This window comes from Echiichthys vipera, assembly GCF_963691815.1.
Source record: "Echiichthys vipera genome assembly, chromosome: 23".
NCBI classification, from domain to species: Eukaryota; Metazoa; Chordata; class Actinopteri; order Perciformes; family Trachinidae; genus Echiichthys; species Echiichthys vipera.
The window spans coordinates 11,811,256-11,936,193 of record NC_139848.1 but is presented as its reverse complement, the minus strand read 5'-3'; the positions used below and the strand labels follow the sequence as shown (position 1 = coordinate 11,936,193).

At 43.5% G+C, this 124,938-nt stretch overlaps 1 protein-coding gene across 2 annotated transcripts; it reads left to right on the top strand.

Moving 5' to 3' along the window:
* The first annotated feature begins 4,683 nt into the window (after positions 1-4,683).
* xirp2a (xin actin binding repeat containing 2a) lies at positions 4,684-63,779 on the top strand. 2 transcript variants are annotated; one of them, XM_083937891.1, is made up of 10 exons: positions 4,684-5,070; positions 27,353-27,464; positions 41,572-41,729; positions 50,651-50,788; positions 51,883-51,969; positions 52,156-52,225; positions 52,586-52,689; positions 53,241-62,421; positions 63,412-63,545; positions 63,640-63,779. In XM_083937891.1, exons 1-9 carry the CDS (start codon positions 4,858-4,860, stop codon positions 63,504-63,506), a joined length of 10,158 nt encoding a protein of 3,385 aa, XP_083794017.1. In that variant the 5' UTR covers positions 4,684-4,857; the 3' UTR covers positions 63,507-63,545; positions 63,640-63,779. The 2 variants fall into 2 exon arrangements, with proteins under 2 accessions (XP_083794017.1, XP_083794018.1); XM_083937892.1 differs by lacking the exons at positions 4,684-5,070; positions 27,353-27,464 and adding an exon at positions 36,192-36,387.
* Positions 63,780-124,938: the final 61,159 nt, after the last annotated feature.

The following is a 124,938-nucleotide window of genomic DNA, read 5'->3' as shown; positions in this document are numbered from 1 at the left end:
TTTTTTTTCTCAAAATTGACCCTTTTTTTGTCGCTGAGATGAAACATCGGAAAGAAGTTTGTTGAAATTCAAAATGTAACAGGGTTGCGGGAAGGTTGCGTTTGTATTTCTTTCTTTATTTCTTCATCTTTCTTTGTTGTATTTCTTTATATGGGAGCCACTGCTGTAAACTGAGTGGGCTCGATGGACACTGGATCCTGCTGAAAGTGACACACATACCTCTGGTCCTCTCTGAATAATTCATCTGCCACTGGTATAATTGGAGTGATGCCGTGTCCTCCAAAGTACTATCAGATGCATATATCATGACCATTCATTCATTAAGATTGGATTATCCGGATTGCCTCTCAACTCCTTTCTCCCTCCCTCTGTATTGATGTTTCTATTGCGCTTCTGAGCGACTGTTTCAGGCCTGTAACTCTGCTGTCTTTGTTTCTACCCGAGCCTGTAACGAAGCTGTCAATCTCTTTTGACTCCCTCTTGTCAGCCCCTCTTACTTTCCTCTCCATCATTTGACCCCTGCTTCTCGGTCTCAGCTCGTGTGAATATAACATGCGGAGGGATTTAGACTCCAGCTTAAAAAAAGCCCAACTTCCTCCATTATAGTGCGAATCACACTTTAAACACGGCAGGATGAGAAGAGCTGAAATGTGAGACACAGAGGAAGCCGAGTTAATGTGTTAATTTCCCTTTTCTTGCCAGGACACAGTGCAGGAAAACACTCCCTAGCGTTGGTGAAAATGAACAATGCATCCATCATCATGGATGCAGAGCAGGCCGGTGGGGTTAGTTGTTCTACGCCTTCCTTGATTTGTTGAGGAATAATGAGCTTTCATACCCACCCCAGACCTGGTGTTAACGGGAGGATGGGTGAGGCAAAAAGCTGTTAATCTGTTTCCTGAAATCCCGCAGATGTTCACTTAGGACTGATTGTATTGCCAGCGTTCAACCCTTGTGTTTTGCTGATGCTGGCTTTGCTTATGCATTTTTAGGACTCCACAGCCCTTAATCCCTAATGTGTGAAAATAAAAATTGCCCAAAAATCAACAATTTATTTTCCTGCGGATGTTTTTTTTAATGTTTTAATCTGGCCTTATTAAAACCAAATATGTATTAAAGACTTGAAGTGGTAATCCTACCCTTTGCTACAAACGAGCCTCACACAGAAATTACCATAAAGCACTGTTATTACACAAAATAAGAAAATATATATTTCTATATGCAGTTTTGGCCAATACTTTTATCACTGTTATCTTTGACTCATTGGATAACATATTATTATATCTGTTCCTAGACTATATACATGGATGAGGCATCTCCACTTCCTCCCATTGTACCAAGGGAAGCCAAAATATCCTGGATACAGGCTTTACCCTTCTGCGTAGTTGTGATGGGGTAGTGGAGCCACGGCATCGAAGTTCTGCCCAAACACCCACCTGACCTACCGACAGTCGATTATAGCTGTCAATCGTGATGTTTTACCCTGTATTTATAGCGTCAAATAACTAATTAGAACCAAATTCATCAGAACACTTGATATGTCAGAGTGAATTAGAACTACCTAAAATGACAGGAACCATCTTTGGGAAAAGTTTCTTTTTTAGTTTGGCCCATGTCCCAGCCTCTAACATAGAGGGAGCGTGATTTAGGACCTATACTGCAACCAGCCACAAGGGGGAGATTCAGTTATTTTGGCTTAGTTTGTCGAACCTTTTAACAAAAGTAATGGAAAAGTAATAGAACTATACACTGTTACGACCAACCAAGACCTAGTATTCTAGTGCTGCGCTGATGCTGGTGCTGGTTCACCATTGGTTCAACTTTGGTTCAACTTGGGAATCCTCTTAGAACCTGTTAGAGAGCCCCCAGAGAGACACATCATTAATGGACTTGTACTTATAAAGCGCCTTTCTAGTCTCCTGACTACTCAAGGCGCTTTCACAGTTTTTGTCACATTCACCCGTTCACACAGACATTCACACTGATGGCAGTGGACATCTACAGACCATCTGATCTAACCATTCACACCACATTTACACACCCATGTGCAGCATGAGGAGCGGAGAGAATTCGAGGTTCCGTGTCTTGCCCAAGGACACTTTGACATTTGGACCGGGGGGGGTGGGGATTGAACCACTGATCTCTTGAATGGAGGACAACCCATTTACACTGAGTCGCCCCACCGCCTGTATCAGTCTGAGATTTCCCCAGAAATGCTAACGCCCACTTCATGCAGAACAATGGTGGGCTACAACACACTTGTACTGCTCGTCTTGAATACAATGGATGATTTCCTTTGAGAAGAAGGGTAATTAACAGGTTTTGATTCACACTAACACTAAATGTAAGATGTTAATATTAGCCTTTCTTGGAAGCTAACTGAGCTAACTAGCTAGAACAGACTACAGTTAAAATGAATGATCCACCAATCTATGTCTTTACAGGCAACGTCAGAATCAAATGACTGCAGCTGCAGCTGTGTTCAGGGAAAACTGCCGTTACACCACAGCAAAGAATCGGTGACACTGTGGAACCAATTCTCCTGGCTGAGAGCCGGTTCTTTGGCTGTTGAAACAGGAAGAACTGGTTCAAGATTAAGCCCTGGCCCTAAACCGGACCTCAAAACGTCTTGGTCAAAAAGGGGTATGTATGATACTTAGCTTTGTTTACAATGCCAAACCACTTCAAACCCTCAATACCCACAAGTCACATATTCTCTATGTAACACATGTAAACAAGACATTACGGTTTAACAAGCATGTGTGTGTGTGTGTCCGTGTGTGTGTCTGTGTCTGTCTGTGTGTGTGTGTGTGTGTGTGTGTGTGTGTGTGTGTGTGTGTGTGTGTGTGTGTGTGTGTGTGTGTGTGTGTGTGTGTGTGTGTGTGTGTGTGTCCGTGTGTGTGTGTGTGCAGCAGTACTAGATGTCAAATCCTCACACAACCTACAACTCAAGTGATGCGCTAACGTTAGCGAGCCAGCTAGGAGTGTTACATTTTGACTTGGTGGCATACTGTAGTGACTACTCCGGGGCTAGGGTGAATTGCCAGCTGGTGAGCTAACTGTTAGCTCCGTCACAACAGCTCCCAGTTATTCTCTCTGTTTTTTTCTCTGCTGGTTTACTTTCCTCTGGCTTTTTGATCACAGCCAGAGCTGCACTTGAGTCCAATCTCAAGACTCAAGTCTGGGCTTGTGACTGCTTTTTCAAAGTCTTAAAACTTGTCGTTGGACTCGGCGAGTGAGAACTGGTCAAGTTGCTCCTGGCTGCTGATTCTTGATCAGTTGTACAAAACGTTCCCTTAATTATATGCATTGATTAGTTTGAATTGAGATGATATATATGAGGAGCTCTTTTCCAGATCGCTATAAATCCATTTATATAGTTTTCAGGAAAATTACATTTTTTACCCAGACCCACACATTTGGTTAATATTCAGTTTATCTTGTCAAAATGGTTTTTATGGCTCAGTCTGAACATGTTGAACGGACGGACAAAACAAAAAACTCTCCCGCTTCAGAGCGCCGCCATGTTGGATCGCATAGAACGCTCACTGAATTCTGATTGGTCGAGAGGACGTATCGCATTTAGGCTAAAAATAGGTTTGGCGCTGGTCGCGGTTTGGAAAGGAACTGCATCTTGAGACCATTTTAAACAAGGAAATATAGCGATTTGGCATGAAACATTGATGAAGCAGTGAAAAGGTTCTGTATACAGCAAAGTGGCTCAAACTCATGTTTTTTTATTTGGCTTTTATCTCGTTTTGGAAAAGAGCTCTTCATATTAAAGTTGTTTATAAATCCATCGTAAGTCGTGAATCACAGTATTAGCATCGGAAAGACACTATTGCCTATAATGGTCTTGAACAGGGCTCTAATTGAGTTGGTCTTGACATGATCTCAACTGCCTTTAGACCTGGTCTTGACTCAGACTTGACTGGACCTGGTCTTGACATGATCTCAACTGCCTTTAGACTTGGTCTTGACTCGGACTTGACTGGACCTGGTCTTGACATGATCTCAACTGCCTTTAGACTTGGTCTTGACTCGGACTTGACTGGACGTGGTCTTGACATGATCTCAACTGCCTTTAGACTTGGTCTTAACTCGGACTTGACTGGACCTGGTCTTGACATGATCTCAACTGCCTTTAGACTTGGTCTTGACTCGGACTTGACTGGACGTGGTCTTGACATGATCTCAACTGCCTTTAGACTTGGTCTTGACTCGGACTTGACTGGACGTGGTCTTGACATGATCTCAACTGCCTTTAGACTTGGTCTTGACTGGGACTTGACTGGACGTGGTCTTGGACATGGGTGGTTTCATTTTCTATGTACAATCCGAATTGATGGTCAGGTAAATACAGTCTGTTTTGAGGAAACAAACCTTCCAGAGTCAGTAAGACTTCTCCCTCTTCATCCCTCATTTGTTCTCTGGCAGCCACTCTCTCTATCTCCATTCCTTTGTCTGCACGCCTTTAGCCTTCTCCTACAACTCATATCTCAATTTGCTTTTCTGAGCCCACATGTGAGTTTACATAGGCTTCCGTGTATGCGCGAGTAATTACAGGGCAGGGGAGAAAGGAAAAAACTTCCCTTGTGAACTTTTTCTTTTCTCCTCCTCTTTTCCTCCAGCCACTCGCTGTTCCTGCACAACCCAGAGAGCCTCCCAGACGGAGAGAGAGGAACCCCGGCAACTCCTGCATCTCCATCTCTATCCCTCGCCCTCTCTTTAACTTCGTCTTTCTCTCCCTCACTTCCTCACCCCTCCTCTTTCACCTCAACACAATAGACTTCCTTTCCAAGCACCAGCCTGAAGGAAAAAAAAAAAGAGGGGGTGAGATAGGGTTTCTCGACAACAATGGAAATTCAATCAGGAAATGGAGAGGAGGTGGCGAGCGCAGTGGCGGCGACCTCGGGCTTCGTTTCCCGCAGTCCCTCCGGGCCGCAGGTGGAGACATCAGACGATCCGGTGCTCAGAGAGGACCTGCAGGCTGCAAAGAGGATTGAGAGGTTTGACATCCCACTTGATAACCTGAAGAGGATGTTTGAGAAGCCTGCTGTGGAAAATAAAGTAAGTTACCACCACCGTACACTTTTCATTTTCTTTTTCTTTTGGTGCGAACTTTAGAGTTGTGTGCAATGAAACTCCACTTTTCTCCAAGTAAATCGATAAGTTACTGCCATGACTTCTCCTATTGTGCCGAATGTAAGGAATAGAAAAGCTTTCGCAACCTTTCTAAAAACCTGAAAGTGTAAAAAGTCAGCAGTGGTGACATGACTGCGAGGTCATGCCTCTGGCTAAACAGATTTGTTTTCACAGTGGTTAGTTTTACAGTGTAAGCTGTAGTTTTCCTCTTTATGTGAAGACTCTGTTGAAGAATATCTCGGTTGACCCTACTGTTGACTTATTTTTGGATATAGTTAGAAAGACAAAACAGGATGTTGCTAATCTCTCCATTTGCTTGGGCATGATTCATTCGCTGGTTATTTGGGTTTTTCCGTCATTACATGGACTCTGGTGAAAAATGCTTACAGTACACGTCTCTTTGCCAGAGAGAAGGGTGGCCTTCTCTCTCCAGCTTAGTTTTTCCATCTCAGCTGGCTTCCCTGAGAGGAAAATCCAAGTCTGTTGGAAGTGAAAAAAGGCCCAAATGACCTACTTTTTGCTCCTGATGTGGTTGCGACATCAAATCCAAGGCCTCAACATGTGTCCAATGACAATGAGCTCAATGAGGGCCCGTGGAAAGCCTCTCTTCATAATATCCAAACTCTAAAAACAAAATCCAAAAGAGAAAATGCATTACGGGGAATGTGGTGCTCAGTGTGGGCTGGTGCCGACTCATGGCACATATACACGCCGGCTGCATCCGTGCAGTGCCACTGGGTTGCTGATATTCGACACCCTGTTATTTGAGACCTATTTTGCGGAGCTTTATGGTTAAGCAGGATTTTTAAAAATAACCCCGTAATTGGTATGTCGGCTGCTGCTGGAAGCAGCGCAAAGCTTCTCCTTCGGGCCAGAGAGAGAGAGCAAAGAGAAACACGGATCTATTAGAATCCAATCACATCTGGCTCCTGACAAACATTTTACAGATTACTGTGGTTAATGATCCACATCACTGAAGCACAAGAGTCAAAGATAGCTTCTTTTGTGGCTCCCTTTTGCTTTTCAGTCAGTTCAGCTGTGAAGGCTAATGCGTCCTTATTTTTGTCATCCTCACATGTGTGTGTTTGGGCTGCTGCGGTATGAGCCATAACAGTCTCAAGAGATAGGAGCCACATTCTAGCTTTTATTATGGCTATTATGTCCATTAGGTATGTGTCAAAATACCTCCAGGTCACTGAGCCATGTGTGGGCATCAGTGTTATTGCGAGTGTGTCTGTTCTTTGATGAATATTTTGCTAGTCCTTTTTCAGATCACCCTGCACTTTGGCGGGATGTTCAGTGTGACAGCAACAGACCTGTAAAATAGTGAACAAGCCAAGTTAGCCCACAAAGCTAACGTGTGCTAGCTACACTAATGCAGGATCGGAAATGTGTCTGTTTTATCTTCCTTTCCCTTTTGCCAGCATGTCAGCATGGCACTTTCAGACACTCTGTTGGCTACTTTGCAGAGGTGCATTAAGAAAAAGGGACAATGACCATAGGGACTTGACTAGTAGCTCAGCTTTAACTGTGCGCCTGACGTAGCGTTACAATGGGGCGGACAATTCTCGGTAAATTTCCAGAACCTTTCCATGGGAAGTTAAGCTGCGGAATGGACTACATGTTAACACGGACCTCCTGGTAACAAACTCTGTGTTCGCTAACTTCGTTGTTGGTGCTTTGTTTTATGTGTAGGGACTCTTCTCATGCTACTGCGGAGTATTAGTGCTACTTTGAGCAGCGTTAGTGGTTAATAAATGCCATTTTGGATGTGTTCACCTCACCGCCCCGAGCTACTCAGTGTTAGCCCTTTGGATCCGTCAGTGTCTCTCTGTGATTTCTCCATACATGGTTGATCAATGAAAAAATCTCTCCCCATGGCTTATTTGATGTATTTTTATGCCGAAAGAGACCATGGTGTCCCTTTTTGCCAGAATTACACTTTAATGTGTAAGCGTAGTTGTAGTGGCAAACATAGACATCATTTTCCACTGACTCTGCTACAGTGTTTTAGCATCTTTCAGCTCTTTTTTTGGTCGTGACGCTGTTTCTGTGAAATCTCTTTGTTTTAAAGCTCTTATTAAGCGTGTAATTACAGTATGAGAACAAATTCTGTTCATATCCTCCCTTTGTGAAACTGAAACTTTGTGGAATAATTCACTTTGACATTTTCCTTTTGTTGACATCAGCTTTCACGTCTTGCATTCGTTTTCTTCCACTTCCGACTTGACTCCTCTTCTTTCATAACAAGTCTGTACGGCTGGTCAGAACGTCTGCGTGTCACATGCTGGCGCTGGAACACAGGCAGCATTTTGGCGTTGTATCATGAGCGCTTATAGTCTGTTCCTATCTTTTTCTTCAAAACAAAAAGCCTGTGGTCAGTGTTAATGGAGCATATGGGCAGTGTTCCCAGAACCCCAGATAGAAAGAAGAGAGCTACTGCAGCCGGCTGGTTATAAAACATGACCTTGTCTCCAACTCATCTGTAAGGCTGAGCTTAATATTTGATGATGCACTGTATTTTTCTTTCTGTGCCCCATTTCATTTATTTAAACGGCGCGGTGTCATTGGACAGCCGGCCATAACAATGACTGATGGATTCCCAGGTGGTCACTCAGCTGTGGCCAAAATCTACAGCAGTGGAGAGGGAGAGGGAGAGGGAGAGGGAGAGGTAGAGGGAGAGGGAGAGAGAGAGAGAGAGGGAGAGAGGGAGAGGGAGAGAGAGAGGGAGAGAGAGAGGGAGAGAGAGAGAGAGGGAGAGATAGAGGGAGAGAGAGGGAGAGAGAGAGAGAGAGAGGGAGAGAGGGAGAGAGAGAGGGAGAGAGGGAGAGATAGAGGGAGAGAGAGGGAGAGAGAGAGGGAGAGAGAGAGGGAGAGAGAGGGAGAGAGAGAGGGAGAGAGAGAGAGAGAGGGAGAGAGAGAGGGAGAGAGAGGGAGAGAGAGAGAGAGGGAGAGAGAGAGAGAGAGAGAGAGAGAGAGAGAGTCCACGTTTCCTACAGCCGCAGATGTGTAGTGATGCAACGGTTTATCTTGAGTGCAAAGAGCGTGTTTTTTTTCCGCTCGCGTAGCGGGCCGAATCCTGGAGGGACACTGGCTTGTGTTTACAACATCTGTCTGACCTTATGGTCATGACTGTGCACAGAGCCAAGAATACACACATACGGATGCACACGGCACAGATGAGGCGTCACTGTGCTACAATGTCATATCCAATCATGCAGGGGGCTAGAATTCTCAGAAGCACACATGCACACTCGGTTCAGTCACTTTGACCTGCCTGCAAATATGCACAAAAATAGGCCGCAAATCAATGAATTCTGCACTAGCTCATTAAAATGTGCAGGCCTAAATGATTAGTTACGTAACTTAAATGTTTCTAATGCTCCTGACCTGAGTTGGCATTCATCCACGTTGCGATGACCGCCGTCGGTCAGTGTGTGGCAGTGTAGCATCTGCTGGGCCGTGAGAGTAAACAGCCACTGTAAACCACAGTCTTTCACAAGGAGAGATCAATGCTGTGCTCTAAATCAGAAGTTCACGACAGGGAGAGATGTACTAAACACCTGCTTTTAATTTGGAGTTTATTTTTAATACCCGAAGGTGTGTTCAAATGTCTTTTCCCTTGTGTCAGAGGCTGTCAGATTATCAGGATTTGCATAATATCTATTTCCAATGTGTTTGGTTACATTCACACAGCATAAAAGAATCTAAAAGGATTTCATACTGTGGGATAAATCTAGTCACACGTGGCTAGGATGACATGGTTTAGTAGGGAGAGGGGTACTTTTTATTTTAGGTGGAGCGCTCTGACTAAATGAGGTGTCTACATAAATTCAGACAGTGGCACCAGAGGTCAGGAATGTTGCCTTGGTTTATTTTCATAACTTGCATCATCCCTGTCAGTAACTCACTCTTTTAATTTCTATTATATGTCTGGCTCAATGAACCAAAGAGGCACTTGTCACTTTCTTCCTGTATATTTTCTCTACAGAGCTTTTATACTATGTTCTCAACAAATGGCTGTATTCCATTTAAAAGACACCAAATGGAGCAGTGCATTAGTGCTTTTCATGCAGTTTTATTTCTATAGCTGGGCTTTTAAGCAGCGCGTTTGAATTTTGTCACTCTGCCACGCTGGAAAAAAACGCACTTTGGTCAAATGACAAATTATCAACCATTTACCCCCCTCCCCCCTCCAAAAGAAATATCAATCAATATGCACCACCGCTCCTAAATGCACTTCATTAAATGTTAAATAAACTAAAAGCCACAATGTGCCTGCGAGAAATTGATCCAGACTTGATGAGGACACCGGCGTCCTCGTCAAGACTATTGAGCTCGTAAAAATTCCATTAACTTTTTTACCAGGCATCTCTTTGGTCTCACTTTCACAGATTCAAATCTTTTAATGGAGCTGGCAGTGGAGCCGCGAGGGGTGACGCATTGCTAGTCTGTTGTGTGATGATGACTTGTTGCTCGCCTGCCTTGGCTCTGAGAATAGCTGCTCTTGATAAGTGATCTGGCAAACAAGGCTCTGTGCTTCATTTGACTACCTGGCTTAGACAAATTAAAACATCCACCAAAATGTGCTCTGTAATGCTGACAATACTTCTTAATACCTGCCTTTTTCTTACCCCGAAAGGTATTGCGGTAGCATGCGCGCATTCACCGACAACGTGCGATAATCGGTTGTCGACAATAGGTGGGTAATGAATTCATATCTGCAGGCTTTTTTCCATACTGATTGTTTTATGTCTCAGAAACCCAGTTTGACGCTCCCACAGCACCCACAAGAGCATATGCGTTCGACAATTAGCCAAAGGAGCTCAAGGCTTGCTTTTTCAATCATTTATTACGCCACTATTTCAATGCGAGGGCAGCACCGCGCCATCTCCGCCATTCATCAAAACTAAACTAAAAAAGGAAGCACTCTTCAGAAAAAGCTTTCCAATGCAAATCTTTTTGGCTGTGTGTCATGAACCGAGCTCAATGAGCGAGCCTACATCACCGCCGCGGAGAAAAACAGCAATCGAGAGACAAAGACCAATGAAGTTCCAGTTTAACAGAGTCCGCAAATTATGTAAGCACTTACTTTTAAGGTTTCACAGTTTATCCGGCCCCTTTACTCTTAGGCAGATATTTTAGCAAGCGCTTCACGGAGAAGCTGAACCTTCTTTTTGACCTTCATCTAATAATTTAGCACATTAAATCGTAACATTCTGTCGGTTTCTCTACATTGTTGGTAGAAATTGGTCCCAGCTGACTCATTAGCTGCTACAGGTGCTGGAAATACTAACTAATGTTAGCGTTAAGAGATGGAAGCAGCAAAGGGTTTTATTCATCAGGCAAGAAGAAAATCATTAGAATTTTTAAGTCGTTTTTACAGGGTTATATTGTGTCTTAATATGGCACTTTAAGGAGACCTGTCAAAGGTTTTATGTTCTCAGTAATGCCTTTTTCCTCACCGTCAAACATTCAATGTATGTTTCCCTGGGGGCAGTTATGTTGAAATCACACGCCTACGGCTTGTGACTTTGAAACCTACACGGTCACGTTTATGTGCAGACACTTTTCTTGACTGAAGACACATCTACCCAGTGGCTGCACATTCAAATTGCATTTGAAACCTCTCATCTTCCTTCATTCTTTCCATTTTCATGTGAAATGCAAAGATCTTTCACAGTGAAGACCCTGGGAACACAGGGATGTTCCCTTTTTAATAGGTTTAATGAAATAAAGGCCATGCAGCGGGCTACACATTGTGCTTAGGCACAGCAGTTTCTTGAATGCTAATGTCAGCTTGCTAACATGCTCATAATGACAATGCTAACGCTAATGTTTAGTAGTCATCATGCTTACCATCTTATTTTAGTGTTAGGGCTAATAAGTACTAGTACAGATGAGGCTGACTGGATGATGATGTTGCTGGTTTAGCAGATATTTGATCATTAACCAAAATATTTTACACATTTTTTTTTAAATGATGTTACTGTCTATCAACACCTATGTTGGTGATAGACAGGCCAAATCAACCAATCAGATCAAGGCAGCGTATGACGTACTAACAGAGCATCGAGGCAAAGTAAACAACATGTCGTAAAGGATATTTTCCGTTTGTCTAACATGAATTTACAGATAAAAGCCACATTTTCAATTGCCCGGTCCATATTCCAAGAGAAAAAAAACGTTAGCGAGCAGCTTGCTCGATAGCTGCGCTCATCTCATCCGCCAAAGCCGCCATGTTGTTTACACTGAACAGTCGCTTCTCGTTGCGTCGCACTTTGAGCCGCCTCAAAACCGCGCTGATCGGTTTGTTCGCTTGGGCAACCTTCTCCAAATTCTCTCCGCCGCAAGTTCCCAGACTGATCTGCGAGTAAAATACAATGGAGTTCGCAAGATAAGGATGGTCTCGCGGTGCTAGGATTCATCCCCCTGGAACCTGAAAGTGCAACATTTGGAGGCCATCCATCCAATAGCTGTTGAAACATTTCCGTCTGGTACAAAGTCGTACCAGTAGAATCGGTATGCTCAGGTGACGTGAAGTGCATGAGCTCCTATTACGCATTTGCACAATTATAGACTTAAATCCCCAGAATATCAACCAGGCATGCAGTATGTCAGCCGATGTCAGTTCCACGGTTCAGTGTATATTTGGAGAGGCTGAAAACAGAGCCGGATCCCGAGCCACTTTAGAGTCGTCATGTATTAATAGTAGTGACTGGTGTTGTTGGCGTCGCTCGCTGCACATTAAGAGAGCGCAGAGTCTGACGAAAGACATTGAAATATGATTTACATTCAGTGAGCATAGGGTCATATTGTGAAAGAGAATACGGGGAGAGTGGAATGGGAGACGAAAAGGCAGAGAGCAAGGGAGATGAAGATGGATAGGGAGCGATGGAGAGTTTCAGAGTGAATCTGCCGGGGCGTTAAAGAGAGAGAATCAAAATGAAATGTGAGTTCATATTTTAGCAGGTAAAGCAGGTCAGAGTCTGATTAACAAATGATATTCATGTTTCAGTAATGATAGGCTTCATCAGGCCCCACTTCAAGGCTGTGCAATCTTTAACACTGACAGTTTTTTACCATTTTCTCACTTTGCTCTTTCCCCACAACTTTCTTCTCCCTGGAGAGGAGCACATGTCGGTCAGGTTTCAGCCCCAGTTAAGATCACTGATAGTCAGGGGAGAAAGGCCCAGAATACAGAATGAGTAGCTCTGCCGCAGAGACTAAATATATGACTATACTTTATCTTTATACACAACCTAAGCGGGGTCATATTTTAAGTGGCCATGTGTTATTTTTATTTATTTCATCATGAAAAGTATATTTTCATGAATTAACATATTTAGTGACCGCCGTTAATGTTACTATAAATGTTCTTATACAAGTTAAGTGTCAGTTATTCTACAACATGTTAATGTATATAACCCTCTGCATCAGTAACTATACATGATATAACATTCATATACCTCTGATGTATGTGAAAGCACAAAATGTTTGATACATGAATCTGTGTAAGGGCAGAGCACACCTCCAGTCTGCATTAATGGCCTGCTAATGTCCCTGTTAATTTTCAGCAGTCAATACACACGGGGACTCTCAGGCTTTGACACTCAAAATCATTGGACGTCTGTCAAGCTTTAATTTATCTGCTGCTCGCTAGATCTGGGTCAAATTTGCCATTTGCACATGGGCCCAGCTGGGGAGGCTAAATTATTCTCCTCTCCCTAAAACAGCTTCCACCCCAGAGTGTCACTGAGCGAGACACTGTAGAAAAGTGTGAATGTCAGACCCTGGTTTAAACTGTTGGGAGTTTGGGACTAAATGAATGTTACAGAAAATACTATGCCTTGATGATAGTTTTTTTTTCCTGGTAAAGGGGGAAATCTGTGTTTTTCAACCTGGACCCTATTTTCCAATGCTTTTGTGTCTAAGTGACTAAGGGCGTACTCACACTGTCCTTCCGCACCGCCACCCGGGCTTTAGGGTACTTGTCCCCCCTCCCTCTCCCCCGCGCCCCAGCCCCGTTTGTACTCACACTGCCTGGGCCTCGGCCAATGCTTCTTGCTGTCCATACGCCATCACGCCGTAACACGCATTGATCGTGTGTGTGTGGCTTTGTTTACAAATCTTTCCACAGACCTCAGAGTTTTTGTGCGTCTAGTCGACTGTTTTTGAATCTTTTCATCGACCAAATCTGCAGTAAACACTCCACCTCCGCATCACACCAACGTGAACCTTTCACCGCCATTGTTGTTGTTGTTAAATGTCCGGCATTGTCCGTCCTTCTATTTACTATGTCCGAACAGGCGCACATAACGCTACTGCCATAGGGCTCGTGCTCGTGCGCACGCTCGTGCTCGTACATGTGCAAACGGCTCCGCTAAAGCCCACCTCTTTCAAGCAGCCCGTGGGCGGCCCGCTGTCGGCTGTTATGCGCGGAGCGGATGCACTCACACTGCTTAAAGGTACTAGGCTTTAGCTGAAAAACCGGTTTTGTCTCGGTACAGAACGACAGTGTGAGTGCACCCTAAGTGACCACTTGTGTAAATCGGCTATCATACACCGTCAATGAACATCTTCTAAAAGTGATTTTTGCCACTGACTGTCTGACAACATTATGGAGGTATGGTACAGTTACTGTGATCCTGCCATGCTTTCATGTGTACTGATGCCAGGTCAACACAGAAACTCTAGCGAATAATATTCCACTCTGTCTACAGTTCTGCACTCTTGGAATATCATTTTATTTTAGGAAAATGTGCTTTTGTATAGGAATTTTTCTCTTTGGCTGGCAATCATCACAGCTAAAATGGTAACTTAAGACCCAATGGTATATCATTTGTGGACTGGAGTGCCAGCATTCATCTGTAGCAGTAGCTCAACTTGCCACAGCTTCAGCCAAAAACAAGCACAGTTGTGGTCACCTAGGGTTAGTGATGGTGACCTGTTGGTTGGTTGGTTGATTCATTGTTGGTTGGTTGGTTGGTTAGACAGTGGGTTGACATACATTAACCGTGCACAATTGCCTTGTCCCAGCAATATTAATTGTAAATAAGCAAAATGTTTGATTCTCAAGGTTTGGGCATGTAGTGACTACCTGCAGGACTACCCAAACCACATTACATGCTATATTTTTGGTATAATTGTACTTCGAGTATTTCTGAATGAAATTGGAAATAAATATCCATGTTGCCACTATGCTGGACTACCCTCTGGCTTTCCTGTAGCAAAGCGGCCCCATGGGGAGTGCTAGTAATGTTAAAAATAGCAGCAGGTCAAGTCACAACTGCTCCTGTGAAGCTGCTCAGAGGCCAGCAGTACAAACCAATGAGTATGGATGGTGAGGACTGTCAATCTTCTGTAAGTAGGCCTACAGGCCTGGTCACACTAGCAAAATTCAAATTGAAATCCATTCCAATGGAATCACAGTCGTCGAAATAAATTTCCCTGGAATGTTTCACATCAAGTTTAACTTTTGGTGCAATTTGAGTTTATGGAGGTCTTAAACATTGTAGTATTCTCTTGTCCAATCCACTTTTAATTAAGTCGTTATTTTGTCTTTTAATCTGTGTAAAAACGTATTGTCCCATCAGCAACTGAGCTAAGCTTACAAGCTAACAGATTTAGTTAGTTAACCCAGAGAGTACATAACAGTAGAAAGGACATGGAGAGAATCTCCGGGAGCTGTTTTGTGACTGACTAGCACTAGCTCAGATGTCTATGAGTTAGCGGCTAGTGCGCTAACAACCCCTGGCAAGCTTACAAGCTTACAAATGTAGCTAGTTAGCCCAGGGAGTAAACAACAGTAGAGAGAATATAGAGAGAATCTCCAGGAGCTGTTTTGTGACTGACTAGTAGGCTACTAGTACAGCTATGAGTTAGCCGCTTGCTCACCGACTAGCCTTTATGCATGCTTACAGTAGCAAGCTAACAAATTTAACCCAGGGAGTAAACCACAGTGAAGAGAAGAAAGAATAGAATCTCCGGCAGCTGTTTTATGAATGACTAGCATTAGCATAGACATCTATGACTTAGCAGCTAGCCCGCCAACTACGCAACCTAGTCACCAGAATAAAATGTTGGCATTGTATGCTTGCAAAACCAATATGTTGTATATCTAAGTTTTGTGAACCACTGCAACCCTTTCTTATTCCATACTTGTTTCATACCGACGCTTTGTCAGGAGGCACAGGGCAGTGACACTCCATGGTTGTAGTTTTAAACACGTGGTTTGCAGAAATGTACAATGCTAAATTTTAACATTCTGGTGACAGATCTGCCCTGCAAGTAAAGTTGCAACTTGACCAAGATTTTGCTGTACTATCACACTGGTATGACCAGGCCTAAACACAGTACTTGTCCCAATATAAACAGTCAAAATATTCATAAAAAAATCTATTTCACCCGCGTTTTACCTTGCAGAATGAAAACTAAAGACAAGAAACCCCTCTTCTCTGTCAAGTAGACACAGGGGGAAGGGGTTTTAAAAGGACAGAATCACAAATACAGCTGCGGGAAAAGTCAGTAAATGAGACTAAGGGCGCACTCACACTGTCCTTCCGCACCGCGACCCGGGCTTTAGGGTACTTGCCCCCCCTCCCTCTCCCCCCACGCCCCTGCCCCGTTTGTACTCACACTGCCAGGGCCGGCCAATGCTTCTTGCTGTCCATACGCCATCACGCGGTAACACGTCACACGCATTGATCGCGTGTGTGTGGCTTTGTTTACAAATCTTTCCATAGACCTCAGAGTTTCTGTGCGTCTTGTCGACTGTTTTGGAATATTTTCATCTGACCAAATCTGCAGTAAACACTCCACCTCCGCACCACACCAACGTGAACCTTTCACCACCATTGTTGTTGTTGTTAAATGTCCGCGCATGGTCCGCCACTACTGCCGTAGGGCTCGTGCTCGTGCTCGTGCTCGTGCTCGTACACGTGCGCACGCTCGTGCTCGTACATGTGCAAACGGCTCTGCTAAAGCCCACCTCTTTCAAGCGGGCCGTGGACGGTCCGCTGTCGGCTGTTATGCGCGGAACGGGTGCACTCACACTGCTTAAAGGTACTAGGCTTTAGCTGAAAAACCGGTTTTGTCCCGGGACAGAAAGACAGTGTGACTGCGCCCTAAATGTTGCAGCATGTACGCGAAGAAACCCCAAACAGCCCTTTTCACTAATACGGCATAACTTGGAAACACAAGCAACCCAAGTTTTTAAGTTTCAAAAGACTACCAGAGAGGAAAATGCAGGACAAGCTGTGACCAGCAATATATGAGCCCTTTGCTCATCAAGGCAGTGTTTCGCACTGGAGAGCTTCAGTATGAAAATATCCCATCTGTTGCAGCACTGTTTGTCTGTAGCCATAAATGTAAATCAGATATCCCTGTGGGCCTTATCCTGGCTCCCTATATGACTGACTGTCCTTTCCTTTTTGTTTCCTCCGCCTGTCTCCCTTCTGTGTTGCTACTGTCCGCCTCCTAGCTTTCCACTGCAACTCTGCCTGGTTGTTGGCCTTTTCCATTGTGTCCCAGTTGGCCTAAGCAGACAATCTCAAATCACTATTACAAACCAGACTCTCCCTCCCGCAGTCACCTTCTCTGCCTCTCTCTGGATCTTTTTCTCGTTCATCAGGTTTGTATTGCCTGTCCGTCTTTCCATGTCCTTTAAAACCATTCTTGCTTCTTTGTTTGATTTCTTTAAATCTCTTTCTCTTCTCCGTCTGTTTCTGGACTGTCTCTTTTGTGCCCATTTTATCGTGAGTGCTTGAAATATTGATGTGCCTCTGTTTGGTCATAATGAGGACGGTCGATGGAGGATTGAAAAACAAAAAAAGAAAATGTTTTTCTACTAAAACCTGATTGCAAAAGGGAACGCTTATGTGAACAAAACTACAGGCAAAAAGAAAGGAGCTGCCATAGAGTTGACAGAGAGAGATGGAGGGAGAGGAAGGGAGGATGGCATGAAAGCCAAGACGACCTTCAAATGAACAATGCACACAGTTGCATAACATCAATAAGGAGGAGGTGAAAGAAGAATGCAAGTGATTAGCCTTGACACCCAAACTGAGGCATTAAGATTGGTCTATAATAGATTTGGTGTTTTTCCTTTTTCTATGGTTTTACCTCAGATAAAAAATATGCCATTGCAATTAGTGACTCTTTTTTTTACTGTCTCAATAGTTCAGGCTGCTTATCCTTCTACACATATTGATAAAAAGGGGTCCTTCACACATCTTACAGCAAGGTGCTTAAGATTATGGACAGCAGACTTCACAGGAAAAGAAAGGACCTGAGCACACTGACTGATTTATATCCCTTAATAGAAGCAACAGCCTAATGTTTCCAGGCTATAGCGTCTTCAGTCAAAATAGACAAGTACAACCTAGAAGTCAATTTCTTTCCCAGTGGACAAAAAACCCACTAACACCCACTGACAAGTGGCTTTTGTTTATACTGGGAAAGGTTATAATCGGCATTCATTCCTGGGACAAATGACTCTGCAGTAGTCAGTCTGCAGTAGTATTCATCAGCTTCAGCTCCAATCGGGAGTGGTGGAGACATGACACCTAACATAACATGCACATTTGTGCTCCTTTTCCAGCACCATGATATGAGGCGTGTCAGCTCTGTTGGTAACTTTTGTCATCTCAGCCACGAATTCCATCCGTCTCCACCCAAGCAGCGCTTCAACATCGGCCCAAATTAGTCAGCACTGAGTTTAAGGGACTGAAAAGGTAACAGATATAAAAAAGAGGTAACCACTGTAACATTGTCACTGGCCTCCGCGCTCCTTGTTTGTGATGGTGAACGTGACACACCAGAAAAAAAAACTATAGAAAGGCTTACTTGTCTACTGTCAGTGGGAATGAGTCTATCACCTATTTTAGTGGGTGTTGCTGCATAAAAAAACCTATTTATACATGTTCATTGTGAGGGGGTAAAAGATCATTGATGATCAGAATGATCAGATAGTTTTAGCCATGCTAGCAGCGTGGCTTTATGGATGGTGATCTGTTGGTTGGTTGGTTGGTTGGTCGGTCTGTCTGTTATTTGGGCTGTTGGGTTGGTCTTTTGGTTGATTGGTTGGTCTGTCGGTTGGTCGATCGGTCTGTTCGTTGGTCGGTTGGTCTGTTCGTTGGTCGGTCGGTCTGTTGGTTGATCGATTGGTCTGTTGGTTAATCGGTTGGTCTGTCGGTCAGTTGGTTGATTGGTCTGTGGGTTGGTCGGTTGGTCGGTCGGTCTGTTAGTTGGTTGGGCTGTTGGTTGGTTAGTTGGCTTTATCCCAACAGTTGCTTTCCGGTGAGTCAAACTAGTTTTGAGTGAAATATATCTTTTGAATGGTTTGCGGTGAAAGGTGCTACACAGATTCACGTTCCCTCAGGATGAATGCTAATAAATTTGGTGATACTCTGGCTTTTAGCACATTGAGCGCCATCATCAGGACTAAATTTGAATTTGTCCACATTTTGTTTTAAACGACATTCCCATCAGCCTTTGTTGTGCTTTTATTGATAATTAGCACGTTAGCAACATCTAACACACTAAACTAAGACGTCTAACATACCTGCTAAGCATCAGCATTGTCATCGTGAACATGTAAACATTAGCATTTAGCCTGTTTCCACTGGAAATCCCATCGGTGCTCCAGTCCCCTTTCCCCCTCTGAGCTTTACGTCATTCCTGGTTTGTCTGCACACTACTGTTGGATGTATAAAGCTTTGGTTCCATTTGCTGCCACTCACTCCTGTACACATAAAACTATTTCCATTTCCCAATTTTAGGTAATCCATCATAATACACATGGAGCTTAAATAGAGGCTTTTAAATTAAATTATTATTTCATTATGCTCAATCTGAATGTCCCACTATCAATCACCTGACATTCGGTAAAAGAAATGAAGGAAATAATACCTGCTGTCTTACAGAATTTGTTTTCAAATCCATTTTTTGTGGTGGGATATACGGTAACAGCTCATTTTATCCTTGGCTTCGCTGCAGTTTTTAAATAAAAACGATGGGAGTAAATGTTTAGAAACTAATTACATTTGCAAACATATCAAAACGATGTGGGTGAATAGGAACTGCATTTAACTGAAAGTAAATGGGCTGTACTGTATGTGAACGCTATTAGATCTTTTTGTGCATATCAATCTCTTTTCTCATAATGGCTGTCTCTTTCAAGGTGGCAATTACCTCCCATAATTAACAAGGCCTCTCACTCTGGCACTCAGTCATTCACTCACTCACTCACTCATCTCTTTATTCAGACAGCCTACATGATTTAGCCCTAGAGATTGAGGCCTTGCGGTGTCTACAGCCAGCTGCAATCACAAAAGCTGAGTGGTGAAGCCAAAGCAGAGGTACCTCAGGGTGCATTTCCTTTAAAAGCTGCGAAAAAAAAACCCTCAGTGTATTGAATCGATGCAGGCTATGATTCATTTTCAGTGAACTTTATTGAAACGGGTATTGCAAGAACAACCAGCAATACTACAATTTGTTCATATAATTAAGCCACAGGGAGGCATGATAAAAGAAATATATTAAGTCCTTTTACTTAAACAGTTTAACGGGGTTTTTTTGCTCGTACATTCAGCTATATATGAACTTTTTTGGCTTCTTGCTTGCAGATTTTGATTTCTGAATAATACATTTAAAAAAAAAAGATTACGAATTGATTAAATAAAATAGACAGCAAGAATTCATTGTCTGTCGTTTTCATTAAATCTAAATTGTAAATTTTGTTCTGAATTAGTTGTCTCCAAGCCAAACCCTGATTACATCATCAGGTTTGTTTATTTCATACACAGTACATTATACAACTGTTTTAATGTGAATAGGAAAAGGCATGACTAGTAAAGTAGCCTGTATGTTTGAAATCAGTGGATTGCCCCTGTAATTGCGTTTAGTTTCTATGTTTCTAGGATTCCTCCCTGTGTGCATACAATATATAGGCCGCTTTTACTCTTGTTCTGTTACAGATCAGTACATCCAAAATGTTCCACTTTGTAGAACTCAAAACAAGGCAGAACCTAGAACCTGCACCTTATGAGTTCAGTTTATGGGAAGCTCTATGTTATATTCCCATTGTCCTGTCGATTTTGTTTTGGTTACCAAGATTGACTTCTTCTAAGACAGCTCACTGCTTTGTAAAACTTTAAAACTAGAAGCTAAAACAGACCGTCCTCATTGTAAAAACCACCATAGAGGTTGTGCAAGCAGCGTATTAGGACCTATATTCACGTTTATTGGTAGGTGGCGGCCTCTAGTGGGCATAGTAATTATGAAACCAAAAGTCAATGTTGACTTTAATGAAGTTAGCCAACGTTGTTATGCACACAAGTCAACTTACTCACTCTAACCGTGCATTAACACCAAAAGCGATGGAGGCGATGAAAGCGTCAAGCAGCCATTCAAAATCAATGTAAATGACGCAATGAGCAAGCCGCCTCAGCTGCTACCTGTGATAGACGTGATGAAGCAATGATGTGACAAATGTGAGAAAGCGACGCGATACTCACTTTTGGTGTGAATGCACAGTGAGACAAATCAATCCTGAACGTAACCAAGTACTTCCGATTCACCACGTCTTTAAAACTGTGACCATTTCACAAAATGAAAGTGTAATTCCGGTGTATTTGCATTCAATGGTCTTTTTCGACATGAATATACATCAAAGATAGTTTTTCCGTTGATTACCTATTAAAAGAGAAATCCCTGACAAACTCGGTAATCGACTTGTATGGACAACCTCTCGATGCCTCTCAGCCGACTGCTAAAGCTTGTAGCATTGTAAAACAGTCTTTTTTAATAAACTAACTATGTTTTTGGTGCTTCGTTTCATTTCTAGGCACCGTTATCATGCTACTGCAAAGGTTTGGTGTTATTTTGAGCAGTATTAATAGTTAAAAAAAGCCGTTTTAGATGGTTTAGCACTCCGCCCTGAGCTACTCAGTGTTAGCCATGCCTTGCTGCTAGTGGCTGGCCGTGATTTCTCTGTTAATAGGTGATCGATGACTTATTTGATGACTTATTTGATGTATATTCATGCCGAAAAAGACCACCGAAAGACAGCCAGAATTACACTTTAAATAGGTTCAAGGTAAAAGGATAACATGTAACAGTCACATGCTTTAAACTGCCAATGTTTTAGGAGTCATTGGCTAATATCCTTGTTTATCATTCCGGTATGAGGACGTGTTGGTCGAGACCTATGGCTGACTGCTCCGGATTATTGGAGAAGGTCAGACATGTTTAGAGAAATAAGTCCAAAGCAACTGGTTGCCTCGGTCAGCCCAGTAATTTGTTTACTGTTGTCGAGTCTCATGAGTCATGTTTGACAGCAGCCACTTGTATGTTATGCCAGCAAACCCATAAGGCAGCTTTCACAGCCAGAAGCACTCAGTCCAAGAGCCGACAGAGGGAGTGTGCATGTGGCTGGACTGTAAATGTAAATACGGTGTCTGTATCCACATGCTCGGATTCCCTCGTTTATGCATCATTTGCCAACGAGGGATCCTTTGATTTGAAATGAAGTACAAACATTGATGGAGTTTTTTATCTTGGCAGGCCCCTTCAGTCACTCTCAATACACCGACGAGAGCTAAAGTGCTACTCCAGAGGAACTGACATGGACATTAAATGAACTGATGGCACGGGGTGCGCTAATCAGTGGAGCCTCCGAACTGAGTTGCAAGGAATTTAGTGTGAGGGGGTTCAAAAGCAGAAGAGCAAAGAAGCCCAGCATAAGACAATCGGGATAAGAAGCATGCTGAAGATGCACTGAGGCAGACCATGGAGCTGTCTCGCCACAAAAAAAAGAAAGAAAGAGAAGAAGATAGAAAGACAGAGCCAGAGAAAGATAGGGGGAACAGGGTAGGGAAATCAAATAAAAAAGGAGATAGAGGGGGGAAGGAAGAAAAAGCATCCAAAAATAAGATCTTGAAAGTGTTTATGAAATACATCCTGTTGAGGTGGGCGCCCTCTCTCCTCGAAAATGTCACGGCTGATATCGAACCGGCGGACTTTATTGATTTGAAGTGCTGCTGTAGCTTCACCAACTCCGGCAAAAGCACTCGGAGCCATTTCAAAGCTGTTGGAGTCCAAAGCAGTCAGGTACAGGGGAAACGGAGAGTATAGCTCCGTCTTGGCAAAGTAGGAACTTGTGTATTCGAGGTTACGAGGTTCATTTATTTGTCTTTTTACAACACCGGGGTCGCACAATATGAGATGTAACTTCACTGTGTAACTTTCAAACTCAAAACTCGAATTTTTGACTCAAGGAGCGATGCGACAAGCACTCTGTTTGAAACATACTGAGGTCTTTAGTTGAATCCGTGGTTAGTTAACTGAAAAATTGTATTCAGGAGTCAGGATTTTTTTTTTTACTCCCCTCTTTGTGAAGACGTCTGCGATGGACTGACTTTAACAAACAGTGAGAAACCGTTACATCCTCTGAGCTGAGGCTTGGGTTGCGAGAAAATCCAACCTTTTGACTCAGTTCCTGACTAATTGACTTATTAAGACGGACATTTTTTAAACAGAGGGATGACACGGGAGGGGAAGAGGGGGAGGACAGATAGAGAACATGTGAGTAGAACGAGGCGGACCAGTCTCCTGAGAGACCCTCCATGCGCCACGGCATGTCATTAAAGTCCTACTGGAAGGAGCACCACTTGTTAGAGGGCGAAAATGTCAACAGCTGACATAAGACAATCAGCGTAAAATTGTGCATGTGCGATGGCGAGCTTAGAGTTTTCTGGATCAGGCTCTGCTCTGCTCTCTCCCTAATAACCCATGTGAAGGTGGACAGTTCACAGTGTCACCTCCCTAGGCTAGTTTTGTACTATTTCTTGTTACCATGGTTTCACCATGACAGGTCCCGTTGGCTTCTTTGTAGGCGTCTGTCACACATGAAATGGTCCCAGATGGCCAACACTGATTTCATCAGCCGAGCTTCGTTTTAAGAGGATCCAGTGATTTCTTTTTTTTTATATTTTTGCTTTATTCACAGGGATTATCTCTGGCGACAGGCCGGCAACATTTAGACAGATTTCACCGAGCACTGTCCCTTATTAACTCTGTCAGTCTGTAGATACGCAGACACCCCCCCCTCCCTCCCCCCCAAAACCCACCACTAATACCCCCTCCCTCTTCCTCCTTCCTGGCAGACTGTGCCAAAGAGAACATATGGCAGGGAGTCAAAGCTAGATAGCACTTGGCGACGCTTGCACGACACATTGGGCTGTGACACTGCTGCTGTTCATTTGGTTATTGTATTTCATAAAACAGATATACACACGTTAAACTTAAAATTATGTATTTTTAGAGACATTACCAATCAGCAGCGTGATACTGATCATGGATTAAGTCCTATTCTTACATTTGTTTTCCTATTCTTAATTTGGTAAACGCCAATTATTTTCCTCTTGTCTGAGAGGGTCCTTGTCAAAGCCTAGATCTAAACCCCATGAAGAATCTCTGGAAAATCCATGGCAACAAAGTAATGTCTAAGAAACCCACTACAGTTACTGAACTGTGGAAGAGATTGAGTCAGAATGGATGCAGATCAAACCAGAGCAGTGTGAGAAACTAGTGATGTCCTGTAGGCGCAGATGTGCTGAAGTCATTGAAAGCTGTGGCCTCTACACTTCCTGTTCATTTTTGAATCCTAGAGAAGAAAACACTGTTAAAATCTTCTCCTCTTGTTGAAGTGTTTTGGTTATTTAAGAAAAACATGCTAGTACAGCAGTGGTATAGCCACAGCTGATATTCTGATGCAACAATAAAAAATAACAATATTTCAGAATAAATCAAGTATTGATAATGTGTTTTCTATTTTTGACCCCCAGTGTAAGAGCTGTTTTCTCTGAAGCTCTCTCTGTGTCCTTCACAGGCATTAACAATCCTTCCTGGCAGACGGGCTGTTTTTCTTTGGCTTTGCCTTTGTATGGTCTTTTATGAAAAAAATATATTCTTTATGCCATTATCATGAATAGCTTCAGAACAAAGTCCAATTGAATTGGTTTTTCTAAAAGATTGTTGACTTGAATTTTCTTGGCTTAAGCTCAACTTTTAGTCCATCTTCAGCGCAAAGTTCAGCACTGAGATGGTAGATGAATACTAGAAAATGTTATATTGTTGTTTTTTTTCAGCTAAATACTGAATTTAATACAGTCAATACAGGTCGGGCCATAGAGCACACTTTTTGACATGCAGAATGGTTTGAGACTACTTTGGGAGTTCTGGTCAAAGGGGTGAATATTTTTGTAGTGTTCCCCAGGGTTCCGTCCTGGGTCCTGTACTTTTTTTTAAATATATATATATATATAAAATTAGAACTTGTCGTCCAACCCCGTCTGGTGACAAAGGTGTGTATACAAGCTTTGAACGGCTACACCTTATAGGGTGCAACAAAAGCATGCTTCCCTGAAAAAGGTTGAGGCTTGATGAATTGTACAATTTTCAGAAAAAAACATTGGCATTGTACGTTTCTGTAGGCCAGATGAGTTGACTCTCAACGTTTCTGAACCGCTGCAACGCCTTCTCATAACATACATACACTTTTTGAGGCTTGAGGTTACGGTTTCAAACACGTGGTTAACAATGTGAAGTCAAACAAAAACTATGAACGTTAACTTGACTTTGGTTTAGGCATCAAAACTATATGCCTAGGTTCTTCAAAACTACTTGGTTAAATTTAGGAAAAGATCGTGGTTTGGGTTAAAATATGTACGTGCTTTACATCCAAATTGAACATGTGGAAAGTCCGGTATGAAGTCTGGTTGGCGGCTCCAATTTTAGAAAGGGATTTAGATTTTGGGAGTTCTGGTCAAAGGGGTAAATATTTTTGTAGTGTACCCCAGGGTTCCGTCCTGGGTCCTGTACTTTTTTTTCTTCTAAATGCTGCCTTGAAAGACTGAGGGATGCTTGAAAGATTATAACTTGTCGTCCAACCCCGTCCGGTGACAAAAGTGTGTATACCAGCTTTGAACGGCTACACCTTATAGGGTGCAACAAAAGCCTGCTACCCTGAAAAAGGTTGAGGCGTGACGAATTGTACAAATGGAGAAAATGGTGCACGTTTTCGGAAAAAAAAAACATTGGCATTGTACGATTCTGTAGGCCAGATGAGTTGACTCTCAGTGTTTCTGAACCGCTACAACCCCTTCTCATAACATACATACACTTTTTGAGGCTTGAGGTTGCGGTTTCAAACACGTGGTTAACAATGTGAAGTCAAACAAAGACTATTAACGTTAACTTGACTTTGATTTAGGCATCAAAACTATATGCCTAGGTTCATCAAAACTTCTTGGTTAAATTTAGGAAAAGATCGTGGTTTGGGTTAAAATATGTACAGTACGTGCTTTACATCCAAATGGAACACCAACCATGTGGAAAGTCCGGTATGAAGTCTTGTTGGCTGTCAATGCTCCAATTTGAGAAAGGGATTTAGAGGCGTGTGCTCGGATACTGATTCTCCCTTTATCTTGCCTGGTTATGATATACTTTACTTACCGTAGTGTATGTGCACTCTGCCAATTCTTAAGTGAGATTCAATGTCCCTCCATCTGCTGTGATGCCAGTGAAAAATGTCTATTAACGTAAAGAGGAAATCCAAAATGTGTTGCCACCCACTCGCCACATGTACTAGATGCATAATTTACTCCCGACACTGGCTTTAAGCGAAGTGTAAACAAGCCCATCAGACAACTAAAGAGATAAATGTTTCAATCCCTTTAATGGTTTTCATTCTGTGACATTCACTTCTGTAACCAGCCGTAATGAACTCAAGCCACCACAAACTCACGCACACACGCTCACATTTTTCACACACCAACCTGGAAAACATCCCCAACCACTTGTGCACTCAATCATCCCCTGAGCAAAGCAACACACTTTGTAAACAAAATAGTCTGTTAAATATCAGCAGTCACACGCAGAGCACCGGGGAACTGTGGTAAGCAGCCGGTTTGGACCACGTGCTTTTCCTCCTCACAGCTCGCTGGTTTGAGCCTCATTCAATGTGAGTGTTCCTTCAGCAAGAGAGAGAATGACAGTGACAGAAAGGGAGAGATTATGCTTACATCCCTGTCTTGCCATAGTGTGTGTGTGTGTGTGTGTGTGTGTGTGTGTGTGTGTGTGTGTGTGTGTGTGTGTGTGTGTGTGTGTGTGTGTGTGTGTGTGCGTGTGCGTGTGGTACTGTAGGAAAGTATTCGAACGACTGTGTCTTTTGGGGATTTGCTAAATGGGATTTTTAAGGACAATGTTTTGTCCTTTGGTGCTTTTCTGAAATTGTGCTCGACACCTCACTGAGAGAGAAGGAGACCAAACTAGACAGATACAGGTGTGTGTGTGTGTGTGTGTGTGTGTGTGTGTGTGTGTGTGTGTGTGTGTGTGTGTGTGTGTGTGTGTGTGTGTGTGTGTGTGTCACCTAGGTATGCTGTGTGTGGAGTTGCTGCGTGTTTGTTGTCACTCTGCTTTGACGCCTGGCAAGACGCTGTCGTAAAAATGCTACTGGGAATACATTTGATTTGCAAATGAAAAACACACCTGCACATTTGCAAACACACACACACACACACACACACAAACACACACACACACACACACATATAGACACAGGTGTGTTTGTTCCCTGTGGGGATGATTTGCAACTGAATAGGCGTGTTGCACTGACTGACAAAATGTTTCCTGGGGAACAACAAGCCTGTATGCACCAAGGACATACCGTTTACCAGTGTACTACCTTTTATCAGTAGATGCCTGTGAAAACACCTTTAGTTGCTGCTGGAGTGGCTCTATTAAAATTCAACCAAGTGCTGTTTGCACTAACTTTCCAGTCAATGCTTACTGTTCACATTGTGCTCAAGGTCGTCTCTCTTTACACTCGCAGATATGTGTGTGGGCATGTGTGTGCAGCTCAGCCGACAGTAACAAAGTTTCACTGGAATCCAGCCTTTAAATGTCAACAGACGCTTGACTGTATCAGTTTTCATACTTAAGGTATGTGCCGTAGCATATGTATCCGTTTTTCTGTGTCTGAGAGGGTGTGTGTGTGTATGGGTGTGCGGATCCTAATGGGTATGCGGATGATTTGGGCACAGCCAGCTGGTTTTGATGACCCGTAGCTTCACCTGCCCATCTCCCTGTTGAGAAAGCACAGGTGTTTTTCTCTGATAGCTCTCTCTCTCTTTCTCTCAACCAGGAAGCGACCGCCGTCCGCACTTCCTCGTCCAAAAGAGTGATGTCCGTTAGTCTAACAAAGGCCGACTCATCGACAGATCAGACCATGGCCTCACCTAAGGACACCACTTTTTGTAAGTACTTTCTTCCATTTTTATTTGGGTATTGTATTCTTTTTTTAAAAAACAGAGTTAAAAAGTTTCAGATGGCTCTGATGCAACATAAGATATGTTATATGACAGGAAGCCCAGCTCTCTGATTGCATCATGGTTACACTAGTCTGTCAAACAAACAACAGAAGCTGCCGCACAGTTAATGCAATGCGGTGTCCCATTTGTTCTATGAGATAAACATTTGGCAGAAAGCTGCTTTTGAAAACTAGATTGTTCATGGCCAGATAAGGCTGCCTCCGTGGCAGGTTTTTAATGGGAAGCTGGGGGCTTGCTAGATACTGTGCTTCTATAACTATGATAGCGGCGCTGTGGTGGCTACCTCCAGTTTTTTTTCCACTGATGCTGATAGCGGTGTACACACAGATGGAGCTGACAGTGCAAGGTACAGCCTTTAAAAAAACAAAACTCTATGAGAACTACAAGCAAAGTAAAGGGAGCAAGTTCTAACATAATGGCCTCTCAGGTATCACAGTTAGTGTTACGTTTGTTGAATTAACAGTGAAAAATTGTGTTAAACCCAAGTCCCCACCACAGTGACTTCCTGGTTGATCCAATAAGGAAGTGCCAAAAACGGCAGTTCTCAGAGTGTCCAATAGGAGCAGTTTGCACAATAGAGCAGTTTCTCATTGACCCCCATGTTAAACAGGCTGTTTTTCACAGCATAATTAAACCTGTCATTAAGGACTTGTTTACAAAAAAACATTCAGTCTGTATGTTTAGGTCGTATCTCCATGACAACACTTAGGAGGGTGAATATTTTTGTAACAGGCTAGTTTTTATTTTATTGGAGGTTTATGAGTAACTAGGGGTGTGGCCTCTTGAGTGACAGTTAGCCTCTGGCCCTCACTTCTCCTCTGAGGCTCGTTGTTAGGATTAGCATCATTAGCATGCTAACTCCGACATCTCGACCTGGACTGCGGTCATTCGTGTGGAAGTGTTTCCATAAGTGACAAGATGGTTTTCGCTTCGATAAACTGATCCAACAGATGGTTTAGGAACACACCATGTTAACGTTAGCTTTGTTATGCTAACTAAATAGCTGCACTTGCACCACGTCTTGCAATACAGCCTATTATCTATGATACATAAACTAGATGCTAATCTGGAGCAGCGAGAGGATTCGGGCCGTGAGGGTCGGTGTTTTACAGTCTATGAGCATGTTTCTGTGTTTAATTTCAGTTTAAATCATAGATCATAAATGCTTCCTACTTCACTCCAAGAGCCGGTGTAATCTCCGCTAGAGTCACGGGACTCCCACTCCGTTTATCTAGTAACGTGTTCTGTAATCCTAGCTCCCGGGCGGTGGAGCTAATGTGAGCTAATGTGGCTAATTCTGTAAACGTCACCCAGACGGACATATCTCCCTCCCCCCAACGTCACATCAATGTCCTTTTTTGGTAAAAGGAAATGAGGCGGAGTCAAAGTCTGACAAGATGGCGGTTCCCAGAGGCAAAAATGATTGGATCAAGTTGAGAGAGCGGGCCCCGGCGGAGACGCTACGTCCATTTTTCATAAGTCTTTGGTTAAAACACCTTCAGAAAAACTTCTGTAAAACTATTAACAGTTTGTCAATAGTCTAAATAGTGCTTGTAGAGCAAAATTTCACCTACATCTTAAATAGCTACATGCTAGTAACAGTGGTGCTAAATGTTAGCTTTGACATTCTAAAGCCCGATTCAAACTGAATTAGTTTTACGTTGGGACGTGGGTTAAAGAAATTTTTCCCAGAGGTTTTAGTCCAGTGCTACATGTCAGTAATTATTCCAGAGAATGCCAGTAAAAGTTAAAGTAACCTTCTGTAAAATGCCCCAGGTAATGCTAATCCTGTCCAAATACGACCCTCTTTAACAATGTATGTAGATAATACGTCATATCCTGTTAATACGTAGTTTCCACATTCTTTTGAGCATGGAAGCACTTGAAGAGCCCCTCTTAATACTTGTTTTATCGAATCAGCCCTTTAGTTAGTTGTGTTTAGTTAGTTTTGTCTTATGAGCAACGTAGCACACACATGGCGACAAAGAAGTGACGGTAGTGCGTTAATCTAGTAACTCCATGCGATCTGGCCATTTATATTACAGACGTCCTGAGGTAAAATTATTTTACCCCACGTCACAACAATTATTTTACCCCACGACATAATGTTTATCGTGTTTTCCATTTTAGTTTAGCTTTTTAGCATGCTGACATATGCTAATTAGTAATAAATACGAAGTACAGGTGAGGTTGATGGGAACTTCAGTAACTGAACTGAAACTACTGTAGTTTTTTAGGTATTTGGTCATAAACCAAAACCTAAAGGAAGAGTGTTAACGTGGGAGACATTATTCGGAAAAAAAATATAGAATCTGTGTAAAAGAAACAGCTTAGCTCAATACTGATTAATCTACCTTGTAGTTTAAATTAAAATAGGTCTCTCTCAGGCTGGATTTATCTTTAAACCTGCATTTACTGATATTTTTGTGCACTTGGGGGCAACGGAAACAAGTTGCTAACACAACATTGTTAGCATTTTTTTACGCAACCAGAAGATTCGGGGCCACCCAGCATTTATTTGGAGTCATGTTTCTGATAAATTGTAGTCTGATATTTACTCAGTTCTATTTTCGGTCTCCGCCAACTCCTAAGAAAAATATAGCGCTTTAGCTGCTTAGCTGAGAGCCATGGGACTGAATCCAAACATTAAAGCTGCAGACGTGAAAAAAAGCTCCGTAAAGCTGAGGGGAAATGGAACTGGGTGACAAATATGGGTGGGTTTGTTACTACGAGTAACACTTTTCACACAGAAGAAGTCATATAATCCATTGTTATGATAAAAAAAATATTGAGTATAGACACTTTAATCTCAACTATTGAATGCTATTTTCCTACATAACCCATTGTTTTAATTTTCTGTGACCTCCATTGTCTTTTCTATGCTTTTGCAACACAAATGTAAACAAGTAGAAGAGAGGTGGTGATTTTACATAGTGAGAATCTAAGTGATGGGAGTGTTGACAGGCCTCAAAGTAATATTGAGGTGTTAAACACACACACACACACACACACACACACACACACACACACACACACACACACTCACTCACTCATAAATCCATCCACACATGCTACACTCAGTATATTCTCACACACAGACTGAGAGCCTCTCCATCTCTACCTGAGATCAGTCAGGCTTTTGTGCAGCCTCTAAATCACTGTGCCACGTCTAAAATCGGAGCTTCTTGACATTTCTGTTGTCCTGACTGAGTGACGCCATTTGTCTTTGCTGACAAATGACAACGGCACATACTCTTCTAGGTCAAATGACAGAGGGGGGAGCAACAAGAGCTGTTCCCCGCAAAGCCCCAACATTTAAATAACTGCGCTTTAAACAGATGCAAAGCTCACCTCTAAATCTCCATGCTGCTACTCTTTCTAAAGAGGCCCCTTGTTTACTTGTTTCCTCTCTTATTACACCAGAATCACCAGCGTGAAGCTGTGTCTGGCTTTGTGGCACACACAGCCGCATGAGTTAAATAGGATTTATAATATTCTATGTATTAGTCTGTGGCTGATTAAACTTGCCAGACACACTTGGCCCAAGATAATGTATCAAAGTGTGCAAATGCTGCCAGTCGGAGCCGGACTTGCCAAAATACTTTTTTTTTTTTTTAATTAATCTCCTCCCAGATTTGCCTGCCAAATTATGATGTCTTTATAATATTATACTAAAAAAAATACACATTTACTTCCTGTCAATTTCAGATTTAGTGGCTATTATGAGACACAAATTAGCCCTTAAAATATGATTGATGTTTGGAGATTGAAAATTGAGGTTTGGCTACGTCTGGTACATGGTTTCTCAGGTTGAACCAATACATTATCTATCCACTTTAGCACAATCAGGGGATTTGCTGCTCCAGCCTTATGCCGCGTTCAGACTGGAAGCGATAGACGCGATAGGAGCAGCGCGATTACATACAATGCCACTCTACAAGATGGGGGGCACTTTCCTCGCAACACGATAGACGCAACAGCTCCAACGTGTGAGCCGAAAATCTTGAACTTTTCAAACGAATCGCGTGATGCTGTGGAGCATCAGCCAATCAGAAGGGAGGAGGGAGTGCGAGTGTTGTGATTCCCCCATCGGCAGAAGCACTACTTGTCAACATTGGAGGAAAAGATAATAGTAGCGGTATGCAGGCACCCTGAGCTGTACGACCAACAACAGGTACAATGCAGCAACGGTGGTTATCTAAGCCATGGTTGATGAGAGAAAGGAAAACAGCAGGTAAACGTTTGTATAGGCGATTTTGCATCATCGCGTGAATGACGCAATTGCCGCAGTTGGTGTGATGGTCCAAAAATGGGTGAAAGTTGGCTTGTTTGGTCACTAGATGAGATGAGACTAAGATGAGAAAAGTTCTGTATAAATGCAGTCCATTTACCATTATGCTAAACTGGGCGATATGAAAAAAAAAATCAAATACCACAATATTTTGACCAAATTCCTTGATAGACTTTTGGTGCGGTGTCACGGTGTTCTGGAGGTTAGCACTGTCACCTCAGAGGGTTCCTGGTTTGAATCCTGGCTGGGGCCCTTCTGTGTGGAAAGTGCCTGTTGTCTCCGTGTCTGCGTGGGTTTTCTCCGGGTTCTCCGGTTTCCTCCCACAGTCCAAAAACATGCACATGTTAGGTTCATTGATGACCCTAAATTGCCTGTAGGTGTGAATGGTTGTCTGTCTCTGTTTGTCTCTGTGTCCTGCGATAGACTGGCGTCCTGTCCAGGGTGTACCCAGCCTCACGCCCAATGTCAGCTGGGATCGGCTCCAGCCCCCCCGCGATGCTGATGGGGACAAGTGGTTGACGATGAATGAATGGCTGGACTTTTGGTGCTTTTACACAATGATATTTCAGATGAATAGTGAATGAGTGGGTAAAGGCAGAGAACATCTAGAGAAGTCTGGTGTCACGTGGGGTGATGGGGATCACAGAGGATTGGACCCAAATGCAGTCACGGAACTAAAGAGTCAGTTTTAACATATTTAATAAACTTACTTTAACAAAAAAGGTGCACAGAGAACAAAGGCAAACACGAAGAAAACGGATACAAACTTGACACGAGGCATGAACACAAGAGGCCAGGTACACAGGGAGACATCTGGGTGGATAGTGCGTGTGGAATAATGATCCGGCCCGGAATGAAGCTCAGGACCGGCTTAATGTACAGAGTGGCAGGTGATCAATGCCAACGAGAATCACCTGCCAGGAAAACCAACTCGAACCAGGGAAACAAAGGGGGGCACATACAGAAAAACACAGAAAGAGGGAGACAAAAACAACGAAAAAGGAGAGTAGGACTGTCCTGATCCAATCATGACATCTGGTAAGTTCAGAAAATCAAGACTATAATGTTAAAGGCCATATTATGATATCTAAAATCTAAGACGATTTGTCTCATATCACAATATTGATATAATATTGATTTATTGCCCAGCCCTACACACCACATTCTACCGCTTCTTCTGCTCGTGGTTAAATTCATAGCTCTCCAGTTATGTGTTTTTATTGTGAAGTCCGTTTTTCATTTTCTTATCAGGTCATATACAGTAGAGAGGTGACGGGACCCCAGCCAGACTTCTTATTTACAATAATGGCACTACTTTGTCATGAGTTTCTTTTCGTTTTTTCACCGTGCCCCAACCCTGAAAAGCTGAAAAAATGAAATTGCAGCAATGTAGCAATTATAGGCATTGACAATATACAGACCGGAGTGGACACAGCCCGGCCATAGAAACATTGAAACTGCAGCTACAGGCAGAACAGACTACCCAGGCCGAATCGGACCTCTTACTGTACTGTGCCAAATATAAGTGGACTTGAAAGAAGTTTCCTTTGAAAAAATAAATGTTTCCAGAATTTTACCATCTCCCTGATCTTCAGAAACTGCCCTATCCATGTAGGGAGAAAACTTTATAGCATTATATTGCCTTTGGGCATAAACTAAGGGAAACACACTCTGTAGATGTTTCTGATTCATTACATCTAGACAGGTACTACAGCTGCCCATCTTATTCAATGTCAATATTAATCATTTTCTATACTGCTTTGGCGAAACAGGTTTCTGATCTTTCACGTCAACAAAGCTTATTTTTAATTTGATTGGGAACTTCTTGACATTGCGTTCTCCCAGACAAAAAATACCAAGTGAAATACTCCTCGAGTCATTAGCATTGATTTGCACATCCCTACCCAGCGCACATATATTAGACTTTGAAAATGGAACGCTAAATCTTTTTTTGTTGGCAATTTACTCTCTAACAAATTAAAGATAATTATCGCTTTCAGCACTTTATTTTACCAAAGTTGTTTTAGTTTGAAACTCATGCCCCTTGGTTAGGTATTCAAAAGGAGTGTGTTTATTTTCCACTTTAGGAACAGGAAATCCATGTGCAATTTCAGTGGGATTATCAGCAGAGTGCAGCTCCTCCACAAGCCCGATAACCACGCTTTTCCCTAGTAGATGCTCTTGGGGTGGGCTCCCGCACAACCCCCCGTGTTTCATACATGAGGTTGGGAAACAGTCATGATCACAGCAAATAATATGGAAAGGAATGACATGAATTATTCGTGCCGGATTGCATAAGATAGATTCCCTTTTGTACTGTCAAGGATGTACGTTGAAAAAGAGCGAACATAAGGTCACCGGTGTAAAAGGTGACCCTTGGCGTTGCTTTAGGGCAACACATGTCCAAGATAAAAGGCAAAAGAAAAAAACAACCACAGATGGAAGGAGAGGAATATGAATTCTATCTTCCACTTAACTTGCAGCTGATTACCTGTCTTATCCGTTAAAGGACCATTGCGCTATTCTCCTGGGCCTCTGCAGAACAAGCGCTGATGGTTGCTGTGCTTTTCACCATCCATCTGAGGAGCTGTCTTTGAAAGAGGTTCATACGCATCTTCTTGGCAGGCATTCGATGTACAAGATGGGTTTTAGAGGGAGCAATAGTTTCACCTAGAAAGGTACACGCAACTCCTCTTGACAGAATGTTTTAAATCATTCACCACGTCAGAAAAAAGTTGAGCAGCTTTCCGAGGCCAAATTTAACTCCAGAGTAGGCATCGCAGGGCATGGATCTCAAACCCACACATCAGCAGGTTTTTTGATTTGAACTTAGTTTAAAAGCTCTGATATCAAAGTGTTTTTCTGGAGGGGAAATGTGGGAGATGAAGCATAGATATATATATGTAGTGGTTAATAAGTATAACCTGGGCCAATCAGTTTCATTTCATTTTAAAGGAACGGTATGGCATTTTGGTACAGTGGATGAGAAGATTGACACCAATCTCATGTATGCTAAATATGAAGCTAAAGCTAGCAGCTGGTTAGCTTAGCATAAAGACTCGGAGCAGGTGTAGACAGGTAGCCTGGCAGTCTAAAGAGTCCAGTAACACGCCTCTGGGGCGCTGTAACAATGTGGTTTTTCAGTGAGTTATATGGTGGGACTATTTTACACATTTTATACAGGAGCCGGGACTTCCTGCGCTGATCGTCCAAGGAATAGTTAAGTAACTTCCTGTAAAACCAGCTTGTGTTTCACATCTCTGGTTGTGTATTGACTTTACAAATGAGGTCAATTTTTGTGTGATTAATTCGCATGAGTACTTTTACACAGACCTTGCATAATACACAACGAAAAAACATTATTTTTTCCGCATCAAGGTCGATTTTTCTGAGCTTTCAAGCACGTCAGGAATAAAGGCATCAACCAATAATGTTGTGTTGCTTACTTATGAGGATTAAAAGAAGACAACACATGGGCTCCATAGTTCGCCAGACCTCTTTATACAACCGTGCAGCAAACTTTATTACTTGTTCTTTCCTTTCACAATAAAAGCCCTAGACACACTACTAGCAGTTTACCTATAAAATTTCAACTCAAGGAAACTCAATAAAATAGCTTGAAGGCTCAGTGTTTGCATAGACACTTTTTTCTCCTGGCCAAACCTGATACGCTCCGTAGCTGATCCCTGTCACTCCACTCAGCAGAAACTTTTATTGACGAAATGTCGGAAAATTTGCATTACTGTCAGTATGAATAGTTATGATTTTTGTATTGTTTATTCGTCAAGGTGTGTAAAGGCCTTTAGAAATGTTTTTTGGACATTGGACAAAGTTAGACTTTGATTTCAGTCGTTATGCTAAGCTAGGCTTAGCACACCCTGGCTCTACCTCTATATTTAGCATACAGACATAAGAGTGGTATGGATTTTCTCATCTATCTCTCTGAGTATTCATATAGAGGAGCTTCACATCTTTTTTATTTTGTTAGCATGTCTAATTATCAAAAGTATAAGTCATCAAACTTTATCTCTATCTCCGCAGTGAATCACGAAATGCCATGATATTTACCATGCTAACTAGCAGTGATTTCAAATGCCAAATGTCTCCCTGCTCTCGACTGCGTAATTGAAGGATGTAGCAAGTGTCTGTTTTACAGCTCACAGTGTGGGACGTCTGTCTCTATAAGACCACTGTGACATAAGGCTAAGGGCATGTTGGGTACCTTGATACTAAAAAAAGCCAACCCACATCCACCTTCCCTCTCCACCCCCCACAAGTCACTCCTGGGTTTTTTGTTTTTTTTACGAAGGGGACTTCTAAAATAAAAATCAGCTGTCACGGATGCCTGGGCCTCACTGAGCTGTGGAGCAACACTGCTGGAGCTGGTCTCCAAGCCTCACTGTCACTGTCACTGTGTCTGTCCAGGATTTGCTTTCTGTGTTGGGTTAAGGCGGGGTGACTAAGCCCATTCCATTTTCTGGAGATCCAAAACCCTATTCTGTTCTTTTGGATTCTATTGTTGTTTGACGTACAGAGCAACCGACACAGTTAAAGAAGGTAAGCAATGTATGCAGACTATCAGTATTTCAAGGCTGACTCTTGTATCAGCATAAGCCCCACTGTCAGCACAGCTCTTTTAGAAGGGGATTTTCCACCGGAGCGCAAATGGAAGGAGGCAAATTGGAAACGGTAGATGACATTTTAGCTGATAATGAATCGGTTTGATGTGCCCGGGCGGCGCAGACGTGAGGCATCTATGGCGTAAAATGGGAAAGTGTCGGGGGCTGTATTGTGTCGGAACATCAGGTGCTGCAGCTCTATAAAGAATGAGATGTGGGATATTGCAGTGCATTTCCAGGATTCCACTAGGATTTGTGCGTTGTCATGAAACATGCATGGGCCCTTCCCTGCTTCCTTCCACCAGACAACCCCAGCAGCAATCTGATCCGGAATATTCTGAAAGCATAGCAAATCGGAGACAAAGTGCTTAGCCTAGCATAAGGAAGCGCCCGAGGGCAAACCAGCCTCTATGTAAAGAAGTTATTTTGATAGATCTGACAGCTCAATTATTGTGCCTGTTTTGCTTTTCGTCGGTAAGAGATCACCCTCCACGGCTGACATTTCAATTAGTGTAGCTCGATTTGGCTCTCCTGTCAAAACCTCACCAGCCAAAAAAGCTCTGGTCAGTAAGTACTGAACAGAAAATTGGGTTGCTTAAGGCTTCTGTTGTGAGAGGGCAGACAAGGGGGTGACACCTCTGTGATTAGAGTACGGCCTCAGCTTGACACAGATCTATGGGCCTCGATTTAGCTTTGAGCTTGGGAGCCATGCTGCCTTCTCTCGCACCCTTAAACTCTGTAATCACTCTCTTGTTCTTTTTCTCTCTCTTTTTCTGGGACACATTCTCCTCTGTTGTCTCTGCCAAAACATCCCTCGCAACCCTTCATCCCCAGACTTCTCGCTAGCTCTAGAGGGCTAGGAGACGCCGACGCAGTAGCGGCTGGCTCAGCCCAATATAGCCTCTGAGTCGTGCATACCAGCAGCAGCACGGCCTCCCCCGGCCCCTTTCACTTCCATGACCCCCTGCTTGGTGCTGTCACTTGTGCACCACACTGTAAACAGAGACTTCATTATATCAGGGCAGCTTGAGCAATGAGACAGGGTTTGAAAGCTAATATTAATGCTAATTATACCTCCGTTGGTGCCAGTATTGATTAGTGGCAGCATCAAATCTTAGAAAATATTCTATGTCATTAGGAGTTCTTCAATTTTGCCTTCACATTGTGTTCTTCCTTTTGTTTCTCAACACCATAAATCTCCCTGTCACAGGGGAAAATTATGCTACAGACAGAGCCGGGTTATAAAAAGGCCAGGCTTCTTTTTTTTTTTCTCCATTCAGCCACCCCCTCTCCCCCTCGGAGCCCTGGTTACCTCACCTCCATGCTATGGCAGCTTTGCATACGGAAGTCCCCCTTTTAGAAGCCAGAGATATCCAAATGTCTGCTGTTGTCACCGCTCTCAGACATCACAAGCCTCGCGTCTCTGCTTCTCTGACGGCTCCGGAACCGTGACGTGGTCATTTGTCTCGGGTGATAAATGAGGGTATTAACCTTGTGTTTCTGTCATCAACAGGGTATTAGGTTACGCCGCAACCTCAGGTGTAGGATTTCTGACCCATATTTATAGGATGTTGCATTAACTCTTGTTTATTTTGAGATGCTGCTGTCTCCGGCAGGGTTATTGGTTACACTAACATGCCGTACGTAGCAGAAAGCTAAAATTGGTGGGATGAGGAGAGCATGTTCTGGCCAGTCTTTCTTTATTAAGGTCACACCAGTAAGTTACAAAATTCATCTTTGCATTGTTACCAAATATGAATGGAAAGGCTCTTTCAGGAGCTATTGAGCTTGCTCACCGACAGGTAACAAGATTTTTAGCTTCATTTTACAATTTGCGGCTTTAATCATTTCCTTTTTGGATGAATTTAGCAACTACAGCGCCTTATTTTATACAAAAATGAAAGGACAAGATGATTTGAAATTGTCACAGCTCTGATTCACGTCTGTGACTGGCTTCTTCTCCATAGCAATGGTGGCTGGGGCTCATGGGTATTGTAGTATTTGGAGCTAAGGCTGTGCAAGTCTTCTTGGAATCCCCATTCCTGATATAAGTTATTTCCAAGCCCCCACCACAGCGACTTTCTGGTTGATCCAATAAGGAAGTGCCAAAAAATGCAGTTCTTCGAGTGTCCACTAGGGACAGGTTTCATAATAGAGCAGTTTCTCATTGACCCCTATGTTAAAAAAGGCCGTTTTCACAGCATAGTTAAACCTATTTAAGGCCTGGTATAAAATAACAATCTAGCTGTATGTTTAGGTCATATCTCCATGACAACACTGAGTCGGACAAGATGGCGACTCCCGTAGGCGAGTACAATTGGATCAAGTTGAGAGAAGACCTCGACAGCGATGCTACTAGTTTATTATTTAAACAGTCTAGGGTTATTATATATCTTTATGTAGCATGTTTTCTAGTAATTCAATAAATAGTATATGAAGTGACCAAATTGTATAGCTTATTTTTTTTATTCTCCTGTATAAATCTCATACATTTCTATTTTAATTAAGAACTTAAGTGCAAAATGAACATAACGTGCAAGGGGAAAAATTGGGGGGGGGGGGGGAAACATTATTTCTTAGGGGAAAAAAATTGTGAAATGCCTCAGAACTCCTGGATTTTCCAAAAATGGGAAAAGAAGTGGAGCATAGACTGAGCTGAGGTCACCACCTGTGATGACAACCAACTGTCACACAATGCAGCCAACACTTAGTTATACATAACTACAACGGGAAAAATTAGCTTTAAAGACCAAAAATCGTTTTTTCGCACTAGGCTGTACTTTCTACTTTAAAGTTAAGCACTTGAACATGGGACGTCTACAGGGATTGACTCGCTTTTGGAGCCAGCTTCAAGTGGCCATTCGAGGAACTGGCACTTCCATTCTTCAGCCGTGGAGGTTGGCACTTGGTGTGGACGTTGTGCGCGGTATGCCAGTTACGTACAACAATAACCACGGCCTAGCATCCACCCTGAACCAGTGGCAGTTTGCATTCTTCATTTTGACGATATGGATAAAAGGAGAGGGTTATATCAAGCCAGTGTATTCATAGTTAGGCTATAAGGGAGGTGTTAAGACAGCTTGCTTTGCACAGCCAGCCATGAACAGTATGTACTATACCACTAAGCACACTAAGCTCTATAATACCACAGCAACAAGAGGGCCTTCACTGGACCCATATGCATTTAAAATGGCTGAAAAGCACTATATAAACTCAATCTATTATTATGAAAAAGCAACTGCTATGAGAATTTTCAATTAGTTTTGAAGTAGAACTCATACTGAACTCTACTTTGGTTATACTTGTATGTATGCATGTGGAGAAAATATGTAATGATCTAGTGGGAAGACAAATAAGGAGGAGGATTTCAAAATGTCAAAAGATTACAGCATGAGCATATAATGAGAGAGAATCATTTCTATTTAGGGTCTTCTATCATCCCACATTGTTGCTGCCCAGAGAGAGAGAACATGCCAAGAGCTAAAAGGTCCAGTGTGGGTGTATGCTGAGCCTTAATGGAGCCCTCTCTGCTTCCTAATGATGCTTTGTAGCACAGAAACGTCAAATGTAAAATCAGAGGACTTCTTTAATTGGCTATCCGCAGGGATGTGCTGAGCAATGTGGAGCATCATGAAGTTGTGCTATGTAATTGATGCGGATTTCGCTTTGGTGTTCATGTCAACATTTGTTGTGGATTGTTTGCCGCGAGCCACTTCTGGGTTGAAACATGCAAAGTGTAGAGATTCTTTATTTCAGATACTTTTATTGAACTGGGGGTTTTTAAGCAGTTATGATCAGAAAAAAAGCAAAAAATGGCTTTAATATTTTCGTTTCTTACAGTAATGTCTTCATGTGTCAATTTGGGGTGATTGTATTTTCGTACATATAACAAAGAAAAGTGTGTATAAAGCAGAGACTCGCTGCTTGTGGAGTTGGTGGTCGGGGTGGTGGATAGTTCCTAAAACACACTTCAGCAGAGGGAGCATTCCCGGGTGGTGGCAGTTTAACCTGACTCCGCCAGATGGTGGTGTAGTGGTTAGCACTGTCACAGCGAGAAGGTTCCAGGTTCGCATCCCGGCCTGGGCCTTTCTGTGCGGAGTTTGCATGTTCTCCCCGTGTCTGCGTGGGTTTCCTCCAGGTTCTCCGGTTTCCTCCCACAATCCAAAGACATGCTCGTGCTAGATGGCTCTACGAAATTGCCCGTAGGTGTGAATGGTTGTCTGTCTCTGTTTGTCTCTATGTGCCCTGCGATAGACTGGCGTCCTGTCCAGGGTGGACCCCCGCCTCACGCCCGATGTCAGCTGGGATCGGCTCCAGCCCCCCCGCGACCCCGGCCCCAGGATAAGCAGTTGAAGATGAATGAATGAACATTTGCGCTGCATATCCATCTGGGAACTCTCGTTTGGAGATCTTTTGGGAAGGGGCGAAAATACTGGTTGCTGATTGGATAAACCATCTGTCTATCACCAACATAGGGGCCAAATCAACCAATCAGATCAACGAAGCGTATGACGTGCTAACAGCAACGACGCAAAGCTCAGAAAGTAAACAACATGTCGGTTAAGGATATTTACCGTTTGTGTGACGTGAATCAAAAGGCACAATTTCAGGTGCCCAGTTCATATTCAACAGAAGGATCCAAGAGAAAAAAGAGTTAGCGAGCGGCTTGCACTAATCTCATCCGCAGAAGCTGCCATGTTGTTTACACTGAGCAGTCTCTTCTCGTTGCGTCACACTTCGAGCCGCCTCAAAACCAACGCTGATTGGTTCGGTCGCTTTGGCAACCGTCTCCAAGTTTTCTCTGTGGCAGGTTACCAGACTGATCTGCGAGCCACAACCTTTCTGGTTTTCATGCCAGTTATTAACCGTCACCTTGTTTTGCCTAAAATTGGTCATGTAACTTTTTTTCGTTCGTTGTTGTCCCAAACAACTTCCAGTCCAGCGGCGGCTTCTAGCGGTCGACATCCTGGCCATTAGCGTCTTTTTTCTTGCAGCGTTTTTCCGAATTTCTGTGCATAACTTTTTCGTACGAACCTGTTCATGAGAATACGTTGGTTAATTTCATTTCCAAGTAACTTGAGTGTGATTATGTGACGATTTCTTTCTTTCCTCGTTCGTATAGCTGCAGGCAGCGCGGGTGGATCCACATCAGGACATCCTGAGGACAGGGTCGCGAGCGCCGAGGACCAGGGGGACGAGCCGGTGTCGGTGAAAGAGCGGCTGGCGATGTATCAGGCTGCCGTGTCCAAAAAAGAAACCAGCAGTTCCTCCTCTGCTGCGGTAAGAAGACACTTTCACATGGGTGTGTAAGGAGAGAAGGACAGTGAGGAGATACTAGGCAGCCAGGGAGACGGCGGACATGTTTGGATTCAGTTATGAATGCGGCATTGCTGATGTTTATGACCATTGAAAAGTATAAATCTGCTGTCGCTCAACAGCGCCCTGCTATTTCGTCGAACAGGGAAAAAGGGGGTGGGTGCCACTGGGCTCTGGTGGGATGGTAGCATTATTTGTCAAAGTGTCACAAGGCTCAGTAGTGGATGGGAAAACCAAACCTCTAGAGGGCGAATGGGGGCCAGGGGGAAAGCATGTAATAGTCATTTCATAAAGGGCTACTATTTCAGCATTTTTTTCCAAATTATTCTTCTTTTTTTCAAAGTTTTTTGGGTCTAGTTTCGGCTCCTTGTTAGGTTTCAGATGGCTATGAGTCGTGAGCACTTCCACAAAAGAGACTATTCCTCTGCATGCTCTTGCTAAAGGCTAACAGAAGTAAAAGTATCCAATATTTCCCACCATAAAAAAACAGAAAATGAGTTTTAAGCTGTGTAGCAGAACTCATTTTTCCATCTTTTCCCATGAACCACCTTACAACCCCTCAGATTTGTTTTGTGACCCTTTGGAGGGACCCAACCCCTAGATTGGGAACCACTGGAATAAATCACCTAATGATAGATGCATTGATATGAATAATCTAATACTGTAATATATGCAGGCCGTTCTCATGCACTTTCCATACATAGAACAACAAAATGCAATGGCAGTAATTGGTTTTCCATGTATCTATTAGTGAGGAAATCAATACACTGTATGCCGCATATTTATTGAGTCGGTATTGCACATATTAAAAGCAGGGGACGTCGTATAAGCTGGAGAATCTCTGCTGAAGGAGGCCGGTTTGGTCAGTGTAAGGGCCCAAAAACACAGGAACTTCTCCCGCAGGAGAGGTGGGGTAAGGTTCCTGTTTCAGTTCATGTCCCAGACGTACAGAGCCAAACCACGACCTTTTTTCTAATCCTAACCAAGTCACATAACAGTCGTTTTAAACCTAATCAACACCAAAAGCAACTTTTGCGGTCCACTTCCAGTCCGCCGTCGCCTGGCAGTCCACTTCTTTTGTAAGATATCATACGAATTTTTGTGCAGAACGTTTCATACAATATCATACTGAGCTGTTGATGAGAATACGTTGATATATGATCTCATTTTCTACAGAACCAGCACTTTTACTTTTGATACTTTCAGTCCATTTTGTTGATAGAAATTACTGTACTTTAACTTGAGTAAGATTTTGAACACATGCATACTTTTTTTAGTCTTCAATGGAGTATTTTTGCATTGTTGTATCGGTGCATTTACTTTGTTAAAGACCTCAGTACTTCTACACATAATGTGCTAATTTAACTGTCAATGTTGCTCAGGCCTAACAGGTGTATGGATGCGCAGGCAACATACAAGCAAGGATAGCTACACACACACACCCACACACACACACACACACACACACACACACACACACACACGCCTTATTAAAAAAGAAGCAGTGAACAAAACCATCCATCACCATGTCAGAGTAGTTTAAACTGCATCTCTACAGAGAAAAAAGTACATTATGCAGTGGACTCCGATGAACTCACACAGCTTTAATTTAACACAAAAACATGTCATTATCAAGAACAAAAAAAAAAACCTCAGCAGCTTTGAAGAGCCTGCATGCACTTTATGAACCTAGTATTTCAACTGTGTGCTCAGTTAGTCAGCCAAGGCCACTGCAGTAAGGCAGCCGCGTCTAAACCAAAGACTTACGTACTGGAGAATATTGCTTCTCCCCCATGCCGTGCTGCGCTGTACGGCTACTACACATAAAAGCTTGTTCCCTAGTAACTAAAAGTCCAAGCTGGTTTAGCGCGCGTGAAAAGGAATAAAAGAAAATTGAGTGTTGGGTTTCAATTTGTCGGTATTGTAAGGCATTCCTGTTAAGAGGAGCAAAATCTACTTTATTTTTTTTTTTTTTATTGCATCAGATTATTATGTAGAAGAGTCCCTACACAGAAAACGAAGCACCAATGGGCTCATTCCTTTGGGATTGACTCTGGTGATCCACTTGAATGGACTTTACTATGAGAGGAGCTGGTACAGGGGCCAGTTCGTAAGTCTTTCAAAACACTCTTTTAATAAGCTCCGGGTGTTTGTGCTTTGTTTTATATGCAGGGACTCTTATCGTGCTACTGCAGAGGTTTGGTGTTATGTTGAGCAGGATTAGTGGTTAAAAAAGGCGTTTTAGGGGCTGCCGGTGGCTGAGTGGTTAGAGCACTTGCCCCACGGAAAGAGGCCGAAGGTCCTCAAGGCAGCAGCCGCGGGTTTCGACTCACCGTAATGCCCTATGCAAATCGATGTTAGCCAAGTCCTGCTGTCACCGGGATATCACTCAATCACTCACTCATCTTCATTTTCTTGGGTCGGGTCGCGGGGCAGCAGCTTTAGCAGGGGACCCCAAACTTCCCTTTCCCGGGCCACATTAACCAGCTCTAACTGGGGGATCCTGAGGCGTTACCAGGCCAGTGTGGAGATCTAATCTCTCCACCTGGTCCTGGGTCTTCCCCGAGGCCTCCTCCCAGCTGGACGTGCCTGGAACACCTCCCTAGGGAGGCGCCCAGGGTTCATCCTTACTAGATGATCCTGAACCACCTCAACTGGCTCCTTTCAACGCAAAGGAGCAGCGGCTCTACTCCGAGTTCCTCACGGATGGCTGAACTTCTCACCCTCTCTCTAAGGGAGACTCCAGCCCCCCTCCTGAGAAAACCCATTTCGGCCGCTTTTATCTCCGTTAATATTTTATACACGTCTCGATGGCTCATTTAATGTATGTAAGTGTCGAATTACATTTATATTTATGTTAAGATACAAACTTAAGCTTTTTTTTTAATTGCTGATATCATATTTTTTCAGTGTACAAATATCCGCTGCACCTGATTTAACGTTTCACCACTGTGACAGAGGCGAGTGTCTGAGGCGTTAAATCCCCAGCAGTGTCGGATACACAGGAAAAGAGAGAAGCCAGGTGCAAAGGTGTCGTTTTGAATGTCATATAGCTTTGTACGTTGCTTTGTACAGTTCAAACTTGAGCTTCATGTGTCCAACACTGCGTCATAATAACTAGTTAAGATCGGGTCTATTTTAACCGGGGATTTTTACAACACCTCTGTTAAGATTCATTAAATGATGGATCCTCCAAGTCTACAGGTTAAATACAGTAATTCAAGCCTAACCTTCAGCTCTTGAATCCGTCAGTCATGAAGCCGCACTGTGGTGTGTTTACAGAGGGCGACCTGCCACCTTCTGGAGTCTCTGTTCATGACGGCACACAACAGTTGCATGCTGTGTTTTACATGAAAGTGACTCATGGATTTAAAGCTAAATGAAAAATCTTTCGACACTTTCAATTGCTAACAAGCATTGGTCAGTATTGAGGTCATTTTTTTAAAACCTCTTCACACCAACCAGTTGATCTCACCTCCAAAACTCACTCAAACTACCATAACACTTCACGCATGTGTCAAAATAAGCTTTTCGGACCCGAACACTGACAGCACAACAACATTTATCTTTCATGTTTGAATGATTTTTCACATAAATCCGTATTTCATTACAGAATAAGACATTTTCACTTGAAATCACAGGACTGCAGTAATGGCAATTACAAAGCAAACAACGTCTTCGCTATAATCACACATAATAACTGCACCATTATGGTTCTGGTCACAATTTATTTCTTCTTTTTTTAGATGAATTTCCAATCAGCTATGTTTGGAATTATTATGTTTTTTATTATTTTTTAAATATTCTGCTAAGTATTCTTTTTATATGTTTCAATCTGGCTACTGCAGAACTGTATTTGCCATTATTCTGTTTTCAATGGCTTTTAAAAAGAAAAACAGTGTGTTAGCATCAAACAATAACTTGTGTTTAAAAGATTATATTCTTTCAATGAAACAACAAAATACAAAACACAGCGATCGACACGAACCGCTTCAACCTTAGTTGGAGCTGTTTGCCTGTGTTTGTTGAAACTTTTCAGCGAAGAACACACAGATTACAGCAAAGATGGGTTTTCCGTGTCATTCTCTTTGGTTGGACCACAACAGTCATCTACTAGAATCTTGTTTCCATCCTTTTAAGAAAACTCCAAAATGCTGTAATAAAATGCAACGTATGAGCGACCAAAGAAACCTTATGGGTGGAAATATCTGCAAAACAAAACGAAGAGCGGACAAACTTTGTTCCTCATTGCTGACTGAAGAATTGTGCAAACGAGCTTCACACGGGTTAATTAATATTTATGAAAGTCCTTTCCATCAGTTGTGACGAGATGTTTTTCTTTTGTTTAACACAGTTAGTCCGGTGTTCTGTCTTTCTTTGAGATCTGTGTTAACCGTTTTTAAAAAGGGCGTCTTAGCAATCGGGAAAAACTGTAATAGCCAGTGTTGGGAAAATTCACTTTCTACACGAAATAGTTCATAGTTCTTTTATTCAATATGTTGCTGCAAGCTTTTAGTTTTCAGAATTATTGCCACAATCTATGTAGAACCACAGAGAGCAGTTATTTTTATCAGTTATAACTTTTAACTGATGTCACCCTTAATGAAGTGTATGAAAGTTGGGCTTTCCACTTTACTCAAAGGCTGCAGGTCTCCGTCAGTACACTGTACCACCAGGTTGTCCAGCTGTGGCTGGGAGATGACAGCGGAGCCGCTACTGTACGCAGTTAATGGGATTTGGGTCGAGGAACTGTCTCGACTGTCTTGCACATACCTTGAAATGCCGGGTGCTTCAGTTCAATGTGCCGTGTCAGGTTTGCACAGAAGTGTAAGGTGTTTCCTATCCTCACCGAACTTGTCATACAACTCATTTAAAAGATCACACGACGCCTCCTTGCTGATTTGTCGCCTCCATGCTGCTGTAGCCTCCATGCTGCTGTAGCCTCCATGCTTTTGGGTGAGACACTGGTGGCAGGTGTTACCCATATTAAGGGTTATTTTAGCCTGGGTTTCCCCTGGAAGGCTGTATAGAAATCAGGCGCCCTACAGAACAAAGTTAAACTGAGAGAGCGTGTCGTTCACAGACACCAGGATGAACGCGTTCACAGTAACATTCATCAGGCAGAATACAGTACGTTCAGTCACCAAAATATGAACAAGTTCATGAACTACAGTTCATGAACTACAGTTCAGTGAACGTGTTCAGGCACAAAACTGGTAACAGCAATAGTTGAAAGTAGTAAGCAGAGTAACTTGATTTTATGAGCGGTGATTTTCAGTGAGTACATTAACTGCTGGTCACAGGTCTGCAAAGTAACAAACCACTCAAGGCCAAGCTTTACAGCTATTACAGAACAGATGAGAGGTGTGTAAACACAACGCGGAGTGCTTTTCATGCTGCACTTACATCACTGTAAAGCACCACCACAAGTGGTCTGATGCTTTTTATTAATGGCTGTAGCACATAATAATGATTAAAAGAACCACCATTGGACAAATTCATTAAATCTATTTTACCTTATTGATGGTGTCATAATACCAACGGATGCACACAGGTAACGTACAAAAGAAACCTATAATCATTACGCATACTACAAAAAAGAGCCATAATGCAGTCTAATAATTACTTCATGATATTATACTATTGGGGGCGGTAGTAGCTCAGTCCATAGGTGACTTGGCTGGGAACCGTAGGGTCACTGGTTCAAGTCCCTGTGTGGACCATGTATGGAGTGTGGACTGGTGGCTGGAGAGGTGCCAAGATGCTGTTGAGCAAGGCACCGAACCCCCAACTGCTCGGGGCGCTGGTCACTGGCTGCCCCCTCGCTCTAACATCTCTCCTTAATTGTATGTATAGGTCCTGTCTGTGCATGTGTGTGTATTTCGGGCCTGTGTGTGTGTAACATGATTAATAATAAGAGTGAAAAAATTCAATTTCCCTGTTGTGGGATAAATAAAGTAATTCTTATTATTATTATTATTGCAAACACACTCAAATGCTGATTTTAAAGTCATGTAGTATGATTTAATAATATAGAGAGCAAGAAAAATATCTACTTTTGGTGTTTTTAGATTTTTTTTGGCAGTTTTTCAAGCCTTTATTATATAAGATGGACAGGAAATGGGGTGAGAGAGAGGGTGGGGGAGACCTTCAGCCTCTTTTTATGGTGTGACCGCTCTTACCACTGTTCCACCGGCCGCCCCAAAAATCCCACATCTAATTAAAAAAAATATACATTGTGTTTGTACCACTACGAAAAGTATTAAAATGTATGGGGTGCATTTGTTTGGTGAATTTTCAATGGCTGGATACTGGGTTTGAATATAATAGTGTTGTAATTAGACTTTATGTAGTTGTATATTTTGTATATTTAAAGTTATATAAAAAGTTATATGTTCCAACCTTCCCAACTTCAGTGACCGGCCGCACAAAATAAAGGTTTTTGTTGAAGTGCCTTGGTTATTTAAAAAAGAACCAAAAAAAGGACATTTCAGAATAAATCAAGTATTCTTATTTTGTTCTCTAATTATGATCTCCAGTGTATATTTACTGCTAATTCAGTACATCTTAGATTCTCTGCAGTTTAAACCAGTACGAATGCTCAGTGAGCGTTATGCCTATGACAGTCATTTTAAATGAGAGATGTTCATTTCATGTTATACCAATGCAGCTTTTGTACCCAGAAGTAGTAAAATATTGAAAACATGGAGCCAGGCCATAAGATGTCACTGACCTGAACTCCTCTGTGATAACTTGCAAATTGCATTATCCCCCTCATCTGCATTAGAAAGGAAAGGTGACGAGTGTATGTGATCAACACACACACACACACACACACACACACACACACACACACACACACACACACACACACACACACACACACACACACACACACACACACACACACACACATACACACACACACACACACCTGCATACAGCAGCAGGCTTCTTCATATATTGCTGTTTTCCAGAAGCTATATATGCAGACGCCTATAAATGTTTTATTAGGAAAGTAATTGACAATCCCAACAGGAGATATTTGTATCAAATAGTCAGTTTCATACCCAGATCTTGTAGCGCAGGGGGGGTATGCATCCTCCATACTGATTAGGTTTTTAGAAAAGGCAATGACAAAAAATGAAAGGAATCATGGTTTTCATGTATTTCCAACACACTGTAGCGGATTGCCTCAATGCTCTTTTATTAGCGTGCCAGTTGGTGTTTAATCAGACAATTGAATGGTTAGGTGCGTATTAAAGGTCAATCCCCACATGGATAAATGAATCAGTGTTAAAAGGTGTTAAAAATCACCAGACAGAAGGATCACAATTATACAGCAGTAATCAGTGTAAATCAGTGTTTCACACAATGAGCTACACTCAGCATCAGAAAATGTCTTTGAAATAATTGTCCAAATACTGTTCTCTGACAGAAAAATCACTTTAAGATTTAAGGCACAACAAAATAAAGAAAGAATTTAAGTTTGTTCAATTCTGTTTTAGCTGATTTAATAAAGGATCTCTGATAAGTTTCAGTTTCGTTTTTCCCTTTGTTAGGAGTGGAGCCTCTTCCCAAATAACTTAACAAACTATCTTTGGGGGGCTGTAGCCAATCCCAGCTGACATTAAGCATGAGGCAGATTACATCCTTGACAAGACACCAGTCTATCACAGGGCTCACAGAGACGGACAACCATCCACACGCACATTCATCTCGGTGTGGGGCGGCCGTGCTACCCACCACACCATCGTGCGATCCACGTTTGTTAGCCACAGAGCTTATTTTCTGCAAAAACTCCAATGGAAAAAACCCATCGGCAAAAATAATGTCATCCCTTTATCATTCTTTGCCGAAGAGAAGTGCGGATCGGGAGGGGAATATTTTGTGCGGCCCTGCTAAAAAAGAAGTAGTCAACAACAGACCGAGCGCAAGAGCTAGCTTACCACATTGTACTGCATGGCTGACATCGGTCAAACATAACTCCTCTTTTGATTAGGAATAAACCACCCTCCTGTGTGAGCTGCCCATAGCTTAATTTGGCAGGCCTACGCTGCTCTATTTTAATAGTGGAGAAGTTATACTGGTAACCACTGTCCTTAAGTGGACCTTAGGTGCGACTTGTTGCTGCTCATGGGGGAATTGTTGAGTCTCTGTTAATCATGAATAAGTCATAGAGTGTGGTCTTTACCTACTCTATGTATAAAGTGTCTTGAGATAACTTTTGTTATGATTTGGCACTATGAATAAAATTGAATTGAATTGAATTGAATTGAATGTAGGAAGTTTGGCCTCAAAACCCCTGGAAGTAGTGTGCTATGTGCATGCTGCCCCTGGGGGAATTGTTGGGTCTTGACCTACTCTATATATAAAGTGTCTTGAGAGAACTTTTGTTATGATTTGGCACTATGAATAAAATCAAATTGAATTGAATTGAATTGAATGTAGGAGGTGTGGCCTCAAAAACCCTGTAAGCAGTGTGCTATGTGCATGCTGCTCCTGGGGGAATTGCTGGGTCTTGACCTACTCTATATATATAGTATTGAGATAACTTTTGTTATTATTTGGCACTATAAATACGATAAAATTGAATTAAGTATTGTAAATAAACCATCTTACTCTACTGATAATAATGTCTAACAATCACTGCATTCATGTCACGTTCCAAAAGAACACCTACACTGCTTTCAAAAGCATCAGCGTAATCACTTCAATATTAGCATAAGTGAATGTAGAACATATTCACAATCAATGAGAGCATACACATCAAATCCACTAAGGTAAATCTCATATAATGAAGGTTTGCATTGTCTTTTCATTTAAAACATGTGTGCGGATTGATTTGCAGGTGTATTTCATGTTCCGCGCTTTCCTCCTGACAGGCGATGGATGAGTCGGAGGCCTGCGCGCTCCCCGGCGGCCTGGCCAGTGTGAAGAAACAGTTCGAGCACCAGGAGTTCGCCTCTTCGTCCTCTCAGTCCAGCGTCGCCCAGTTTCATTTCGAGCAGAGAACCGTCCAGGTGAGACAGGAATCGCCCGTCGCTGCTTAACAGCTTTGTGCAGTGAGCATGAAGTGATAACATCATCAGGTATTAAATACACAACACCTCCAGAGATAAGTAATTATTAGAGATCGTGAGGATAACACAAGAGAGGGCCCTTTTTCTTCCTCCTAGTCAACAGGATTTGGAAGACAGAGTACCGCTGGGCTGCCTGGCTCCGCGTATAGTGAGAAACTTATGAACACTACTAAATGATTTACATTCCACTGTAGCTCTTTATTGGAAAAACTTGCCTGCCGTGGCTGCGGGGCATTCTCGTAGGTCAAATCAAAGGGGTCACCTTGAACTTTGCTCAAATATGTGGCGCTGTCATCGAGTGCGTGAGGAAAATGCCAGAACACGTTAGCAGCCTGGCACTTGGCTGGATCTCAGTGGAAGTAAGGTCAACACCCCCTCCACCCCCCCACCCCCACCCCGTCCGCTCAAGCGGGAAAGCAGAGTGGATTCATCGAGCACACGAGGACCTTGAATGCTAAATATTACAGAGGGGTTTGCGAGAGGAGGTGTCTGTTTGATCGAGTTATCGCGCGCGTGCCGCAAAAGCACTCTGTGCTCAGGCTCTCCGTCGCAGGTGTAATATCTGAGCTGTCGTTTTCAAACTGCTTGTACATCAGGGAAGATATTATTATTCTGACATAAGTGCTTTCAGAAGTACAGAGCAGCCCAGCCCCACACATATCTTTCAAGTTAACAGCATCGAGTACAAGTACAATCGTGTGAATCTCACTGGAGGAAAATGGTTGATAGTTGTAGTTTTGTTTATTGAATTTATTGCTTTTTCTCTCCTGCACTGAAATCCTCGATTAGTGGAATTTAAACGTACAGTTCCCCAGGAAGCAGCTCCGTAATGGGAAACATTTGTTGCAGGCCACGGCGGGGATTATTAAGCTTCTCCGCCATGTAAAAATCACTCACTCATCTGTTTCTCCCAGCTAACAGTCAGGAGGTGATGAGACCGCGGAGCATGTGTGCGTGTGTGTACGTGTGTCTTTGTGCACGTATTGTCAGTGTTAAAGGGGATTTCCACATTTCCACTTCTCTGCATTTGACAGGAGATGTCCAGCTCCTCGGAGGTGACACTGAGAAGCAGTGCCAGAGAGGTCATTCCCACCACAACCCTCTTTCACAATCAACAAGAGGTACGCTCACCATTTGTCACACAGCCGCACGGCGAGCACCTCACAGGCTGCTAATAAACCCAGTTCTTTGGTTATTTCTGCACTTTCCGTCACACTTTCTGTGCTCTGAAGGCTTTAACTTCTCGTCGATTGAAAACAGTCGGAGGCTGCAGTAAAGTGTTAATGTTTTTGGTTTTTTTTCCACAGGTGACCCATGATGAAAGAGTCCACCAGAACAATGTGGCTGCCAGTTACGGGAACCATTACAATGAAACAGGTTATTCCGCTCATGGCTTTTGTAGAGTAATTTGCAGCAGTTTTCTTTTTTTAATCTCAGCCCTGCTTGTGTCCTGTATATTAATGATTGTTCCCACCACAGCGGAATAAGGGATGAGCTATGAAAATGAGTTGGAGTGCAGATGATTTTCTATTCAGTGCATAGCAGCAAATCTAATCAGGGCAAAGTCAGGAAGGTAAAATATTGGAATGTGGAAATTGGGCAATCACCGCTGCATGGTTTAGAAAATGAAAACTACTCAGGTTTTTAATGAAATGATTTATTTCTCTTTTCAATCCCCCTGAGCTCCCTCAGTGCGAATGACTTAATGAGGCAGCCTTCTTCTTCTGTCTAATTCAGTTATGCTCGTCGGAGGAGAGGACCTACCAAAGGTTTCCACTCAGGCTTTGAAGCAGCAGTACGAAAGAACGATTGAAGAAGCCGCGCCAGCCAAGGAAATTAAGGTAATGATGTTGTCTGTTTATGGAAATAGATGATAGTTTGGCTTTTTTTCGTGAGTTATGAGTATGAAGATGAGGCCACGTCATGGAATAATCAGAGGAAAACTGCCCATGCGATGAGTTGATAAAGAATAAATTAGATTGGATAAAAAAAAATTTAAACACAGCCAACTTCTGAAACTTTTTTTTTTTTTCAGTGTCAGAAGAGAAAACCAGATTAGAACGAGAACTCACATTACTGCAGATAAAATGATCTTCAATGAATATTTCAATCAAGTCAGTAATTAGACAGAACACTGACTCTGGGTCTGGCACACTGAAGATGTGTCTGTTTTTGTTCATTTATATCCAAATAAGGTTTGCTTTTTGCTGCTTCTGGATTTGGAAAATTTATTTTACGCGGATGCACAAGTCATAGAAATGAGATTTATAATGATTATGGTCATACTTCATTTTCTGAATTTCTTTGTACTTCAAAACTGTCTTTTCTACATTTTCTAACTTCAACACGACCCTCACTATCCCTTTCTCCTTGAACCACATGCAAACCATAGGTTGATATGGATTTCAACCAGTTCCAATGGACACCGGTTAATCAGTCCTCCAAAGCTTCAACCGTGACAAGCTACGACACCTCCTCCACCTCCTCCACCTTAAAGACTGCCACTGCCTCATCAGTAGCGTCTGCCTCATCGGCGGCTTATGGGACGACAGACTTTTTCCCTCCCCCGCCATCCAACCTGTTACAGGAAACCAATGAGAACGCCTCTTCCCATGCTCAGGAGACAGCGTCCCAACATAAGCACGCTGTTTCTAAGGAGCAGTACTTCAAACACAAGAGCACGGCTGAGCTGAAGCGCCTTTGCAAGCATATTCATCCAGAGGTCCGCAAGAACATCGAAGAGGAATTCTTGAGCGAGCTCACCGAAGCGCAAAAGAATGAGTTAGGAAGCGAGGAAACGGTGGGAGACGTCCAGCAGGCGTGCTATATGTTTGAAAATGACGGCAACGGCTCGAGTAATTGTTCCAGCCCTGACAGAGAGTCCGTGGAATGGGATGAGATCCTTAAAGGCGAAGTGCAGTCCAGGCGCTGGATGTTTGAAAACAAGCCGCTCGATACGATCAAGGATGACACCCCGGATGAGGACGAGGCGACGAATATTGCCCAACAGGAAATCATCGCTGGCAAAGATGTCAGACACACAGCCTGGATGTTTGAGACTCAGCCCATGGACGTTCTGGGGACAGAGGCTTCCGGTTTAACCGAGCAATCGCTAAAATCAACTGAACTCGCGAGAGGAGATGTCCGCACAGCTACGTGGCTTTTTGAGACGCAGCCACTTGACTATCTGAATAAGATCTACCAAGAAGACGAGCAGGAGACAGATGTCGTCGCAGCCCAAAGCATCGCCGGCGGAGATGTGAAAACCGCTAGATACCTTTTTGAGACCCAGCATCTGGATTCCCTTGGTAAAACAGAAACCATTGAGGAGAGCCATTTCCTGAACTTGAAGTCTGAGCTGGAAGAGATCAAAGGGGATGTGAAGACAACCACCCGCATGTTTGAGACCCAGCCCATGTGTGTCATCAGGGGGGATTCAGGAGAGATGCTGGAGATCACCACCATCCGCAGGGAGGAGACCGAGAAAGGAGACGTCAAGACATCACGCTGGATGTTTGAAACCCAGCCTCTGGATATTATAAAAAAAGACCCGGCGATGGTGAAGTTGATATTTGGTATATCGATGGAGGACAACATTCAAGGCGGTGTGAACAAAGGTAGATGGCTTTTTGAGACAAAGACTCTCGACACCATTAAGGAAGAGGAATGGGAGAGTTCCAGGAAGCAAAAGGAAGACATCATCGGTGCTGATGTGAGGAAGCACTGTTTGGTTTTTGAGACCCAGGCTATGGATACTCTGAAAGACAACGCAAACGCTAGACCATTAGTTTCAGAGGAAGTAGTCGGAGGCGACGTTCAATCTGCCAGGCATCTGTTTGAAACAGTACCCATGGAAAATCTGAAAGAGCTGCTTGAAGTGGGAAAACTGCAGAAAATGGTTGCATCTGAAGAAGAAAAGGGCGACGTGAGGCATCAGAAGTGGGTCTTTGAGAGCCAGCCACTGGAGAATATAAGGGAGGAGAAGAAGGAGATTACAAGAACTGTGAACGTCAACGCTTTTGACAAAGGAGATGTGACCAACTATAAGGAAAAGTTTGAAAGTATGGATTTAAGTAAGTGTGAAGGAACGCAGAAAATACAAGTTGAAGGCGTCACAAGTGGATCTGTCAAATCCAACAGAGTTCTTTTTGAATCTACCCCTATGTACGCTATGCAAGACAGCTCTGGTCATTACCACGAGGTGAAGACGGTGAGGCGTGAGGAGATTGTGAAGGGAGACGTTCGCAGCTGCAGATGGATGTTTGAAACACGTCCAATTGATGAGTTTGATGAAAGCATTAATAAGTTTCAGATCATAAAAGGTATATCCAAGCAGGAGGTCGAGTCAGGGGATGTCAAAACCGCCAAGTGGTTGTTTGAAACTCAACCGCTTGATGCCATTAAATGCGTCAATCATTTTGAGGATGAAGAACATAAAACTAAAGAAGCTATCGAAATTGAGAAAGGAGACGTTAAGACTTGCAGGTGGCTATTTGAGACTCAACCGATGGATGTTCTGTATGAAAAGGAGGAAAAAAGCGAAGCCGACGTCGAGGAAGTTCAAAAAGGCGACGTCAAAACGTGCACTTGGCTGTTTGAGACCCAGACACTCGATAACATACGTGACCATACGGAATCCGAGACCATTCTGAAAACCTGCACAGTGAAGCAAGAGGACGTCCAAGGAAAAGACGTGCGACTGGCCCGCTTCCTCTTTGAAACGGAGAACCTGGAAAACATCACAGGCGAGGACAGCAGTTCTTTCAGGAGGGTTACGGAAATCGACATTGACTCGGGCGACGTTTCCAGGATGAAGTACATCTTCGAGAATCGCTCCTCGGACATTATGAGCTCCACCTCCGAGGAAACAATGCAGAGGTTGAAGACGCAGCAGGCCGAGGAAATCCAAAGGGGAAACGTGGTCAATTGCACCTGGATGTTTGAGCATCAGCCAATTGATGCCATCCACGACGATTCCACAGAGGTGAGGGAGAGTCGCACCATGATTGACGTTCAGGGCGGTGACGTCGACAAAGGGCGCTTTATTTTCGAGACATACTCTCTGGATCAAATTAAAGAGGAGTCCACTGAGACTAATATTTCTAAACTCACTAGTATTTTTAGAGATGAAGTAGAGAAGGGGGATGTGAAAAATTACACCATGATGTTTGAAACCCAGCCACTGTATGCCATCTGTGACAAAGAGGGCCATTATCATGAAGTTACTACAGTTACCAAGGAAGAAATCATTAGAGGAGATGTGGTAGGGGCTCGGTGGCAGTTTGAGACAAAACCTCTGGATTCAATTAGAGATACAGAAGAGGTCTATGTTATTAAAGCGGTGACTGAGGAAGGCATCAACAAAGGAGACGTCAGCTCTGCAAGGTGGAGGTTTGAGACGCAACCTCTGGATGAAATCACAGAGGAAATAAAAGTCAGGTCAAAAACAGTCGCAGATATCCAAGGCGGGGATGTGAAGACAAATACGCAGCGATTCGAGACCGATGAGATGTCTCAAAAGTACATCAGAACGGTTAGCGTGAGCGAAATCCAAAAAGGCGACGTCAGATCTGCCACGTGGATGTTTGAAACGCGCGCCATTGATGAGATCCGCGACGAAGGCGCCGAGTATGACGGCATGGAGAGAGTGACAAAAGAGGAAGTAATGAAAGGCGACGTCAAACAGTCAGTGTGGCTCTTTGAGAAGCAGCCCCTCGACAGCATCAAAGAGACTGATGGCACAGAGCTTGTCGTTACGAAGGAGGAAATCCCACCGGCCGATGTAAAGACAACAACATGGCTATTTGAAACCACTCCATTCCATGATTTCAATGAGAGCAGCATGGAAAAGACAGAAATAATAGGTAAAAGCATTAAAGAGACACTTGAGGAGCTTTACTGTCAGAAAATGGTGGACTCGCAAGGTGTTCTTATTGAGGCGGACGAGATCGGCGATGTCCGTATGGCAAAGTACAAACTCATGAACCAGGAGGCCCCACAAATCCAAAGAGAAGAAATAATCAAAGGGGATCTGAGCAACATAATGATGAACCTCCTGAACCGCAGGGAGATCGCTGAAAGGGGGATAACTATTGACAGCGAGGAGCGGGGCAACATCAACACCACGGTGAAGCAGCTATTCAATCAGGAAAGGGGAATCAATGTAGAGAAAGAGGAAGTTGTCCGCGGCGACATTCAAGAGGCCGTAAACAACCTGCTCAAAAACGAGGGCTCATCCAAACGCGGCATACTGATTCAAGAGGATGAGAAGGGAGATGTAAGGATGACTATCTATTCCCTCTTAAATAAAGGGGAGCGCACTAGCATGGAGAAAGAGGATGTCATTCAAGGGAACGTAAGCAAAACTCTTCATCGTCTTCTCTCGAACTCAGGAGGAGAAGACTCTAAAAAGATAAAGGTGGGGGACACGGAGAGGGGTAACGTCAGCTTTTACTCCACATGCATTGAGTCGGGAGCCTTGGATTACCTGAAGCAGCTTCAGCACGGACCCGATGACACTCAGGAAAAGGTGGAAAAGGAGAATATCATCGGCGGTGACGTCGAAGAGACGAAAATCTTGCTGCAGAAGAATCAGCAGCACGTTGGTCGCACGGTGGCAGAGGACGATATAGTTCCTGGTGACGTGCACAGCAATGTTCAAGTCTTTATGACGGAGCCTGCCGTCACCTACAGAAATCTAGAAAAAAAGGATATTGTTAAAGGTGACCTCAGCGCAGCCCTGGATTCACTGACCCAAGCCATCAATCAGAAAGTGGTAATAGAAAAAGAGGAGGTGGTGAAGGGAGACATACCCACTACATTGAGGTCTCTGGAGGAGGCCCAGCATCAAGCCAAAGAAATGGAAAAGCCTGAAATCGTCAGGGGAGACATCAGAGGTGCTCTCGAGTCACTGGAGAAATCTGTGACGACCAATACGGAAGCGAGTGTTGAAGATCTAGTGCCAGGTGATATCAAAGGGACCCTAAAGTCCCTGGAGGAAGCAACGCAAGCTGTGAAAGAGATTGAAAAAGAGGAGATTCTCAAAGGAGACATCCACAATGCCATGCAAAGTTTGCATGAGGCAACAAGTGAGAAAAAGATTTACCAGCATCAAGTGAGCGAGCAAGGGGATGTTAAAGGCACTATCCAGCTCTTGCTCGAGCCGACGACTTCCTCCAGAATGCAGCGCAGGGGGAGCATTGAAGGAGACGTGAAAACATCTATAAAATGTCTTTACGAAGGACAGGAGACAACGCAGGTGGAAAAAGAGGAAGTTGTGAAAGGGGACGTTCAAGGAGCAATAAAGAATCTAATGCAAAGGAAGCAGTATTCAAATCTGAAACGCACACATCCCCCCAAGAAAGCAAAAGTGCCCGTGAAAAATCCATTAACTGTAAAGCAAGTGGAGCATGAATGCTTACATGAAGCCAAGAGTGAGAGTGCAGCAGTCAATTCAGCCCCCGCTGTGAAAAAGCTCTCTCAGAGCAGTGAGTCACAGAAGCACACACAGAGGCACAGCGAAAGCAAATCCGTGAAAACACAGGTAATAACCCAAGAGGACCACTCTGTCACTGTAGCCAAAACATACAATACAGCAGGGGCCTCTCAACAGAAAAGCATGAAAGAACAGAAACAGAAAGCGCTGCCCCCACAGAAAATACAAGCTCCAAAGCCTATTGCGGTAAAACATAAACAAATGACTAATAATGATCAAACAGAGACGAAAGCAGCGAATGTGAATGTGATGAAAGAGGCGCAAAACACATCACAGACCAATATTTCAAAAAAGCAAATATGTGAAACGAAGACAATCAAACAGGTGCAGACGACAGTGACGGAGAAAACGGTCACTCATAAAAAAACGGAGCAAACGCACAACATGAAAAATATCAAGAGTGATTATCGCAACCTTGACATGAGAGGGAAAGGCGTCATACAAAAGGCGAAGCCGGAGATTCACTTCCCCCCTCCTCCTTCTTCACCACCTCCACCTTCAGAGTCGGAGCTCTCCCTCCCCCCGCCGCCATCGCCGGTGCTGGAGGGCCCAGCGTCCCCCCCTTCTATCATGAGGCAGGACAGCGACCTTCCACCTCCGCCGCCTCCGCCTCCCATGGAGTGCAAGTCGGAGCCTGAATTTTTCCCTCTTCCTCCCCCTCCTCCGCCTCCACCCTCTGTGGGTGGCCAAGATTTTCTTCCTCCGCCTCCCTCGCAGCAAGAGCTGAATGTCATGCCTCAACCTCCGCCCGCAAAGCTGGGCAAACCCATTGGCAAACCCATTGGCAAGCCGTTATTCAAAGTGCCGAAGCAACCAGAAACACAGAAACAACCCATACAAATTAAACCCAAATGGCAGATAAAGCAACCAACTCCTCCACCACCTCCACCTCCACCTCCACCTCAGCACCCTCCTGATCAAGCAGAAACAACAAAGCGTAAGGAGGAAGCTAAAGTTCAGGAAGTGAAAAAGGAAACGATTCAACAGATTGAAACTCGCAAGCACATTCAGTCTGAATTAACAGCAGTGTCATCAACAAAAATACCAAGCATCCCAGCTGCGAAACCAAATGAGAGCCCAAAGCCGCCTAAAAAAGTGTTTCCACCTCCTATTAAACTGCCTCCACCTCCTGAACCCACTCCAGCAGCAAAGCCTCGACCTTACGCCCGCAAATTTAAAACCCCTCTCATGCTCGCGGAGGAAAGGTACCGGCAACAAATGGAGAAAGAAGAAACCTCGAGGAGCAATGTCACATCTCCCACTTCTCCGCCAATTAATATACCCTCTTCTGTTTCCGCAGCACAGAACAGAGAGAGAGAAGTGGCCACTGAAGCGACAAAAGCAAAGACAGAAGAAGCTAAGACTGTTTCCAAAGAGGAAATATCGCCTGCCAAGAAAGCCCCTTCCCAGATCCCTTTGAGCAAGCCATTGATCTCAGTGGTAAATAGGAAATCAGCATCTGGATCTTCAAATGCGTCCTTAGATAAAAATCATGTTGCCAGCGAGCACTCCTCAGAAAAAGTGCTCGCCTCAACTGACATTGTTAAAAAGAGTGAAACTGCACCCAGGACTGTTTCTGTTACCCAGTGCAATCGCGAGGCCTCAAATATTGAAGTCCAGTCATGCTCGAATGTGGTCACTTCTTCCGTCACGGAGCAGCAGCAGTTTATTAAGAAATCCAGCACCAGGTCTATCACCGCCACACAGAGTGCTGTCCAGCAAAATGTAAATCTTCAAAGCCACAGTGCGGTCACATTGAAATCCGAAGATGTAAAGAATATTAATGCGCCTCTGACACAGGATGGGAAAATGAGTCCCTCTCAACCCACTAAAATTCCAAAGGTAACTCCAAGTTTCAAGGTGAAAACCTTCAAGATGCCGACCGAGAAGAAAGAAGAGAAATGTGACGGCGCAATAAAAAGCGAAACGCATTCGCAGCAGGAGAAAAGTCACGTGTCGCAGAAAAGCGAAACAAAAGTGCATCAGAAAAGCAACCAGCTGACGTCAGCGAGGACTGAGATGAAAACAGAAATAAAGGTCAATGAGAAGCAGAGTCATTTGACCCCACCTACAAAGGAAGTTGAAGTGGAGGTTCACGTGAAAAAGGGAAAGCAGGTGCAAAAGACTGAGACTGAAGTAAAGCTGTCTCCGTCGGTTACTGCTTTAATGCCTAAGGTGACTAAGATAACATCTGGGGCAACTCATCAAGGCCATGTGTCTGTCTCCCAAAGTCAGCAGAGCGTGAAGGCAGAGCACATCCAAAGACACAAGGAGGTGGTTGTGACTGAGAGTGTGGTGCAACAACAACGCCTTCAGAGGAAAGAGGCTGTTCAGGTGCAAAAACAAATAAAGGTACAAGCGGCAGAATCGAATAAAATGCAAATCAAAGCAGGGAAGTCTAAAGGTGAGCCTAAGGATGTGTCTGTTCAAGGGACGGGCAGAACGGCCCATAAAGACGGGGCTCATTCTGAAGAAATCACAGATTGGGAGAAATGTAATGTAATGCAGAGGCTGCTCGCTCAAATCAAAGAGCTTGAGGGCACACCAAGCAAAATAGACTCCAACGCTGTCAGGATGATTATAAGTGAACTCCCTGACTGGGCGATGGGCTCGGATGAGAAAAAGAATTTAGGTGAAATTGCTAAACAGCAAAATAAGAAAAAGCTGAAAGAGATGATGGCCTATTTGAAAAACAATTTTCAAGCGAAGCTCACATTTTGGGAGGAAAACTTGACAGCTGTGGAAAAGCGGGGCAAAGAGAAAGAAGAAGAACTGCCAGCCCCTTCGAAGCCAGACGTTTTCAGCGGCGGGACCACAAAGATATCGAAGATCAGCATCGGCTCGTCCAAGAGTGAAAGGAAAGTGGTGGAGGAGAAAAGGTCACTTCAAGAGAGAAAAGTGCATCAGGAGCTGGCTGAGGCGGCTGATCAGAGAGTGTCCTCCCCGTTAGCGAGCATCCGCAGCCCCTCGCCCACTTTTATAAGTATTGAGTCGAGGAGAATAGACTCGCCGTTAAGAGTGACCCCTTCCCCTCCGCCCTACAAGGCAGTCGGGACACCTCCGCCTCCTCCTCGCAAGTCATACACGCCCACATCTACCTTCAGCAGGGCCACGCCGTCTCCCACCCTGAGCCGCTCAGAGAAGCTGATGAAACTAAGGGATACCACCTCCAAGCTTTCCCGCGGCACGACCCCTCCGCCTCCTATGCCGGTGCCAGAGTGTACCGCGGCCGAACGAGAGCAACCTTCCCCGTTCCGCGACAGGAACACTCCCGTAGAGGGAGATCAGCAAGGAATGGCGGACGTCGCTGAAATGGTGGACTCCATGACGACTGTGAGGGATAAAAAGTCTTTCTTTGAGGACGCGCAGAAGGCAGAGGTAAGCAAGATGTACTTGCGGAAGGATCCCATCGATATCCCCGAGCGTTTGGGACCCGACAACGAGGAAGGGGCCGAGGCCGTGACTTTCGACCTTCTGAAAGAGGATCTCCCGAGAGTTGATCTATCTAAGCTGGTGAATAGATTTGAATCCCCACAACCAAAAGTCTACTCCAGAAAAGACCCTATTGTCATCACGGAGAGGCTTGGGAGCGATACAGAGGACGCAGAGATTGACGCAACGAGGCCCGACGAGATCCCGTCATTCAATGTCAAAGCGATAAAGGATGTGTTTGAGACGGGGGAGCACAGCTCTCAGGCCGCCCGAGAGCTAAGAGAACAAATAGAAAGAAGAGAACCCGAATCAGCCCATTCTGAGCCAGTGGGTCACTCCGAAACGACAGCGGTCACCGAGCAATTCTGCAGCATCGACGACTTCGGGAACGTGATGAGCGAGACAATGAGCGAGATGCATTCCGAGAGCTCCCTGACCCGCGGCAACCCTCCGTCCTACGCCGACGTGGTGAGAGGCGCGGTTCCGACAGTCCCCGTGCCCCCCGAGGCCTCCAGCGAGGAACTGCTGAGAAACTTCCAGCAATCGTGGGCCGAGAGCCAAGGAGTTTTCCAGAACCTTGGTTTCAGTGTCACGGAGCAGAGGACCTCGCAGATCGTAACGCACCAGCAAGAGACTTTCGTGACGGGTAAAGCGAGCTGCGGAGCATGAGGATACTAAACCGGCCTGACGGTGTGTTTAACATGCTTTGTGTGTGAGACGTTTGAGGCATCGCCTGCATTGTGTGGAAAGAAAAGAAGTATTAACATTGTTTTGACGTTGTTATTCACAAGGCACGATTTTCCCCTTTGTTGTGCTTTCTTTTATTTGAAACATTCACATGAAGAGTGGAGCTGCAAACGGTTTTAGTTGCTGTCTGTTTCACAGATTTTAATATTCACAGGTTGCACTTTGGCGTTTCTTATTAATGCGTATGATGTGTGAAGCTGGCAACATATTGAACTCATATTTCTCAGGGCCTTAGTGTGCAATGCAGAGTGCTTAAAATGGCACTAGCAAGACAAACACAGTCAGTTTGATTCATTTTTATTCTTTAGGTGAAGATAAGGCTTCATCTTTCATCCCGTGTTCATGAAGTGAATTTCAAAATAAAGTTGTCGAAGCTTTCGGAGTAATTATGAAAATCGCTCCCAGACCTTCAAACATTTTGTTTTAAACAATTAATTGCAATTTGAACGCCAATACTAATCACATTGCAGTACATTTTCTAACACCTGGAAGGATTAAAGTTTGTTTGTTCCTTTTAGTTCTAATAATATTGTCGCTTACCTGGAAAGAGCTCTGTAATTTGATAGCAATTATAGATAAAATTGGAATAGCTCCATTTAAACCTCCGTAAATAGAAATTAATTTCTCATTCGTCTCACTTTAAAACGCTCTCTTGGTGAGTGTTTCCAAACCTGCAGGTTTGCAAGTGGTCTCTTTAACCCCCACAAGGGGTCACAAGCCAATAAGGTTCGGAAAACACTAGCAATTGATTGGAATTAACCAATTAGAAGTGTAGCAACTGAACAGATTTGTTTTGCCTATGATTTGAACCAAATAAAATGGGGTTTTCCAGAAAGTGAAAAGGAACTGAAGACCCTGTAAATAACAGTGTCACCTTGTTTCTTTGCAGAAAATTCGAGTTCCAGAGTCCGAACTGTGCAGGGTGTGTCGGAAGAGGGTGTACCCGATGGAATCGCTGATCGCAGACAAACAAAACTTCCATAAAATCTGCTTTCGCTGTGAACACTGCAGAGGCAAACTAAGGTGAAGCAACTTCGCAAAGCAAAAGCGTGCGTTTGTTTTTTCTTCACACTACTTAAACCTCTTGTTTTCTTGCTTTTTTTTCTCTTTGAAATAGCCTCGGTAACTATGCCTCTCTCCATGGACGAATGTACTGCAAGCCCCACTACACGCAACTGTTCAAATCCAAAGGGAATTATGATGAGGGATTTGGACAGAAACCACACAAAGAATTATGGAATAATAAGAACCAGGAGGGTTCAGCTGAAAAGACAAAAATCAAATCGCCGTCACCTGAAAAGAAAGTCATGGATCCCAGGTATTCCTCTGCCCAGAGCACACCAGTCGCTCAGGATAATGACATGAGAAGATCAGAGGATGAAAGCAAAACGCTCACAACTAAGATTTCTGTAGTGTGGCCTCCTCAATCAGATTCTCCAAAGAAATCCTTCAGTATAGAGGAGGAGCTGAAGTTGGTTAAGCCATCATGGCCCCCTAAGGAGGACTCAGCTCAGGAGAATGAACACCTTATTAATCACCCTATGAAGCCTGCATTAAAGGAGAATGACGTGCCCGTAGCTCAAGTACTAAATGGACCCCGGGAAAATGACACGGTGCAAGAGAGTGCCCGTTTAATGGCGAATGTGAAAAAGCCTGAAGAGACTCCAGCACAGTCAGAGGCTCCAGCTTCCCCTGCAGCAGTCGCTGAGGAACCAGCGAGTGTTACTCACACTCGAGAAACTAAAGAGTCAAACAGTGGCTCTGAGGCTGCGGCACAAGTGGGTTCTGAGATGGACTATGAAGTGCACCCCGGAGTGGAAGAGGAGGAACGAAGCGCAGGGAATGGCGGCGGAGTGGCGGAGAGCATGAAAGTGCCGGCGAAGATTGAAGAAAAAAGCATAGAAAGGCTGGAGGAAGTGACGGTAAATGGACATGATGGGCGGGTAGATAGTGCAGCAGGTGAGAAGGAACGCCAGGAGGAGATAGATAAAGAAAATAATGACAGCGCGAACAACGGGAAGGCAGTAAAGGTCACCTTAATAGATGAGGAGGCGGCGGCAGGACAGGCGCTGAATGCAAACTCCAACAATAACAATAATTGTGGCCAGATGCTGCTGGACGAAGACATCCTGTTTCAAGGGCTTAATGAGGATGAGGAAAAGACATATCCGTCATCATCGGTCTTTGTGACGGATTTGACGAGAACGGCAGATTTCTCCCAAGCTGATCACAGTGAAGAATTCAAATGGATGCCAAGCGAAGTGCTGCAATTGGCACAGAGGGACGATGCTTTTGTGCCAGCGGGTGCCAAATGTACTAAAGCCACAGACTGCTATTCAGACACAGATTTCTTCACAGAGACCGCCGGGGGAACCTTCCCTTTCAAAAACGAGGCCACCGAGCCAAAGATTAGCACATCAAGCTTCCTGGAGGACGTCTTCGCCGGCCTGAGCACTAGCGGCTCCAGCCTGCTATCTGATTTTGGATCAGGCATTTTCAGTCAGCAGGCCGGGGAGACGCCCGGGGCGTCAGCGCTGGATGACCTTTTGGATTTCGGGATGAAGGCGGGAGAAAGCGCAGATAAAACGGGTGACGTGAGGGGAAAAGATGAGAGCGGTGACAGCTTCGACGGCGCTTGTCTCTGGGCGGACGACGGCGGCCACGACGCCCTGACAGTGGAGGAGCAGATCAAGAGGAATAGATACTACGACGAGGACGACAGCGACAACTCTTGAACTCTTTTTCAGCCCATTCAGCTAATAATCAGGCAGGAGGAGCACACGTAACTTCACATCTATGTCCATGGAGAGATGAAGTGATTTCAATCGAGTGTTTTTGTACTGAGTTTTTAAAAATTATACTTCAGCTCTTTTATTCAGTATCTAGCTTTGTGTGATTGATTGCACCTGGTGTGCAGGGAAATGGAACGTGGATATTTCTTCTCGTATGTTACTTAGTATGCACGTCTGTTTTGGCTGACTGATGGAAACAGGGCTATATTTTCAAAATGTACAATATGTGCATTCATTGCAATGGGTGTTTTTCTTTGAACGAATGACCGCCAGCTTTCTTTTTGCATCTGAATAAAGAGGGTTTTCCCCTATTCTCACTTCTATTATGTCTCATGGTTGAAATAAAGCTTCATGAACTTGACGATATATGACTTTTTAATCAGGAAGTGCACAGACACGCGGGAGCAGTAACGGTACTCAGCTGTGTTCCCTATGTGTGGATGGCTAGCTTGAAATATGTCCTACCTAGATAACACACAGTCCAGCTGAGATCTCTTTGGTGAAAGCTGTATTGATTTTCACTGATAGAGCAGGCCTGTTATAGGAGTTACAGATTTTTCCATTAGGTGGCTTTTGTCACCTCTGACAGATCCCCCCCCCCCCCTTCCCCTTCTCACTTACACCTTGAACACACGGGGTAATTGGCTGCAAAGAGAATATACCGCACATTTTAATTACACGAGCGAAAAAACAACAACTTTTGTGTCAGAAAAAGTGATATTTTTTTACGCATCCAGGGCCAGTCTTCTCTCTACATTACGCTGACAGCTCCTTTAAGTCGGAGCAGAACCGTTGCTGGTTCAATAATTCAGCATCTTCTCTTGAAATGCAGTTTGGCATCTTTTTAATTGGGCCATTTTTCCCCTTGTAACGTTTTCATTGACTAGCCAAAGTAGATGCAATTTTGTACATTTTTTAATCCTTTTAATCTTCTGCCAAACAATTAGAAAACCCAGACAACTGCCCGTACCATCAGATAGGAAGGGCGACAATAATAAAACTGCCCATGCACAGCTGGTTTATAAACCCCAAATGGTGGGTCAGTTTACAATGAAACTGCAGATTTATCCATAAGCCAACCAGGCTGTTTTGGGGCCAGATATGGCTTGTTGCCTGATGGATCACCAAAGCTTAAAGGGCATTATTTATATTAGTTTTAATTGTATTTTACAACACGGTGGTGTAGTGGTTAGCACCGGCCTGGGCCCTTCTGTGTGGAGTTTGCATGTCCTCCCCGTGTCTGCGTGGGTTTTCTCCGGGTTCTCCGGTTTCCTCCCAGAATCCAAAAACATGCAGGTGTTAGGTTAATTGATGACTCTAAAATTGCCCGTAGGTGTGAATAGTTGTCTGTCTCTGTTCGTCTCTATGTGCCCTGCGATAGACTGGGGTCCTGTCCAAGGTGTACCCCGCCTCACGCCCGATGTCAGCTGGGATCGGCTCCAGCACCACCCCCCGACCCCGACCCCGGGATAAGCGGTTGAAGATGAATGAATATTTTGCCCCTCAAAGTTCACTGAGACAGAAAGTCGGGATTTATCCCAGCACCAAACTAATCCCAAATAAACAGCAATATTCCTGGGGTTGAAAGCGACCTTTGCATGTCACGCCCCCATCTCGCTTGCTCCTCATTTCCTGTCAACTCTAATAAAGGAAACACAGTTTGGGGGAAACACAAGGAGGGGATTTTATATTCTAAACTGACAGTAAATGCTTAATTTGTCCAACTCAGACACGCTGCGTAGAGGAAGGGGTCTTTTCAAAGCAGGTTCAGAGAGGAGGAGTGATTATTTTCATTATCCATTAATCTGCCAATTATTTCTTAATTAACTCATTCATTCGTTATTAAAGGTCCCACGTTGTGAAAAGAGAGATTTCCATTTGTAATTAAAAAGCGGGTCATGGTGCTGTGTAAATACTGTGAAAGTATCAAACACTCAATATACAACTTATTGAGAAACTGTGCCTTTAAACGAGCCGCCAGGACTTCCTTGTGGTTGTGATGTCACAACTATACTATCCGGCTGTTCAGTCTGACGTAACACCCTTTCAAAATAAGATTTCTGGGTCCAAACCCTCTGTTGAAACAAAAACGACAACATGTGAAGAATTACAATCACCTCTTTCGTCAGTCGGACACCTTTTTCATCCATAAGAAAGACTTAAAATGACAATTACGTTGTTTTTTAAAACTCAGATCTGTTCAAACAACGGGGAACACGCCACTGCTGCGGCTCGGACCCGGAAATCATATTTTGAAAGGGTGTTACCTCACGACTTAACAGCAGGATAGACCTTTTCAAAGGAATTCCATTGCTAGCCAACAGCCTTGGTCCTTGTTAACTTCCTGTCCGCTGATGTCATCCACATACACCGCAACAGGAAATAAACTAGGACTGTGTATGGTTACATCTTTGAAAAGGTCTACATATACAGTAGGTAGAATCAGTAACTCCCGACTGCAATGACGGTGCAGAGATGCAAAGAGCACGTGACCCGGAAATGCTGACCAATCAGAGAAGACTTGGCTTTTTCTGCTCTTAGAGTGGCAGAAGCTATAACTGAGCTTTAAGACAGAGAATATGTGAAAAATATAAAGTGTTTTAGAACATCAAAGCATGTAAATATGATCCTAAAACCCAAGTATGAACCTAAAAATTAGCATTATTTGGGATTTAATGGTCAAAAATTGTGGGGAAATTCCCCTCAAAGCCCAATCCTTAGTGTGTTTGTTAGCCTACAGGACCCAGATATTTTTGGTTTACCGCTATTGATTAACTGATCAATTTAACAACTACTTCTTTCACCTCTAGAGTGATAACAGCGACCGAAAACTCTTCCAACACACATCATGACATGTAAATGAAGATGGACCAGTCAAATAAGGATGTCCTTAACAGAACAACGTTAAAGGTTGAATATGGAGCATGAGCAGAACAGCGCCATCTAGTGTCTCAAGATCGTAGTCGCAACAACAAGAAATAAATAAAATGAGCACGGTTGCCAGGTTGGTCAGACCCGGCCCAGTAGCCTACAGGAGACCGGAGTCTGTTTGAGTCTGTGTGAACCCGTCCCCTCCGGCAAATCACACCATAAAGACAAGAATTAGAGGAGTCTGACTGACAGTTACGGTTAAGTAAACATGAAAGACTAAACATGAAAGTTATGTTAGCGATCAAGGAGAAATGCAGCCATGTGTGTTTTAGTGCTGTTGAACTCCTTTATCTCAGTCCATGGAGTGACTGCTTGGCCTTTATTGACTCTTGTTTTTGCCCGTCTCCGGTCACTCAGCTGCTGGGACAAATAAGCCGCTGCAGGATTGGCAAACTCCATTTCACCCAGTGCCAGCCTACAGTAGCTGCACCCAACAACAGACAAACTGGCAACTTGAAGGCCCAACCCTATTGGCTGCTACAATGGAAACAGAACGGGACAGAAAGTCATTGTCAAACCCGTCAAAGCGTTTTGTAATTCAAATATATTTTTTATGGAAAAGCAATACTTTCATTCTTTCCCCCTCACACACTGTTTTTTGTAACATTTCAAACAAAAACAAAAAAACTTTTAAATAAAGATTCCACATATTCAACCTTTAATCTCAAGCTCCCCTGAAACCTCCCCTGCAGTCGAACCGGGTCGCGGGGTTCTATCTTCACCCAGATGCCATCAGATCACCCAGGCATGACGAGCAAATCCCCGTTAAACAAAGCAGCATCACGCTCCCCCCCGCTCCCGGCCGGGGCCGATTGGCTGCGACACCTCCCCATCAGACGGCCTCTGATTGGACGGCTCCTCTCCTCCGCGCGGCCCCCCCTCTCTCCTCCTCCTCCTCCTCCGCGAGCGTGCAGCCGAGCAGAGGAGGCATCTGCGCGGCGAGGAGCGGACAGTGCTCGGCTGCTTAAGACAAGTTGGGGACGACGGGACGCGGTTAACCCTCCGGTAGGTGAACAAAAAAATGCACACAAATGTTGCCTTTACCCGGTGTGAGGTGCGCCGCACGCCTTCCGGTCACGCTGCTCGCTCCGGGCGGTCTCCTGCCACCGGACGGAGGCTGTTTTTTTTGGGAAGTGAAATTGACTTAAAGCCTCGCTAAGTCCGTCATGTGCGGTTGTGTGTATGCGTGTGCTCGCTTGACCCTCGCTGTGGCAGTCAAAGTGTCCTCCACTGTGGCGGAGGAGGCTGGGTAAAAAAGGAGAAAAGGTCGACTTGAACCGTCCGCTTGTTGCCTTTAGGAACAGCGGGGGTTTAAACTTACCTTTCGGGGCTTTGAACACGCTTGAGTCCGTCTAGCTGGCTGTGTTTGGAGCCGCTGCTTATTGTGTAGGCTGGGGCTGCTCAGTAGGTATGCCGCATACTTAATTTGTCGTTTTAATAAGTGTATTTTAATAATTTAAATATAAAGTTGGCTCCATTCTGTGGGGTTTATTGGCATTTTTATGTGCGTGAGGGGAAAGGCTGGGGCTCAGGAGGTAGTAGGTAGTGGGTAGTGGGTGTGGGTGCTCGCCATACCAGAGATGAGCGGTTCGATCCCCGGCTCCCCCGGCTCCTTTGGACCACATGTCGAAGTGTCCTTGGGTAAGTCACTGAACCCCCCAAATTGCTCCCTGTGCTGTGCCTGGGTGTGAATGGTGGTCGCTTTGGGTAAAAGCATCAGCTAAATGTAATGTGAAGTAAGCAGAGAGCGAGGCAAAGACAAACTAAATCCAGATTAAGGAGATGAGAGCATTGTGCACCATAATGCTGTGCACTTCATAGCCCAGTATCAAGTACAATGATTTATCTGGCTGCTAATCCACATCACTTAACATGAACTCAGCCCTCTTCTTGTGTCATTGCATAAAGGGATGAGTGTCACCACGCTGTGCTTCATCACTCGGACACTGATGCACGGAGTGAAAAGGGACCGCAGGAATGGAAATACAACCTTCTGTGGGATTTTTTTCTACGTCGTATTCGCGGGGTCATAACAACAACCCAGGGTCCCCAGTGTCTCTGCTCTCTGTGACCAGTATATATATATAAAAAAAATCTATTTCTAGAGATTTATTGTGACTGTCTCTTTGAAACATGAATGCCACAGATCTCATCCCCATCTCCCTCCTGCAGGACTGATCCTCTCTGATTCTTCTTTATTTTTTTTCCCTTTTTGGGGGAATTACACCGCTCCCTTGAAGTGCTACATCAATACCGCTTCACTGTTTTCTTGTCGTGGAGTATTAGCAGGGAAGCAAAGCCCGCCCCCCCCCCCCCCTGTCTTCTTTTTTTCTGTGCGCCGTGGCTTTCAACCTCACACCGCCTCCTGGGTCGTTAATACCGGCAGCCCTGCCAAAATTCTCTCATTTAAGCCTGTGTGCTGGCGCGTGACCAAATACTGATAGTGGATGGGGCGGGGGTATTCTGTTTAATTTCAGAACCGTCCCACAGTCTTCCATTCATCTCTCGTGAAATGAAATACAGTGGTTTAATCTCAATTAGGAGTTGACATCCCCCCCAGATGCGGGTGATTGCAATGACGAAGTGATGAGCATGGGTTTTTTTTTTTTTTTGGAGGTGAAGTTTGGTGAACTGAAGGCCATCGAAGAGCTGGTTCTGCATTTCTATAAGATATATAGATGGGGTTAATTGATCTATCTTTGCGATGTCCATTTTTTTTTCTCTCTCGGCAGACTGCCTCCGTTTGATGAAGCCAAATCTTGATAGGAGTCATTCTCCGTCACCTAGAGCTCAAACAAATGTTCCGATTCAAAAGCTATTTCCAGAATTAAGGTTGAGCTAATACACCTCATTATAGGCGCAGCTGCTACGGTCGCTTCCTAACTCGTGAGAATGATTTAGGGTCGAATAAGTGCCCCTGCTAATTTCCTCCTGATGACTCGAGATGATTTTCACCCTTTTGTTCAAAATCTGTCATAGTAGTAAATCACTTTGAGTCTCATCACAGCCCTTATGTCTATAAATAGGCTGCTTATGTCTGCTGTGTTGTGAACTACATCGTATTGACATCCTGTGAGAGGAAGGAAGCCCCTGGGCGTGCATCTAACAGGCTGGTTTTAACTCATTTAACCCCCGCGTGGGGCTTTTATGTGAAAGCATCCTGGCTGTCAGAGCTATTGGGTGAATGTGACACAGAGAATGGATCTTTCGAAATGTGCCGCACTAAATAACTTCATGCCACCCTGACTTGTAGCACCAAATAAGAAATTGGACGCTTTTTTGCTGGTGAAATGAATCCGGAAGAGGGCCCCCCCCCCCAGGACGGACCAGATTCTCTTAATTACGACATTTTTTTTGGTCCTGGGAGTGAATTTGATTTATGGTCCAAGAGCCGGCTTCCAGATGAGATAAACTGCATGTGACAGTGATGAATGACGTTTGTAAAGAGCGCGGTAGAAAAAATGAATTGCAAAACCAGCTTATTAACTCATTCATAATTTCAATGCATGTACGCTTTTGCTGCTGCTTGTCAACGCGATTTAAAGGGGAATCAGTTGGTGGGTTGCTGTTTGTTACGGCGTGCAGTGGCATTTCGGTGCCCTCGGGGAGCGTATGCTATTTTGGCAGAAAGCTGCTTTTTAAAAAAAACCTTTAGTTCAATTTAAATTAAGCGCTTTTCAACGTCATCACCAGTGGTCTAAGTGTTTGTTTAGTGAACCCACTTAACCGTTTTCTCGTCAGGTGTAAGTGTCAGTCTTTTTGCATCAACATTCAACCATCACACAGTGAGGAATCCATCATAGCAGCGGAAAAGATACCAATTCCTGCGCGGAGTAAGGGGCACGGACGCAATCATAGATACGTGATTGTGGAGTGGTTGGCAAGCATATATCATATATGCATGACCACCAATGGTTGACACCACCAGGTTCACTGTAGATGGGTTCTGTCAGTGTGGGAAATATCAGAAAATAGGGAACTTAGAGAAAATGAAAATGCTTCCTGTTTGCACAGCGCATCACAAGTTGGTGACTTTCAAATATTCAAGGCTGTATTTTTCTTTAAATACACACAGCTGTACAAGACTTACCCGTATGCAGCAAGGTGGCTGCTTAAGTGAAAGGATGATAGTAACAAAATGATAAATATGCATAGAAGGGAATGTGTTATTTGGTCAGTTATTCTTGCACCGATGTCACAAGGACCAATGCGTCAACACTGCGTGTTCTCTGCCTTATGTGCAGTGTGTCCAGCATTCACTTGTGCAGTGTGTCCAGCATTCACTTGTGCAGTGTGTCCAGCATTCACTTGTGCAGTGTGTCCAGCATTCACTTGTGCAGTGTGTCCAGCATTCACTTGTGCAGTGTGTCCAGCATTCACTTGTGCAGTGTGTCCAGCATTCACTTATGCAGTGTGTCCAGCATACACTTGTGCAGTTTTCTTACACTTTAAACAGCACTGAACGGTAATGAACGCTACTTTTTTAAATTCTGTATTCAAAAAACTGGAATTTTAAAATGGCAAGAGCCATGATTTTAATTATAACTTACATCATTAAGAGTGTTTTAACAAGCTGTAGAAAGAGAAACTTAAAGATGGCAGCTGTGGATTTCACTAGCTGTAAAGACGAAAGATACATTTACTTAGCCAACTGGAATTCTGAAAACTTGCTGCAAATTGGAAAAACGACAAAAACATTATCTATTGGCTGTTGTCCACTTAAAGAGCATGCCAGTGTCTATTGATTTAAGCTTGGCCAAAGACAGGGATAGGTTCCAATAGAGGGTGGTTCCACGTTTAGCAATACGCCTGGATGCTCCGATGCTAGATATTATTGTATCTCTCTCTCTCTCTTTTTTTTATTAGCCAAGAGCAATGGAAAACAGCATTGAAAAATAGCAGCTTTTTCTTTTCACCATCAGCAGATTGTAGCCAATTAATGTTTCAACTGAAATGCTACAGATGATGTCTGTGTTGAGACAAAGATTGTTTATGAATGAAAAGACAGATCACTCTGTAACACCACTGTATGCCAGTGGACTGCAGGTTTTTGTAGTTCAACAGGGACCAACCCAAGATTTGAGAAAGAGGGTCAGGTTAGACAATGGTAAAGGTAAGGCAAGGACCTTGAATGGTAAAGGTTAGATGGTTATGGTTAGGCACTGACCTCAGATGGTTAGGGTTAGGCTTATAGCCCGGCCTTACCAGACTAATTGCAAATGCGTATTACTCTGGGCCCTCAGTTAATTTTCAATTTCCAATTCTCATTATCAATTGTGCAGAGCAAAATGCTTCTGGGTGCAATTGGATAGACCTACAACCAATGACAGCAAAGAAACAGCGGTGGTGGCCAGGTCAGGGACTTTCTCAAGCTACAGCTAAACAGTACACTTAAATGCATTTCTTAACATATTTTATGCAATAAATGGCAATACAGTGTCAGAATGTCGATTCTTATTAGATCAGCTCTGTCTAGATTGACAGTGATCTGAGTTTCATGAGTCTGAAATCTACCAGAGCAAATTAAACATGATTTTGGCAGATTTTGTCCAGTTTGCAGGCTAAGGTTAGATCGTAAAGTTAGGTATTGACCTTGAATGGTTGAGGTTAGATCGTAAAGTTAGGTATTGACCTTGAATGGTTGAGGTTAGAGTGTAAAGGTTAGGTATTGACCTTGAAAGGCTGAGGTTAGAGTGTAAAGATTTGGTATTGGCTTTGAATGGTTGAGGTTGGATTATAAAGGTTAAGTTTTGACCTTGAATGGTTGAGGTTCGAGTGTAAAGGTTATTTATTGATCTTGAAAGGTTGAGGTTAGATTTTAAAGGTTATTTATTGATCTTGAAAGGTTGAGGTTAGATTTTAAAGGTTAAGTTTTGACCTTGAATGGTTGAAGTTAGATTATAAAGGTTAGGTATTGACCTTGAATGGTTGAGGTTAGATTATAAAGGTTAGGCATTGACCTTGAATCGTTGAGGTTGGATTATAAAGGTTAGGTATTGACCTTGAATGGTTGAAGTTAAAGTGTAAAGGTTATTTATTGATCTTGAATTGTTGAGGTTAGATTTTAAAGGTTAGGTTTTGACCTTGAATGGTTGAGGTTAGAGTGTAAAGGTTAGGTATTGACCTTGAATGGTTGAGGTTAGAGTGTAAAGGTTAGGTATTGACCTTGAATGGTTGAGGTAAGAGTGTAAAGGTTATTTATTGATGTTGAAAGGTTGAGGTTAGATTTTAAAGGTTAGGTATTGACCTTGAATGGTTGAGTTTAGAGTGTAAAGGTTATTTATTGATGTTGAAAGGTTGAGGTTAGATTTTAAAGGTTAGGTATTGACCTTTAATGGTTGAGGTTAGAGTGTAAAGGTTATTTATTGATGTTGAAAGGTTGAGGTTAGATTTTAAAGGTTAGGTATTGACCTTGAATGGTTGCGGTTAGTGTAAAAGTTAGGTATTGACCTTAACTGGTAAAAAGATAAATTGGATAAAGTTAGGCATTGACTTTGAATGGTTAAACTGTTTCAAACAGATTCATATCATATTAAGGTTTTAATGAAATCAGTGTCATAGTTATGCATTAGCAGTTTCAGTATTTACATGAGGTAGCTCGTAAAGTTTACTGAATCTGGAATTAGGGGGAAGCCAATGTTAATGTTAGCTTTAGCATCTTGAGTGCAGAGCTGTTAACAGTAGCATAAGTTAGATAGCAAAACATGGAAATACATTAAAAAAAGATAGCTTGATCATGCTTGGTTCAATCATATACAGATCACAAATACAGGCCTGTTGATTTACCAGAAGATAGCATCCCAATGTTGGTCATAAAAATCTGAAGCTTTTAGCAAATTGCTCAAGGAAATTACCGATAATGTATTCCTTCCGTGCACATAATGTCCCTCTCACTGAGCAGCTGGATGCTTCCCCTGCTCCTTGAACACCTCTCCAGGGGGGCGCTGGATTTGTTGACCCCCACCTCTTCCTGAGGGCAGGGCAGACAAAAAGACCATTTTCCTCAGGGGGATTCAGTTAAGCACCACATTTATTGTTATTCACTTGGCCTTCTCTGTGAATAATTAATCAGTAAATTGTTCAATTTATCGCAACGTGGGGGAAGCGAACCAATGGAGGAGAGCACTGCCCCGGTTGCCTGTTTTTCATGCAGAATTAATGGCAACAAGTCATATTTTACAATGCATTAGATTTTATGAGTGCCTGGCTACACTGTAATTGCTGATAGGAGGAGGCTGCCGTCTTTTATAAGGTCTTGAGTTCCGTGCCGCTGTGGCTGTAGGATTTCTCTCTGATTCTTTTTCTTTCTCTGAGGGTGTTCACCGGCTTCACATTGATGCGCTCTGACCTATGATCCTCCACACTGGCTCCCTCTCTTGCCCCCTTTTTTTCCCCCAGCCCTCGCTTTGTCCATCTCTGCGTAGAAGGGGTTTGAAGAGAGCTATGTGTTTCATCTGCGGAGCTTAGCTAGTTGTGATGTCTGTGACTGCCATCCAAAGTTTATTGGATCGTTTGATAATCTCGTTGGCCAGAGTTAAGCCACGTGTGTCCCCAGCTCCGCTTATGACTCCACAGGCACACACGATAGATTCCAATCCAATAACACCATACTGCGATCACACCGGTCCTTTCAGCACCATGGCACAAAAACAATGCATAGTCCGGTTGTTTGTTATCATACCAGGCTACAGTTACAGGATTGGACATAGTGTCATCCATTTTCCCGTTTTTGTTTACGAAAATGACAAATGATGAGGAGTAATGAGCTGTTATTATCCAAAATACTCAGGTGGCAGACATCTTGTCTTATTTTCCAGAGAACAGGGAAACAGCAGCCATCTGAGCCATAATGTCCTCACCACTGATGCAGTGCAGGTTGATGATGCTGTAGCCACACCCGACCAAACAGCCAGGTGATTACATCGTTGAATAATGTTGTCGTTGTCAGGAAACTAGGGCTGAAACAATGAGTTACTCCATTACAAAAATGCATCGAGGCAAAATCTCTGCCTCGATGATTTGTTTAATTCCTATCTGGTGCAATGCGGCCTGTTAAGCGCAGGGATCATTGTTCCACATGGACAGTTTTTGCGGATGCACAACACTACATCCGGACGTCACCTACCTGATCAGTCTTTATAGTTTTCTTTGAGTAAATGTGTCAGCGGCGTTTTGTATGGTGCTGGTTGTTACGGTAAACAGGAAGAGAGCGACTCGCCCTTCCTGATAATATCTATCCTTAACACGCAGACACACACACGCACACACACACACACACACACACACACACACACACACACACACACACACACACACACACACAAACACAAACTATGTAGGTTACCTCACCAAATAGGACTACCCCAGACATAATATACATATATATGTTTTAAAAAAAAAAAGATATATACATTTTTTTTAGAGAGGGGGAGACGTGCAGCAAAGGGTCGCAGGTCGGAGTCGAACCTGCGGCCGCTGCCTCTTTACATGGGGAGGCTGCTCTAACCACTCAGCCCCGGTTGCCCCACAATATATGTGTTTGCGAAACAATGCGAATTATAATACATTTTTACGCAATATAATATATACTGTATATATTTGTCCGATTACTTGATTAATCGATGGAATACTTGGTAGAACACTCGATGATAAAAAAGATTTGATAGCTGCAGCCCTACAGGAGAGTTGACGCTGAATTTCATGGTATTCCCTTTTATTCCCTTTGTGTGTCTTTGAATAGAATTTGCGTTACGGCGGTTCATTTTTGCGATTGTAGTCGCATCACATAGCCGGTCGGTCACAGCTACCCCCCCGCCGCATCCCGTTATCTCATACTCTACCAGCTGCGGTTGCATGTTGGCAGCCATCGCCTTTCCGTATTTCACACGCGAGGCCCTGCCGCAAAGCCTGCTGATCTGCCTCCGCCACCGCACTTGGCATGGGATGAGTGCAGAGTGGAGTCTCCTAGCTCTGTTGTTTTTAAAAATTGGGTTCTGATGACGTGACTTTAGGGGTTTGCCAAGCTGGCAGCCGCAACTATTGATGTCTCCCAGTATCCCCCCTCGGTCAAGTAGAGGATTGGATTTCTCATCGGAGTGGTCAAATAGCGGGGGGGGGATATCAGGATGAGGACCCTATCAACCGTCTCCCTGTGTAACTCTTCAAGCTGTTTGGCCACTTAGAGCAGTGACTTAATAATACAAGGAAGCCTTGTTTGTTTTGGGGCATGCTTCCGCCTTATCTCCTCTACCCCATGGATACCTTGTCACTCTAGTTTTGAGGTAGTGAATTGAATGTCTAGCATATTTTGAACCATCTGTTTTTAAATTGGTGCATGAGAAGGCTGTTATTTTTCTTAATCAGAGAAAGACTTTTAGAAGACTGTAGCATTGTGGCTCCAGCGTGCCTTTCCTTTTTGAAGGCAGATGCAAACGTAAGTAAAACCTTTTTTTTTTTGTATGATCCCCCCCCCCCCCCCCCCCCCCCCCCCGTTCCTCACTCTAATCCTCTTTATGGAAGGCCAACATGGTTCCATACTGATATTTCCATGCAGCAGGATGCGGGGGGAGTGGGATCAGGAGTCATGCTGTTTTAAGTTGTTCAGCTAAATTAATTAAATACAGAGAGTGCGTCTCGCCCCTCAGTCGCCACAGAGGAAGATATTTACTTTTATTTTCAGAGGCTGTATGTAAAACATTTGGTACTGCTTTCAGCGCGAGTCGGTAGGTGATATTAATATCTTGCCGTATGAGCCGTTGATTTCAATCAGCATCTGCTCTCAATGAGCACACATTCCTCAGTGGACCCTTCCAACCCATTTGAATAGTCATGTGTTCGACTCCTAGGCCTAATTAAAGTAAGAACTTTTATGTGTGCGCAAACACCATGCAGAACATCATTAATCTTAGACAAACTAGATGCCGCGCCAATTATTTCAGGTATGTTTGATACACTTGATGCACGTTTAAGCATCTTTATCCTTTGAGGCTTGTATGTAAATTTGACATTTGCCTCTGAAAATTGGTTCCCCCCAAATTTGAGGGCAGGCAGATTTAGCGTTGAGCAATCTCATCCCCATCTTATCCCAGTTGGTCTTGTTAACTGCCTCCGCTGTCAGCTGTAAGGCGAAAAAAATATATATTTACATGAAGCCGGCAACCTAGATAATAGACTTTCAGAGCTGACCTTCTGGATCGAACAGATGGTTCCTATCAAACAGCTGATCTCCTGCCTCCGCTCTTGTTGATGATAAGCTGCGGCGGGTTACTGTATGCACACTTTAGATTTGTACATGTGAAGCTGAACAGTACTACGCTCTGGTGGAACATCCCGTAAAAGTTGAAATTAAGTCAATATGCTGCCGCCGCTCACACTAACGATTTTTTCTTCAGCTCTCAGTATAGATGACTGCAAAAAGGTTTCAAGTTAGATGGGCTCAGAAAGCTAGCCAAAAAAAGTATTATATTATTTATGTGATTCTTTTTTTTCTGGAGACATTTTCAACAATTAAATTCTGCCAATTAGTTTTAGTTTGTACCCAAGTACCCATTAGAAAGTTTGGTTTGGTTTGACCCATCGGTCAACCCTCCCCCAGAGGAATCACTTTAATATCCCATGAGTAAACTGTGCCACAGTTGCAGAATTCATAACAGCAGTGGAAATAACATTAATAGTTCATTATTCAGTAGGCAAGATGCATTCAAGAAACCTTGCATGTTTGTAGTTGAGATCAAAATGATGAGGGGTGACGTTTGAGCAAGGGAAGTAGGGGAGTAGAAAATAGTACATCGACTCTTCCTATAGGCCCAAGAATGTGCGTTTTGGGACTTGTACCAAAGGACATTAATCTCAGCAGAGCTAACAGGAAGAGGGTTAGCGTAAGCCTACCTCAAGCCAGACGGACTATTGCCGAATGTCGGGAATCTTTACAGAGGCCGACTACAAAAGGTTGGCTAGAGGACATTTACTGAAGGGAAAATATGCACAGTTTGAAGAAATGTGGACATCCTGCTTGGACTTTGTAAAGGGCCTCCGTACCACTGAGTGTGCCATCGAGTTTTGGGTGTTCTTATTTTCTTTATTAGTTCATCATTATAAAAAATATGACATCACTTTACGCTCCTGGCCCCTATTTGGCGCCACCCCATCCTAAGATGATGGCTAGTTGTTGTTGATTTTGTTGGAATTTAGTCCCCCTTTTGTGACAGGGAAACAAAGGAATCTTCATTAAAAAAAAAAAAACTGATTCGTTGACTAAAATCTTATCACAGGCAGACATACAGACATATAAACACCGAGCAAGGTACTCAAAACTGCCTCTGCGTTAGGTCCCATTAAAGTAGGTGTCTCTAGGACCCCATTTTTGCCATGATGACACACACACACACACACACACACACACACACACACACACACACAAGACTCACAAGGCGAAAACCATGAGAGCGTCCGTGTCATGGCTGGTAAACATAAATGAAATTTTAATGTAAAGCCATTTCAAAAGCAATAAAAAAATGAATATATTATCCAGGGAGTGCAACACTGCTTTGTCAATCCACCATGCTTTAAGGCTATGATACTCACAGGTCTAGGATCCGAACTCCATATATCAGATAAAATGATGACTTGATGGCAGGTATGTCACAATCCAGTAGAACATAAATGTGTGTCCAAGATGTAGATTTTGGGGAGACAGACATCAGCAAAATGACAAAAATTGGGCAGCGTGACGGCTTAGAAACAAAACCTAAAGCAATTGTTACCGTTCTTGCACGTCTCACAGCGCCCCCCCTCCGAAGTCCCACCCTCTTCCCCCTGCCCGACATCTGGCGCTCCCTCCTGCCCGACACGAGTGATTAGAGAGAACTGCTGCGTTTCAGTGGCATGGGAAGTCTGTAGTTTCGGACCTCCAACTAGGCAAAGTGCACTGGAATGCCTGTGAAAGTAGAACCTCGTACTAGTGAATTCGAAAACGATCTGTTTCCGATCCCCCGTTCTAAAAAAAAAAAGTTTTCCGTCCACACGGCGTCGGCTCAAGAAGTATCCGTGTCCACAACATTGAAACCGACCCGAAACGCTGTGACGAGCTGTAACTCTGCCACAGAAAAGCACCAACAACGGAGGAGAAGAGACGTTTTGGTCGTTGTGTGGGTGCAACGACGCATGCTTTCGACTTTGTGTCAACAACAGCCGCCCAACTTTACCTCTGATTGGCTTACCATGAAATCTTACTCTACCTCAGCCCAATCATTATCATTTATGCGGTCGTCTCGTCCCCCCTCGCCAAGGAAGAACAGTCTTTTCCGCTCGGCTTAGATCAACACAGCCTGCATTGTCTTTCACTGTAACCAAAAACAACACATGCACGCAAAAAAACCCAACAAATAAACATCGGCCATTGCCATCAAAGAATGCCATCTAATTCGCAGATGGAAACAAAACAAATATCAGCCGTTACCAACGTTCTTTTGATAAATCGATGCATCCCTATTAAAAAAAAAAATCTATTCAAAAGCGACCGAAGTTTGGAAAAACATGTTTAGCCTTCGAAGTTGGAAGACGCTCTATTGCACACGTTTGCAGTAGATTGCAAAGGTAAAGTATGTTGTTTATACGTGTATCCTTCCAATCATTGACCCCTACAGTATGAACACTTAGAGCGTAGATAGTCTACTGGACAGGAGTGTGTATGTGTAATGTTTGTACTGTGCTCTCTCAAAGGGTTTAGTCTCATTTATTCCTTTTCATGCGTGGAAACAGCTGCGAAAAAAGCCTCCAAAAGGTCAAATAAGACAAAGTTAAGCTGCCTGAATGAGAATGGAAGACCTTGCTGCATTTTCTGTATATTTTTTTACTAGTTTTGGGTCAGGGTGTTTGAAGAAAAGATACATTTTTCTGGTTCTCTTCAAGTACTTTGATAGCAATTAAATATATGTGAGTTTGACTGTTGGTCAGGGAGAAAAATACATTTCATCACCTTGGCTCTGGGATATTGTGACAGCCATTTCTACCATTCTCTTTCCCGTTTTTTAAATACTCAACCTACTAATTGAAAAGTAATCGGCAGCCCTAGTGGTACATGACTAACACATAACAACGCCCGAGTTGCTGCGTGTTGTTATCACGTAGACCACAAAGTCCCATGTGGTTGAAACATTGACAAATGAAAAACAATCCGGGAGTTTATCTGAGCAAGTGAGCACACTCCGTTTGTCTTTTTTATTTATTGCACCGGTTTATTTGTTGTTTTACTGTGCTCTCACAGTGGCAAACAAAACAACAATTCTTCCCCTTGGGTAACCACGAAGATGTGGGGAAAAAGAGGCAGAACACATTTGAGTTTTGTTTGGTATAATCTTTTTTTTGGAGTGTGTTTATTCTCAGGCATTCAGGGCACTTTAAAAAATATATATTTTTGTACTCCAGGCAAGCGATGTACATTTATCTTCCCAAAGAAGCCAGCGAATATGTCGCGCATTGATTTGAATACTGTACGTTGTGCTCCATTAGCCGCCCAGTTTTGACTGCTCACACGCTTTGCAACAATGAGCGCTATGATCTGAAAATGATAAATGACTCGTCTGAAGCTCCGGCAGCAAAACATCCTTTTATCTGCTTAGATTACTTCAGGAATGTCTGTCTTATCTGGTCGCCTTCAAAGAAGATAAAATAATGTAACAGGGCCAGGCTAATGTGTGTTCTGGTGAGATGCACACTGTCCTCTCTAATATGTGAACCCCATGCATTTTTCACGATGCGGTTGATTACATTCTCCGCCTGATTTTTCATATTTAATCAGCTCCAGGCATTTACTTACACAAGAGTGGCCATTAATATTCAGTGTATCCACATCACAGACGTGCGTTTACTTTGTTTGCATTGAGGCGCTATGCCTTTGTTTTGGACTTAACCGGTGGTTTTTGTATTTGCTACTTAGCATTTGGTGTTATTTCCCCCTAATTCTGTGAGGAATTAATGTGAAGCCTCTGGTATCACTGTAGCATTTTCATCATCAACAATGAATTTTAATTGATATCCAGGCAGTGATTCATCTTCAGATAACACTGATTTAATCACATTTTATATTGGAGGTTCCCAGGAAAATGGCGAAAGCAGGAATGATAATGATGACCGTAATTGCGCCTGAAAGCAGCAAAACAAGGTTACTGCAATAATGTGGAACAGAAGCTACGGTTGGAAAAGAAAACACTTTCTGTTATTATATTCAGCATCATTCGCCTGATCTCTTCAGAAACACACAAATTGTCTTCAGGTGGATATGTAGTCAACGCATGTTTACCCGCTCGCCAAGCTCAGCAGGTGGTGTTGATATTCGAATCATTTTTCATTCATTCATCAGTGTCGCCATCCATCTCTGCCCGTGGGGGACAACAGCGTTCGGCTCAATCACGGACACCTGGTGACCTTTCCGGTAAGAATACGCTGCGGGGGAAAATATGTCGCAGTGTTGCGGTGTCATTTGATTTAGCGGCTTTATCAGCGACGCCTCCAAACCGTGGGATTTGTTGCTGTGTCACCCCGGCTCTATCATGTTACGGCAAACACATACGTCTCCCGATAGAAGACACCTGTTGCCATACAGAGAGAAAGCCTATCACCGTCATCTATTTGCAGCTGCCACGACAGCTCTCCTTTTCACACTGACGTATAAACAGCCCGTGTGTAATGAACCAAAGGATGATAGGCCTGCTTTTTACGGTTTGGAGGATTGCAGCTCCGACTCCCCGCCGCACTTGGGATGTGTTTGATGTGCTGCGACGCCTAAAGATGCCACAATATTCTTGCAGGTTCAAAGCCAAGCACACAGCCTTTCCTCCCCCAGTGCATGCCAAATAGCACACATAGAAGGATTTTTTTATTGCAACAAGCGACATTTTCCCAGTCATTCTGTTTAACACTGATGATGAAGAGCCTGGCTGTTAGTCTATCTCTGTGTCGGCTATGGCTCCCCTGTAAATGTCAATTCATAAAAATGTTGTCAGTGAAATCATTTGGCTTTTTTTTCAGCTGCGCCATTATATGCAGCAACACAGGAAAACAGCCTGGCAGGTTGTAAACTGTGGTGTGAAGGCGCGCCAAGGGTGTTATGTATCTTTTCCAAACAGTTGGTTTTGTTTTGAGTACTTTCACACAGAATGATATACGCCAGAGAAAAGCAGCCCCCCCCAGACTGAGTTGTGAGCTTTTGCACCGTTATGAAGGCATCAACCAATCGCATTGCACCTATACTTTTTTGGGGAAGATTATTTTTAAAGCCCCTGAACACCCACGCAGGTGATTTCAGTTCTTCCGGCTGATTAGACCTCTGCTCGGGTTGAACTTGGGCTTTGATGAGAATTTGATGGGAATTAATGAGGTCATAAATGTCCGTCTACCACTCAGAATGATGCAGGTCTACTTTGTCCCGCCTTAACAGGTGAAACAAAGCTAACAGGAGACTCTGGAAGATGTCAATCAATCATAGTAGACACACCCACACAGTCCTGAGAAGAGGTCTAATCAACCAGGTTAACTGAAAACACCTGTGTGGGTGTTTAACATTGACGCTCCATAGTCCGCTATATTATTACTCCTTTCAACACGAGTCACATTTCAAGTTGATGCACCGATCCAATACCATGTAATTCAGCCCCTTAATAATCTACTTTGAAGTAGTTTATGTATGATCTTCATGATCTGACTGTCAAACTGGATGATAAAAGAATGTTCTATGACACCTATTCTCTGTATGTATTTGGTCGTGTTCTATAAACCCGAGCCCTACACAATGATAGCAATCATATCCCATCTGTGTTAGTAATATACAGCTGTTAAAACACAATATATTTTTGTTTTAACGCACTGATATCGGATCGTTTCTCGGTATCGGCAGATTCTCCCAGATCCTCTCTTTCTGTTCTTACCTTTCACAATAAAAGCCCCACACATATACACTGTGTAACTGCATGAACTCAAATTCACTCTGAGCCTTTTGCTAAAAGGAAACTCAATAAAATAGCTTACATGAGCTCAGGCTGCACAACAACTTACCTCAGGCAATCTGCCAAACTGGGTCAATATGATCCCTGTAGTTGGTCCTCTTCAAATTTGCATCACTACCATATGAATGTCCTCAAAGCAATTTCAGTCAAAAACAACTGGACTGGTTGTTTGTCTAGGAAGACGTTTCACCTCTCATCCAAGAGGCTTCATCAGTTCATGTACGCATCTGACCAGGCTGGGACTGGTCCAACTAACTGGTGTGGAGATCCAGGTATTTAACCTCTCACAAGGCCGATGATGTCACTGACACCCTTTGTGCTCCAAGTGCCCACGCCCGTCGTTAGAGTGACAGTCGTTGGTGGGCAGTTGGTTTCGACTTCGTTAGTGCTCTATTGAGTCTGAACAACAGTTGTTGGGGTCACCCGGGCCATGTGTGAACAGTTGTCCTTTGAGGTTAGATTGTTGAATCTCCTGGGAAGGGATGAAAGGGCGGCATTGTAAATTGGAGATAAGTGGTGTCTCAGACCCCCTCCTATGTTTAGCGATGGTTTCTCCACTTTTACATAGATGGCTTCTTTTACTCCTCTTTCAAACCATCTGTCCTCTCATTTACAATGCCGCCCTTTCATCCCTTCCCAGGAGATTCAACAATCTAACCTCAAAGAACAACTGTTCACGAATGGCCCGGGTGACCCCAACGACTGTCGTTCAGACTCAATAGAGCACTAACGAAGTCGAAACCAACTGCCCACCAACGACTGTCACTCTAACGACGGGCGTGGGCACTTGGAGCACAAAGGGTGTCAGTGACATCATCGGCCTTGTGAGAGGTTAAATACCTGGATCTCCACACCAGTTAGTTGGACCAGTCCCAGCCTGGTCAGATGCGTACATGAACTGATGAAGCCTCTTGGATGAGAGGTGAAACGTCTTCCTAGACAAACAACCAGTCCAGTTGTTTTTGACTGAAATTGCTTTGAGGATAACGATGACCTGGACGAATGAGAACATTCACAGGCTTACCATATGAATGAATAGTTTTATACGAAATATTTGCAGGCTAGTGTTTTGGAATTTCGTGTTGTTGATTTGTCATATCCTTGGTGTGTAAAGGCCTTAACTGGGCAGAGAATCTAATAGTGATATAGCTGTATTTCTCAGAATTCTGTGTATTAGCGGTTAGCAGCTTGAAGTTTGAGTTTGACCAAAAGAGATCTATTTTACGGCATGAAAACGTGGCACAGACAAAGTCAAAAAAGCTATAAAGTTTGTTGTGTACGCTCCACCTTTCATCTCATCAGGTAAAACTGTGAGCGTTTCCCTTTCATCGCCTTGTTATGACTTATTTTAGTGTTTCCATGATGACAGTCATGCCTGCACGCGGCGGAAGGCTCCCATGATGTAGAGTTATTGCTCCCTTCCATCACCGCATCCGTGGAAGTAGTCCCGCCAATTCCCGCGCATTCATCACCATTAAGAGAGCAATCAGCAGCGCGGGAGATCAGCTCGGGCTATAGGAAGCATCCAGGTCCAGATTCACCCCTCCTCCCCAATCACCCCAAACCCCCCTCCCCCATCACTTTATCGAGCGCTATGATCTATTGGGGGAGGAAGCCATAGCGGTCTTCAAATAAAAGCAATAACTCTTTGCCTGTGGAGAAGGAAATCAGTAGGCAGGCGTGTCTTAGCGCGCCAGACAGCCATCCTTCCTTCCCCAACACAGCTGTGTATATGGACATACGTTTCTCATCCCTCCTTTCCCCCCCCCCCCCCCCCTCCTTATGTTGCTGTCTTCTCACTCAAGTTTATCATCAGCTGCTCCCCGTAGATGGCTTATTGCCTTTTTCCACCCTCATCTGTCCGCCTGGCTGAAAAGGCCTCCCAGGAAGAGATTAGCAATCCAATAACTCGTGGAGCATCCACCTCAGCAGCAGGTGCTCCCCAGAGGGAATGCTGATGAGAACAGCCAGGACTCTATAATAACAGGCCAGGCAGTATTTGCTAACAGCGAGCAGCAGCGCCCTGCAGGTGATCCTAACTTGTTCTTCAGTTATAGCAGGTTTCAATGACATTCTATATATTTTTTCCCACACTATTGAAAGGAATTGTGCTCAAGTGTTCCGCAGAGATGAAGGATGGGGTTGTTGTGTCTTACTCAACTATTTTACTTGTCCTGTTATCGGACCCAATTAGCATGAGAGGGAACATTTGTCAGTATCTGGATTCATATTGACTGAAATGTTGTTAAATGGCTTTGGATGATTTGTAACGTGCAACTCTTTGAAATAAGACTGCATGTTATGTTACCAATGTAATCGCTTGATAATTACTACGTGATTACCGAGCAGTTCCATTATAATGATAAGTAATAGGCTAGACTAATAGACTGGCTCTCTTTTTAAAATGACTCCATGTGAAGTTAATTTATAATCCAGCGCTGCGTTCTCGAAGTGTTCTTGTAGTTAATTTAATTAGAAAAAAAAATGTTTTTCTTATAAAAAAACATATACACAGAGGTATTAACTCTCAAATAAACTCGAGGTCTGAACCAAATGGTGGATTTGTAGAATTATTACACACCTATTTGATTGCTTTCTTAATGGGATCTCAATGAGACTGCTAGGGGGTATTTTCTCAAACGTGTGCCTCACATTTTCTCCATTGTTAAAAAAAACCCTCATCAAAATCTGGGCCCATGACGACGAGTTTCTGAATGAGAATTTTAAGCAGAAATGCTTGGAAAGGATTAATAATCTCATGCTCACTGTTAATAGAGGGCTTTTCATTGCCACCGTGATTGTTGTTGTGCTTTATTTACTTGTGGTGTCCCTCAGGGGTCAATACTAGGCCCACAATCTACGGCTATGGAGCTCCCTGGTGTGGTTAACAATTTGACAGATATATCTGCTTTCAATGGCCACCAGTTGTTTTTGTTTGGGTTTTTTATAGGTGATATTTATCATTTTATTAAGCTAATTTAATGGTCGGCCACCGTCACGGCGCACATACACCTGTGCAAATAAAACGGTGACTGCCAGTTGCCGCCTTTTTTATGATTCCTTTTTACTCTCTCTTTTTCCTTTTATTGACTTGACCGTTTTATTATTATTTGAACTTTTACAATTCTTCCACGGTCTATCTTTTTTTAAGCTCATTGCGGCTTGTTTATCCTTTCTTACCTCACAAGCTGGCTCGGTAGTTAACTGTCACCTGCGGTTTTATGGAGCTGTACAACACTTTTTACTGTGGTGTTTTGTTGCTCATTATAACAGCCCGTGGGTATACTGTGAAAAAAAAAAAAACACTTGTGAACTGCCTTCCCTCTGATTTTGAAACGTCTTTTAAAACTTGGTAAGAAGCCAGTTGCGGAACAGTTAATCATGCATGACAGAGAAAATACGTTTATTTCACATACCATACCGTTCGTAAAAACGGGCCTCTCTGCAGTGGAAGATGTACCAAATGAAAATGAGCAGTTATTATTATGTATCTACTATGCACATATTTTTATGAGCAAGAGTCCTATAATGTGTCCACAACAGTGTGTCTATCTACATCTCCACAGCTGTGGCTTTTCTCTTGCTTTATTATACCTGCTTCTGATATCAAGCATCCAACAAAAGGTCGCACAAACACCAACTCAGCACAAAACAACCGGGGTTTTGTATTTTCTTTTTATGGGGAGCACAATAGGATTTAAACACCCTATAGCGTAACTGCAAGTCATCTCCCTTGTCCATAAATCCCCTCTGGCTTTCTACTGCAGGGTGAATTTAAGCGCTCCTCTGCTCATGTTATCTGTAGTTTGTGTTTTCTTCAATTTCACGGAGGCTTGTGTTTCATGATAAAGAGTCAGTTCCTCAAGGCCAACTTAAAGAGATACTTTACCCTTTTTAATCCATGTCTGTGTCATGGCAATGTGGGCATTGTGTTCAGATGAATGGCGTTTTGTGGCGGAAGTCTCCAAGGAACGGGGCAGCGTAGGTATGCCGGATGAGGGACAAACGCTGTTCATCTGAAAACAATGCCCATAACGGTAAAATTTATCTTTAACGTCATAGGCCACTCTCGTGTGACTATGTTTGAATCGCAGTGAAGAGAAGAGTAGCTCTTTTCTCAACTCTCAACAGTCAGTCTGTCATCTGTAATGCAGGAAAGGCTGCTTTTTTTTCCTCCTCCAAGGGTCAAAAGGGAGTATTTTTAGGATGGAAATGACACTGTTTTCAACATAAGATTGGCAGTCACACGCAATTGAAGTAGGCTTTCTCCTCATCTTCCTCGCAGCTTTCAACAGTCACCTGTCGTTAGATTCACAGAGAGCGGCGCGTTGAGAGATCGTGTGCAGAAATCATTCAAAGTGTCTCATATTCGACAAAAGTCTAAATATCCGAGAGGTACAGAGAAAAAGAAGCAGAGAGAGATAAAAAAAAAAGAAAGACACCGATAAAAGGGCTGTCGTTGCTATGCTGTTGGATGCTTGCCATCTTCAGTACAGAAAAGGGCACGCACAGACTGGTGAATGGGAGGCACAGGTGCAATAAAGGATCTTCACTAATTGAGTGAAGTACAGGAGCCCAGGAGGGAAAGGCCAGGTGCACAGAATAGTAGCCAGGGTTAGCCGAGGTTCAAAACAAACGAAGAGAATCCTCCCCATCACTGTTCTCCTGTAATTGCGGTTAGCCTAATCTGTCCCCCGGCTTCCTGTCTGGGAAAAATCTGCGGAGCGCTGAGCAGTCATCTGGCATGAGCCTCGACAGAGATTGCTACGTCGGCTTGGCATTCACCAGCCCGCGAGATGAGGAACAAATGAAAACTGAATTACTAGGCTCGGAGATTAATGGAGAAAAATGAAAGAGGATGGATTGGACTGAACGGAGACGCCAGTGTTACAGGTGTCAGGGGAGCAAAGACGGATGCCAGGTTTCAGAGGTGCCTCGTGTTCCAAATGATAGGCCTAATAAAAGGCTGTTGAAAAAGTAGCGTGATATTAATTGTGACAGGAATCTCCTCCTCCTTTATCTGCAGACGTCTTCCTATCCATCCTGAAAGAGTTTCTGTCATTATAACATGAATTAATATCTGCTAAAGCTAGAAAAAAAGGAGAAAAACTGTGTTCTCTCCTTTTTTTGGTTGATAAAAGATAGTTTCCACAGCTACTCAGTCAGTGTACAGCTGCTTACTGCAGATTAACAGTTAAGTCGCAGTAACATAGTGTGATTTTCTCTATAAATCATAGATTGTTTAAAACATGGAAGCAGCCTCTCCGTCGGGGTCCGTTCTCTCAACTTGTTCCAATCGTCCTCGCCTACTGGAGTCGTCATCTTGTCAGACTTTCTCCTCCTCATTAACTCTTACCAAAAGGGCAAAAAAGGGCATGGACGTATCACCCTCCCTGGGGGGAGGGTGATACGTCCATCTCGCTGACGTTTACCTCCGAGGTGAAGTGAGGGCCAGCGGCTAGCTGCAACTCATGAGGCCACGCCCCTAATTATTTATACTTTAACTTTAACCTCCAATAAAATAGTGTTGTCAGGGAGGTAGGACCATGACATACAGACCAGAATGTTTTTTTTTGTTCCAGGCCTTAAAGTGCAACTTGCAGGTTAGAGACCCGTTAATCAATGTGTAGGAAAATGATTTAGAAACTAGATTTTAAAATATATCTTTGTTGTAAGGTTGACAATACTACAGCTAAATAGATATTCAAATTTAAAACAATGCTATCCAATGAATCAAGTAGTAAATTGAAAACTATATTAAAAGTGAATCTGAGTATCACATCATCACTACCTTTATCTACTTTGATGTTAATATAAATGAACTACGGTGGTGTAGTGGTTAGCACTGTCGCCTCACAGCTGGAGCCCTTCTGTGTGGTGTTTGCATGTTCTCCCCGTGTCTGCGTGGGTTTTCTCCAGGTTCTCCGGTTTCCTCCCACAGTCCAAAGACATGCATATGTTAGGTTCATTGATGACTCTAAATCACCCGTAGGTGTGAATGCTTGTCTGTCTCTGTTCGTCTCTATGTGCCCTGTGATAGACTGGCGTCCTGTCCAGGGTGTACCCCGCCTCACGCCCGATATCAGCTGGGATCCAGCCCCCTGCGACCCCGACAGGGACAAGCGGTTGAAGACGAATGAACGAATGAACAAATGAATGAATGAATGAATGTAGATATTGTGTCCCTATCACCAGGCACTATCATTACACAGCTAAGATGCAGGTGGCAGCCACATTACAGAGTCCTTACCTTAACGTCTGCTGTCATCAGGAGACGGTTTCCAGAAAGAGGAGGAATTTAGATCATGAAATGTCCCATTTGGGTGACAATCGACAAAATGAATCACAGAATCACAAAGTGTCTTACTGTATAAAAACATTTTATTCAGTTAAGATCAGCTACTGCATTAATGGTTAGGCCTGCACACAGAAGTTACAAAACCCTGAAGTTGGTCTTCAGTTCATTATTGAACGATTTCTCTGCCGATGACCTTGGCCTTAAAGTTTCCTTTCAGGCTTGAAAAGACAGCTCTACCTTTCATGGGATTCATTCTGGAGTCAGCTTAAATGCCATACACATGACATTTGACTCTGTTTTATTGACCATATGCAGGTGTTATTTTTCATTCTAATCAATACGTCGTGAAAGCTGAAGTGCAACCCCAACAGTCTGGTGTCCTTAAGCCCAAAAGCAATGTTTTCAAATGCCAATAGTGCTGTAGATGTTGCCTCTGTTCAATGACGGGATTAGAGGGCTTCTTTTCTGTATATTACAATAAATAACTGAGCTGTATTCTACTAACATGCACATTTGCATCCAAGTCTACATCCCCAAACTTGTTATCAGCCACCGCAGCTTGTCATTCTTTGTATCAGAACTTGTGAGAAATGATTGAATGAATGCTTACAGAAGCTTTACAGCAGCGAGGCGTCCCTTCTGTGTGCTTCTGGATTATAGATTGGGCCTTTAATAATCAATGACAGCGTGGTTGTCGGAACAGATTAGTGGCATAATCTCCAGTCTGTGCCTTTATAATACTCTTTTTACACTGTAACTCTCAGAAGCAATAAAAAGGCCACAGCCGCAGCTAATGTTTGTCATCATATTGCTTTTCGTCAAACAGCCTTGTTGTGAGGATTTCGTTTGAGGTTATTTTTGAATTGACATTTTCGTAGGAAGCTGACATTTGATCCAGATGCTGCAAAAATATTATTTGACGGTTGAGTTTCCAAATAAGGCTGGGCTCGCAGACATCATGCTCAAGGAAAGTAAATGCAACTTATCAACTCTTGTTACACACCATCCATCCCTACTAGGGCCGGCCGAAAATCCAATATGATCATTTTCAATGGAATCGATATTGTGAAACAATATTTTGATGCACACACTTTGTCTGAATTGACAATAACGATCACATTAAGTCAAACTTCTTAGAAATTCTTATCTGAAACGCCTGAGGGAATATTCTTTGACAACAATTTTTATTATAATCAAACACAATTCGACACAAAACCAAACAGTTCGATACATATAAATGGATATATATATTAATGAGGAGCTCATTTCCAAAACGCTATAAAACCATTTTAATAGTTTTCAGGAAAATTACATTTTTTACCCAGACCCACACATTTGGTTAATATTCAATGTATCTTGTCAAAATGGTTTTTATGGCTCAGTCTGAACGTGTTGAACGGACGGACTAAACATAAAACTCTTCCGCTTCAGAGCGCCGCCATGTTGGATCGCATAGAACGCTCACTGAATTCTGATTGGTCGAGAGGACGTATCGCATTTAGGCTAAAAATAGGTTTGGCGCTGGTCGCGGTTTGGAAAGGAACTGCATCTTGAGACCATTTTAAACAAGGAAATATAGAGATTTGGCGTGAAACATTGATGAAGCAGTGAAAAGGTTCTGTATACAGCAAAAAGGCATGACAAACTCATTTTTTTTTAATTTGGCTTTTATCTCGTTTGGAAAAGAGCTTTTCAAATATATATTGACATTCGATCCTTCTGCTGGGTGATCTGGAGGAAGGCAGTAGAAGAAGGAAATTATATATCATCAAAACAATATCAAAATGTCTATCATAGATAATTTTCTATATCTTTTCTATTGCAATGTTGAAAAACTTGCGGTTAAACTGCATTAGGACTATATTCCTGTCATTTAGGCAGCGCTTTATATTCCGATCATTACATTTTATGTTCATTTTTATACTAAGTTCTTAAACTCCCCCTCTACTCAAAAATGTTTTTCTTTTGTTTATGGCCTCTAAAATTTTAACTTTTTTATTAGGTTAGGTTATTTCGGATTATCTTCGAGGGGAAATTACATTTTTTGTATTAATGGAGTCTGGTGAGTTTGCTGTTTCGATTCACCTCTCACTCTGTGACGTCAGGATTTATTTTGACCAAACCAGGGTTGGATCAGTGGGAAGAGGAACTAAAATGGGTTTGCCGGGATTATTTTGTTTCTGTCCAGTCTGAATGAAGCGTGTTCTTCATGAGGTCATTATGGAAACGTCTTAGTTGGGTGAACGAGAGAAACTTGAATTCAGGCGTACAGTTGCGATTTTGTGTTCATTAAGGAACATATGTGTACCAAAATGTCTTTCCTGGACAGTGTCAGCTTGTTTTGTTTCTTCATTAGCACATCTCAAAGCTCCCCCGTGGCTGAACACACACCTGGGTGAATACATTGGCGGTCCCTGTTGTTGCCTAACCCTTATATATCACTCTTGAGGTATGAAATCACCTTTATATTGATAGAACATTTAGGCCATATCGCCCAGCCCTACCCACTACATGTTCTGTGAGGCAGGAGGTCACCATGTGTCGTAATCACGCCCGAGCAAAGCCCTCTCCATTTACATTTCTCTGTGTTTATTAAGGTGTGAGACACTGGCACGCCGACGCCATTATTCTCCCTCCCCCTGGCTGATTTCCCAGCACCGACGGCTAATAGGGGTGAGCCGACAACAGCCCCAACGGAAGATGAGCCGCGCTCAGCGGGCAACAAGTGTAACGCCGTAATTATGAGAAACGGACAGCAATCAAGACCGGGCATACATCTTCAGAGCACACGCACTGTGTGGCATTTTATATTTAGTGAATTGGTGGGAACTGCTCTTGTGTGTGAAAAGCTCTCAGTGCGAGAGGGATTGCAGCTGGATTGGCAGCCAGGATTTAGAGGCTGAGGTTCACAGTAGGAATCTTTTGGGGGAAGAGATGAAGCAAGTTTGAAAACATAGTTTGACCCAACTTGTGCCCTCCGTGGTTTAAACCAAAGGCAGCATGTGAGGATTCAGAGGTAAAGCTAGCGCGTATTCTCCTCAAGTCAACAAACCAAAGCTGATCTCATTCTCTTTTTTAACGCAAGTACTTGCAACAATGTCATCTTTTCGTCCATACAGAGAATCAGCGTTATCTAGCTCACATGTGCTAGGTACAGGAAAAATAACAAGCCCTCTCGTCCAGACGGGAGGACGTATGGAAGAATTTGAAAATGCCTCGCATGCATTTTAAGAACAAGGAGTTGCTCTTCCCTTTCTGTCCCAGCAGGACACCCAGCCTTCGCCCACATTAAGCAAGGCTTGCTTTTGAACCCACTGGCCTATCTTGCTTTTAGTAAGTTCTGGTTATGAAAAAAGCAATGTGTGCACATTAAGTATGGTTGTGTCCCGGAGTTGCTGAATAGTTGCCTGTGTCAAGCCATTGACCTGAAGTTAGTGGTGTTGTTCGACTTGATTGAAACCTGAGTAAAAGTTATCAGGAGGGCGTTTATAGACTGCTATTCATCCTGAATCTGTTGAAAGCTAAGGACTCGAGGTGTCGGAAGTTTGAATTAGACTAAGGTTACATTACCTCCTGACATTGGAGCACGCTAGACAAGCGGCCTTCGCACATGCAGTGTTTACAAATGTAAATTGAATGACTGAATGAATAAATAATGGAACATGTGTAATGAAACTATTGTTTTGATAAAATGTGAGCTAATTTATAATCGAATCATTTATTTTCACACACTCTTTGGGAAGCACACTTTCCTACACTCTTTATTACACTTATTAGGGATAAAAACACAACCAAACTAAGACGTTATTGCCTTGTTAACTCATCAAAACACACTTCATTCAAACTGGACTGAAACCGAATACAGCTCAACAAAACTGCCTTTGTTGGTACCTCCGCTAGTCCAACAACCACCAAGGCTGGTTTGGGTAAAGGCTCATATATGCTCTACGTTAGATACGGATACGGACGGAGCCTTCTGTCCATACTCTGCGTACATTTCTTCTGTATTTCTGTCTGTATCCTAGCTTGCAGATGCGTACCGATACGGACCAAACGTTACAGTACCACCGGAAATCGTGGTGGCAGTGTCGGGCACTGTACACAAAGAGCGCCGTGAATATCAGGAGCAAGCAAGTCACTAAAACCCCTGACGGACGTCCTGAAACACTGAAAGTGACATTCGTCGTCAGAGTCGCTCATCTGTAAAACCAATGTCTGGAATTCTCTGTATTTAGTGTCTCACAGACCACCGCCGTCTACAACGCTGTCTGCCATTTTGTCTCCTTCTCAACAGACGCAGGATTGTTATCTCCTCTGTCGTCGCCATGTTTGTTGTTCGTTTTTTTTTTTTTTTTCAAACGTTATGGAGTAACTTTTGAATCTGAGCGATGCCCTCATGAGGATGTTTTGCTCATAGCCCATTCCAACGTAAAGGACGCCTTAAAGCATGAGGGCAGTGAGGATTAGAACGATGTTGATGTACGTTACATGGCTTTACACCCAGTTTTCCCTCGCTGTCTGTGGAGAGGCGGCTGTGGCTTGGTTTTCTGAGGGAGACCAATCAATTAGCAAAGTAAGCCGGGAAAGGTCAGTTCTTTAAACCCCATTTCTAACATTCTATAACTATAACTGTCTATAACAATACAAAGCAGGTTCTTTTCTGTACTTTGGGGCATTATCAGATGCAATGATATAGGTGAGTGTGAGGCTACCTGACAAACACTGAAGTGTGGGAGCATTCCATTAGTTTGAGAGGACTCAGCCATACAGAGAGTTTCGTTTGTTGTGTTTTCAGGTTAACTGGCCACGCAGGCCGGGACTCAGGGGGATCGCATGTTTGTTTTTCTCTGTTGTATAAGAGCAGTGGAACTCAAATCCTGTTGTGACACAAGCCTTTTGTAGAACTCTTACAAACCCTCTGCACTTGCAGTGGAGACACACGCTTGGGAAATGATTGAATCGAACTTATCTCTGTTAGTATTTGCAGTATACATGTTGCATTATGAGAGTCCAACAGCTGAACACCAAGAACTGCAGTATGTCTGGTCCAACCATGAGAAGGTACCCCACCGTCCCTTCCGCACACAATTAGAGTTCAAGATTACACTCATGCCGGAGCAAAAAATAGCACAATCAAGCTGCACATGGGCGTCTGAAATTAAATCAATTTTTGGTGATTTAATGAAATGCAAGTGTCTCGTTCTCGCAACTCTCATCCTAATTAGAAAAGAAAGGCTGTGAACACACGGGTAGGGAGTTATTGAAAGAACAGTTGGCTGGAAGTGGAAAATACAGAAGGCCCCTACCTCGTTTCCCTTTTGAAAAGCGAATGTCAATGGAACTTTGTTAACAAAGGTTAACACGGTCATTAGAATTCAGTGCGCGCCGTGTCTAATTTATTCTGAAAGTGGCGGCGTTCATTTATGGATCTGTTCCATATTTAGGTTCAAGGCGCCGGCAAGATTTCCATCCAGAATGTCATTGAGAACAATGGCGTGTCTAAAAGGAGACACTTAGCTGAGTGTCTTTGTCTTTGACCATCAGGTCAGGGATTAACACTGGCTCAGCGTCACCTGCTCTCACTTCCCCACCTGAAACTAAATCTATATCATTTGAATAAAACATCCTACGAAGGCATTTAAGTCGAGCAAGTCAATTCAGATGTCTCGACTTTAAGACATCTGGCCCTGACAACGCTACTCAGTCTTCATTTTCTGTCTCGCGAATAAAGCTCGGAAACAACAACACTTGTCAGCCTGATGCTTCTCTCAGCTCAGGAAAATGCAAAGGCATTTTTGTGGCGCCTATGTCTCTCCCCTGATTAATGGCTAGAGGTGGAGAACCCATGTTGTGGCTTTGATGAGGCAATTTGTACAGTTCTGCAGGAAAACAATGGCAGTTCATTTTATTGCAATGCGTCTCCAGGGATACATCAGCGTGGCTGCTACATCGTACAGTGAGGAGTTTAGCCTAATAATAAATCAAGTGATGCTGGTGTGCCGGGGAGGGGCGGTATTAAAGCTCACTCTTTAATGGCCCATGTGCTGTTTGTAGCTCCATTTGGATGCAGAGTTTGAAGCCGGCATCTTACTGTATTCAGTTATGACTACAACGCCGAGGACTGTTAATGCTGTTGCTTTGGATACAAACCCGCAGGGTGTGCAGAAAGCCTGCAGTTGATCATTTAGCCATTGTGTTCCAAACATTACATTTTCCAGGCGAACAAAGCTGTAGCAAAGCCTGGGAGTTATAATTCCAACAGCGTAGGTCATCAACAACAGAAAGGTATCAATAACCACAATTATGTGCATCCATTATGGTACATGAGCCTATTAGCCTGAGGGCAAGCCAGAAAACATGTTACTTTTTTTCTGCTGATAGACTACAGCTAGCTAGAAATGCTCCAGTAACATTTTTTCCTTCCCAATACCGATTCCGATACCTGGACGATACCGAGTGCCGAAACAGTGCGTTACAAATATATATAGGTATATTATTATTTTTAATTAGTATTCTTCTTGTCATGAAGGGTGCGGAGAAATTACACAAAGAGATTGGACCCAAATGAAGACACGGACACAGGGTGAAAGTACAAACAAATATTTAATACAAACAAACAAAACGGGAATTACTACAGAGGCAACACTGAAGACGAGACGGTCGAGGGAAACAGGAACGAGGAAACGACGGGCAGTCAGGGATCTGGACAGCTAAACAGGAACGCGTGAAACTACGGAAGGAAACAAAGACACAATAATTTACAACAATCAACACGGAGCAAAAATGCAGGAACGAACGAGATACGGGAGCCAACTGACGAAGAGTTACCAAGTAAATGAGAACAACGGTCCGGCGCTGCATGCGTGTCACCTCCGGCTTCTTATACTGGTGATCAGCGTAACTAGCTGCAGCTGGGGTGTAACCACGCCTTCCTGTTCCTGGAGACAAACTCACGCAAAGGGAGAGAGGAGGGACTGACAGAACAGAATCCTGACACTACTAACCCTATATGAATGATTAATAATATATATCGAATCTGGCTCAGGTTAAATCCTTTGTAAACTTAATTTAATACAATTTTATTTATGGCGCCAAAACAAAAAGCTATCTCAGGACACTTTATATAGAGAGTAAGTCTAGACCACACGCTATGATTAAAAGAGACCCAACAATTCCCCCATGAGCAATTTCTATATATCTATATATCCAGTAATCGTGCCCACAGTGGCAACGAAATCCTTCCTTTTAACAGACAGGAATGTCAAACAGACCAGGCTCTGTGGTGGACGGCCTTCTGCCTTAAAACCTGAATACCTAGAACACCTGGAACTTCCCAGTTTGTCTAGTTTGACAGTCAGTCATAATGAAAAAAGAACTTAAATCTAGGCTGAATTACGTCGCATCGAGTGGATCGGTACATAGACTTGCACAGCATTTAAGGTAGTATGTATGTCAGTATGGGAGTCATTTCCGGTACTGGTATTGGAAATGATTCTCCAGCTAAGCAGCAAAAACAAAGTCACTCTGGGTTTTGGGTCTCTGTTGGACCAAACGAGACACTTTAAGATGTTCCCACAGGCTCCGTGATTGATATTTTTGGCTATTTTCAGATATTATAAAAAGACCAAAAAATAGGATTTTTGACATGTCTGCTTGGCAAATGACATTTACTGACGATTGATTAATTGAACTGTCGTTTCAGCCGACAATAATTATTACCGGCTTTTTGCTAAGTATTGCTGGAAATTGAAGGGCATATCCCCAACTGCTGTACTGAAAACAGAGAGATGATTCAAAAAGCCTTTACAGCAGTTTCTATAGTCTTTGTCAAAGGATTGTTGCTGCATTTGTTCTTTGTGCTTACATTTATGCAGGTGTTTCCCTTAATTGATCACCGATCTGTGTCCATTCCGCTCAATTGTACAGTTACTGTCATTACTGTCTTATATAGTTGGTTAATTAGAGCAGTGGAGGACTTGGCGTACCTCTCATCGAGGCACATTTTTTGAATTTCCTTTCAGGGCAGTGAATTAACCAAAGCAGCATTAGCACATAGCAACTGCTGGGTGTGGAGCCAGGATTTTAGACTTAAAGTTGTAATCTGTAAGATCTCATCTGGTTAATTGTCTGTCAAGTTGCTATCTATCAAAGAGTGAGTTAATGGGGATTGATCATATGACCCACTAATGAAAGCACTTCTTTTTGCCAAATTGCAGAGTATTCCAATATCCCTGTCTGTGATGAAATTCCCTCGCTAGATGTAAATAAGCCGCCTGGCAGCGGTTGGTCTGCCGGCCGAAATCAACAAGGGTTATGCTGCGTTTACTTGTAATTGGAAAATGGGGAACTTCCAACTTCTCAAGCTTGTAATAAGGGCGGAAGTATAATATGTATGTTTGTGTGTGTGTGTGTATGGATTTAAGAGGGTAAGGAATAGGTGACGGACTGGAAGCGGTAAATGTGTGGACTGGAGGAATTCCAATTTGCACATGTTCAATATCTAGCTCACATGGTAATATACTGTAAGTGCCAGATGAGCAGCACCTGCGTTGTGATGAATATTGATCGTATAAACGCTGATAATGAAAAGTAATATTTCATTCTGGAGTCTTTCTCGCCTGCGGGGGGTTTTTAATCAAATCTTGCATTTTATTGCTAGAAATCACCAAAAGTGAAAGGCTAATTATCACGTCAATATCTTTGAAATATTTAAGAAGGTCACCATGGTTTCGCCACCGTGCCAGTAGCAGCTGCTGCGGCACTTCTGTTGTGTTATGCTGAGTTTGCATAGTGTGTTGTTTCAAATCCACGGTCAGACGCTGATGTTTCCATGTTAACAAATGTGGTGGTGACTAAACATAAAAGGTTCGTGCCAGAGCCATCATTACTGCGTTAGTGCAGGATAAATGGGCAGCAGCACAACAGCTCCGCAGCCATCAGCTCAGAGTAGAGCGGGGCCGCTTGATTAACGCCATGCGGTTTTCAAGTTGTGGGCTGTGTGAGGCTGCCAGACGTCGGCACTCGTGTTAAAGATGCTCGTCTCTAATAGGCATGGAGAACTTGTAATATTCTCATAAGCTTTTTTACCACAGACATTTAGACCTTTCATAGCTGTGGTTGGGGCCGTGTAAAGAACAGTATGATAGTAAGTCAAACAGCCGTAGACTGCTTTACCCAGGTTAACCACTGGGTGTCACACTAATGGATTCTTTGCTACTTGTATTTTAAGGCCGTCGAAGTTAACGCGTTAACGCACATTTTGGACGTTCTGTGATTATGACCCTCCACCCGTCCCATACTTCGGGAAATAGGGAACAGTTACATTGTGGACGGCAAACAGGAACGAATGAATAAAGATGCTCTTATGAATGGCACGTTCAGCTTTAAAGCCCTGTCAGATGGTTCCCTCAACAAGACCACGACCAAAGTTATCTGCATTTCCTGTCGATGTGAGTGGAGTTACCACCGCAGTATTCCATCTCAAATACCGCGGTCGGGATCGCAAATAGTTTGCACTGCATTGTGGTAGTATTACTGAGGGATGTTACATTCAGGTCAGTATTTCCTGGCCCTTTGAGTTGAAGCCTGTGTGAAAAAGTAATCCATGGCCGCTGTCCTCTCTCGTATCCATCTGTGACAACTTTTCTGTTTTTCAGAGCCGAAAGAGACATTGCGGTGGTGATTTACCCGCAGATTTAGCCAGACTGAAACGATTGAGAACAACAACAGAGCGGAGCTTAGCGAGCTCATGCCAAGAGGATTCAGAAACCCACGAAGAGGAGCGTAGCGGGAGCGTGCATAGCGTTGTGGTCAGGCGCCTACAGGGAGCGTGTGGAGCAAGTCTCCACACGATGTCCGCAATGTCTCTTTCTGCTCTGAAAAACAGAAAAGTTGTCACAGAAAACCGCCAGTTCACCAGAGAACGGACAGAGACGTTTTTGTTTCTGTCCCTGTGAAGCCTGTGTTTACTCTGCAGCCAGGCATTTTCAGGAAAATCATGCTACTCTGCATTTATGTTGTCAGTCCAGTTTTTGATGAAGATAATGTTTCATATGTGCTTGTCAGCCTGGTAAAGTAACGAGTAACTGAAGTAATCAGATAAAAGCAGTGGAGTCAAAAGTAGAATATATCCACTGATTTATAGTGGAGTAGAAGAATAAAGTGGCATGTAAATAAGATTCTCAAGTAAAGGACAAGAGCCTCAAAGTTGTTGCTCTTTTAGGTCATGACTACTATTTGCATTGATAAAATAAATAAATGTACTCCTCTGTCGCTGCATTGTTTTACAATATCCATTAATGTGATGCTCATATTTTTCCGGCCACTCATTTAGGATCCATTTCCTCAACCGCCTGTCAATTAATTTCATAGCCCTGCTCTAGAGAATATTCTGGACAGTATTTGTCATTGTTGTCATTGGTTCAGGTATTACTCAAAAGGTGGACCCAATGCAGACACAGACAAAAAGTAAAGTTACAAAACAAACGTTTAATATAAAGAACAGACAAAATGCAAAAAACACTACAGAGTATACAAACACAAAGACTAACTAAAACAAACACGGGAATTGCAGGAACAGGAAGACGACGGAAAATCAGGAGACGGACGGGAAACCGAAACACGGGAAACTACGGAGAAAAACAGAAAACAAACACGATTAATCAACTTACTACGGGGAGCGTGAAAACCACAACGAGAAAGGGGATGCCAGTCCGGGGGGAATAGTTTTACCAAGATAGGGTCGACGACACTCCGGCGCTGCATGCCTGCCAGCTTCAGGTATTTAAGGTGTTGGGGTAATCAGCATAACAGGCTGCAGCTTTGGGGGAACGCCTACCGGACCTACAGACAGACAGGGGGAAGCACATGCAGGGAAACACAGACAGGGGGAGACAAACTCACACATAACGGAAGAGAGGAGGGTACTGACAGAACCAGATCTTGACAATTGTTTTGGATTGTTGTAATTATAATAAACCTACATTTGCATTAAGCACGCATATTAGTCCGCTCCCATGGAGTATTAAAAACTTGAAAAATATCCCCTTAAGGTACATTTAGAACAGTTAAAAAAAGTGCGATTAATTTGCGATTAATCCCAAGTTAACCATGGACAATCATGCAATTTATCACGATTAAATATTTGAATCGATTGACAGCCCTAATAAATCTATCCTTTTTTGTATAGCTTTGATACTTTTGATACTGTCAGTTATGAAATTAAAATATGTGGTATTGAAAAGCATAGATACTTTCGACAACCTTAGAGCCGCCGTACTTTTCGCACCATGACGGGTCAAAGTGTCTGCTCAAGAGTCAGAGGAATCTGTTAATGCAACAAAATAGTCCTAAAAGCGTTGTGTTTGGTGTTGTTTACTCCTTCAAAGCCACATCCAGAACCACACACATAATTGAGAGAGGAGGGCAGAGCTGAAAGCCTGGTGATCATGTGTAATGCGCGACAGTTTGCTTTCAGTCCGAGATGCTTTGCTCTCTCTCACACTCATGTCGTTATTATTCACCGTAAGACTGTTCCTGAACAGTGGGCGGCCTGCGTAGTAGCATTAAAAATGCAAAAACAACAATGTACTCCTTTTAGTGCGGGATCCGACACAAAAGAATGACAAATTGAGAATCTTGAAATGTTCCTTGGAGCGGTACTGAACAGAATCGGCGAAGAGAATGATGACTTTGGAGACAGAAGAGAGCGCAGTAGCGAGGGGTGAATACTGAGAGATACCCTGGGAAGAAAGAATATTCTGTTTTGCACACCACTCATCCTCCCGCGGTCGCTCCATGCATAAATGAATACAGATAGCTGGGTGAAATCAGTACTGATAAGAAGTAGCTTGGCACAAGATGTTGCTGCTAATCAGTCCCCTCAGCCACAGTCCAACCCTGCATACAAAACCACCTCTCTGTCTCACACACACGCACACACACACACACACACACACACGCACACTAAACAATAACTTTGCCTGATATTTCCCTTTTTAAAATTGCTTTTCTCTATCCATTCAGCGGCCATACAATTCCAGCGTAAAAACACGCTCTAGAGCTTATTACAGGACACAAGACGTTGTTTTGCATATTGACAACTTTGGCTTGGCATTATTCTCCCCAAGCACATGTCATCATCGCACCCCTTGTTTCAAGAATTAGCTCACCGAGTGCCGTAATTCAGAATTACCTTTTTGAAAACGAGTCTGCCAGGATGCAATCAGCGGTGTCAATTTCAAAGAAAAGAGTCGATGCTGTCATTTCGTCAGAATGAAAAACCTGCGGTGGCTCCTGAGAGAGTACATTAGGAAGGATAATAACCTTTCCTGAGGTATATCTTCTGCTCTATAAATAAAAATGCTACCATCGAATAAGGCAGGTTTAATAATGTATAAATGCCTAAAAATATATACATCATCGCGCATTCAATCTCATATATATGGAAATACAAAACAAAGAGCTAATCTCGAAGCAATTTTAACAGCTGTTTGAATACAAGGACCAATTTTATCCCTAAATTAGCTTAGTGAAAAAAAGTAATTAAAAAACAGCACACAGTACAACAGCATGCATCTGCTCAGAGATGTTTCCTATTAAAAACCTATTTGAGGATCGTGTTGGAAGTGTAAAACAATGCTCAACTTGTAAGCTGTCTGCGTCCTGGGTGCCGTCTTGTCAGTTTCATCCTTAATTAGAAACTTAAAGTGCTGACAAGACGCTGAACCTGAAACGTGCTCGGTGAGAAATTCCTTATTTTCAGCTGTGGCACAGAGACAGAGCTCCTATAATTACAAAGTTGGTGGTTGGGTGGGAGAGAGTCATTTAACCCCAAGATGCTAAACAGGTGCTATATACAGTGACCCACTGTACCGAATGCATAGTGTGGGTTAAGTGTAGAGATCGAATTTCACTACACTTTTTGACAAGTACTGTCAACATTGTTAGTGATGACAGTAGGTGATTTCTTTTGTCTTGTCAGTGATCTGAGCTCGGCTCAACGTTCAGCGTGATGACCCGCATCAAAAAGTTTCTGTTCAAACTACACAGAGGAAAAAGTGTTATTTCTGAAAAGCACAATGCAGCCGGAAACATACTTCAGCTTCATCCCTGAGAGATCATCGGCTGTGCTCGTTTCCGCTCAATAAGTAGAATTTATTTGGAAAAAAAGGCGTTTTTAAAGAGTCACACTCAGTGAAAAGAGGTGCTATTTGTTGTTAACGGCCGCAACATATGCTGTTGTGATAAACTTTAAAGGTCCCATATTGTAAAAAGTGAGATTTCCATGTCTTTTTTATTATAAAGCAGGCTGAGGTGCTGTATGGTTACTGTGAAACCATCCAAACCCTCAATCCACAGAGAAGAGTGCACAGCCCGTTTTCAGAAAGTGCGCCTTTAAACGAGCCGTCAGGACTTCTGTACTGTTGTGATGTCACAAATCTACTAGAAAGTGCCACCACAGTGCCGTTAATGTCGCCCCCCTGCTCCAATGACGTTGCAGAGATGCCAAGAGCGCAGATGCAGAGGACATGGAAAAACTGACCAATCAGAGCAGACTGGGCTTTTCGGGGCGTGGTCTTAAAGAGACAGGCGCTAAAACGGAGCGTTTCAGACAGAGGGTGAATACAGGTACATTCAGAGCGACAGTATAATTAAAATAACGTGTTTGTTTAACATTATAGCATGTTAACATGTTCTAGTAGGACCCAAAATTCAAGTTTGAACCTGGAAATTAGCATATTATGGGTCCTTTAATATGGCACATGGGTTGATTTTAAGGGCGCACTCACACTGTCCTTCCGCACTGCACCCCGGGCTTTAGGGTACTTGTCCTCCCTCCCTCTCCCCCCGCGCCCCAGGCCCGTTTGTACTCACACTGCCTGGGCCTCGGGCAAATGCTTCTCGCTGTCCATACGCCATCACGTCGTAACACGTCACACGCATTGATAACGTCATCGCGATGCGTCTCTTTGTTTACAAATCTTTCCATAGACCTCTGAGTTTTTGTGCGTCTTGTCGACTGTTTTTGAATCTTTTCATCGACCAAATCTGCAGTAAACACTCCATCTCCGCATCACACCAACGTGAACCTTTCACCGCCATTGTTGTCGTTGCTAAATGTCCGCGCATGATCCGTCCTCCTAATTTCTATAGCCGAACAGGCGCACATAAATTAAGTCAGAGCCGCCGTAGGCATCTTGCTCGTACACATGCGCGTGCTCGGACATGTGCAAACACGCTCTAACGCTGGTCGCAGTTATGCGCGGAGCGGGTGCACTTACACTGGTCAAACGCACTAGGCTTTAGCTGAAAAAACGCTTTTGGCCCGGTGTGGAAGGACAGTGTGAGTGCGCCCTAAGTTGTTTTCATTTATGACCTCTTGGAAGTCAAATATCTCGCCCTTGCCAGAACTGATTTGAATGTTCTGCGTGATGATCTCGGAGTGATGAGATAAATAATCATGAAATAGAATTTGTAACCAGATTTGCATACAGAAGAAACTATGATCATTATCATAATGGCTTCACTTAGTTTGTTCAAAGTGGCACTCCAAATAATCCCCTATGGTAGCTTCAAGTTTATCTTAGCTGTGAAGGTTTACAAAAATAAACAACACCCTAACGGAATACTTAAATACTAAATTCATATTTAAACCCAATGGCACGTGTGATCATAGCTACATGGAATTATGTTAATGTAGACATTTTGAAGCAGTGAAAAGCCTCGCATAAATTAGACGTTGGCTGTTTTATCAATGCAAAAGCAAATGTGTTGATGCTCAGTATTTCAGTTCAGCAGACAGAATATTTTACTCCTCACATCCTCTCTATTTGTGTATTTCACATTGTTTTTATCCATGGCCGTCAACTCCGGACGGTTCTGGGCACTTGGCTTACCCCAGGGTTCGGATGTTTTGGGGTATTTTGGACCGCATGACATTTTCAAATGATCTCATAATCAAAACAAGGGACTGAAAGTAACTAAAAGAGAGCTGCACTTGAAATACTGTCATGAATATGGAATAATGTCTTTAAAGTTGCTAGCTTTCAATAACAAAAGACCATTAACTGGGCATAATTCTGTCGCAGAACTTTTTTGCTGCTCGCAGGAACTACTTTCTTTGCAGTGATAATATACGCATCTGCTTAAACATATGTACTTTATTGTTTTTGATGATTCTTTCAGTGAGTGAGTAACAAGAAAGATGTCCATACTACAATCAAGCAACCTTATTTGTCACATGAAATCTTACAAAGCGTAATTCCAGTAAAATGTCACCCCATCAACTCCTTCAACTTTTACGTGATTCATCTTAAAGAACATGGACGCAAGATGGTCACGCAGAATAAGAGTCAACCGCTTGAACTCCAGGATCAATGTCTCCAAGTCTCTGCGAAAGGACTCCACGGCTCCCGACATCCTACTGGAAGCAGACACGACCAGCACGATGCCCTGCAGACAAGATCCACAAATTGCAACTGGAATCGCTTGAGAAACATCCCCACACCAACCCACCACCCACCACCCCCCCATGTGAGATAGACAAGGACTCGGAGATGGTCTTGATTGTCCATGTGGTTGGGATCGTAGGGGGTGTTTTCCTGTTTAACAGGGCTGTAAGACCGACTTAATTGAGTTCACGTAAAGTCCAAGAGCAGGTCCCGTCTAGTCTGAGTCAAGACCAAGTCCAGAGCAGATGGAGTCCTGTTCAAGACCATAATAGACAGTGTCATTCCAGTGCTAATATAGCGATTAAGGACTAAGGACTGATCTATAAACAGGATTAATCTATCTTCTAACATTAGTCCTATCAATGCAGATAATTTAGGCAACGTTCTGTACAACTGATCCCAAATCAGCAGCCAGGAACAACTCGACTAGTTCCACATCAGCCAAATCCAAGACTGTTCCGAGTTCAACAAGCCACAAGACCGAGATAAGTGCAAGACTTCAAAAAAGGGTTCTCGAGATCGATCAAGTACAGTGGAAAACCTCGACCCCGGCCAGGTCAGCAGAGTCAGCAAGAGGCCGGCGGCTTGATTTCCCTATCCTGTTGAGTGATGCAGTCCTAGCCACATGGCATCCCCATCCAACGACCACCGCAAAAAGAGCACATGAATGTATGTAAAATAGACATAAATCTGCATGATTTGAGCATAAATTGAGCAGAGCTGCACGGAGAGGTGACTGGAGAGGTCTGCGCCGTGAAGGTTCTATCATCACAATCTCTACCCGTGTCTAATTATGTCAAAGGTCCAAAGCTAGTGGATCCATGCAAGGCTCCTGCCACAGAAATGTGTGCTTGATTGTTGTACGTGCTATTCTGACACCATGGGCATTAATCTGCTGTAATAGCCTCCGCACTTCATTTGAGCCTCCATTTTTGTCCTTCCTTTTCTCTCTGCCTTCTGTCCCGTATTAGATAAGACCTTACTTCTTGACTTTCAGCAACCAATCAATGGGGATATGACCACGTGAGCGTGACACGTGGCACTCTGTTTGTAGGGCTTTGAATTGGGCCCGTGTTTGAGTGATGTTATAGAAAAAAATACTGGTAAAACTTTGCTTTCCCTTACGGGACACAGATTCAAAGACACATAGATGATTTGCGATGATGGGGCAGCTCAGAGTGACAGTATAAAGGGGGAAGGAGGAGACAGGATGACACTTTCACTCATTGACACCCGTTATTAGCCGCTCCGTACGCATCACATCAGTTTACAGAAACACAAAGATAAACATAAGGGGGAAGGAGGGAACCGTTCACATTCGAGCGCACTGATCCTCATGTGCTCATTCTGCCTCCGAGTTAACGTTTGATGCCTGTGTTTTATTCGGCATCCCCCTGCGCTCCGCCCTCACCGCGCCATCAGCCATCAGTCTCATGAACACATGTTTAGATTTCAGTGCAGCAACGCATCAGCCACCTGGAGGGGGGGAATGCCTGGGTGGCATTTTGACATGCTGTTCGCAGCTGACAGGTTCAGGATAATCACTCTACGACTCCCATGAAATGTCCTAATAAGGCGCTCGCTGAACGTCAATCCGACTTTAGCCGGAGCGCGCTGCATCATCTGTGAATTCACAAGGATTTCTTTTTTACCCCCTCTCCCCCCCGTCTCATTCGGCGTCTTTTTCTTCCTGCTCACATCGCTCGCCGATTTGACAGCTGTTGTTCTTAATTTACTCCCTTGCTATTTCGCCAGGGTCCATCTGGCGCTGCGGAGAGTGAGCGGCTGATGTGCGGAGCGGCACGCGCACACACTCCGCCAAAGTACCCGCATAAGTCAACGTGTCGAAACAGGAAGCATCAGATGATAATAAATAATAGCCAAACCAACGCTCCACTGGTAAATCAATACGTAGAAAGCAATTGTCCCGGCGCGTAAACGACACATCGGCAACATTCCTCTTCGCTTTCTCCTTCTTTATTCGCTCGTGTGAGTTTGTGAGCGAGAAGAGAACGAGTAAAGGTTATCGAGGCATGCAAACTTCTTTGTCTCTGCAAGCTGTAAGTTTTAAACAACCTCGCTCTCAGTGGATGAGCTGAAAGCGTTTCAGTGGATCTGATGGAAGGTATTGACTCAGTGTGTGCTCTGCAAAGTAGTCAATTACTGTGCGAGCCTAGAAGATGCGGCTCTCTCCGCACATATATTTAAGTTTCTCTCCTGCTCTAGAGGTAGATGTAAGGAAAGGACGTCTAATTACAGTGAGGGATTTATTTATTTTTTTCTGTCCGGGCTCTTTGAACAATAAGAGCTTTCTTTTCTTTCTCTCCCGGTGTGCTTTGTGAATGCTGTGCCGTGGGCAGTTTGTTTTTTTTGTCTCCGTCCAAGTACAGATTATTCCTTCTTGGAATAACTGTTTGTTTTGGTGCGCTAAGTACTGGCAGGGCTGTCCTCCTTCCACCCTGCAACACTTTTTTCTTTATTTGCACATCCTCCCGTCGCGATTCTTTCATCTCGTAGGGGTTAACGACAGCCATAATCCTATTGATCCAGAAAACTGATCCCTCCTAATCCCGTAACATGAAAGTTGGGCATTGTGATGTGCAGAAGAGTACAGTCGAGCCCGGAGCAACAGCTTTTCCCATTCTTAGCCAACACAATGAGCCCGCCGTCAGTGTTGGTATCAAAGCTGCTCCAGAGACAGAGGATGTCCGGGACTGTACCTCAACTAAAAAGAGGCACTTCTTTACGAATCTATTATTTGTTTCTCCTGTGGAGGATGGAGCGTCTTTCCAACGCGCAGTTATTGTGGACTCGGCAGACAGAGAACAGAAGACGAAAGAGCATTTTCAGATGAGCCGCGGGGAATGAGTCAGCCTCACTTTACTCGCTTGCCTTTCTTTCTGCTTCCCACTCTCTTTCTTTCTCTCTCTCTCACGTTCTCACCTTGCGTTGTGTGTTCTTGCTCTCTGTCTCTCTGGAGTTTTGCTCCTGGTATGCCGTTGCACTCCTTCCTCCTTTAAAACCCACCTCTGTATCCCTCCTCTTCTCCTCTCCTCTCACCGATTATGAAGTTCTGGGCCGATTCTGATGATGCTGGTGTTGTTGTTATTTATTCCCTCTTTTGTGCTAGGGAAACAAATGAATCCTCACTATTTTTAAATCATTCATCATTTTGTTGGTCTATGTTTGAGTAAGCACAAATTTAGTCATACAAATGAATAACATAACCTTTTATACAGGGTTCTTATGGGTGCTAGAAATCCTTGAATACACTTCACGCAAAGTGGATTTTGAATGAAGTGCTCGAAAATGGAATGCTTTAATTTGTCACTCTTCTGTGGAAAGTGGTCACGAAACATAATTTTGGTTGTTTATCAACAAATGTAATGTCATAAAGAAGTGCAATTATCGGTACACTGTATGTACTGTAAATAAATATGTTATTTACCATAGCTAAGTGCAAAATGCTGGAAAAACCTGAAAAAAATAGATGTTTCAAACGCCCTTTTAGTCTGCTATTCAGCTCCCAACAAAAGTATCCTTTTACAAAGCAAATGTCAGCCAGTGCTGATGTTTGACTGCTGCATCGGTGCATCCCTGATGTCTCTCTGTCTTTACCTACTTCCCCCCTACTATCTCTCCCTCGTGACCTGTGTCAGGTACGGCTGTGTGTGTGTGACGGCAAGAGCATGTGGCAGTGCCCTGCCATGACCAACTCTCACCCATGCCAGTTAATGACACTTAGAGGCATCCCTCGACGCACATCACCATGGCTGCCAGGCTGAGTGCCGGCTGAATCAGCGGTAAAACGACGCACTTTGGCAGCGCTCCCAGTGCAGGGTACAGCGGAGGTGACATCAGCGGCTCCGGATGACACCGTGCTGGCAGCCTCTGCCTCCCACACTCTGTCACCACCATCGATTTTCAGTGTATGTTGTGTGCGCAAGAGAGGGGGGGGGGGGGGTGGAGGCTTGGAAGAATTGGGAGATAAACTGGTTATACTGCAGTGCAGTCAAAATAGTCATGAATGGAGGGGGAAAATGGATGGCTGAGGGGTAAAATCATGTGTGTCAATTCATAAGACTGGTGTGTTTAGTGCTGTTTCAACTGTCACTGCATTATTAAGTTTGTTTACCGAATGATTCATTCAAATACTCTTTTTACTCAAACCTTGACGTCTTTCATGGCTGTACCCGCTTATTTCTATTGATTGAATGGCTTTGAATGTCTGCCCACCTTTGTAGAAGACCTATGATGAAGAACTTTTGAAGTACATAAGTAAATTAAAGATATAATCCGTAAGATTTTCATCCAGTCGATTGTCTTTCAAGTTACTTTCTATCAAAGAGTGAGTTAAAACAATGTGACTGATCATACGACCCACTGAGGAACTTGCACTTGCCTCTTTGCGGAGTAGTCCAATATCCCTGTCTGGGGCTGGATTCCCTAAATGCAAATACGCCGCCAGGTTAGTGACGCTGCTCACTGACGGCAATGCTGGGTTTCATTGTAATCGGAAATCAGGAACTTCCAACTTCTGAGTCAGGCTTGTAGTAAGGGCAGTGTAATAGGAACGTGTGTGTGTGTGTGCGTGTGTGCCTGTGTGTGTATGTGTGTGTGTGTGTGCGTGTGCGTGTGTGTGTGTGCGTATGTGTGCGTGTGTGTGTGTGTGTGTGTCAACGCGCATAATGGCCAAAAATATGATAAGATGGAGGCTCTGAAGGAACAGGCTCACTTGCAGTTACATCTCACCGCCAAAGAGGCCGCAAGGAACAAGGTATCCCAAATCTTACGGATTATGACTTTAAGGTTTAATACGCAGAATTTGACCTTTTTAAAAGAACCATTCTGACGATGTAGTCTCAGATGATAAGAGAGCGAAAGGATTGTGCCAAAGGCCAAAAGAAAAAGAAGATATTAAATGTCAGATTAAACATATCATCATGTCAGCAGCTTGTCTGTCGGATTCTTCGCCCATTTCTCCAGGAACTTTAAGTGTTGCTGCGAGGTTCAATCACGGTGGCATTTTGCAACTGAAGAGCGCTACCGTGCAGCTTTAACAGTAGCTTTTGTCACTGAGAAGGCTACAGTAATGAGGCATGAACCCGCTCTGCCTAAAATCCCACTTTTAATCAGCAGAATTCACGCCTCATCCAGGGTTCGAGTTCCATGGGAGCCAGTGGTCTGAGCTGAAAGCTGTAAAATCCTCCATCTGTTGGGGTTGCAGATACATTGCCAACAACCACCATTTTGTATCACAGTTAACGTAATGTTAGAGACCCCCACAAAGCCCTCATCCATGGGTTTTCGTTCACTCTCATCGCCGCTGTCCGTCTGAAGGACAAAAAGTGCCTTTTCACATTCAGGATGATGGTACTCTGCACAAATAGTCCCTGCAAGTGTTAATTTAGCTTCTAGGAGGACAAATGATCCATTCATACCAACTTATCCTCAGTGGAGCACGACTTTACTAATGCTTCAACATGTATTATCAGGTTAGCACTTAATCTGTCATAAGCTCGGGGAAAAAGCAAGTTTTCTGGAGTTTATTCGCAGACAACTTTAGGTTTTAGACATATTTTAAGCCACAGATACCTCCGAACGTGTAATGGCTTTGCTGGAGGAGAAAGTGATAACTTTGTGAAGGGGGGGGGCAAATCCCTTTCATATAGAGTGCGGGCTGTCGTTTCAGCGCGTTCCTAAGGCAACCATTGGCTGACTCCTTTTGTTTGGCAGGCTGTGAATCATGGTCGGCCAGGTTCTTCAACATTCTTCAGAGCGTACATTCAGACATTAATAATGACGTGTAATTACACAATCTTGATGGGATCTTTGTGCCTCTGCGTATAACGTTTGAATTTTTCTTTGTCCATTTCAATTAGGAGCTTTTGTGCGGCCCTCGAAACTCATTAACAAACCAGCGCAGTGTTGCAATTTGGGGAAATTGTGAAAAATCAAAAGTTTCATAGTTATTTATGACATTTTATGGACCGAAGGAATAACCGTGAAAATAACTGCACACATGCAAGTAGTGCAATTCTCCAATATGTTACTGAATCGTTCCTTAGTTTTTCCTGTCACAGCACAGCTCTGCGATGATGCGGCTGTAATATTTATCCCACTGTGGTGAAACTGAAATAAATGTTCTTACTCTGGGAACATTTTTGTGAATTCAATTAGCAGCCTGCAAATAAAGAGAAACTGGCAGCGTTTTTATCGAAATTTGGGGCGTCGATGCTACTAAAGCTCAAGTCTACTCGTAAACGTGGTATTTATCAAGCTGGAATGAGAAATGTATGGTTAAGGTTGTTAAAACAACTTGGAGCAATACACTGGTATGAGCTACTGGCAGTTGAGTCTTAGTCCCTTTTAATAGTTTTAGACATAATGTTAGTCATTTTTATCCCTCATAGTTTTAGTCTTTTACTTTAAGTCATTACTTTTCATTAAAATGTTTTCTCTCTTCAGCTATTTTCTTTTTATTTAGTCTGAAGTTGTGTTCACACAGGTCGTGTTTCACGCAAATTGTGCGGCGCGATTACATACAAAGTCAATGCAAAGACACAAGTTAAGACAAAATTACTAGTGGACTCACTATTTCAACTCAAGCGGCGCTTATGATGCGAATAATGCAATGCGAAGCAAATTTTACGCAGCCAGTGTGAACGTAACATGAGTCCTAGGCCTGTTTCACATGGCCTTAGCTTAGTCGATCTCCTTCTGGTTTCAGATTTTAGATTAGATTGAACATTTCAGTCAGTCTCGTCTATTCAAAACTAATATTTTATATCATTTTTCGTCAAACTTATTTTGTCTAATTATGTGATGAAACACTCGTTGAATGATCCATGCTGAAAACACAGGGAAGTGCCGCATCAATTGCATTTTTCTGCGGTTGGGAGGCGTTTTCGTGTTTCAAGCGGAAATAAACTCTTTTTCCACGTAGGTTACTCTGTTATCGATTGGTATTATGTTGCAGAACTCGCCCCTTAAACTTAAACTATCCCCAACTGAGCTTGGAGCGGCCTTTTATAGACATTCCCTGGCAGCTCTCAGCCTGCCGCACTTGGTGTTTCTTCATAGTTTAAGTTGACAAAATTAACTGATATAACAAAACCTCGCAGAAAAATGAGGATATTTATAAGAATACAAATGTCCTTGAATGAGGCCCATTGAGTGGATCCCCTGTTTTCTTTTCAAACAGCAAATAGTGGAGGCTTAACAAAGTGACAACAGCAAAGACTTGATGCATTGCTCCAGCGGACTATTCTGGCATCTTTTGTCTCACTGCATTTCCCAACTGTTACTCAAAGCGTCTTTCTAGGAAGGCGTCTCCTCCCCGTATGTGTGATTTCTCTGTCAACGACGCGTAGTGTGCCAGGCGCTTAGGAACGTTTCATTCAGAACACATCGTCCTTGCTCGCAACATTAACCTCTGCCAGTTTGCCCCGCGGAAACAAGAGATCCAATCAACTGGCACGCTTCGCAACCCCACAGTGTCTCCTCCTTTTGAGACTGTGACACAAAGAAATTAACGCCCTGCATATTCATCACTATTACAAGCGAGAAGACTACGGATTTAATTGAATATGTAATAGCACAAGGGATTGAAGCGGGGCTCGGCTCATTGCGTCGTTGAAGCATGGGCCAGTCACTGTGTCGCTTCATGGGATGATAACAAATGTTGGGGCTGGAGAGATGACACGCAAATCCCACGACGGGAGCTGCGAGTCCAACTGTGCTTCTTGAGAGACATTCTGCTTTGAGATCTACGGAGTGATGATAAACAAGGAGCCCCGGGTACATAGTGTAAATAACACGATTAAATCAAAGGGCTGTGCTATGATTGAATCACCTCCCTCTAGGCCTGAATTGATTGGCAATTCCAGCGCTGACAGTTTCACAAATAAACAGAAAAGGAGAGAAATGATGTGTTAACCTATTTGTTATGCACATTTAATATGGGAACCTGATCAATGCTGCGGGATCAAGCATGACACCTTGTTGTTCTTAGCTCTCACGCGCTACGCTGTCGGTACTTGGGTGGAGTGATTGCAACAATTAACTGTTAACGGTGAGGAATGAGCCCTCAAATCCCACTAATGGCAACGCTTTTACCAAGAGAAAAAAGCCAACTCTGATTAAGCAGAGGGCAGAAGGGAGGGGAGGCGGTGGATGGTTGGCCGAGGCTAGACTCTGGAATGGCGGAGAGGTCCTTCTGGGACTCGATCGGCCTTTTATGAAGCATCGGGCGTGGGGGATAAAAGGGGCCCGGAGAAGTGCTCGGGCGCGATGAGGGAGCGGAGCGGACAGACCGAACCTTCAGAACTCTGACAGCTCCCCAGCGGAGAGGACAGGCAAGATGATGGGAGAAAGAGAGGAGGCGGAGCAGTTAGGGCTCCGAGAGATCAAAGGTGCGCTCATCAAGGGCCTGGCTCGCCTTTCCTTCGACAGAGGAAAAGAGGTGGTGGTGGTGGTGGAGGGGCTGCAATGAAAAGTCAATGAAAATGAGGACTGCAGACCTATAACAGAAGCAAAGAGGAGCGAGTCATCCCTTACCTGTATATTTCTTTCATCAGTCTTTGGGCTCAGCATATTCTGTCTCTCTATAATTCATTTCCTTTACACTCTCCCTGAAAGCTTTATGCATGTGTAATGTAATGAGAGTATGTACATATAGTATGCATGCACTTAGCCCTTAACCTTTTTTTTCATGTCTGTTAATTACAGCAGTTCAAGAGAGCTTCAGCATGTGTTTTGGAAGCCGCAAAGATGAAAACTACCTAGGTTCGACGTCTGTTTGGGCTGTGTTTTCACACCAGTATACAGTTGGGCGATATATGGAATATACTCTTTTTTTATTCATCGCAGCTTGTTCTACACAGGACGTCTTAAATGAATATATCACGAACATCAAATATATGTTGTCATGTGGTTTTTCTTCCCTTCATACACGCCAACGGGGTGTGTTTGTATCTTGACCGCAGCGGAAAACGGGGAAAGACTCTGGAGATGGAAAAAAAAAGCACCGAAGGAAGTGCACACGTTGCTATAAGTAGTCGTAGAGGTGTCCGTACATCGACCCTTGTTCACTCGGATGCGCGGTCCCCCACCTCTGCTTTTTACCGGAGTCGTCAGCTGTTCTATCTGCCCGCAGCGTTCCCGTTGAGCTATGTTCCGTGAAAATCGCAATGTCGCAGACCATAATCCATTCACGAGGGGTGATCCGCAGCTGATGTTCAATCATTTTGGTCGTTTGAGGGAAAAGGCTGCGTAGTGAAAGCCAATTAGGAATTAGCTTGAGCCTAGCCCTTAGCCCCCGTCCCGTCTTTGTTAACCGTCTCAACTCTGGCCTACTATTTTGCCAAATTTAACTCCCAATAGAAACCATTAATGAATATATGGAGCAGTTCCAGTCTTTATACTTGATGACGTCATAATTTTGAGTTGTAGAACTGTAGTTTTTTGATGCAGGAGAGAGTTGTTCGTAGGAATAACATGTATGAATTTTGAAAATGGCCGTCGTTCCTCTTTAACTTTCCCGATTGGTAAGGCAAGGCAATTGGTAAAGCAGAAAATGTATTTAAATGAAAAAATATACACAAAATTACGGGATCAGTCTAATTACTGGTGTTTGAGACTGTGTTGTGTGATGATGCTACACGTGGTAAATGTTTTTTTGTGGTATTTATTGTCATTTTTGGACATGTTTTTGGCAGAGTTGACGATACACATCACATCTTTTTCGTGCCTAGCCCTCTTTGGGCCTGTCTCTTCTTCACCTTGTAGTCCAACCGGCTTTAGGTTGCCAGGGTAACGGACTACGAGATCCTATCTGTCCGTCAAACGTGTCACTTCATTTGACTGAATTGCGCTTCATGTAAATACATGAATTGGTCTAATTTGTCTGTTGGAGTTTTCTGAAACTTGAGGGAGCGTTCTCACTACTTTATAACCATGCACTTTAAAAAAAAAAATGTTTCACGTTAATCAGCCCACGTTTGAAGGGGAGTTCATAATTTGTTTGCTCGTTCATGTGTCACATGCAATATGTCATACTCCGCTGATCTCGCTTTGACAAAACCTGGGGAAGAGATGCATCTCGCGGCTGCACCCAGCCTCCAAAGTTTCACTGATTGGCCCCAGGTAGAACAACAATTATAACTCAAATCAAGGTGAGTCACAGACTGGAACATATTAGCGAAAGGGAACGTATGTAGCATGATGAAGATGACACACTTCCATCCCACGGAATGCCTGGAAAGTGTTGTCAACTCATTAAACATGATCATTATGAACTGAGAGGCGACGGAGGCGGTCTGAGGAGATGTGACCTATTTCTCCCCCCTGACTGCAGCTGCTCCCTCAGCACTGAAGGCAGAGGGGAAGGAGAGAGATGGAGATGGAGAGGAGGAGATGCTGTAGTTTTACACACTGGAAATGTAATTTGCTTGATTTACTATGCATCAACAGCTAGGCAAAGACTAACCAGGGGATGTCTTTTACTGTCGACCGGATATAAGCCGTAAAGTGGATGTTTTATGAATAGTGCGGATGGGTGTCTCTTGTGTAAATCTCCGTTCCATAAGTTAATCAGCCGGAAATATATAGACAAAACGAAAGGGATGTTGCTCCGAGCTGGGATTTTTTTTCCGTTTCACAAAAAGCATCCCGTCAGGGTACGCCGCCGTTTCCGCGTTTGCCGGGAAAACCGTGACGTCGCAGTCCTTAATCCATTCACGAGCGGTGACCCACAGCCCCGGTCGATCAATGTCGTTTGTCAGAGACCGCACAGTGGCGAGGAAAGTGCTTTGTGTAGAGATAGCCGATAAAGATTTAGCTTTACCCTTCAGCCCTCATCTCTCCCTCCGTCCGGTGGCTGTGCTTGGTCTCGCATTTTTACCCGGCCTTGGTTCTCGATCTCGAGAGGACTCTGGACTCTCTTTTCTACCATTCTCTCTGTAAGACCATCTTTAGTTCCTCAGAGAAATAACAGTTGGGCTCTTCTCTGTCCACAATCGCCTTCGGGGGCGACTGCTGAGAGTCTTAAAGTGGCCTAAATCATTTTGTTTAAGGACTTAATTGACAGGATCTCAGACTCTAATGGGACTCTTAATTAGGGCTTTAATAACGCTGCATGCATGGAAAAGGTCAACCAATTAAACCTATGGTTATGATAAAAAACATAACACCGGTGTACTGTGTGTTGTCTGCTCCAGGTGCATAATTAGAGTAATCGAGATCTAGGCCATTTTCAATTAGATCTGGGTCATTTCCATTAAAATGCAGTCACTCATTTCTCCATGTCCCACTCATAAGAGGATGCTCTAAAAGTACCAGGCACGGTCCGTCCATTTGTGACCATACAGCACAAACCCAGTTCAATTTAAATGTGACTCTAAATCTACTCTTTTGACTTAGCTTTTGTCTTAGTCACAAATATTCACACGATGAGATTGTGGATAAGGGCGGCACAGTGTTTGGGGTGGTTTGGACTGTTGCCTCACAGCAAAAGGGTTCCTAGTTCGAATCCCGGCTGGGGCCCTTCTGCATGTTCTCCCCGTGTCTATGCGGGTTCCCTCTGGGTTCTCCAGTTTCCTCCCACAGTCCAAAGACACGTGTTAGGTTCATTGATGACTCTAAATTGCCCATTCGTTTGAATGTGAGTGTGAATGGTTGTCTGTCTCTGTTTGTCTCTATGCGCCCTGTGATAGACTGGCGTCCTGTCCAGGGTGGACCCCGCCTCATGCCTGATGTCAGCTAGGATCGGCTCCAGCCCCCCCCCCAACCCCGACAGGGACAAGCGGTTGAAGATGAATGATGAATGAATGAATGTATCTCTCAAGAGCCCTGGGACACTCCTCTCCCCGCCCTCCACACGCCCCCTCATGCCGATATATAAAGATAGCATCTGTCAGCAGCAGTGTGGACAATGAAATACAGAACAACTGAGAGTAGCAGTAGTATACTACATTAGTAAGAATAGAGCCTGAGCTACTTGGAAGCCTCACTGAAAAAAACAACTTGTAGGATTTACTTAATAAAATCCTTGTAACAATTATAATTCAATTTTTTCAAGCTAATTTTCCTGCTGAATATCAAGTACAAGTCACTCAACGATATCAAGTGTAATGAACTTTGCCTTTAAGTGAAACATTTGTGAGGAAATTGAGTAAAAGTAACTTAACTCTGTTCAACTTTTAAGTTCTATTTATCTAAATGAATGAAGTGAAGTCTGACACATTTTTCATAGAAAGGAAATTGATGTTAATAATAGATTTTAGTACTTTTATTTATATTTTGTCCAGTTAATTAGTTGTATGAATACTCACACACACACACTCCATTTTTGTACGGCAATGATGCTTAACCATCACATTGGCGTCTGTTCACGCGTCAAAGTAGCGTGCAGTTTGTGTCCTTCCAATCTGATATAATCTCGTCAACCAGACTTATCTGTCGCCGTGGGTGATGTTTTAATAATCGTGTATATGATTCTGATAGATGATATCAAGACCAACACAGTGGTATGTCATACTCGGCGTTGATGATGTGTTATTGGTGAAAAAAAAGCTATTTTAATAATCAAATATATCCCACAATGCATCACGGGAGTTTCCGGTTAGGCTCTTTGGGCCGTATCTGGGTAACAGAAGGTCGTAGAGAGATGAAAGTTGATTCCTTGAACATGTTTTCATGTACGGGCTTTCCAACGGTGCCATCCCTGAGTGTACACGACCTTCTGCTCCAGAGATACGTCACAGTTATCACAAATATGAGGAAGAAATGTTACATTCACTTGAAATAACATTTACTTATCATGTACGCTTTCTATTCAGTGTAAGGTCAAAAAGTCTAAATATTAAAATGTTTCCTGAATTTTAATTTTACCATGTATAAATTACTGAGATAATAATAATAATTAATACATTTACCTTTACCAATATGTCAGTTTTTTTAGTGTACAGTATAGTAGTAGTATTCAGTACAGCCTCACTATCTCCCATTCTCCCTCCCACCTCTTCTGAAGCCTCACTAAGCTCACGTTGAGCTAAGATAAGTGAAATGGGAGTCATTATGGACCTGTAACTCAGAGGATAGATATGCACCTATGGTCCTATGAATTCTTGATGAACCTCAGATGTAATATGCTGCTGGAAAGGGCGTGACAGCGGGAGAGATAGAGGAACACTGGGGGCAACCAGCTGTGATGGGGGAAAGTGTTCAAGCGACAGCGTGTTGCTCCTTTAGTCAAGGTGGAGTCAGGTCCTCAGATTTCAGGTCGTGCAAAAACACCTTAATTGAAGATATGTTCACCATTACCTTATCTACATTGCAGTATTTATCCAAAATCATTCATTCATCGTCAACCGCTTGTCCCTGGGGGGCTGGAGCCGATCCCAGCTGACATCGGGCGTTAGGCGGGGTACACCCTGGACAGGACGCCAGTCTATCACAGGGCACATAGAGACGAACAGTGACAGTCAACCATTCACACTCACATTCAAACCTATGGGCAATTTAGAGTTATCACTTAACCTTCTATCCTAACACGTGCATGTCTTTTGGACTGTGGGAGGAACCCTGAGAACCCAGAGGGAACCCACACAGACACGGGGAGAACATGCAGAAGGGCCCCAGCCGGGATTCGGACCAGGAACCCTTTTGCTGTGAGGCAACAGTCCAAACCACCCCAACACAGTGCCGCCCTTATCCACAATCTCATTGTGTGAATATTTTTTGAAAGCATACGGAGATATTTGCTATTTGATTTGCTCCATATTTCCCAGCCTTATGTATTACCAATGTCCTTCTGACTGCAATAAATCAAAGAAAGCAGGTATTTTTGCACAAATGACATCTAAGATACAGGGTATTGCTTTGGTTTGACAAAGGCCGATGTAATCTGGGTTTGTGGCGGTATTTAAATTTGAACAAAATCCAGTGAGCGAGAGAGTGAAACGTAACCTTGGATTACGGTATCCCATGGCGCGGCCAGTACACCCAGCGGCAGTGCGGGTTGATCTGGAGCTCAGTGTCCACAGAGCATGAATCACCTGCGAAACAAGGGAAATAAGCAAAAAGCAAAACTCCCAACGTCATTTCCATATCTGCTTTCTGTCGTCGGAGACGCTAACAGCAGCTGACAGGAAGTCTTAAGGACGCCTTCAAGCTGAAAGTTAATTATCTTATTCGTCCCTGCGGGGGTCTCTGGTTCTGACGGTATCTGTTTCAGGCTTTCAGACCACACAAAGGCACACTTTGTTTTGTGACAACCTCCCCTCCGGTTAGCAGCGCTGATCAGCAATCAGGATTGTTGCAACATCAATAGGACATGGAGACGAATGAACGCCAGCATTGACAGACGTGTGGATGAGCAATTAGATCATTAAAAGAGAGAGATAATAGAGAGGGTCATATTTAGTTCTGCAGATTGTCTCACGATCTGCAATGGAATCTTTCCAGATCGTTCTTCAATTTAATTCCTATACAGAACAGCTCGGACCTCTGTTTTTAAATGTAAAACACACAAAGTTACATTTCTTCACTTGTTCTGGCCATGCGGTTGCATCCAGACATTTTGGAAAGCGGTTCATTCTGTGATCCAGGAAGGTACTGGAGAACAGTAAAATGATACTTTGGATAATTTCTTCGATACGGACACCAAATCTCTGTTAATATTTCTTTAATTTGGGCTACAAAGTGTTCCCTGCTTTGGTGGTCTGCTGGGCAGGTCCCCGTGGTTGGATCACAGATAACAGCTCTTCTCCCTCTGGAGAAACGGACTCATCTCAATCAAAACTCAGACAAATTCTGGAGACTTCAACTACAGGACTTTTATTCAACCCCCCTGAGAATCAGCAGAGGAATCTGGACCCTGGACTTTGATCCGTTCTCATGTTCGGCACAGATTATCTGGTAATGTAAGCGGTTTCCAGATCCAGTTTTCTCCAGTTCTCTCTGAAGAGTAGACAACCCATGTCGATTGCTTCTTCCCAACCATTTTCCATCTAGACTCATTTAGTGTTCTGCCTTAATGTTTTAGTCAGTCTCCATATGAGGTCTGAGGTTTGAAGCTATGGTCTACAATTTGGAATATTGGTAATTATTATTAACATCGTTTATAGGGCGATTATGGTCCAATAGCTCGATCTACACAATATGAATATTCATTCAGTCTATCAGCCATAGGCCTGCGTAGAAATTGACCGGGGAGCCATTAGGTTTTGAAATGCTCCCTTTGGCTCGTACCCTCCATCCAATCTCTCGTCTCCGCTTGTCTAACCTGCTGCTTGATGTCGCCTCGCTCCCCCCCTCTCTCTGTAGCAACTCTGAGCAACTAGTGATTAGCCTAGCAGCTCAGCTACCGGAGCTTCTGTTGCCATGAAAAGGAAAAGACTGATACCAGCATGCGGTCTCTGCTTGCTCCAACAGCGAAGGTTGGGAGCAAACGTAAGTGGACCAAGGAAGAGTCAGAAACCAAGAGGAAATGTGACCTCCATAGGAACCATGGAGCATTCCTTTGAGTGGTGGAGGAGGCTACACCAGGGTTTGGGACTGAAAACAGATGCTGAGACAGCAGACTTTTTGTTGAACAGGTCATTTTTGTTGTTTATGTTGTAGATGTTACATAAATAGCCTCCATTAGTCTGTGGCTTATGACTGTGAACGTCCCCGGTCTGATAAACGGTTATGTCAACACATGTTAGCACACGTTAGCCATGTGTTTCTGCCTCTGCGTGTCGGTAGGAGGCGAGGGAGGGCGATGCGAGCTCAGGGGGAGGAATCCTGGAACTCTACTGGGACGGGTTTGGTTGGGGTTGTCTCAGAAGCTCAGTGGATTTTCAGAATGTAGACCATAGCTTCAATTAAAAAAATTGCAAAAAAATTGATTAAAAAGAGAAAATCAGTGATCCATGAAAACCCCAATGAAATTCCGGCTTTTTTCTTTTTCTATAACGTGGAAGTCATGTCTCCGACGCAATAATCAATCACTTTGTTACTTCATTATCTTTTGAAGGGCAGCGGTTTATAGCTCTGAATCATGTCCGCTGTAATCACCGTAAGGGCAGACTGAAATTTGATTGGCAACTCATTGGGAAAGGTCGGATGAACCCTGCAGTACTGGTGGATTTGTAGCTAAAGACTTTATCTCTTATGCAAAGTCTACTATAATTAGGTTGACCCTCGCCAAGCTTGAATTGTGATACCCTGATATAATTTACGTTTGAAGTTAATACTTAACATTTATATATATATATATTTTGTCTAACAGCAGAGCACTTTCTCATCTTTACTTTAGTCCTAATCAGCATTTGTTAGCATGCTAAACCAAGATAGTGGTAAACATTACACCAGCTATCAGCATTTTACCATCGTCATTGTGAACATCATAGCATGCTGATGTTAGCATTTAGCTTGAAGCTCCTTACTTCGAATGCTATACAAATATATACATTTTCTTTTCCAGGTAATGGTTCTTTTGCTTTTAAATAATATGATATAATATAATAAGCATAAGCACTGTCGCCTCACAACAAGAGGGTTCCTGGTTTGAAAGCCGGCTGGGGCCCTTCTGTGTGGAGTTTGCATTTTCTCCCCGTGTCTGCGTGGGTTTTCTCCGGGTTCTCCGGTTTCCTCCCACAGTCCAAAGACGTGCACGTGTGCGGTTCATTGAGGACTCTAATTTGGCCGTAAGTGTGAGTGTGAATGGTTGTCTGTCTCTGTTTGTCTCTATGTTCCCTGCGATAGACTGACGTCATTTCCAGGGTGGACCCCGCCTCACGCCCTTTGTCAGCTGGGATCGGCTTCAGCCCCCCCGTGACCCCAACAGGGACAAGAGGTTGAAGATGAATGAATGAATGAATGATGAATTCTTCTGTTTGTTTATCAGTGGTGTAGAAACATTCAAAGATCGTCGCCAATGCAAAGCACAACACATACACGCAGTTTCACTAACTTGTTTTAGTAACAAGTGATATTTCCGTTATGATAAAGTATCCAGATAGAAAGGCTTTTAATGTTGTGACCCACATCTGGGACCAAACCATGACTTCAAATGGAACTACAGCGAATATACCCTCCCAATCATGACTTTAATGGCACACAGAAACAATAACAATTACACACGGTAAAACTCTGGGAGAAAAAAAAAGAAATTTGCAAAGCACATTTTTATGGGGCTCTTATGGTAATTTCCGCAGCAGAGCTCTCAGACAAACAACACGAGTATATTTAGGGCGGGAAAAAAAGCCAAAACAAGCTCATCACTCACCGAGGTCTTCGGAATATGATTTCCACAACAGAGAAGCTCTGCTCCCAAAGGGGGGAGAGATACAAACTCTAATGACTGTTGGCAGCAGCAACTAAAGGTGCATTTGCTCTCCCTTTATTATTCCTCGTTGTTGAATAATTAAGACCTATTGTTATTTCTCGGCCACCCACCGTAATGATGGCAATAATTCATATTATGCTGATTAGCGCGGTGACGGAGGGGGCGTAATGCATTCGGCATGGCACCGTTTTTACCAGCGTCAGAAAAAAAAATGATGTTAATGGAGAACGGAGGCCTGTTTCCACATTGAAGTAAATGCATTAGAAAAATGTGTGAATTAGCTTCTGTAGTGAGGCAGAGCTGTACCAGGACCACCAAAGCATTTTTACGATGCACTAATCTGCATCGGTAAAGTACGCCAATTTGCAAGGTGATTGCTCACCGGCTACCTCTGCGTGTCTGCGTGTGGGCTCATGATTGTGTACGCTGTTTGTGTGTGTTTGTGTATTTGGTGTTTTTCGTCCTCCCTCCCCGAGAGCCATTTAGGTGTGCGAGCGGCTTGTTAATGGAGGGCTGTGATTACTCCGGGGCTGAGCTGACAGCTCGGCGTATCTCGGCTCCGATCAGGTATACGACTCCATGCCGCGGCAGAGACATGCCACTCAAGTCCGAGGGCAGGAAGCTCTTCCCAATTACCCAGCACGCACTGCCTGCCTGTTAGCAGGAGCGGTGACAGCGCTCCATCCTGACCTTGACGTGGGGTCTCTCTCTCTCTCTCTCTCTCTCTCTCTCTCTCTCTCTCTGTCTCTCTTAAGCTCAATGATAGAAGATGATGGTCTATACTTTTAATTATTTATTTCCATCCGTGTTTACAGACTTGCTAGAGGCGAGGTCGGCGATGCGCAGTGTGTTTATCCCTTTAATCCAGACTGAAATATCTCAACAAACAATAACAGCGCCTCGTTTGTTAATTGATTAATTGATTAATTGATTAGTTTGATTTGATGATTCTTTTGAGTCTTTTTCGAGCAGAAGTTCCGATCATTCTCTGGTTCCAGCTTTTCAAATGTGAAGATTTGCTGCTTTTCGCAGATTCATATTATTGTAAACTGAATATCTTTAGGTTTGCGGGGTGAAAAATACGTCACCTTATTTCTATTGAAGTCATTTTTCAAGCAAAGATGCAAAACATTTACTTCTCAAATGTGACGATTTGCTTTTGGTTTTAGGGCTGGGCAATAATGCCTAAAAGTTCCATTTTGATAAAGGTCATTTTATATCTCAATAACAATATATATTGCATGTTTTTTGCTTGCTTGCATCTCTGGAAGTGTGTCTGTCTTTCTCTGTCCTTTTCTTCCTCCCCAACCGGTCAAGACAGGTGTCCGTCCTCCACAGAGCTGGGTCTGTCTGACGTTCCTGTCTGTTATAGGGAAGGTTTTCGTTGCCACTGTACTCTACGGGGGGGGAGTGTGATCTTTACCTACTCTGTAAAGTGTCCTGAGATAACTTTTGTTATGATTCGACACTATAAATAAAACTGAATTGAATTGAATTGAATTGGTAATTGAATAAATAAATAGCCCATATGAAATAGGGCTGCACAATGTATCATTTCACCAATGACATTGCAATATGCGGATGTGCAAACCACGCTGTCACACTGC

Coding starts and splice junctions, on each gene's coding strand:
- xirp2a (XM_083937891.1), top strand. CDS start 4,858: ATGGAAATTCAATCAGGAAATGGAGAGGAGGTGGCGAGCGCAGTGGCG. Junction 5,071..27,352: donor AGCCTGCTGTGGAAAATAAA/GTAAGTTACCAC, acceptor TCTCTCAACCAG/GAAGCGACCGCCGTCCGCAC. Junction 51,970..52,155: donor TCTTTCACAATCAACAAGAG/GTACGCTCACCA, acceptor TTTTTTCCACAG/GTGACCCATGATGAAAGAGT.